The following is a 120,238-nucleotide window of genomic DNA, read 5'->3' as shown; positions in this document are numbered from 1 at the left end:
TGCACATCTGAAAATGTCTTCATCTAAGAGCAGAACTACGTGTGAGCCAAAACACAGGGCTTCCGCTGAAAACAGGTAGCTCAGGGTTGAATTCTCCTTATAACACTGCGCCAGATTATTCATGTCTTTTCCCCACCCCTTTCTTGATCTCATTGGCTGCCACTGGGAGGGGTGAGGTTGACATGGATAAATCCGGCTCAGTGTTACACGGACTGGAGGGACAGTTCTATGCAGGGCTTCTGTTTTCTGTAGCAGCCCCTAGTCAAGTGTTGCATGAAAAACATCACTCTGTGTAACACACAATTGGCTAGACATGAGCAGATTTCTTCCCCTGTTCTGTGTCGATAATTGTTCCCTGGATCCATTGTGCCTTACATTCCATTCCTCCTGGATTCTGGTTTAATTAGAATTTCTAAAATTAATTCCAGAACTTGAGCATGTTGGCATGGCTCTCAGTTCATCTGCCTCTCTTTTCCTTGTCATCATTTTTCCTGCCATTTTTCTCATTTTGTCCCTGAACATTTTTATTGCTAAAACCCTGCAAAAAGCTATCTGGACATGATCATAATACGATTACGTCAAGATCCTTTCTATGCTGTGGTTCCTGTTGCTTGCGTACAAGGCATTGGTACCACGCTATCAGAAAGAATCTTAGGACATATGCACCATCATGTAAAGACTGCTGTTTGGCCGTGTTTTAGCAATGCGCACACGCACATCAGTAATGTAGGGTGGACAAAAAAGACCTGAAGGACACAAAACCTTGGGCAAAACACCCACAGTGCTCTGTGCAAAACTGGAATATAAAAAAAACAACAGTGGTGAATTCCTGATGTATTGGTTTCAGTTCTGACACAAGACCAAGTAACTGAGGGACAAAATATACATTACACCTGACGTGTCAGGTAACGGGTGTGCGGCTGGGCTCACAAGCAGATGTACATCGGGGGACTCACGTTAAGCAGAGCCCTTCATTCGGCTCTCTGCGGGGCACCGCTAGGGGAGAGGAGGAGGTTAAAGTTTCTCTCCCACGCCACTTCCTCCAGCGGACATGGCAACAGCGTGGTGAGGATTTTGCCCCTTTTCTCTGGCTCGATGCATTCTTCCTAGGATGAAAAGCCCCCCTCCCCATTTCCACTGGCAAAAGCAGGGTGGGAGGGAAACCAGACTCTCCTTCTTCCCTCTCACAGCACTGAGCAAACGAGCTCTGTTTAGGGTGAGCTCCCCAATGTCCGTCTGACCACGAGTCTCGTTGCACATCCGTGACCTGACACTTGCCAGGTGTATTGTGTATCTTGGTCTGAGAATTCCACATTTAGGGTAGAAATATTAAGATTATGACAATTTTTGGAAGGCTCAGCAGCCTTTCCTTGCCTATTCTCCAAGTGCCATAAATAAATCCAAATAACTGGAGATCTTCATTTGAGCGCATTGAGCGGCAGGAGTATCCAGGAGGTATCAAAAGTATTTATACTGTTGTGACAATACAACCAGGGACCTGCGAGCATCACGGGGGAGGATTCCCTCCGCCCCAGCCGGCCCAACCCCAGCTTCGCCATCTCAAGGACAGCAGCAGCAGCTCCCCGCATCCGGCCTGATCACAGTTTCACCGCAGCCCAACCAACTTCAGCTTAGCTGTAGCAGCAGCTCCCTCTTCACCCTGCCTGATCTTAGCTGTACCGCCTCCACAGCCCAGCCACAGTGTGGAGGAGTTAGGAGCTTTATCTCTGCTTGCACAGACACATGAAGCTGCCTTATACTGAATCCGACCCTTGGTCCATCAAAGTCAGTATTGTCTACTCAGACTGGCAGCGGCTCTCCAGGGTCTCAGGCAGAGGTCTTTCATATCACCTACCTGCCTAGTACTTTTAACTGGAGATGCTGGGGATTGAACCTGTGACTTCCTGCATGCCAAGCAGATGCTCTGCCACTGAGCCATGGCCCCTCCCAATGCTGTTGTATTTGGGGGGATTTAGACTCACACCCCTGCTGCCATTTCCCCCCCAGTTTTCAGCTTTTTCTGTGAATCTGGGGGGGGGGGTCCCCCAAGTTTCATGAAAAATGTGCCTTCTGTCAGTGTGGTACCAATCTGCAGATTTAAGTTTCCACTGATGGGGCCACACTTTATTAGAATGCTATTAGAATATTGAATCGATTGTTTCCAGTGATATCTAGCAAGGAATTGGATTCCTTGTAGGCAGAAGGAACCTTTCCCTGACAAAAGATGAAGGCTGTCTTGCAACAGGGCTCTGCTGTTTCTGCCAGAGCAAAGTGCCTCAGTTCATGGAATGGATCCATTATGTTGCGTGGGCTCCTCCCTGTTATTCCCTTGCTTTGATACTGCAGCAGCAAAGCTTTTGCCTTAAGTGCTATCCTTTTTTCCTTAAGTGCATTGTGGAAAGTAAAGTGCTGTATTCTTCTTGCAGATCTAAATAAGGTGGTATCACAGATTTCTTTGTATAGTTCCAATCAATTCATAATTACTATATGTTTAAACTGCAGGCCTGCCAAATAGGAAAACTCATAATCAAGGAAGACTAACAATTACTTCCTTGTCAGGTTGACCTTGGCTGTGAAATTGTGTACTCACACGGAAGAAATCTGTGCGTATACGATCCTGTTTTATATTCCAGAAGGTGGTAATGGGCTTTCACTGTCGTCTTGTCCAGCAAGCTGAACCCCCTTTCTGGAGGGGGTAGCATTGAGTACATGTGGATGGCAACCTGTGGGGTCACCACTGAAGAAGAAATAGCAGTTACCCACCCAGAGCATAAGGATAAAACCATCTGGGATTGAGCATGGGATGCTGTTACATGATTGTGTTGAATGGATTCAGGGTTGAACTAATACTGCTTCCATATTGCATTGCTATTAACCAGGGCCAACAACCCAAATAAATAAACCCAGATGCCAAAACCTTTCTTATGGGGCACAGCCATTGGGCAGTTCTTCTGTACAAGTCCCTCAGAAACGTACAAGAACTTTATGGTGCCCCATAGGTATGATCTTTCTCTCCCCCACTGTTACCTGTAATATCACTGAAGTCTGCAGCCTTGTGGTTGGGTTACCTCAGCTTTTTGATTTGAAGGATTAGAAACCCTAACTAAATAGTTCCATAAATGCATCTGAAGAATACTTTGAAAAGTTCCTTGAGCTATTCTGTTTACTCATATGAATGGTCCATGGCCCTGTTGAAGCTGAAGTCCATGGACCAACAGTATCCATGTAAACATGAAATGGAGACCCATGGACTTATGTTTGTAAATGTATTTTGAGAAATTCATAAGTTCAGACGAGCTTATTGGCGAGATGTAATGCCCCAGGCTCAGCCGAGACACAAGGGCGACACAACAAAATTATTGCAGAAGAACAAAAATGCCCTTTTTGTCCAGATCAAATACACTCCCTAGCCCACGTTGTTTTAGCACGTCCACAAAATAATATTGCACGAAATAAAGATATCACTCCCTGGATAAAACAGCTAAAAGACACTTTCTGAGAAGCGGACACTGCGTTATCTGCTGTCAAATAGATGGGTCAATTGCGTGAGAGATGTGGCAACTTTTCTACTTATAATGTCAAGGAAAAATTAATTTGATTTCCCCTTTTTAAAGTGTGAAGTGGTTGATGGATAGCCAGTGGCTGTTAAATCTAGGGAAAGGAAATGTATTTTGAAATTTGGATAATCACAGATGTTGCCATCGCTGAGACCTATGGGCTTCTGGTTCACATAGAAATTTTCTTCGGCTAGGAGAAACCAAATTACCGGACACAATGCCGACCACTCCTGTTGTAAACTTTGTACTGTCAAAACGAAAGGCACTGACTTGAATAATTAACTGGAGTGCTCAGGCGGGAGCTTTTAAAATGTATTTCTTCTCTTTAGTAGAGTGAAGCGGTTTCTTGTCTTAGTAAAATGAGTTGGATCAAAAAGTGCCATTCTGCTCTCAGAGACATCTCTTTGTTAACTGAAGGAGTCCTTCTATTAACAGAATGGAAGATCTGATTGTGATCCGAAAGGCAATTTTTGGATCCAACTCATTGAGTTTCGCTGGCAGCGTTATTGTGTTTGGATTTTGTAATAGAGATGTCACGATATGAAAAAAACACAAATGGATAAAGTCTTCATTAATTGTGTCTATTCTAAAATTGTAAAATTGCCTAATCTGCTTCTCTGTTTCTCTATATTATGAATGCTGACGACTTTGTCAGTGAGCAATAAAAGTTTACTTTGAATGGACGAGAAAAACATGCTGTATACATGATTTTTGACAGGCAGGAAGGCCTGTGCTCACGCGTACATAAACCTCTTGTTTTATGATCTCTAGATCCGACTCTTCTCCTTAGTGATTTCTATTTTGAGTGTGAGCCAGCTAAGAGTTTCCCCCACCCCCTAAAACATAGCGTGGAAAGTTGACTTAGCCGGGTCACAGCAAATGTTGCACCACTGTTGAGGTGGAAGCGCTGAACCACAGGAAATGCTCCGGGGCACAGACGTGTGAGTGTGTGTGTGTGTGTTTTGTTTTGTTTTTAATATCTTTTATTTGTCCATCCCAAGAGATAACCTTCCATTGTTTTTCGCTTACACGCAAACACAATCACCCTATTTCTGCCTCTGTTCTCACACCACTCAACTTACCCATTCGCATCAGTAAATTGGATTCTGATACTGAATAATGTTGCCTCCTCCTTTGTGTGTACCTATTCCTACCAATTGTGTCACGGCAGTTTTTTAAAATTTCAGAGTAGATGGAATGTGCATAAACATCCTATACCACCTCAATAGCTAAGCCATCCATACAGTTCATTTCAGTATTCGAAGAGGAAGCTCTTACCAGTAATAGCTAGAGAGGTTCAAAAAGTGTTAAGTTTTCTGTACCAAGTTTCTGGATCCTTTTCCTCCACAAATTGGAAAAACAACAGTATTTATGTTGTTTGCAAATCTGCTTGTTATATGATGCTTTGTTTTGGTATTTACAGCAATGGCAAGTACTCAAATACTTTATCCAAAGCTAGTGTTTTTGATGCTATGAAAGCAAGGGGAGGCAGTCTGAGAGTCGTCATTCCGCGGTAGCTGCAGGAAGATTTCTTGTGAAAACCAACTTTATACACGCTGTTTCTTCTGTTGGCAGTAAAATGCCCGGAGGCCATCTCAAAAACCTGACTTGGTTGTGCTGCACAAATACTGGCAATATTAAATGTGTTACCTTTATTGTATTTAAAGTATCCAAGCTCAACTTAAATTTTTAAAAATATTTTCTCATCTTTTTTTGTCTTGATCATCTGCTGGGCCTTGATGGAAAGCACTGAAGCTCTGACAGGTCAATCCTATGAACACTTTCCTGGGAGTAAGCACCATTGAATAGACCTGAATAGAGCTCTGAGTAGATCTGCTTAGAATTACTCTCTCTAGTGCTTTACCTGGCTCTAGTGCCAGGTCCCTCTTTGCAACCAGTGGGAGGTTTTTGGGGTGGAGCCTGAGGAGGGTGGGGTTTGGGGAGGGACTTCAATGCCATAGAGTCCAGTTGCCCAAGCAGCCATTTTCTCCAGGTGAACTGATCTCTTATTGGCTGGAGATCAGTTGTAATAGCAGGAGATCTCCAGCTAATACCTGGTGGTTGGCAATATCATATGCCTGTTATACAATATCATACAATATCATATGCCTGTTAATGGCATAGACTTAAACCTGATCTTTGCCATTCTAGCTTAGGCCCAAACTAGAGGAGAAGTTAGTCCACTTATCTGGTAGGGGAAACAATGAGGGGGGAAAGGCAGAGGTCCTTCCTCCCCATGCCACGGTTCTAATCCAAATTGGGTCGGGTTACCAACCTCCAGGTGGCTCCTGAAGATCTCCTGCTATTATAATTGGTCTCCAGACGACCAAGATCAATTCCCCTGGTGAAAATGGCTAAGGGTGAACTCTACAGCATTATACCCTGCTGAGGTCCTTCCCCAAACCCCACCCTCCCCTCGCTCACCTCCAAAACCTCCAGGTACTTCCCAATCCAGATCTAGCAACCCTAGAATTGGTCACTGTGACCCTAGGGAAAAGAAGTTCTTCCCGGTTGCCGTCTGGCTGTGGGGAAGGTTAGTTGTGTCCTTAGAACTCCAGCATGATTCATGGACTAACATCTAATTCCGGCCTGGGTCATCTTGCAGTCACGGTTGATACGGCACTGGCCTCTTGTGATGTGATCATATGAAAAATACTGGCTTCTAGTTGCACAGGTTTTTAAAAGCATAACAATTTGGCATTCTTCCTGCTGCCGCCTCCACTTCTTCCCCCACTTTGAGTGATGCATTTTGGATGCATTTCCCGTATAAGCTAAGAACAGATTGCTTAGAAACCAGAACCAAATTTGGCTTCCGCTGCACTCCTAAGACTTCAGGGCCAACCACAGCAGTAATTATGGATGCCAGCCTCCAGGTGGGACCAGGGGATCCCCGGAATTACAGCTTACCTCCAGACTACAGAGGTCAGTTCCCCTGGAGAAAATGAATGTTTTGAAGGGTGGACTCTGTGGCATTGTACCCCACTAAGATCCCTGTCCTCCCCAAATCGCCAGGAATTTCCCTTCCTGGACCTGGCAACCCTACACACAACTACACATGAGTCAGATCTGTTCTTGACTCTGCAATTGCAGTTAGCCGTGGAAATCTACTATTCTCACACACCTGTAAAAAGGTAAAGGTCCCCTGTTCAAGCACCGGGTCATTCCTGACCCATGGGGTGACATCACATCCCGATGTTTTCTAGGCAGACTTTGTTTACGGGGTGGTTTTCCAGTGCCTTCCCCAGTCTATCCCCCAAAGCAGCCATTTTCTCCACAGGAACTGATCTTGGTCATCTGGAGATCAATTGTAATAGTGGGAGATCTCCAGGTGCTGCCTGGAGGTCGGTAACCCTACTGTGTCCTAGGATCCTACAGCGATAGGTAGCTGGTGTGTCGTGGTTAGAGTGTTGGACTAGGTTCTGGGAGACCTGGGTTCCAATTCTGCCACAAAGTTTTCTTGGGTGACCTTGAGCCGGTCATACTCTCTCAGCCTAACTCACCTCGCAGGGGGTTTGTGAGGATTAAATGGTGGCGACTGTCACAAATTACAAAGATGAAAGATGGATTAAAAAGAGCAATAGATAGGGTTGCCTCAGTCATGGAGACTGCAGTATGTTTTCCAGTCTGTCAGTGGATAGTCTGAAAAGAGCTTCATTTGTTTTTTATTTAAACATCCCGAATCCTGTTTTTGTCTAAATCAGAGCAGGACATAAATTGTTTAAAGGAATAAAAACAAACACAGGAACTAATAATCAGAGAGACAAACTTTACAGTGCATTTATTATTCTCTCTTGCTAATGAGTGTTTCAGGTTCCCCAATATTTGTTTTAACCCAGTTGTCTCAGGCATATTTCTGCCTGAAAAAAGAAAACCGGCGAAGCCTATGAGATTTGATACTTATGTACAAATTTACCCACTGGGTCAAATCGGCTAGAAATGCAGCTTGACATAAAAAGGCCTTGACACCTTGGGTTTCCTTTTCATTTCACACATTGTGTCTTCCTTGGCTAGAATGTACATCCCCCTCAAATAAATGTGTATATAACTTGCTCTACCGTGCAATCCTAAGCAGAGTTATGGCCTTCTGAGTCAGCTAAAGCGAATAGGCTTAGAAGGGTGTAACGCTGCTTAGGATGTCGCTGTGAAGGGTGCATGTGTTTCAAATTAGTCATGACATTTAAATGATTTTAGGGTTGGTGACAGGCCTGGAGGAAAGATTTCTGGCCTTTTTAATAGTGGTTTAATGTGTGGAAAATAGGCCCTTGATGCTTTTCAAGGCGTGGAGTTAACATCCCCTGGTAAAGAACATCCCATCTTTATTAATGGGACATTTTTCTCCAGGCCAGTTGGCAACCGTAAATGTCCCCTTTGCTTTATACTTAGCGAATCTTCCTTGGAAACCATGGATAACTTTTAGATGAGGCTAATGGATATTGAAGTATTTGTTCGTATTTGTATATTGTGGTACTATATACTTTTAATACACTTTAACAAACATGATGTAAAAAAAGAAAGAAATGGGCAAGGCTAACCTTCTGTCGGCCGGCAGAATTGATCCAATTAGATGCGTCATCTGACCTCATCATTCTTTGTCAGGTTGGGATTTATTCTTATCTGTGGATTAAGTATCAACAGACCTAGCGGTATCGCAGTTTCCCCTTGGTGTCTTTCCAGCGTCCATCGGATTTGACCCAAAGGATTACCCACTGTGGAATATAGGGTCAGTGAATTTCCATATAAATTGGATTTTTATATCCCTGCTGGGGCCTCCTGGTTGTCAGCTCTGGTGATTTATAAGATTCCATGTAACACAATTGCTCTCGAAGAACTGGACAGAGTTCACCAAACAACCTCAAATTGTAATTATTTTGGATCACCCCAGGCGTGGAGGGATTCGGAGTGAAAGGCTGGGGAGCGTTCGATTTTTCACTGACACCAACTTGTCTTTTTTTGCAAGGGGAGAGGCGATAAGGGCCTGGGGCCCTGGCTTCATATACCAGGGAGGAAGAGGGGAAGATTATACTTCTATAATTCTCTGACTGCCTCTTGTCCCGTCTTCTACATCAAGGATATGTTCTTGTATTACTTCTTGAGAACTACTATTTAAAATAGTTTATCCCTTGTAAATAACATCCCATCTTTATTAATGGGACATTTTTCTCCAGGCCAGTTGGCAACTGTAAATGGCCCCTTTGCTTTAGACTTAGCGAATCTTCCTTGGAAACCATGGATAACTTTTAACTGGAATTTCCATCTTGGCATGGAATATATACGCTGGTTATTGCTCATGTGGGTTCATTAAGAGTCATGTCCACATTTCCAACAGATTTCTCCTAAAGGGATTTGGTTCTCTTGTTTGGTTTTTTTTGGGGTGTGGGGGGGTATTTCAAAAATAAATAGGCCTTTGCTATCCGCAACATGATACTATTTGGATATGAGCGGAAGAAAGTTATCGCTTTTCTCATGGGTGACAAACTTGCTTCTCAGCTGAATCCTTTGTTTCATAATGGAGATGTGGGGGAATTTCTTATTTGTTTGAAAAAAAATATACACGAACGTTTAAGGCAGGGGTGTCAAACAAAAGGCCCGCAGACCGGATCCGGCCCCTTGAGAGCTCTTAGCAGGACCACAAGGCAGCCAAGGCAGCCACACACACACCCCAACTCTCGATCTGGGCTGGCGAGGCATGGCCCGACCCGGCCCAACCAAGTGACACTTATGTCATATCCGGCCCTCATAACAAATGAGTTCGACATCCCTGTTTTAAGGCATACCATAGTATGCCATCTAATAGTATTCAAACCAGGCTGTCAGCACGGGTACACAATGAAGAGTTAGGACCTCCTAGGGATGCCAGGTCCCCCTGGCCAACAGTGGGAGATGGGGTGGGGGTAGTGTTGCCAGATCCAGGTTGGGAAACTTCTGGAGATTTAGGGATGGAGCCCGGGGAGGACAGGGACCTCAGAGGGGTACAATGCCATAGAGCCCCACCCTCCAAGACATCCATTTTCTCCAGGGGAACTGATCTCTGTAGTCTGGAGATGAGATGGAAGTCGAGGGGATCCCCAGGTCCCACCTGGAGGCTGGCATCCCTAGGACCTGCTCACCACATGTAATCAGAAAAACATGTATCTTGTGTAGCATGGAGGATCAATCAATCACATTTTTATTTAGCTCTTCTCCCACAGAGCTCAGTGGAAGGTTCTCGCCTTCTTCCATTTGATCAGTCCAACAAGCCTGTGAATTACGTGAGGCATCGTTTATTCACTGTGTTTATACCCTGCCTTTCTCCCCAATGGGGAGTTCAAGCTGCTTACATCATGTCCCTCTCCTCCATTTTATCCTCACAACAATCCTGTGAGGTAGGTTAGGCTGTGTGACTGGCCCAGGGAAACCCAGCAAGCTTCCATGGCAGGGCAGGGATTTGAACGTGGGGCTCCCAGATCCTAGGCCAAGAGTTTAACCCCTGCACCAATCTGGATAAGATTTTTTCCCCTTGCTCTGCCTCCTTGTGGAATCTGTTTATCCCTGGGCACAGTAGCTAACTCTTCAAGTTAAAAACATGTACATGGGCTTCGATCCTAAGGTAGGGTTGCCAACCTCCAGGTGCTGGAAAAGATCCAAACAGCACTACAAAGTAATATCAACACAAGATAAATTTATAAAGGTGCAGGTAAGTGCAAGGAGTGAACATATGTACAGAAATTAAGGGAAACACAATCAGGATTTTTTTGCAATTAGCATAAATAGTCCAGCAAGATATGCAAAATGACAAAAGAAATTGTCCAATGGATCACATAAAAACAATATAGCTGTCCATGAAAGACTTTCCTGTACTTCTCGGTAGCTGGACACAAAATGTCAAGAATGAGGACCACAGCGAGGAGGTGCCAGAAGAGGTGCCCGGACGTGTCGTCTAGATCATGCACACGTTTCGCACATGGCTTCATCAGCTACACATATCTGCATAACATGATCAAAAAAATATACTATGCTAATACAAAGATATCATGTCAATAAATAATTGTTTAAAAATATTAAGAGTTGAACCTTTATTTCACATTATATCAAAAATATTAATATTAAGAAACTATGCAACAACCATCATAAATATATATTAAAAAGCTTACCAGAAAAGTTTATAACAATCATATCAATTTCAAAGAGGGACCGAGAGGATTTCTGTATAGGTCTCCAAAGCATATAATGAAACTGACAAGATGCGAGTTCAAATAGAAAGCAATGCAAGGAAATGAACAGCAGCTGGTGGAGCAGTGAAGAAAAATGCTTAAAGGAGAAAACTCCTTATAAAAAACAAGAGTAATCCAATTCATTATTTAAACCATTGGGGGACAAAGATCCCATGAGAAATATAAGTTTAGTTTCCATTTGATGTAGTATTTTTTGTATATTTTGGGAATCATAGGGACGACCTTGATACTGCCACAAGACGCAGAAAGACATGTCATTATCTCTGTGTCCTTTATCAATAAAGTGCGGAGTGAGCGGAGCCTCAAGATTTCCAGAGCGGATCCTGGACCGATGCTCTGAAATTCTTGTCCTAATAGGTCTAATTGTGCTGCCAATATAGGAAAATCCACATTTACATAAGATATAATAAACGACCTGTTTGGAAGAACAGTTAAAGAACTGTCTCAAAGTAAACCTGAAACCAGTAACCGGGGAGATAACCTCTTTGAGGGCTCCCAGATCCTAGGCCAAGAGTTTAACCCCTGCACCAATCTGGATAAGATTTTTTCCCCTTGCTCTGCCTCCTTGTGGAATCTGTTTATCCCTGGGCACAGTAGCTAACTCTTCAAGTTAAAAACATGTACATGGGCTTCGATCCTAAGGTAGGGTTGCCAACCTCCAGGTGCTAGCTGGAGATCTCCTGCCATTACAAGTGATCTCCAGCCGATAAGAGATCAGTTCACCTGGAGAAAATGGCCGCTTTGGCAATTGGACTTGATGGCATTGAAACCCCTCCTGAAACCCCGCCCTCCTGAGGCTCTGCCTCAAAAACCACCTGCCCGTGGCGAAGAGGGACCTGGCAACCCTAGTTGTAATAGTGAGAGATCTCCAGCCACCCCCTGGAGGTTGGCAACCCTAACCATACTGGCTCCAGGGTAGGCTTAACAGGTCTCCAGCTCTACACCTCCAGGGCCCTACTGCAGCTCTATGGAGCAGCAACAGCAAAATGGAGTGAGGAGAGAATCAGTGTTGTAAAATCCTAGAGCCTCACCCCAACACAGTGATGTTATTTCCAGGTTTGCACTGGAAGTGATATCATGGCAGTTGGGGCAATTGTTGTCCCTGCCCCCTCAGAATCTCCCAATGGTTGCCAGTGTGGGGCTGGCAACCCGAAACTGGGTGGGGAGGCAAGGGCAGAGCTTAGCGTTTGGAACAATCTGGGGAAGGAGACCCCCTCTCCAACACTAGCCATCTAGTTGACTACAATGTCATTCTTTTAATGCTTCAGAAAAGAAGAAGAGTTAGTTTTTATTTGCCGACTTTCTCTACCACTTTAGGGAGAATCAAACCGGCTTACGATTCCCTTCCTCACCCCACAACAGACACCCTGTGAGGTAGTTGGGGCTGAGAGAGCTCTAAGAGAACCGTGACTAGCCCAAGGTCACCCCACTGGCTTCATGTGTAGGAGTGGCGACACAAATCCAGTTCACCAGATTAGCCTCCTCAGCTCATGTGGAGGAGTGGGGAATCGAACCCGGCTCTCCAGATTAGAGTCCACCGCTCCAAACCACCGCTCTTAACCACTACACCACGCTGGCTCTTGTGAGTCCATTCTTTTTTTCTGGCAACTGGCCCAAAAGAAACGGAAGAAGCCAGGCAAAATTTTGATAGGATGCCAATCCTGTTGTAATGCAAGGAATACGGACATTTTACTAGGCAAGAAGGACATTAATCTGTTGCCTCCTTTTGATGTACAACATGCGCACACAGTCTTTCCGCTAAACCCACTTGCCAGGAAACGAATGTACATTTCCTAGATTTTATGCTTCAGTTACACTGTACATGGTGACGGTCTCTTCCTGCCATGGGCTCTGTGCCGCAGCTGCTCCCCTTCCCTCCCCCTTCACAGGCCTTTCCAGATGTTCCCTCCTGTTCTTCATGAATCCTATAGCTATGGATTTTCCTACAGTCAGGAGGATTTAAGGCTTAGCCCTTCCTTCTGATCATACAACCAACAGAAAACCAAACTGGGCCACAAGCCAAACCTCTCCATTTATTAGAGTTGCCAACCTCCAGGTACTTCCCTAAGGAAATAATCTCAGTACACAGCCACCAATCGTTTCAACATATGCAACTTTACTTAAATACTATTCCAATATGCACGTTTATTAGAGTTGCCAACCTCCAGGTACTAGCTTAATGAAGATTTTGTGATCATTTATACATGTACCTGATGGACTTTTAAAAATACTTTTCTATATACTAAGAAGATTCTACTATTTATAGACTGTACTATTCATAGACTGCATCAAACACGTTTTGTATATTTTGTATATATCGTTTATTGTCACTTGTTGTAGTCCATTGTACTTGTTGAAATGTTTTGAAACACAATATACACATTTTGTATTATTGTACTGATTTCTTCCCGTGCCAGTTTCCAAACCTCCAGGTACTAGCTGGAGATCTCCTGCTATTACAACTGATCTCCAGCCGACAGAGATCAGTTCACCTGGAGAAAATGGCTGCTTTGGCCATTGGACTCTATGGCATTGAAGTCCCTCCCCTCCCCAAACCACATCTTCCTCAGGCTCTGCCCCAAAAACCTCCCGCTTGGCAATCTCCTGGTATTACAACTGATCTCCTGGTATTACAACTGATCAGTTCACCTGGAGAAAATGGTCGCTTTAACTATTGGACTCTGTGGCATTGAAGAAAGAACTGCGACTAGCCCAAGGTCACCCAGCTGGCTTCATGTGGAGGACAGAGTCCACCGCTCTTAACCACTACACCACGCTGGCTCTCCAGTGTGTAAGAGAGTAAGGGCAGCTTCTGTTAATGTATGGCTGTTAGTTTCCTTCAGTAGAGTGGGATAAACAGAAACAGGAGTAATTACTTTGGGATTCGTTAACCTGCTTAAAAGCAGAAGGTAATTTAATGGAAATAACCTTGGGGAGTAGAATCAGATGAAATTACACCACACAGAGGGGGAATAAGAATGCCTCTGATTTCCTCATTTCCTCTTTCAGTGGTAGATGAGAACAAAGAAGATTCGGCACCCTTCAAAATGATAGCTAATATTTTGGCAGTAAACCTTATCTTAGATGAGTTAATCATTATGGGTCCATTACTGAACGAGAGAGAGAGCATGGGGGTGATCAATGTCACTCTGGTGGCTAATTGAAAGAATCTGAAAGATGGCTCGAGGGGAGTGGGAGGTGGTCCTGGATCCCAAGAGAGTCTGGGAGCAGCTGCCGGTCACACATTAGTTGCTTGGCGATGAATGTGTGGTTGCACGATCCCGCGCGTCCACGGCATCCTCTGATCTAAGGGAGCAGATTTCAGCTAGCGCTCATGTGGAACGAAGTGCTTTTCCAAAGAAGGACCATGTCTTTGAGGAGCCCCTCCTGTGCCTCCGCAGCAGAACGTGCCTCCCGTCCCCCAGGTCTTGCTTGGAAAACTGGAAGGCCCTCAGTTTCCGAGGAGTCTCTCCAGGGTGACTTTCTCCATCTTGGGGAGGGGCTGTGGCTCAGTGGTAGAGCATCTGCTTGGCATGCAGAAGGTCCCAGGTTCAATGCCCGGTATCTCCAGTGACGTGACAATATCATTTCACAAATCCTGCCCCCCAAATGTTCCTGCTGGTTGCCAGTGCTTGGCCAGCAACCCTACCTGGATTTGGGAAGCGTGACAAGTGCTGCTGTACCGGCATCATTGGCATAATTCCAGCGATGATGGACAATTTGGGCATTTTTCTGGGGAGAATATTAACCCTTCCACAGAACCCTAAAGAAGCAGGTCCTGGGGCAAGGAGATTCTTAATCCCACCCCCCTATTTATTTGACTGCAGACCTTTCATCACTCTTCACTTCTATGGAGGAGAGGGAAAGGCGGAAGCACTCTTGAGGGAGGAACATAAGGACATAAGAACATAAAAAAGCCATGCTGGATCAGACCAAGGCCCATCAAGTCCAGCAGTCTGTTCACACAGTGGCCAGCCAGTTGCCTCTAGGAAACCCACAAACAAGACGACTGCAGCAGCATTGTCCTGCCTGTGTTCGACAACACTGAATATAATAGGCATGCTCCTATGATCCTGGAGAGAAAATTCACGCATTATGACTAGCATCCATTTTGACTAGTAGCCATGAATAGCCCTCTCCTCCATGAACACGTCCATTCCCCTCTTCAAGCCTTCCAAGTTGGCAGCCATCACCACATCCTGGGGCAGGGAGTTCCACAATTTAACTATGTGTTGTGTGAAGAAATACGTCCTTTTATCTGTTTTGAATCTCTCACCCTCCAGCTTCAGCAGATGACCCAGTGTTCTAGTATTATGAGAGAGGGAGAAAAGCTTCTCCTTGTCCACTCTCCCCATACCATGCATAATTTTATAGACCTCTATCATGTCTCCCCTTAACCGCCTTCTTTCCAAGCTAAACAGTCCTAAGGAAATTTATTTCCTTCATTTATACCCGTCTTTCTCCCCGATGGGGACCCAAAGTGGCTTACGTTGTTCTTTCCTCTATTTTATCTTCACAACAACCCTATGAGGTAGGTTAGGCCGAGAGTGTGTGACTGGCCCAAGGTCACCCTGCAAGCTTCCATGGCAGAGCGGGGATTTGAACATGGGCTTCCAGAGCCTAGTCCGACACTTTAACCACTGCACCATGCTGAAATGGACAGACCTCCTACATAAGAATGGTCTGGGGAGGAGAGGAACAACATTAAGTTTTGCCCAGGGCAAAATGGCTTGGAGGCTGAATGCTCTTCCACATGAAGCAATTCCTTGCATGTAGAAAATTACCATGTCATGCTAGCTTATCCCCTTGCCACTGATTTTTATGCCTGCGTGTTCTCCAGTATTCCTTAGCTTTCTGCGCCCAACCAATCTTGAATCTGTGCCAAGAAAAGCTGCGTTCTGCACAGTCTATATAAATTATACAAGTTGAGCCCACTTGCATTTCCTTTTATGGTGCATAATTTATTTTCACATTTTAAAAAGCACATTGCATAATTTATACTTGGATCACAAGTCACGAGGAATGCACGTGGGCCAGGCCAAGCACTGAAGCCTGACCTCTAGCCAGGTGAAACCTTTCTCTACCTCCCTCCAGTTTCAGAGAGTTTGGAAGGCATTGCCCACCGCACTAGGGATGTGCACAGAAATTTAATTTGGGTTTATATTGGGCTTTATGGGAGGGGGTTGACAATTGAGAGCCAGAGTGGTATAGTGGTTAAGAGTGGTGGTTTGGAGCAGTGGACTCTAATCTGGTGAACCGGGTTGGTTTCCCCACTCCTACACATGAACACATGAAGCTGCCTTATACTGAATCAGACCCTTGGTCCATCAAAGTCAGTATCATGTACTCAGACCGAAAGCGGCTTTCCAGGGTCTCAGGCAGAAGTCTTTCACATCACCTACTTGCCTAAGTCCCTTTAACTGGAGATGCCAGGGATTGAACCTGGGACCTTCTGCATGCCAAGCAGATGCTCTACCACTGAGCCACAGCCCCTTCTACACACGAAGACGGTAGTCCTTTCCCTTACAAGAGTTGGCCTGAGACGGCTGCTATCACGATTCCTAGAATACTGTGATCAAAATAGATTAACAGTGAATTTTGAAAAAAACTAAAATCGTGGCCTTTGCTAAATCATGGACCCCTCTTAAATGGAGGATAAGAGGAAATGAGATAGAGCAGGTAAAATGGTTTAAATACCTTGGTATTCACTTTCACTATAGAGCCAGTTGGGTGACACACAGGAAACTAGCAATAACTACGGTTACGAATAGCATTTCGGCAATCACCTGGTTTTACTATACTAAGGGCCATCAATATGTCCCTGCAGCTCTCAAAGTTTTTAATGCTAAGGCAACTTCTCAGCTCTTATATGGAGCTCCAATCTGGATCCAAGCTCTAAATCAGGTTGTAGAAAAAATACAATACAAATTCCTAAGGAAAATTCTAGGATTACCATCCTGTGTCCCCTATGCATCGCTCTGTCTAGAAACAAACCAAATGCGTTTGGAAACCAGAGCCTGGCTCATGACAACCAAATTCTGGTTACACTGGCATTTCAAACCAGAGTTCAACAGCTTTGCCCAACATATGCTATCAGAATTTGAATGTGCTAGTTGGACAAATTATATCGACAGCAAAATTAGATCAGTTGGAATCCCCTTGGACTCTTTCTCTGCCTCACAGAAAAATCAGCTTTTGAGCTGATTAAGAACAGGCTTTTGGATATAGATCTGCAGGAGCTTAGAGGAGCGGCCTGCAGTAGATGCTCCCCTATACACTGGAAGCCCGGGACATACAATCAGTCCTTAGCATACTATCTCTCATGCTTAACTGATCCCCAACAGAGAAGGGCTTACATGCTCGCTAGATTTAATGCCCTTCCTTCCGCCTTGCTCTATGGAAGATTCAATAAGGTCTCATATACGGATAGGGCCTGTCCTTGCGGGGAGGGCAAAATAGAATCAGTTTCCCATGTCCTCCTTAACTGCTCATTTTATTCTAGGGGCCGTTCTCAATTTATTGACCCGTTATTTGTGGACGGGGATGGTTACCCGCCAAAATTAAGGTGTCTTTCCTCATGACCACCCAGGACCCCATAAAAATTGAATTGGTGGCAAGATTCTTACAGTTCGCGATTCAAGAACGTGAGTGCTTGTGCACCAAATAATGCTGGCCTAGTACTGTTAAATTGTCTAATGCACCTTAATTGATTTTACTGTAAAAACTATAGAGTTTCTTGTACTGTACAGATTTTATGTATTTGCTTTTATACACTTTATCTTATGCCAATAAAGGCTAAAAAAAAAAACACGAAGACGGCTGGGTGACCTTGGGCTCGTCTCAGTTCTCTTAGAGCTCTCTCAGTCCCACCTACCTTTGTTGTGGCGAGGGGAAGGGAAGGTGATTGTAAGCCGGTTTGATTCTCCCTTAAATCGTAGAGAAAGTCAGCGTATAAAAACCAACTCTTCTTCATTGATTTGAATTCATTTCTCACTCCAGCTCTACTCTCCCCCCCCTGCATCCAATTGCAAAGGAATCATAGCCCTCGCCTAAGAGACCACCCACTACTGCCAAGCACAGCCAGACAGAAGAAAACCTTCCCATTTTACCCCACCCCTTGTCGAATGGGCACAAAAACAGGAAGAGGCACGAAGTCTTTTCCTGTGCTGCTGTGGAACTGCAACATGCGAACAGCTGGTTACCATTGTATTTCTGTCTTCTCGGTTGACCTTCCTGCCCCGCCTCGGCCCTTCATGGCTGAACGCCTCTCCCATTGGCTGCATAAGTATGACCCAAAGTGAACATCGGTTGGGTTTGGTGACAGGAAAGGTCACAGTCTTGCAGTCTTCAAAAATGCTTCTTTGAGGGAAAAAAAACGTGTGCCTTTTTGACACCCTTGAAGATGGGTGATGCACTTTTTGGCCGGTTCTTTTCGCTCATAATCAAAGCTTGAGAGACGTTTTTTCAGAGTTCAAACGATTCCCTCCCCCCTTTTCCTGCTAGGTAGGAACACGGCCATCTGCTGTGGGGAAGATAAAAAGCTTAGCTGGAGAAACGTGTTCCCCATTTGATTGTTGCCATGGATGATTTCGAATACACGGAGGGCCTTTCTTTGATTTGAGGATTGTCTCAAGGCTTCCAAGGCAAGGAAATAATGTTGTTTTGCACAAACACTCCAACTGGACTGGCGTCCCGAAATCAATGCAATCGAACTACTCAAATAAGGTTGCTCCTTAAGCACGTCATTATGTCTGGAGACGGATCATGGTAGCCCCCCCCCCCCAGCCCTTTTCAAAATCAGCCATTTTGATTTAGGTACACCTGCCTCATTTACCAAGGGAGTGTCCTATGTGGAATTCTTTCGGTACCCAGGTTCACTATTTGGGGTGACTAAAGCAATCCACGCATTTTCCAGGTTCAGCACATTCATTCTGAAACCCAGATTTTTGGAGGGTTCATGTGTCCCAAAGCTGGAAAATCCATGTGTTGAGCTATTCACGCACAGTAACAGGTGCGCATTTCAAGAGTACAGCTTGCATGATGCTCTCCTGGTATGTGATTAATTGGGCAGTTGGGGAGGAAGAAGAAGAAGAAGAGTTGCGTTTTATATGCTGACTTTTTCTACCTTTATAGGAGAATCAAACTGGCTTACAATCTCCTTTCCTTCCTCTCCGCACAACAGAAACCTTGTGAGGTAGGTGGGGCTGAGAGAGCTCTGAGAGAGCTGTGACTAGCCCAAGGTCATCCAGCTGGCTTCATGTGTAAGAGTGGGGAAACCAATCCGGTTCTCCAGATTAGAGTCCATCGCTCTTAACCACTACACCATCCTGGCTCTCAGGGGACAGGGACGGCTGCAGGAAAGAAGTGTGAGGGTTTGTCTACACAAAACATTCGTAATACAGTTTGTAACAATTTTGAGCATTCAAAAAGAGCATTCGTTGCTCGCTGGACCCACACTTTCCTGTTGGGAATCTCTGCACCAATAGTCTCCAAGCTCAAATCAAATCCCCGCCCCTTGAATGCTGCTTTGTAATTGGCTTACTTATAGTGCTTACTGTGAGAGAAAATCCCCCCCAAACTCAATTGCCACATAAAAAAGCATTTTAAGAACAAAAAAACCCCGGAGCAATCTGAAAGGGGGGGAAATCTAAACCTCAGTTTTAAAAAGCCTTTCTTGTGCTCAGAAAGAGCTCCCAGGAAGCAGGAAGTATTTGAATCCCTGCCTCTGGACATGCTGCTTTGTAATTGGCTGTGAGCAAAACCAAGCTTGCTTGTCCCACACTTTGCTTTCTGCATGGGGATTTCACCCAGGCTGTGCTCAGGGGAGAGGGAAGAGTCGGGTTAACAAAGTAATGGGAAGACCCGGACATTGTGAGGGCTGGCAGCGAGGTCATCTCTAATGGATGGAAAACTCATGCATAACTTCAAGGAACAACCGAGACAGACCGGGGCAAAAGTGAGTGAAAGTACCCATGCATAAACGACCAAAGTGGTTTAAAACGAAACTGCCACCGAAGCAAGCATGAGAGCTTAAGACAAATGTTGGGAATTCCTTGGAGATGGCTCGAGAGAAAGAAACTCTTGGGAAGATCAGGATGCATGTGGGTGCTTGATTCTCACCTTTCTTGATCTTGTCTAAATGTAGAAATATGGCACAATCCAAGCAAAATTAACCACCTTCCCTATGGCAAAGGACCTACCCTCCTTTCATAACCCTGGAACTTTGGGTTGACCAATACAGTTGTCCAGCAATTGGTTTCGAAGAGGCAAAAAGAAGTTCCGGTTCACACCACGCCCAATGGACTTATTGGTTTCACTGCTACCAGATGTAGTAATGGCCACTAACAGATGGACTTTTGAAAGTGGTTAGACAAATCCCATGGAAGAGAGGCCTACCATTAGCTGTGATAGCTAGATGGAACCTCCAGGTTCAGGGGCTGTATACCCCTGTGTACCAGAAAGAAGAAAGGTACTTGAAAGTACAGAGAGAGGACAGCGTGCCCTATCATGATTTGGTACATGTGGCTGCAATGTCTGAAAGGGGCTGAGAAAAGATGAGCAATTCAGAGACAATTCAGATGACCTCAAGCTGGGCTCCCTTTTCAATTTGTCAGTAGTTTTTGTCTGCCTGTAATGAAAAGCACTCTTTCGGTGTGGTCCGGCTCTGTGAATCAACCACTTCAAAACCTTGTTTGAATCACCTGGATTATTTTACTAAACTAGGTCTCCCGTTGGGTATGAGTCACCTCAGTTCTCCGTGCATGGCGCACTACAATCAAGAGGATGTAGTGGGTGTTAAACATATGAGGGGGGGGGTAACAGGCAGCCTGGGTATTGCTTAACGCACAGCACTCTCTGCTTGAGGATTGAGAGGGGGTTGTGCTGTCATCTTTGGGTCTGATCCAGCTCTATGATCTTTCATATTCAAATCGCCTGAATCTTGGCCAGTAGATTAATTCAGAAAATCCCTTTCAAATGCAAAAGGTTGCTCTCTATGGCACAAGTTCAGTAAGGGGAGAGAATCTGAAATGCAGAATCTTTATTAACGGTATTACACAAAAGGGAAAACTAGAATCTTATGATGTTCTGATCCTGGGATACAGAGAAGGCCATTTTTAAAAAGATAGGACACTTTGTACTGCACTTCTACAAAAAGAAAGCCATTTGGCAGATGGTAAGAAGCAGCAAAAAGTGGAGGCACGTTATTCATGCTTATGCTTGCACTACACAGAGGCAAAGTGAATGTTTTAAATAAAGAACAATAGGTATTATTTGAGGCTTTCCTAGCTGGTCACCAGAATTACATGCGTGGTTGCCGCTGGCAATCTGATGACTACATCTGTGGGCTCTTACTAATGAGCATCTTTTCTCCAATGATGCTCCCCTCCGCCCCAGCTGAGTTTTGAAAATGCCATTACAGCATCCAGTTCTTTTCAGCACCCTGGATAGCTCAAAGCCAGGTGACATTTTCCAGTTTTAGGCAAATTTGCAAAGCAGATTCCGCTCCAGTATTGCTCAAATGGCGGAGCATTCGATAGAGTGCTTCTCTCTACGAATGTGGATAAACATTTTGTATGGCCTGCGGATCCGTGCTGAAACCTGCACTGATATTCAGCAGTGATGGATGTGAAACAGCACGTGGCTTGGCTCAGATCTAATTAATGTCCCCTCCTGGGTTAAACTGATGTGAACCTCTGTCGCTGTCCATTTTCCCCATCAGACCCCCCCCCAATTTCTCTATTAGAGGCTTAATTGTGTACCCCATGCCAAAAGAGAACACTTTGGGGATCCATTAGCGAACAGCTGGTCTCTGGCACCTTCTGAATGCAGCTCTGCCTTGGATCCCTCAGTGGCTATAAAGCAGAAAGAAAATGTAGTAAAATCAAGTAACGAGAACTAAGTATCTATTATTTAAAAACTGGTGAAAAGGTTTTTTTTTTTAAAGTCTGGCCTTAATTCAAAGCAGTATTCTTGACGATATTGTAAGGCTCTGAAATTCAGATTGTGTTACTGTCACAGGGAATAGCATGCTCAATGATATATTCACACTTTGATCATATAGATGGCAGACTGGATTGCAGAGTCAGTGTGCTGTTTGTTGGGATAGCTATTCTGTTGGTTATGTATAAATTGTCCCATTAATTAATACCCTAATTAACAGCCCAGTCGAAGACACAAGTAATTATAAGAATACAGAACACTTGAAACATCAGGTGGAATTCATATGGCATTTTGAGTGTACAGGGACACATCATATACATTATCTCAGTAATTCTGCAATGTCAGGTAGGTTGGTATTGTGTCTCTCTCATTGCTCATGGGGTATAGAGAGAAGGCCAAACTACACGTTACATTTGAGACATGTTCAGCACGGGGGTTTGCACCCATGCTGCAGCTGCAACAGGGGCCTGATTCGGCTTGGTGGTATGGCATTGGGGGAGGAGGAACTCCTGCCTTCTTCCTTGAGCCCTTTTATGGAGCCAGAGCAGCCCGGGGGGCATTATTTGCCTCTGCACTGATTGCTTGCATGTGCAGACTCCTGGCAGGGCAAATAACACCACCCTGTAGCCTCTGGGCTGTTTCACCTCTGGAAAAATGGTGTTTGAGGGGAGACAGGAGCCTATTTCCCTCTCCTGCCATGGTCCTGATACAAATAGGACCCCTGTGGCGCTGCTGTTGCCACTGGAGACTTGCCGCTGCAATATGGCTGCTAGTTCCCCAATGGGAACTCCTGTAACGTGTAATGTGTAGTTTGTCCCAGATAAAGGGCTGGGATTGGGATCTGCTTAACACACACAGGAAATGAGATTGGAATAGACTGGCCCACTTTGGACAACTGGTGGTGAATCCCAGCTTTGAATGTTCCCTTTTGTCAGTCTTTAAGATGCTGCTGGACTCTTGCTCCTTTCTACTACGACAAGGTTTGTGTGACTTTTCACTTCCTCTCCTTTGCATAATGCCAACATGTTACCTTGACCTAAGGTGGGCGATTTTGAGTTGTGATTTTGTAAGCATGCTGACCTGATTAAAATGAAAGGTTGCCAGCCGAAAGCAGATTAACTTGGCCCGGCTGTCTGAGGATGATGCGCCACGCATGCTGTGCTCTGTCTGTGTATGTGCACACACAATTAACATCTATTCATAAGCATAGCTCAGTGAACAGGCTCACGCTTACAAATACCAGCTCGTAAGGCATATATTACACCCTCTGTGTAAAAATTAAGTGCCACACGGTCCAATTATTCATATTAGTGACTGTATCAGCTACACTTTCAACATTTCACATATCGAGCTTTGAATTCCTCCCAAGACCAAGCTCCAATATGAAGAAATTCATCTTGGGATCAATAGTGAATTGATCATAGAGTCCTTTTTTTGTTGGTTTGCTTGTTTCCTGTCTCACTGAGTCAAAAGAAGATGGAAGAAGAAAAAGAGTTGGTTTTTACATGCCGACTCTCTCTACCACTTAAGGCAGAATCAAACCGGCTTATTATCACCTTCCCTTCCCCTCCCCACAACAAACACCCTGTGAAGTAGGTGGGTCTGAGAGAGCTCTAAGAGAGCTGTGACTAGCCCAAGATCACCTAGCTGGCTTCGTGTGTAGGAGTGGGGAAACAAATCCAGTTCACCAGATTAGCCTCCGCTGCTCATGTGGAGGAGTGGGGAATCAAACCCGGCTCTCCAGATCAGAGTTCACCGCCCCAAACCACCGCTCTTAACCACTACACCACACTGGCTCTATGGGGGCATGGGTAGGACCCCCATAGCTATCAAACCCTTGGCTTCTGATTCTGGAAGAATCAGGGCACTTCCCAAGCACATTTAATGATCAACAGGCCTAACTACATGATACACTTCTCCTCCGGAGTCTCACCAAAATGTGGCCAGGGAGTGTGGAATTTGATTTCCAGTTATGTGGAAGTCCAATTTTTATCAGAGCCATGCTGGTGACTGATGAGAGGGGTGGAAACCAGGAGCATGACATCACACTGACGGTTAGCTATCACTTCTGGCATACATCTGGAAGCAATTCACTGCATTGGTGTAACTCTAGGATCCCCCTCCCCCAACTCTATGGTTTTACCATAGAGCTTGTGGGAGATCAGAGCAACACACCAACATATCAACCTGGAAGTGACATCATGCTGTTGGTATGACAACTCGCCTCCCCATTTCCCCCCCTGATGTCCTGCCAAGTGGCAGTGGGGACAGCAGGCAGGTGGCGGACTGGAAAGCCCAGAGAGGGGCTTCAGGCATCCCCTCCCGCGCCATTTTCCTGACTTGAAATGGCACCCAAGAGCTGCTATTTGCCCCCATGAGGAAACTTAACGTGAACTGATGGCTACACGTCTGGTGCCTGGAGGCAGGGGCGTACCCAGGAAAAGCGTAGGCCCTCAAGGGCTAGGAATAAAAAAATTGCAGAGTGCTTTAATGGCAGTAGCAACTCAGTGCTACTTTAAATCAAGGGCAGTCTAATTAGGAATGGGTTTTTTTGGTTTTGTTTAAGCGGATGTTCGGATCTGGATTTTCCTCTCCTGCTATTTTTATTCCTTTTGCCACTCCGTTGATTCCATTCAGGCAAAGGGTGATTTAGCTCAGTGTGAAGTCAAAGAAGCCCAGCATCTAATTAGACCCGTCTATAAAGGAGAGTTCGTTAGGCCTTTGCATGGTCTGACTTCTGTAATTATGTACAGCCAGAGACACGGAACGGTGTTCGCAAGGCAAGAGAAAGGGAGAATAACGAGATTATTTTCTCCGTTTCTGCCCACCCCCATGAACACTCCCTGCTTTGCGCTTCTAAAGTATGAAAATGTAACACGACCCATTTTCTACCTGAATTTATGCCGGAGGCTCTGAAGATTTTTTTTAACAAACTGAGTCAAAGGGCCATGCAATGCAGGAAACACGAAGTGAGACGTAATTAACAAAAAATTAAAATCTAATCCAGTAAAAGCGCAGAGGCCGTTCACATCATGTCCCTAGTTTTTCTGAGCTAGCTAACTTCTGTAATGACTGAAGAATCCTAGGTTCACGTGCGAAAGGCCTAACTTAGAGATGCCAACCTCCAGGCAGGTCTCCTGGAATTACAGTTGATCGCCAGACGACAGAGATCAGTCCCCGTGAAGAAAATGGTAGCTTTGGAAGGATAACTGTATGACAGGGGTCTCTAAACCTTTTGAGCCGGTGGGCACCTCTGGAATTATCACACAGTATAGTGGGTGCTGTCACAAAATGGCGGCCACAAAGTGGCCGCAACAGATTACCTTCAGTCACACAGTGAGGATCCTTGTGCTGCCACAGCTGCTGCCAAAGCAATGTTTTAAAAATCTGCACAGCCAACTAAATCTCCAATGGCCAATTGAAAGCCTTGCTGGGCAAAAGCCCCACCTGGCCCTGCACACTTTCTAAAAACACTTGATGGGTACCAGGAAAGGTGCTGGTTGGCACCTTGGCACCCATGGGAACCATGTCAGTGACCTCTGCTGTATGTTCCCACATCCCCGCTAAGCACCCTCCTCAGGTTTTGCCCCCAATCTTCAGGAATTTCCCAACTCAGAGTTGGCAACCCTAGCCTAACTGCATGTTATAACGTTTGTGGATCTGCCCAGGTCTTGCCAAGTAGAAATTTGATGGAAGTTTCATGTTGATTCTCAAATTCTTGGGTTTGCGGGGATCTGAACTGCATCAGGATCATGGTATGGCACCCATGCTTTCTTAGCCTTTGTAGGCCTTGAGACATTTTCATTTTGAACGGTGACAGACTTATTCAGATTGATGTTTGCCTGCATTCTTGACAGCAGGTGTCTGCAGAGTGCTTGTAGTGGACTCCACCTGCATATCAGCAATTAAAGTGAATATAGCAAAGGCATAATAAATCTCCAGAAGGGTAGCCACGCTAGTCTTCTGAAGCAAAAAGAAACAGGGGTCATGTGGCCCCCCAAAGAACCACATTTAATTCTAGCAAACGAAGCATATGACAATATGATTTCCTACCCAACCATGTTCTAATGATATATATGCAAGCTGTGTTCATTTGTGCCATACAGCTTGGTAATATCTGTTTTAGAACAAAAATTACATTAATTTCCTAGATCACAATGGGTAGCCATGTTAGTCTGTCTGCAGCAGCAGAAAAGAGCAAGAGGACAGCAGAACCTTAAAGACTAACAAAATTTCTGGCAGGGTATTTATTTTTCTAATTCCTTTTCCAAATTAGATAAGAATGTGGGGGTCTTTTAACTCTTTATTTTGTTTATTTTATAACAACAAAATAAAAATGCAACAACAGTAGATTAAACATCGTACAGTGGATATATGTTTCCATACTTGGTTCCAATATATGTTCCAATATTACACATCAGTATTTTACAGACATCGTACCACTTAGCAGAACTTAATAGATGCAAATCACATGATAGTTTTGTGGGCAGCGTTTACTAAGTGATGCCCCCTTTCCCACATATTCTAGAAAAGGCAGTCATCTATTTAAAAAGTTTGTAGAGTAAGATACATTATTTACTACTTTGAGTTGTGAAGATATCTTATCTAAAATTAAAAGGTTCCACACCTTCTCATACCACTGCCCAACAGAAGGCATTTTGTACGAGGCAATCAGATTTTTCGTAACCTGCTCATGCTTGTTAGCAGCACAGCGAGTCACATGAAGCCCTGTTCAAGTCTGAATGTTTGGACCTTAGCCATTTGTTTCTTCTGAAGTCACATTTATCACGGGATGCTTCCAAACAGGAATATCGATTGTGGTATGTGACATTAAGAGCGGGGCTCCATCACGTGCCTGTGCTTATCATTCTTAATTTTCTGCTAGACTGTCGGATTATGATAACTAATGGTCACATTAAAATGCAGTTTTCATACAAAGAAAGGCCAAATCGCTGATGCAGATTGGCTTGGAATGGAAATTAAGTTCTCATGCAACATAAGGGCACTTGGAAGGAGGGGTATTCTGACCATGGGGAAAACAGCCGAGCAATCCCTGTTTATCATGTGGACGGTTGTAATCCTGTTAGGAGTTTCCATGCCTCATCAGATGCTGGCTTGGACCAGGATGCTGGTGGTGGTGGTGGGTCCACACAGCTAGTTCTCCATGGGGCTATCATACTGCCCTTGTACAAACCTATGGTGAGACCACACTTGGAATACTGTGTACAGTTCTGGTCACCACACCTAAAAAAGGATATTACAGAGCTTGAGAAGGAGCAAAAAAGAACAACCAAAATGATCAGGGGACTAGAGCAACTGCCCTAGGAGGAGCAGTTAAAAAGCTTAGGGCTGTTTCGCTTGGAAAGAAGGCGGTTAAGTGGAGACATGATAGAGGTCTATAAAATTATGCATGGTATGGACAGAGTGGACAGGGAGACGCTTTTCTCCCTCTCTCATAATACCAGAATGCGGGGTAATCTGCTGAAGCTGGAGGGTGAGAGATTCAAAACTGATAAAAGGGAGTATTTCTTCACACAACACATAGTTAAATTGTGGAACTGCCTGCCCCAGGATGTGGTGATGGCTGCCAACTTGGAAGGCTTTAAGAGGGAAGTGGACATGTTCATGGAGGATAGGGTTATCCATGGCTATTAGTCAAAATGAATACTAGTCATGATGCATACCCATTCTCTCTAGTATCAGAGGAGCATGCCAAATATATTAGGTGCTGTGGAACACAGGCAGGATGGTGCTGCTGCAGTCGTCTTGCTTGTGGGCTTCCTAGAGGCACCTGGTTGGCCACTGTGTGAACAGACGGCTGGACTTGATGGGACTTGGTTTGATCCAGCATGGCCTTTCTTATGTTCTTATATCCTGCTGAGGTGAGGCATTAACTGTGACAGCAGCCACAGAGTGAGTTCCCCTGCCTTTCCTTGCCCCACGCTCTTTGGGTGTCAGTTCCCCCATACCACCAGAGGGGTTTGGGGGGCTTTTTAAAAAAATGGCAATTGGTGTATTGCTATAGCGCAAGACTTCTGGTAGAAAGAGTTTTGTTTTTTTTAAGGCCCCCAAACCCCTCTGGTGGTGCATGGGTGAGTGAATGAGTGAAAAAGCTGGCCAGATCCAACCCACAAGTAGAATGTGTGTGTGTGTGCTTCCAGATATGGTTGTCACCAACCAGCCGTTCTCCCCTTCTTTACATGAAGCTGCCTTCTACTGAATCAGACCCTTGGTCCATCAAGGTCAGTATTGTCTACTCAGACTGGCAGCAGCTCTCCAGGGTCTCAGGCAGGGGTCTTTCACATACATGGACCTTTTTCCATCGGAGATGCTAGGGAATGAACCCAGGACCTTCTGCAGATGCTCTATCGCTGAGCCATGGCCCCTTTCCACACTGTAGCCCCATTTTTTCCTAGGCACTAATTTCTTGTGGGTTTTGGTTTTGCCTGGAATGGCAAGGCAAGTTCTGGAGTGTGCAGAGTGCAGACAGTCTTTATCCTCTTGCTCACCCATGTTCTCAGGATGGTGTGTTGGAAAGCACAGACTCTGACCTGCTTGCTGTGGAAGCAGCTTTAAGTGGGTGTTATTAAATCATTGCACGACCATTTCTATCTCTGCCATGCCCTGTGCCATGACGCAATAGTGCTAATCAGCTCAAGCCAACTTTTGTTTTTAAATGGAGGAATATTTCTGCCATTGTCAGTATTTCTGAGCCTGGTTTTGGCTGGGAGGGCGGGCTAGAAATTTAATTAATTAAAAATACATAGAAGGGGGAGCAGATTCATCATGATCAGAACAGAACCGAATCGTTGAGTTTGGAGAACCTGGATGGGGAAAACGTGCATCTAGAGAGCGGCAAATGCTAAGTAAAACCTCCCATGCATAAATGGGCAGTTTCATGAGGCTATTTATGCACGGGAGGTTTCGCCTTGGATGTGCCGCTCTCTAGATGAACATTTCCCCCATCTGAATGCTCAAACCTCTGCATGGGGGCTTGTTTTCGAGTTCTGAGAATTCAGATGGGGAAAATGTGCATCTACAGAGCAGCAAATCCAAGGCAAAACCTCCCATGCATAAATGACCGCAGCCTCAGCCACTCTGCCTCTGGGTATTGCAATCTTCGGCAGAGTTGGCCCCTGACCTGGACCTAGGGTTGCCAGGTCCCTCTTCACCAGCGGTGAGAGGTTTTTGGGGTGGAGTCTGAGGTCCAAAATGGCTCTGCAAGAAAAGTGGAAAAGGCCTACACCAGGGTTCCTCAACATAGCACCTGTGGGCACTAGGATTGCCAGCTCTGGGTTGGGAAATACCTGGAGATATTTGGGGCGGGGCCTGAGGAGGGCGGGATTTGGGGAGGTACTTCAATGCCATAGACACCAATTGCCAAAGCGGCCATTTTCTCCAGGTAGTGTTGGCAGGCCGCTCTTCGCCACCAGCGGGAGGGTTTTGGGGCAGAGCCTGAGGAGGACAGGGTTTGGAGAGGGGAGGGACTTCAATGCCATAGAGTCCAATGGCCAAAGCTGCCCTTTTCTCCAAGTGAACTGATTTCTGTCGGCTGGAGATCAGTTGTAATATCGGGAGGTGAACTCCCTGCCCCAGGATGTGGTGATGGCTACCAACTTGAAAGGCTTTAAGAGGGGAGTGGACATGTTCATGGAGGAGAGGGCTATCCATGGCTACTAGCCAAAATGGATGCTAGTCATGATGCATGCCTATTCTCTCCAGTACCAGAGGAGCATGCCTATGATATTAGGTGCTGTGGAACACAGACAGGATGCTGCTGCAGTCGTCTTGTTTGTGGGCTTCCCAGAGGCACCTCGTTGGCCACCGTGTGAACAGACTGCTGGGCTTGATGGAACTTGGTCTGATCCAGCATGGCTTTTCTTATGTTCTTAATGTTCAGCTCTAGGGAGAACTGCTGCATCAGTTCCACTGGGGTGAAGTGCTCACTTCCAGTTGCACTACCTCTGTGGGGAGTGGCCATGTTCATGGAGGAGAGGGCTATCCATGGCTACTAGTCAAAATGGATACTAGTCACGATGCATACCTATTCTCTTCAGGATCAGAGGAGCAGGCCTATTATTTTGGGTGCTGTGGAACATGGGCAGGATGGTGCTGCTGCAGTTGTCTTGTTTGTGGGGCACCTGGTTGGCCATTGTGTGAACAGACTCCAGGACTTGATGGGCCTTAGCCTGATCCAGTAGGGCCTTTCTTAAGTTCTGATGTTATGTTGTTATGAGATCTCCAGCTAGTACCTGGAGGTTCAATAAAATGTGTACTGATATGAGGTATGCAATCCTAAAGGAAATAATACTCAGTACACAGCCACTGAAAATTACAAATATATTCACTGTTGTAATGACAACACAAACATCAATGGGTATACAAGTGACCAACTTTTCACATTCAATTAACCTGTCTTTGGTTATAAATTCAATTCACGGTGATCCTGGAATCAAAAAACACTGTTGGTAATATTGGTTCTTGTGGGTTATCTGGGCTGTGTAACCGTGGTCTTGGTATTTTCTTTCCTGACGTTTCGCCAGCAGCTGTGGCCGGCATCTTCGGAGGAGTAACACTGAAGGACAGTGTCTCTCAGTGTCAAGTGTGTAGGAAGAGAAATAGATAGTCAGAAAGGGGTTGGGTTTGAGCTGAATCATTGTCCTGCAAAAAGTATCCAAGGTAATGTGCTAACCATTGTCCTGTAAGTATCAAGATAATGTGCTAATGAGGGTGTGGTATGTTAATGTGGAACCATTGTATCCTGAAGTGATCTGTTAATGTGTGAAATCCAAAGCTAATCTGCATGGCTATTGGGGGCTGTAGTCTTTGTTAGTCTGGAGGTTTTCAGGACAGGAAGCCAAGCCTTATTCATTCTCAAACTCTCTTCTTTTCTGTTAAAGTTGTGCTGAGGTTTATGAATTTCAACGGCTTCTCTGTGCAATCTGACAAAACAGCTGCTAGAACTGCCCAGTCTGGTCAGCGTCTTGGAATAAGACCCTGCGTCCTGTTTGGCTCAGCCCATGTCCAGCCACTGCCGATTGCTCAGGTTGGCCATACCTGTTGGGAATAAAGCGGAGCGTTCCGGAGAGATGGTCCGGATGGGTTTCCGAGCAAAATGAGTCCTTATTCCAAGACACTGAAAGACTGGACAATTCTACCAACTATTTTGTCAGATTGCACAGAGAAGCCATAAACCTCAGCACAACTTTAACAGAGAAGAAGAGAGTTTAAGAATGAATAAGGCTTGGCTTCCTGTCCTGAAAACCTCCAGACTAACAAAGACTATAGTCCACAATAGCCATGGAGATTAGCTTTGGACTTCACACATTAACAGATCACTTCAGGATACAATGGTTCCATATTAACATACCACACTGTCATTAGCACATTATCTGGATACTTACAGGACAATGACTAGCACATTACTTTTGCAGGACAATGACTCAGCTCAAGCCCAACCCCTTTCTGACTATATCTTCCTACACCCTTGACACTGAGAGACCCTGTCCTTCAGCGTGAGTCCTCTGAAGCTGCCTGCCACAGTTGCTGGCGAAAAGTCAGGAAAGAAAATACCAAGACCACGGTCACACAGCCCGGATAACCTGCAAGAACCAAAAAATGAGTCCTGTTTGCCGATCCTTCCGTGGCAAGGCACGAGCCCGCGCCCAGGTCCCCTCCCTGCCTGCTCGGCGCCGAAGGAGGCGGAGAAGGAGGCGGAGGGTAGCGGCTGGCTGGCCGGCCCACCCTGCGGGGCGGGCGCGGGGGCGGGTCCCTCCCGCCTGCCGGCCTCCCTTTGTGCTCCGCTGCCGGGGAGCCTCCGCCTCGCCCCCGCCGGGAGCGCACGGGCCAGCCAGCCAGCCTTTGGCCACGGCCTGACCCCCTCCCCTCCCCTCCCCTCCGGGGGGTCCCGGGCAGCGCCTCGCCTCCCTGCCGGGGCGCGCGTGTCGGGCGGCGGCTCCCAGCCCGGCTTCTCCCCGCTCTCCGCGGCCGGACCCGTCTCCCCCGCCAGGCGCCTGCCCAGAGGAGGGGCACTCGAGCGGCTCCATGGCCCCTTTCCAGCAGGGGGCGTGCTGGCTCCTCGTCCTGCTCCTGGAGGTAAACGGGTGGGTGGGTAGGTGGGTGGGGGGATCCAACCCCTCTGCGCCTTTAGTACATCGGTTAGAACGTCTCGCGAATCCAGCCCCAAGCTGGCGGCGCTGCCTTTTGGAGCGCAGGGCGACCCCAGCTGGGTCTGCTCGGAAGGAGGGGAAGGGGCTGGGGCTCAGTTGGTAGAGCGTCCACTTGGCATGCAGAAGGTCCCAGGTTCGACCCCTAGCATCCCTTTGGGGAGGGGCTGTGGCTCGGTGGTGGAGCGTCCGCTTGGCATGCAGAAGGTCCCAGGTTCAACCCCTAGCATCCCTTTGGGGAGGGGCTGTAGCTTGGTGTTGGAGCGTCCGCTTGGCATGCAGAAGGTCCCAGGTTCAACCCCTAGCATCCCTTTGGGGAGGGGCTGTGGCTCGGTGGTGGAGCGTCCCCTTGGCATGCAGAAGGTCCCAGGTTCAACCCCTAGCATCCCTTTGGGGAGGGGCTGTAGCTTGGTGTTGGAGCGTCCGCTTGGCATGCAGAAGGTCCCAGGTTCAACCCCTAGCATCCCTTTGGGGAGGGGCTGTGGCTCGGTGGTGGAGCGTCCCCTTGGCATGCAGAAGGTCCCAGGTTCAACCCCTAGCATCCCTTTGGGGAGGGGCTGTAGCTCGGTGGTGGAGCAGCGTCCGCTTGGCATGCAGAAGGCCCCAGGTTCGACCCCTAGCATCCCTTTGGGGAGGGGCTGTAGCTCGGTGGTGGAGCAGCGTCCGCTTGGCATGCAGAAGGTCTCAGGTTCAACCCCTAGCATCCCTTTGGGGAGGGGCTGTAGCTCGATGGTGGAACAGCGTCCGCTTGGCATGCAGAAGGTCTCAGGTTCAACCCCTAGCATCCCTTTGGGGAGGGGCTGTAGCTCGGTGGTGGAGCGTCCGCTTGGCATGCAGAAGGTCCCAGGTTCAATCCCCGCATCTCCAGTTAAAGGGACTAGGCAGGTAGGTGATGTGAAAGACCCCGGCCTGAGACCCTTGAGAGCCGCTGCCGGTCTGAGTAGACAATGCTGACTTTGATGGACCAGGGGTCTGATTCAGTAGAAGGCAGCTTCATGTTATTGTCGAAGGCTTTCACGGTCAGAGTTCATTGGTTCTTGTAGGTTATCCGGGCTGTGTGACCGTGGTCTTGGTATTTTCTTTCCTGACGTTTCGCCAGCAGCTGTGGCAGGCATCTTCAGAGGAGTAACACTGAAGGACAGTCTTTCAGTGTTACTCCTCTGAAGATGCCTGCCACAGCTGCTGGCAAAATGTCAGGAAAGAAAATACCAAGACCACGGTCACACAGCCCGGATAACCTACAAGAACCAAAGCAGCTTCATGTGTTCAAGTAAGTCTTACTCCCAGGGTAGTGTTCATACTATTGTAGCCTGCCAGATCTCTCTTTTTTTTTTGTGGGGGGGAGGGATTTCCAGACAATAAGAAGAGAGAAAGCTGTGTCTGGCCTTGAAGTGTAAGGGGAGGGAGGTAACAGATTGAACATTTCAGATTCTTGTGCCTGACATGCTGGCTTTCTGCATGGAGGGAATTTTAGTTGTGATATTAGTTATAAGATTTCGAGAGTCCAGCCACAAACTGTTGGCAGGCCTTGTGGAGTGCAGTTCAACCCTAGCTGTGTTTGCTTGAAAGTAAGTCTTACGCCGAGGGAAGTGTGCATATTATTGCAGCCTGCCAGATCTTTTTTGGAGGGGATTTCAAGACAGTAAGGTGTGGAGCTTACTAAAGAGAGAAAGCTATGTCTGGCCTTAAAGTGCAAGGGGAAGGATGTAACAGATTGAACGCTCCACATTCTTGTGCCTAGAAACTAGACTGCTGAGGTGAAGCCTTTTAGCCTGACATGCTGGCTTTCTGCATGCAGGGAATTTCCTTTTTAAACACCATGCAGGGCTCTGCTGTTTGGCCCTGGCTGATATTGCAAAGAGTTCTGTGTACCTTTCCTCAGATTTAAAAGGAAAGCAACCTGTGGTACTAGGAGGTAGAAATCTTCAGTATTGGGGTCTGTTTTTCTTTTGGGGCCCTTTTTGCTCTCGGAATACTACCCCACTCCCCAATATCTTTTCCTCCTAGAGAGGAAGGTGAAGGTGGAGTTTAGGCTTGATGGGCAAAGGTTGAATGGTTACTGTCTGGGCACCATTCAAGATTCCAGCCTCAGCATGTACTTTTCATTTTTTTTAAAGGTATGTATGACTGTATGTAATGTATAGTTGGATCCTGAGAACAAGGCCTAAGTGCTTAATGGACCTTGGAGTGCTGACTGTCTCAACGTTTTGTTCTGCTCAGCTCCCAAGAGATCAGATTGGTGGCTGAGCTCTCCGGCTCTGGAGACACTAAGTGGATTCTTGCTCGTATCTACAGCAAAGTAGTTTTGCATTTTCTTTGGTATTGCTTTGCTGGTATTGCTCTCTTTCCCCTCTTCCTCTTGTCTCCTGGGGCCAGTGGGGATTTTTATTTGCAGAGAAAGAAAGAGCAGCGAATGCTCTTTGTGGGTTGCAGAGGAATAGAAAGAGATCTTCCCCGGGTGCTCAGAAATCTAGAGAGAAACCCCACGGGGCAGCATTTGTATGAAATAATTTCTGTAATGCTTTTCCTTTAAATTGCATTCTGAGTCTCTCGCCTCCACTGTAATCTTGTAAAGTAGGGTAGGGATGATGGTTAAATAGAGAGATCTTAGATCTTTCTGCCTGCCCTGCAGCTAGGCCCAGATAGATGAGGGTAGGCTGTGGTTATTCAGGTGGCAAAAAATGCACTCCTCACATGCTCAGAAACCCTCTTGTTCTTTCCAGAGCTAAGATTCAATGTTGGAAGCAGGATCCTAGACTAAGATGCTGTTCCTTTAGTTCTTTATAGTTTCTTTATAGTTCACTTCTATCACTGGGATAGGAGATGAATTACAAATTTAGAAACCAGTATAGTACAACAGTACAGGGCATGCTGTATACAGTAAGAACAGGGGGTGCAGAGTACCAGAGGTCTAAAAAATAATTGTAGGAACATTAAAAAAAATACCAAAAGGTGTATATAATTCAAAAAGAGCAGAATGTAATGGAAAATAGATAAGCTATTATTGTGATTATAAAAATACAAGATTGTATCATAATATGTCCACAATTCAAAAATGGCAACAATATGGAGCACTTATAAAAAAATTTGCAAGCCAAATGCTGCGATTAACAATTTTAGTACAAATATCATATACAACTTCAATATGACAATTCTATAAAAAAAAATTACAAGCTGAAGAAAGGCACAAAACAAAAGACAGGATGCCGGCTAAATCCCTGTTTTGATATATGAATCTTCATCAGTCATGAACAACCTTACACTGGTTAATTTGAAAGCAGGAAAATCAAAAGCAAATTCATAGTATGCTGTGCGGTATAACTTCAAAAGTCAAACTTTATGGATCCTACCCAAAGGTCGATCCGTGTGAGTGCTGAATATGCATGAATGAGAATGGTTTACAAAACTGGTTTACAAAAATGCCAAAACTGGTTTACAAAAATAAGAAAACAAATGCAATAAAAACCAAAGAACAATGCAATAAAACCACATCCCTGTTCCCTTTGACAAAATGCCTTCCTGAACAATTCTGCTTGGCACATTTCTGCAGAACAATAGCCCTCCTGACCTCCTTAGTTACTTGGGGGACTAAGTTTGGCTGAAAGGAAGATCTAAAAATATCCCCGGTTTATGAGGCAGGCTAGGTCTACTGATGCTAGGAAAAGTGGAAGGCAGTAGGGAAGAGGAAGACCCAACACGAGATGGACTGACTGAATCAAGGAAGCCACGGCCCTCTGTTTGCAAGCCAAAGCAAGGCTGTTAAGGACAGGACGTTTTTGAGGCCAATGATTCATAGGGTCGCCATAAGTCAGAAGCGATTTGATGGTGCATAACACACACTACTCATTTTGGCTTGAAGTTGATGGATAGTATGTAATGCACAAATGCATATATTAGATCACTGTTTCATTAGTGTGTTCTTTGTTTTTAGTGTGCAGATGAAATAAACATCCCAATTAGGCAAGACAAAACCATACATTTTAATTGGACATTCAAAATAGGGTCGAGGATTGAAGACATGAGTCCGCCTTATACTGAGTCAGATCCTTGGTCCATCAAAGTCAGTATTGTTTACAGCTGCTCTCCAGGGTCTCAGGTTGAGACTCAGGTTGAGACAGATCACATCACCTCCTGCTTGACCCTTTTAACTGGGGATGCTGGGGATTGAAACTGGTACCTTCTGCAAGCAAAGCAGAGAATCTCCCACCGAGCCATGGCTCCTCCCCCATCCCCGCTTTAGTCCTCCAGTTTTGATCTATCTGGGAAACAGAAGTTAATTGGCATACAAGAGCTGCCTTGCTAAAAGGTTATTTTAGTTACAGCCCAATCGCTGCATATAAGATGCCACTAAACCTTTTGAGCTTGGGGAGGGGCAGTGTTTCTGGATAGATGTCTGGGTTGTACTCCGAAAGCCCCAGGTCCAGCCCCTGATATCCAAAGTATGCAGGGCTGGGAAAGATTCCCTAACGTCTGAGGGCCTGGAGAGCAGCTGTCAATCAAAGTAATACAGTCCTGGGCTAGGTAGACCAGTGTGATTTGGTGTATGGTAGCTTTGTGTGATGAACAGAGTGTTCCTTCCCTTAGACCCCCATCATAGGAAGAGTCTAGGACTGTGGATGGAGACTGTCAGGTGGGTCAAACAGCCCCATCCTCTGGCTCATAAGCCCCTGTTGAGCCACCATTTCTTGAAGAGGAAGAAGAAGAGTTGGTTTTTATACCCTGCTTTTCTCTACCTTTTAAGGAGTCTCAAACCAGCTTACAATCACCTTCCCTTCCCCTCCCTACAACAGACACGTTGTGAGGTAGGTGGGGCTGAGAGAGCTCAAAGAGAACTGTGACTAGCTCAAGGTCATCCAGCATGCTTCGTGTGGAGGAGTGAGGAAACAAACCCAGTTTTCCCGGAGTCCACAGCTCCTTACCACTACACCATGGTGGCTTTTTGGAAGAACCTGCTACTGCGCATGTGTAGAACACGTGCACACCTGTAATTTCACCCATTACAGAGCAACAACGGGACCTCCTCTCCTGGTATGCCTCCCTGAGAGCTTTATGCTTGATGAACAACAACTTACTGGGGGTCCCCTGCTTGCGGAGCGTGCCACTGTCCTCAACGAGGGCCAGGGCTTTTTCGGCCCTGGCCCCAGCCTGGAGGAACAGTCTCCCAAGCAGGAGTGCTGTTTGCCAGCTTTTAGTAAGCAACCCCCCCCCGCCAAAGCACCCCCCATTCCCTGCTGATGGGAGGAGTGGTGGGAGAAAATGAAAGGTAGGGAGGACACCCTTGCCATTGCTAAAAGCTGGAAGGGGTGTCACCAACACTCTAGGATTTTGCTGCATGGTTTCATAGAGATTGGCGAAATCCTAGTGCATTGGTGACATCATTTCCAAGTTTTAGCCAGAAGTGACGTCAATGACCAACAATGTCCCTTTGCCAAACTCTCCCAGGGGTTCCAGGCATGCCTCTGGATCCTTACTGCTGTCCAAGGATGTGTGTAGGGAACATGGGTGTTCCACCTCCTGCCTCTCTTTGTATACATGCTGGGAGGAGGCAGCAGGATGGGGGCGCTGGGTCACTCAGCAGTGCAGAGGCTTCTTTCATAGCTCTGACCCTTGCCCGCGTCTCTCACTGTGGTGTACTTCGTGTTGCTTGCCTTGTATTTCCTGTTCTCAGCTCTCTAGGGCTGCTGCCTTCTGCCCTGGCCTCAACATCAGTGAGGTCGTAACGCTCTTTCTGTCACATGACAGATGATGTGTGACCATAACGTCACAAGACTTCCACTTGCTTGCAGCTCAATGGATCTCATGTTGCCAGCTGAGAAGTTAAGGTAGGGTTGCCAGAACTCCAGCTTGGGAATTCCTGGAGATTTGGGGGTGGAGGGGGGAATTTGGAGAGGGGTTTCCCCTAGAATCTATGGTATGCCATAGAGTTTGCCCTCTGAAGCTGCCATTTTCTCTAGGGGAACTGATTGTCATAGTCTGGAGATAGTTGCAATTCCAGGAGCACTCCAGGTCCCAGCTGGAGGTTGGCAGCCCTAGGTTAAAGGAGTCTGGACAAGCTGAAGATCGTTTCTCTAGAGCAGTGGTTCCCAACCTTTTTTTGACCAGGGACCACTAGGACTTTTTTGTTCGGTGCAGGGACCCCAAGGTTCAAAATAAAAATTCAGGGAATTTGAAAATAAACTTTAATCATAACTGTTAGTTAAACATTAAGCTTAGAATTATATTTGAATATATACATATATATTATAATAGAGAACTTTTAATTGAAAATATTAATTTATTATGGGTTTATAACTTTGTTTCGCGGACCTTAATTTAGTTCTTACAGACTCCTGGGGGTCCATGGACCCCGGTTGGGAACCAATGCTCTAGAGTGTGACAGAAAGTGGGTTGAATATTGGGAACTGGATTTTATTAGCGTCTTGGAGGAGTATGTCTGTAGTCAAGGCAGTAGGTGTTCTCTGCTAAAACCATGGCAGTCTATTCGTAGACTGTTCTGACTTCTGGCAGAAGAAGTTCTTTTGTTTCATTGTTTGGGTTGTTTTTCTGAGCAAGAGAGAAATGGGTGGGGAGCTGTCTCTGTTTGCCTTAAATCTTCTGAGTCATGGCTCTTGAGCTGCCAGAGACCTTTGGGTATTCGTGGTGTATCAATTAAAAACAGGGTATTAATGCTGAGTCACTCCAGCAATGAGCCATTGGGGGGGGAACTCCTTTGGTTGCAATTAGGCCTGTTGCCAGCCAGGGGAAAGGGCACTAAAACAAATAAGCCGAATAGACACTTGTTTCCACCCATGCAGCTTCTCAGATCAGCAATACTGCCATCCCCGAGAGTTTAGAAAAGAACAAAATTCACCTTTTGAAGTGCCATAAATAGACGGGGAGCCCATCATCCTGAATTGCTCACCGAGCTGGAAAACGATCGATATTTGTAACGCTAATGTCAAAAATGCACTGCGAGTGCTCCAAAGTAGTAGTCATGTAGCTGATGTAATGCTGAGAAGCTCAGAGCCCCAGGAACGCTAATGGGGGCAGATGAATAAACTGGTGGAGAGGGGCCAAGGAAGGCAGAGCGAGGAGGAGAAGGTCTTCCTGGTTCCGGGGAACTGGCTCAAGGGACAGCTGCTGTGGCCCTTTTTAGGCGGGGACCGGTGGCTCCGGGGAAGAGTCTGATGCTAGCAGAGGGACTGGTTCTGTGCTCCATTGCTCCAGCTTAGTTAAATGGTGGAAATCCCTGCCCCAGGATGTGGTGATGGCTGGCAACTTGGAAGGCTTTAACAGGGGAGTGGACATGTTCATGAAGGAGAGGGCTATCCATGGCTACTAGTCAAAATGGATGCTAGTCATGATGCATGCCTATTCTCTCCAGTACCAGAGGAGCATGCCTATTATATTAGGTGCTGTGGAACACCGACAGGTTGCTGCTGCAGTCATCTTGTTTGTGGGCTTCCCAGAGGCACCTCGTTGGCCACCGTGTGAACAGACTGCTGGACTTGATGGAACTTGGTCTGATCCAGCATGACTTTTCTTATGTTCTTAATGTTCAGCTCTGGGGAGAACTGCTGCTTCAGTTCCACTGGGGTGAAGTGCTCACCTCCAGTTGCGCTAGCTCTGTGGGGCTGGGTCAACAGAGATCTGCTGCTGCCCCTCTTCTCTGACGAGGCCATGTTTGAGCATGCTGCCTCCATTGGCCCTGTTACGGTTTGTCTTGGGCTTGGGGAATGAACTCAGCAATCCTCCCCTGAACCCAAGGCTCTCAGTCCTGCGGCGATGGCGCTGAAGGTGAAAAAGAAGAGAGTTTTTATATGCCAACTTTATCTACCTTTTAACATTTATACCATTAGCGGGAACAGCAGAGACAGAGAGAGGAGGAGGAGGGGAGGCAAGCCAGATGGAAAACCGTCACTGTCCTCAACCATGCGAAAAATAAGATGTGGAATTTCCTCCCCCAACCTGTTGCACCAGAAATATCTTCAAGAAGCACAAATGGAGTGGTATTCCTGTGTGTGCATATGTTGTTTCTGTGCTTTGTGTAGACTCAAATGGGATTTTGTGTTGGGAGTTAAATCTGATTGCTCTTGCCATCCAGGCTGCTTCTTATCTTGCTCGCCTGCTTATCTACAAATGCATTATTTACACACAGGTAAACCAGGCGAAAGGAACCCGTGACACAGAGTGGTAAGCTGCAGTACTGCAGTCCAAGCTCTGCCCACGACCTGAGTTCGATCCCAACAGAAGTTGGTTTAAGGTAGCTGGCTGAAGGTGGACTCAGCCTTCCATGGCCGGTAAAATGAGTACCCAGCTTGCTGGGGGTAAAGGGAAGATGACTGGGGAAGGCACTAGCAAAGCACCCCGTAAAACAAAGTCTGCCTAGAAAACATCGGGATGTGACGTCACCCCATGGGTCAGGAATGACCCGGTGCTTACACAGGGGACCTTTACCTTTTTAAACTAGACGAAAAGGTGTCTGGGTTGATTTTGACAGTTGGCAGAGTTTTTCTTGCATTTTCTCTGCGTTCCTGCAGCTTTGTGGAAATCTCTTCATGCAGTTATGAGAGAGGTAGCTGCGGTAGTAAATTCTGAGTTGTGTGGCAGAACCTCAAACTGAAACGCAATAATCTCCACGGGAGTTGTTCGTTCCTTCTCATCATCTTTCCCCCTCTGAATTCTAATTTGCAATGTTGTGTGCTGGGACACGAAAAAGATGGATAGCAGGAAAGAGAAGGTGTGGTTACTGTAATATATATGTTGCTGCGAGGTAACAATTCCACAAATGACTGTCTAATATATATTTGTCCCGCCCTTTCTCCAGACAGCTTTGGGTGGCTGTGACAGATATCATTGGCCGGGGTGGGGGGGTGGGGGAGAGAATCTGAACAGCCAAACTAGGGGTTGTGCTCGCCTGGCAAATCAGTATCAAACCACAGTTTGCTGGTTCAGATGTAATAGGAAACTGTGGTCGGCCTCTAAGCAGGACAGGTGGGTGTGAGTGCATGAGGATCGCTTGGGGCTTATTTTATGCAGCATCAAGCCGCATTTTAGCATTATGTTGGAACTGTGCCATTGTCTTGGGGCAGAGGGCAGGAAGGCTGATCTTTCTGTGGGACATTCCCTGAGGTTCGATCATGTTTCTGTCCAACGCTTTTCGCCCAAGTGCATTGCCTGCCCCTTCAGCTGTTCGTCTCGTTGCCAGTGGCAAGCAAGGATAGCCTCCTAGCGATCAAGCTGGGAATCGTTTGTAAATGTGAAGAGAGGTGAATAAAGACAATATATTTATACATTTAAAAATATCTTCCCCTTGTTCTTTAACTCTGAAACTAGTCTTTGTATCTTGTGAACCACCAAGCTTTACAGAGCCAGCTAGGCATCTCGTGGGTCTCACGAAATCTCTGTTTGCCCATCCAAAATTGGGGAGGGGTTGATTTGCCCAACACCTGACCGGCTTAAATATATGGCTGGTGGTCTTTTTGGGTCGGTGGGCCTGATATAAAGCTATGGGTAACTGACATTGGTGGTGTTCATATCTATCTAATAGCTAGTGTGGTGTAGTGGTTAAAAGTGGTGGACTCTAATCTGGAGAACTGGGTTTGATTCCCCTCTACTCCACATGAGCGGTGGATGTTAATCTGTTGAACCGGGTTGGTTTCCCCACTCCTACTCATGAGGCCAGCTGGGTGACCTTGGGCTAGTCACAGTTCTCTCTGAACTCTCTCAGCCCTACCCACCTCACAAGGTGTCTGTTATGGGGAGAGGAGGGGAAGGTGATTGTAAGCTGGTTTGATTCTCCTTAAAAGGGAGAGAAAGTTGGCACATAAAAAACTCCTCTTCCTCCTCCTCCTCCTCCTCCTCCTCCTCATTCTTCTTCTGTTATTATGAGGGCACCGGACATCCCTGTTAGAAGTTTTATAGCTCTGTAATATCTTCCACGCAGAAATCTTAATGCACTCTTGAAATGCTCATTAGGCCTGATCACATGGAAAATCACACACGACTCGCCTTAAACTGGGTTAGTCAGGCACAGAGGGGAGGATTATAAATAAATTATTTCGGAGTATTTTTCAAAGTAAAAAAAAAAACAGCCAATAGAATATGGCTGTGCTCAGCTGAGTTTGTGATGCAGGAAAGCACTTCAGAAAAACCAGGGAGGAATCAGATTTGGGCCACCATGTCTAGCTTTTTCAAAACGTCCTTGTCCTTGGGCCAATGTTCCTGTCTTTATTCAATTGCTTGAATGTATAATGAAATTAGACCTTAGCGCCATCGTGCTGGGTTGGTGTTGGCGATTGCTATGCTCGAGTGCTTGCCAATGTCCAGTATGGTTTAAAGCAGGGGTGTCAGACATAAGGCCCGCGGGCTGGATACGGCCCCCTGAGAACTCTTATCTGGCCTGCGAGCCAGCCGAGGCACACCCCCCCCACTCTCAATCTGGGCTGGCAAGACATGGCCCAGCCCGAGTGAGTGACATTTATGTCATATCCTGCTCTCATAACAATTGAGTTTGACACCCCTGGTTTAAAGGTTATGACTTTTAAAGCCTTTCACTGCATGGCACCCATATATTTGAAGGACCATCTCCTTCTATGCGTCCTTGTGTGCCAACTATGGGCATCAGGCGTCTGTTGGCTATCCCATCACATAGGGTGGCTTGTCTGACATTGACCAGAACCAAGGCCTTTTCCATGGTGGCTCCAGCTCTGTGGATTGGGCTCCCTGAAGAGTTTGGTTTTTTTTTTTTTTTGCCTCCTTGGAGATCTTCAGAGGGGCTGTGAGGCTTCATAAACCCTGGCAGTGTGCATTGGCAGGCATCTTTTAAGAAAAGGGGGAGATTGGGGTGTTTATTATTTTATTTTTGGCCTTTAACTATTATTGTAAACTGCATGAAGAGGAAAGGCAGGCTATAAATGTTTAACTAAAAGAAAGAGTTCCGCAGGGCCTGCAAGACGGAGCTAATCCATCAGTCTGTTGAGGACAGCCGCAGGTTGTCATCTATCGCTGGCCTCCTTACCCCCTCTCCCCATTTTATTATATAGAACTACTCTGAATCTTCCAGCGACTGGTTTGCTGATGATATGCCATCGTTGGGGAGGGACTGTGGGTCAGTGGTAGAGCATCTGCTTGGCATGTAGAAGGTCCCAGGTTCAATCCCCGGCATCCTTGTGTCTCCGTGGTGGAGCATCTCCTTGGCATTCAGAAGGTTCCAGGTTGAATCCCTGGCATCTCCAGTTGACAGGATCAGGTAATAGATAATGTGTAAGACCTCTACCTGAGAGAGTGGCTGCCAGTCAGAGTAGTCAATACTGACCTTGCTGGACCAAGTGTTCGATCCAGTATAAGGCAGCTTCATGTGATTCGTGCCCCCCTGTCTGGTTTTAGAAAATGCCACTGGCTTTCCTTATGTGGTCCTTGACTGCAGGGACTCCCTCCGAAACAAAGTGATTTTCACCTCCCCTGATGTAGTTTGCTCTCCGACTCTGTGATCATCCATTTCTAGTCAGAGCTGACAGAATATCTGCTGAAGCTGGAGGGTGAGAGATTCAAAACAGATAAAAGGATGTATTTCTTCAAACAACGCATAGTTAAATAGTGGAACTCCCTGCCCCGGGATGTGGTGATGGCTGACAACTTGGAAGGCTTTAAGAAGGGAGTGGACATGTTCATGGAGGAGAGGAGTATTCATGGCTACTAATAAAAATGGATACTAGTCATGATGCATACCTATTCTCTCTAGTATCAGAGGAGCATGCCTATTATATTAGGTGCTGAGGAACACTGGCAGGATGGTGCTGCTGCAGTCGTCTTGTTTGGGGGCTTCCTAGAGGCACCTGGTTGGCCACTGTGTGAACAGACTGCTGAACTTGATGGACCTTGGTCTGATCCAGCATGGCCTTTCTTATTTTCTTATGTTCTTAATATCAGCCATGGAAATGGAAGAGCATGCGCTGAATGTACACAGCAGGGTTTCCCCACTGCTTTACATACTTCTTTGACAGTTATCTTCTGCTCTGATTTGCAAGTAAATGTTCTCTGTGGTAGGTGGGGTAGTACATTCCTCCTCCTTTGCCAAGGAGCTCACACTAAAGACTGCCAGCTTCCACTTCAGGGAAAATATCTTCCCAGTTTGGAGCGTCCTACCTGAATTGCTACTCGGGGTGGAGAAAGTAATCATTTTTTGGATTTCAGGGGTGTGGCTGTTGTTGCTGAGAATCTGATGCTGCCTGTATACTTCTTTCTGTACCCCAGAATATCTTCTCAGCATGTATGTAAATTTGCGGGTAAGCAGCTTATTAAAGAGGGCATCATAAATATTCAGCGTTTGCTTTCTCCTGAAGGAGCCAGAGCCCATATGGCCACCCTGGACTTCTACCTTTACATTTTAATATTGCTGGGTGTTCATTTTTCTCTGGCATTTTAGTTACATGACTGTTCAGGGGCTGGTTTTAAGTATATTGTTACTTCCTACACCTTCAGGGTTATAAGGCAAGAAAAATACATATAACAATGTTTTTTTTAATAGGATGCATTTTGTTATATTGTGTGCCTTGTTGAATTTCACAGCAGATGTGAAGATTATATCTAGCTAAACAAGTACTATGGTGGAATTCAAGAGCATTTCTAAGGGTGATACAGTATTGTAATGTTGATGGACTGTTTTCATATTGAATATGCAGATATTCAACTGGCTAGGATGGTCTCTAGCTATTTCTTATTATGCCAGTTTAGAGCTTATTGCTAACAATTGCAGAAAATAAAGTCAAGTAACCAATGAACACATGAAGCTGCCTTATACGGAATCCCCCTCAAAGTCAGTATTGTGTAGTCAGACCGGCAGTGGCTCTCCATGGTCTCAGGCTGAGGTCTTTCACATCACCTGCTTTCCTAGTCCCTTTAACTGGAGATGCTGGGGATTGAACCTGGGACCTTCTGCATGCCAAGCAGATGCTCTACCACTGAGCTACTGACTGAATTAACGAGATGATTGACTTTTGGGATTTCATCTGTCTATCTAATATTAAAATACATTTAGAAACTGTCACACCGACAGTGGGGGCACATGGATAAGGATCTTCAGTGACAATCTAAGTGACCAGATACGTCTACAGGGATGAAAACAATCCTTGACATGCTGTAGCCCCATACATTTAGGGTGTAAAAAACTGTAAGCAGGATTTGGGATGGGGCCTGGAAACGAATGGGAAACCAGTGTAGTTGAGATTAGAGTAACATGCTCCAGCCAGCAGTCTATCTGCCACATTCTGGATCATCTGCAGCTTCGTAACACTCTTCAAAGGCAGCTCTGGGTAGGACATGTTACAGTAGTCTGCTCTGTAAGTCACCAAAGCATGAGTAATTGTGAACAGATCCTCTAGACCCAAGGAAGGTTGTATCTGGCAAACCAACTAGGGGTAAATAAAGGTGTTCCTTCCCAAAGAAGAAGAACAAGAAGAAGAGGAGTAGGAGTTGTTTTTTTTACCCTGATTTTCTCTACTGAAAGAATCAAACAGACTTACAATCTACTTCCCTTCCCCTCCCTACAACAGACACCTTGTGAGGTAGGTAAGGCTGAGAGAGTTCAGAGAGAGCTGTGACTAGCCCAAGGTCACTCAGCTGGCTTCATGTGTAGGAGTGGGGAAACCAACCCCGTTCACCAGATTAGAATCCTCCGCTCCTAACCACTATACCATGCTGGCTGTTACTTGGCCATCAATCCTCCTTAAGATCAGTCATGATCTGATTAAAAGTACCTTTAGCTTGTCTGGATTAAACTTGACTTGTCTGTCCCCAAACATTGGTTCAGAACTCCACTTTCTTTCCAAGATTCAATAACAATCACAGGTACCACTGGGTGACATTAGAACACTGGTGACAAGGAGTCCAAAATCTCTGGATAGCCTCCCCCCCCCCGTTAATTTGTGTAGATGTTTTGGCAAAATAAGGGACAAGATATGGCATATTACAATCAAAAGGCTAGAGGGTGGAGAAATAGTTGCCCGTGATCATCTTCTGAGAACTGTTTTTTGGGAACAAACGGATCTACAGCTAAATCAAACACAGCCAAATGATCAGAAGGACCTCTGAGTCAGTGGTGTTAGATACTGTTGAGAGACCCAGGAGAACCAACAGAGATCTGCCCTCCCTGTCCTCCAAGCAATAGTAATCTATCAGGATGAACACCGTTTCAGTTTACAAAATCGAGGCAGAAACTGATGTAAGTGTTCAGGATCTAAGTGTGTGTGTGTGTGTGTGTGTTAAGTGCCATCAAGTTGCTTCCGACTCATGGCGACCCTATGAATCAATGTCCTCCAAAACGTGCTATCTTCAGTAGCCTTGCTCAGGTCTTGCAAATTGAGTGGTTTCCTTTATAGTCAATTCATCTCTTGTTGAGTCTTTCTCTTTTCCTGCTGCCTTCAGCTTTTCCAAGCATGACTATCTTTTCCAGTGACTCACGTCTTCTCATGATGTGACCAAAGTACGACAGCCTCAGTTTAGTCATTTTGGCTTCAAGGGTCAGTTCCGGTTTGATTTGATCCATAACTCACTTATTTGTTTTTTTGGCAGTCCACGGTATCTGCAACAGTCTCCTCCAACCCCACATTTCAAAGGAATCTACTTTCTTCCTATCAGCTTTCACACCCATGCATAGTAATAGGGAATATGATGGTATGAATTAACTTAATCTTGATGGCCATTGACATATCCTTACACTTAAAAATCTTTTCTAGCTCCTCCATGGCTGCCCTTCCCCGTCTCAGTCTCCTTCTGATTTCTAAATACCACCCAGCAATATCTGGAGCTGACCAGTTACCACACACCAAAAACACTGCATAGAAATGGACTTCTGGTAGGAGTTACCAAGTTTAGATGGATCAAGGTTTCTTTGACTATGGTCTCACTAGAGCCTTCACTAGCAGGCCAGGAATGCTACCTTTATAAGGGAGGCATTTATAACCTCTTGTAACCAAGTGTCCTGTCCCTTCCCCTGGCAGCTTTAACAAGCCAAGATGGGCAAGAAACAAGCAGAAAGTGATCACTTCTTCAAGGATCCTGTCCTCACCTTCAGTTTGGGCAACCTGAAAAATAGCCAATAAACGAAGACAAGCAGAGTACCATCCCTACCTGGAAATAGCATGATGTCCAACTTGGAATGAGTGTGGGCAATTTTGTCTGCAAAATGCACAGCTGATTCACTACATTGCTACCAAAGGTTCCTATTACCTCTGCTTTGGGCCAAGCTGTGATAAGCCACACCACCCTTTGGGAAAGCTCCATTGGGGTGGTTTTGAGTGGCCATAATGGTGGTGGCAGCGAAGCAGGTTTTCCTTGGCCATGTTTGGGCAGATGCCTCAATGTGTGTGTGTGTGAAGTGTCCTCAAGTGACAGCTGACTTATGGTAACCCCGTAGGGTTTTTAAGGCAAGAGAGGTTTGGAGGTGGTTTGCCATACCTGCCTCCGATCGGGCTGAGAGAGTTCTGAGAGAACTGTGACTGGCCCAAGGTCACCCAGCAGGCTTCCTGTGGAGGAGTGGGGAATTGAACCCAGTTCTCCAGGTTAGAGTCCGTCGCTCTTAACCACTACACCACGCTGGCTCCCAGATGCCTCAATACAGTTTGCAAAATCCAGAGGGCTTAAAATGTGTATTCAGAGGACAGGAGGAATTAGTGTCAACAGCAATCCTTCTCTGGTTGTATTTAATGTTGCATAAGTAGTTTTTTTTTTTTTGCACAGTGGAGATTACGTAAAGTATGTTATGTAACAAAGTGCTTCTATAAATCTGTTCCCTGGCAGATATTTGGAATCGTTTTGGAAGGTGAGACTGTGTCCTTGATATCGGTGTGTCTTTAACCCTTTGCATGCATGACGATTGGGAAGTTGAATTAATGGCCAGTATAAAATGTGTTCAGTTGAGGCAGATTTTGCTTTGTGGAAGTGCCAGCCATTCCGGTAAGAAGTGAACATGCTTGCATCTGCAAGAGTCTGTTCAGTCCGGTGAAAAATGGTTTAGTCCTTTAGGCGCCGTATGTTTTCTTAACCCACAGAGTTCCAAAACTCGCTAGTCAGTTGGTTACTATGGAGCCTGTTGCAGATATAACATCCCCCCCCCCAACACACACACAAGAGCCAAACCATCTGTACGCTTCTAATGCTGTCATGTTTTAGCTGGAATCTGGACCTGGTTGTAGTTCATCTGTATTTTTTTATCATCCAATTCAGATCCCAGCTTCAAAAAGCAATTCAGTAGCTGCTTTACATATTTTTCTTGTGAAACTGTTTTTGATTGCCATTCCACACTAAAAAATGAATATAGTGGTAACTATTTAACTTGATTTGATTTTATTGAGGCAAATATGTTGATTTGATTTATTGATTCAATCAAATAAATTGATTTATTGATTCGATCAAATACGTTGATTCGATTTATTGATTCGATCAAATACGTTGATTCGATCAAATAAATTGATTCAATTTATTGAGGCAACTAACATATGGTTATTTATGGTAATTTTATTACAACCAGAACTGACAGATTCCATTGGTACCCTCCCTCGTCCACTTTTTATTTGAGCTCTCTTTCCTTCCTTTTGATTTTCCCTCTTCTCTACCCCACTCTTGGGCACACTCCAAAGCAGCGTTTCTCAACCTTTTTACCCTTTGCGGAACCCTTGAAATAATAATCACGTCTCAGGGAACTCCTACATATGATTTACATACGATTAGCCTATTCATCACTATTTCTCGGGGAACCCTGGTTGAGAAATGCTGCTCCAAAGGATAGCTGAACATTGCCTTAGCTTCTGGCAAAAGTAAGTAATCAGACCATACCTAATATTAAACAGGCATGGGCACGTTTCCCCCCTCTGTAAGAATATAGCACAGCATGGCTTGTGGTCATTCCGACCCCTGCAAGGATAACTGTAATGTTTCCTACTGCCTTTTTGCGGGGTTTCCCCCCCCCCCCCTGTGGCTGCTCCATGTTACAGAATAGCCTTCTAGAGTAAATTTAGAAGATCTTCATCTCTCATGCTGTTTTGGAAAGCTTGTAAAACAGAATCGAGACTTTGGCTCTTCGAGAAGGTTGCTGTGTGAATGCCTTGAATTTTAAAGTCTTTTTTCTCCTTCCTGATGGTGGTTTTAATGTTGTAGTTTTTAGAGGTATGACTTTTGTACTGTTTTTGTTGCTGTTCCCCACCTGGGAGTGCCGTTATCTGGGAGACGGGTGGGTTTACAAATATTTTTTCCTTTAAAATAAATGCATGCCAAAACGGCAGAACGTAGGGTGAAACAAAAGTCTGCAGCTCCAAGCAAAGTATTGCCTGTGTCATGAACCAGAACACATTACTTTCTGGCTGGATACGTACGTTCTTATCTTGTTCTGCAGCTGAGGGCATACATTGGAGTCTTGCCCAGAACGTCTTGTGTTCCAGCTCAAAGTCATTCTGCTATAAACGAAAGCCCCCTGCGTATAGCATTCCTGATTTATGAGACCCAGCTAAAAGCTATGGTGGCCAACATAGTGGATACTCACTCACACACACAAAAAAACATCAGTTAATATTTCTAGGTCTAACATGCCTTGCCTCCATACACTAAAAACTTACATGACAGTTGAGTCACACCATGTTGTGTCCTGAAGGTTCGACAGAGAGCACCCCTTTCCCTCCAAATCCAGCTATCAACACATCCAAATCTAGGTTTGTTTGGGTTTTTTAAAATCTGCCTTCAGAAAAGCCTTTTTGCATTGGTTTGTCGGTTATGGAAACCTCTGCTTATCTTCCTGACAGCCACCGAATGTGTCAGAAGATTCTATGGATTGGTCTTGTGTTCACAGGCCAAATTAGTAAAGTATGAAGTGGAGACACAATGTACAACATGAGGAATTCATTACAGTGTGGACTCTTCTTATGAAACCTCAGTCCAAAATCCTAATCTGTAATACATTCTGTTTCAGGGACATGATTTTATTTACGTCCGCTGAAGCTCCTTAGGGGTAAGATACATGGTTATATAGATCAATCGGAGTGAATGAAGCAGCATTGTGCTGGGGGTGGGGAATAGTTTTTGTAAATGCACACACTGGTCTGTTGAATCAGACCGTGGCCCATCAGGTCCAGCATCCTGTTCTCACACAGTGGCCAGCCAGTTCCTCTGGAGGTCCAAGAAGATGATTTGGGTTTTATATGCCGACTTTCTCTACCATAAGAATCAAACTGGCTTATAGTCATTTTCCCTTTCCCTCCCCTCAACAGTCACCCTGTGAGGTAAGTGGGACTGAGAGAGCTGTGACTAGCCCAAGGTCACCCAGCTGGCTTCATGTGGAGGAGCGGGGAAACAAATCCAGTTCACCTCTGCCGCTCATGTGTAGGAGTGGGGAATCAAACCCCGTTCTCCAGATCAGACTCCACCACTCCAGACCACTGCTCTTAACCACTACACCACGCTGGCTCAACAGGGCAGAGAGGCTGAGGCCTTCCCCTAATGTTGACTTCTGGCACTGGTATTCAGAGGTTTACTGCTTCCAAACATGGAGGTTCCGTTTATTCGCCAGGGCTAGTAGCCAGTGATAGGCTGATCCTCCATGAGTCTGTCTAATTCCCCCTTTAAAACAGTCTGTGCTTGTGGCCATCACTACATCCTCTGGCAGTAAATTCCACATTTTTATCACTCTCTGTGTAAAGAAATATTTCCTTTTGTCTGTCCTGAATCTACTGCCTATCAGCCTCCTTAGATGCCCTTGAGTGCTAGTATTTTGGGAAAGGGAGAAAAAAGTTCGATTCCCCACTCCTCCACATGAGCAGCAGATGCTAATCTGGTGAACCAGGTTGGTTTCCCCACTCCTACACATGAAGCCAGCTGGGTGACCTTGGGCTAGTCACAGTTCTCAAGAGTTCACTCAGCCTCATCTACCTCACCGGGTGTGTGTTGTGGGGAGGGGAAGGGAAGTTGCTTGTAAGCCGGTTTGATTCTGCCTTAAGTGGTAGAGAAAGTCGGCATATTAAAACCAACTTCTTCTTCTTCTACTAAAGGTGCTCCAACCCCTTAATTGCCCTCTTTTGCATTTTTTCCAGCTGTGAAATATCTTTTTTTGAGATATAGCAACCAGAACTGTACACCGTAAGCCAAATGATACCAGAGCTCTATACGGGGGCATTACAATAGTAGTCATTTTGTGTGCAACTGAACTCCCATTTAGACACAACACTGCCCCTGTCTCCTAACTAGGGTGACACTGCTTGAACCAAGAGAGAACCTTAGAACCATGGGTATAATGTTGTGGGCTCCCACATTTTCATTTCCTCTCTCCCCTCTTGCTCACCCATCCAGTTTCCTCTTTCATTTTAGGAGCTAACCATACGTCATTATATCGACATTGGTCAACACATGAAGCTGCCTTCTACCGAATCAGACCCTTGGTCCATCAAAGCCAGTATTGCCTACTCAGGCCAGGGTCTCAGGCTGAGGTCTTTCGCGTCACCTACTTGCCTAGTCCCTTTAACGAGATGCTGGGGATTGAACCTGGGACCTTCTGCATGCCAAGCAGATGCTCTACCACTGAACAATGGCCCCTTCCTTTCACTTAGCATGGCTAGCACAATCAGCTGTTTGCCAACCTAGTCCTCTTCTCCAGAAATGAAAGGGGGGGAGTGATTTCACAGGAAAAAGGGATGGGCACTAGCCACAGGGCGTTTCTGATCACCTGTGCATGTTGCTAGTGATGCATCTGTGTGCAGGCTTTCTTCGAGAAAGTAATGTTTATTGAAACGGGATCTCTTAAGATGAATGTTGTGTTTCATCGCTTTGCTGCTGAATCCTTGTAACCTCAGTACATAGTAATTAGAGTGATGGTTGTAATTACGTTGTCAAGCATGCAATTACTCGTTTAGCAGCAGGAGTGAAACTGATGCAATAGAGCCTGAAGGAGTTGTATAATGTGAGCTAGGCACAGATTCTCTTTTGAGAAACATCCAAGACCGCAAAGGTCATTCTGCTTTGACTATTGGGGAGCCTGCTCTTGAGATCAGGGTCAGTTTGTATTAGAGGTGTAAAATGCCTGAATTTTATGAAGCCACGAGTAAAAAAAAATCCCTCCTTTTTGGGGGGAAATAATTTTGGGGGAAATTAACTAGGATATGGTAGACCCAAGTTCGAATTCCCATTCTGTTGTGGAAGCGTGCTTGGTTGACCGTCTGCTAGTAATGCACTCTCAGCCAAACCTATGTCACAGGGTTGTTGTGAGAATAAATTGGAGGGAAGGAGAACCATTTAAGCTACTTTGGGTATAAATGAAGTAAATAAATAAACAAAAACACTCAATATTTGAGAGAGGTGAGAAGGCACTATATTTTATATAGGTATAGTGTGTGTGTGTGTATAGGTACAGTGTGTGTATGTATGTGTGTATGTATATGTATATATATGTATGTGTGTGTGTGTATATATGTGTGTGTGTGTATATATATAGAGAGAGAGAGGGGGGGGAGAGGGAGGTTGGGGAGGAGCTGTGGCTCAGTGGTACAGCCTCTGCTTGGCATTCAGAAGGTCCTAGGTTCAATCCCTGGCATCTCCAGTTAAAAGGACTAGGCAAGTAGGTGATGTGAAAGACCTCTGCCTGAGACCCTGGAGAGCCGCTGCCGATCTGAGTAGACAATACTGACCTTGATGGTCTGATTCAGTATAAGGCAGCTTCATGTGTTCATGTGTTATACTGCCTTAGCACATGTATCTTAATTTTTGCCAAGAGGCAGGAAAAAGTGAAAGTAGAAGGTAGAAAATAAATCGTGCAGTAAACAAAAGTATTATTGGGATAGAAATGGTTTCATGCAGTCACATGACGACCTGCTTATTTGAATATCAAAACAGACTTTCTAATAGTGAAAACTCTGAATTCTCGGTTCAGGTATATCAGGCTCATTTGGTGGATATTCTACAGAACATAAGAAGAGCCCTGTTGGATCAGACCAGTGGTCCGTCTGGTCCAGCATCCTGTCTCACACAGTGGCCAACCAGTTGCCTTAGAGGGCCAGCAAGCAAAGCGTAGAGACCAAATCCCACCCCCGATGTTGCCTGCTAGTAGTAGTTGTGGTGAAATGCCTTCCATTCAGAAGTTCAGCACCAAAGTTTACAACCTGGATTTAATTGGTGCATTTGCACTCTATGCAGGCACAGGGGTTATATGGTGCTCCTTGCTGGTTAGCAGGAGGAAAATTCAGAAACAAGTTGGTATGAATCACCTCCCTGGTGTCCGGCCATGCAGTGGCATGGAAATGTAGGTTGTATTTCAGAATATGCCCAATATAATCTAGCCATCATACACTATATACAAATAAAGAGGTGAATTTGGGCATCTTCTGAGTGTACCAGGGGAATATAAACAACATTCCTTGGGAATCTTGGTTGGCCAATGACTTTTCTTAACCTGCCCATCCGATGTCCTTCTCCCACTACTTTTGTCTATTTATTTTACTTACTTACTTGATTTCTTCATTTATATCCTGCCTTTCTTCCCAATGCAGGCCTAAAGCAGCTTTACAGCATTCTCCTCTCCTCCATTGTATCCTCACAACAACCCTGTGAGGTAGGCTAGACTGAGAGTGTGTGACTGGCCCAAGGTCACCCAACGAGCATCCATGACAGAGCGGGGATTTGAACCTGGCTTTCCCAGATCCTAGTATGACATTATCACTGCACCACACTGATTATTTGTTTTTCTGTAGAAGTTGAGCTGGAGGAGAACTTCGGTTGGCTTTTACTTTTCACTTATTTATGCTTATGGTATCTTTGTAATTTAATTTAAGTTCAGTAAATATTGGTAGAAAATAAATTGTGTTGTTACTTAAAACACACACACACCCCTAAAATAATCAAGCTGTCTTTGTGTTCTTGTATGCCAGCCCAAGGAAATTTTGCATCTGTTTATCTCTGTGCTGCCTTTCCACCCAATCCAGAGTCCCCGAAGCAGTGAACATTAAAATATTAAAAAGCATTTAAAATTCAAACATTACATATAAAATATTTAAAACAAATAAAACATGACATAAAACACATCCAAGCTTAAATGCATAAAACACAGGCAAGGCTGTTCCTGCCAAAGTAGCATTTCAGAATGATATAATTGCGTATGGCAATGTCCTTTTGCAATTATGAACTTTTTCATTTCTTGAAAAATAATAACAACAATAATTTGGCATGTTCGATATTGCAGGTTGCCTCGAAACCACGGTGGCAGAAAATTCTGTCCCGAAGAGGGTAAAAAGAAATGAAAATAGATTCCCTAAACGATTCCTAGTAAAGCACAGCTGGAAAATACCGTTAATTTGCCCTTGGTGTTCCTTGAAACGTTATTTATGTTTTGCCTTTTTAATTTAAACGAAGCAGGTCTCTGGTATGAAGTCTCCGCTGGTAATGGTTACATTCCCGCCGATAAACATCTCTGAACGCATGCCCTTTGAAAGCCAGATTGTGATTAAAGCAGATCTCTGAGCAAGAGGTTATTAATATGAAAGCTAAGCGGCCTCTGTTGCCGAGAGACCCGTCTCTTCTGGGAATTCATAATTACAGTCGGTCTGAAGTATTTGCAAGCATTTAAGGCGGAGGGACCGCAAGCAAGTGTGGTTTAGTGGATAGTGAGATGGATCAGAGAATCATAGAGTTGGAAGGGACCACCAGGGCCATCAAGTCCAACCCCCTGCACAATGGACTTCGAAACCTTTCCTATTCTTACAGATCACCAGACTAACCCAGGGTAAATCTTGCTGTCGCTTGGAGGGGGGGGGCGGAAACCTTGCGACAGCCAACGTGGCCTTGTGTTCAATACCCGCCAGGAGCACTCTCAGTTTCTCTCCAGTAGGTATATTTGCCATCACTTGAAGAAGCGGCAAAATCCATCATTTTCTTATATTTGAGTGAAATGCGTTCCAAAAGACAATGTTCTGAGACACGGTAGTATAACTTCGACTTGCCTATCAGAGCAACGCTTTCTCAGCTGTATCTCATAGTGATGTCTGCCCTCTCTCGAGCAAGGTACGCCCACTGATGTTCCCCATGTAGCTGTTTCAACGGGGTCTCTGGTTAAGCAGGGATACCTAACCTTTTTGAGCCTGTGAGCAGCTTTGGCATTCTGACGCAGGGTGGTGGGTGCAACCACAAAATGGCTGCCGCAGGAGGCAGAGCCGACCACAAAATGGTTGTCGCAGGAGGTAGAACCAACCACAAAATGGCTGCTTCAGGAGGCAGAGCCAACCACAAAATGGCTGCCGCAGGAGGCAGAGCCAACCACAAAATGGCTGCCGCAGGAGGCAGAGCCAACCACAAAATGGCTGCCGCAGGAGGCACAGCCAACCACAAAATGGTTGTCGCAGGAGGTAGAACCAACCACAAAATGGCTGCTTCAGGAGGCGGAGCCTACCACAAAATGGCTGCCGCAGTAGGCAGAGCCAACCAGAAATGGCTGCCGCAGGAGGTAGGACCAACCACAAAATGGCTGCTTCAGGAGGCAGAGCCTACCACAAAATGGCTGCCTCAGGAGGCAGAGCCAACCACAAAATGGTTGTCGCAGGAGGTAGAACCAACAACAAAATGGCTGCCGCAGGAGGCGGAGCCAGCCACAAAATGGCTGCCGCAGGAGGCAGAGCCAGCCACAAAATGGCTGCCGCAGGAGGCAGAGCCAACCACAAAATGGCTGCCGCAGGAGGCAGAGCCTACCAGAAATGGCTGCCGCAGGTGGTAGGACCAACCACAAAATGGCTGCTTCAGGAGGCAGAGCCTACGACAAAATGGCTGCTTCAGGAGGCAGAGCCAACCACAAAATGGCTGCTTCAGGAGGCAGAGCCAACCACAAAATGGCTGCTTCAGGAGGCAGAGCCAACCACAAAATGGCTGCTTCAGGAGGCAGAGCCAACCACAAAATGGCTGCTTCAGGAGGCGGAGCCAACCACAAAATGGCTGCCGCAGGAGGCAGAGCCAACCACAAAATGGCTGTCGCAGGAGGTAGAACCAACCACAAAATCGCTGCCACAGGAGGCAAAGCCAACCACAAAATGGCTGCCGCAGGAGGCAAAGCCAACCACAAAATGGCTGCCGCAGGAGGCAAAGCCAACCACAAAATGGCTGTCGCAGGAGGTAGAACCAACCACAAAATGGCTGCTTCAGGAGGCAGAGCCAACCACAAAATGGCTGTCGCAGGAGGCAAAGCCAACCACAAAATGGCTGCCACAGGAGGTAGAACCAACCACAAAATGGCTGCTTCAGGAGGCAGAGCCAACCACAAAATGGCTGCCGCAGGAGGTAGAACCAACCACAAAATGGCTGCTTCAGGAGACAGAGCCAACCACAAAATGGCTGCTGCAGGAGGCAGAGCCAACCACAAAATGGCTGCTGCAGGAGGCAGAGCCAACCACAAAATGGCTGTCGCAGGAGGTAGAACCAACCACAAAATGGCTGCCGCAGGAAGCAAAGCCAACCACAAAATGGCTGCCGCAGGAGGCAGAGCCAACCACAAAATGGCTGCCGCAGGAGGTAGAACCAACCACAATTGGCTGCTTCAGGAGACAGAGCCAACCACAAAATGGCTGTCGCAGGAGGCAAAGCCAACCACAAAACGGCTGCCACAAAAGGCTGAGCCAACCACAAAATGGCTGCCACAGGAGGTAGAACCAACCACAAAATGGCTGCTTCAGGAGACAGAGCCAACCACAAAATGGCTGTCGCAGGAGGCAAAGCCAACCACAAAATGGCTGCCACAAAAGGCTGAGCCAACCACAAAATGGCTGCCACAGGAGGTAGAACCAACCACAAAATGGCTGCTTCAGGAGACAGAGCCAACCACAAAATGGCTGCTGCAGGAGGCAGAGCCAACCACAAAATGGCTGCTGCAGGAGGCAGAGCCAACCACAAAATGGCTGTCGCAGGAGGTAGAACCAACCACAAAATGGCTGCCGCAGGAAGCAAAGCCAACCACAAAATGGCTGCCGCAGGAGGCAAAGCCAACCACAAAATGGCTGCCGCAGGAGGTAAAGCCAACCACAAAATGGCTGCTTCAGGAGGCAGAGCCAACCACAAAATGGCTGTCGCAGGAGGCAAAGCCAACCACAAAATGGCTGCCACAAAAGGCTGAGCCAACCACAAAATGGCTGCCACAGGAGGCAGAGCCATCCACACAATATCAGGGAGTGGGGTTATGCATAACCGTAATAGTAACTGTTCAACATTTCAGGCAGACGTTCTGCTTAACAGGGTGCCTTTTAAAATTGACATATTGTTTAAAAATATTTTCTGTTCTACACACTGCTTACCTTCAGCCAGGCAGTGAAGACCCTTGTTCTGTGGTGTCAGCTGCTGCCAGATCTGCATCGCCAGTCTGAATCCCTGCTGAGCAGGAGCCCCACCTGGCATGCCCACTTTCTAAAAGTACCCGGAGGGCGCCAAGAAAGGTGTTGGTGGGCTCCATGGCACCCACAGGGACCATGTTGGGGACCTCTGGGTTGGAGATTTTCTCCTCCTGGTTTTCTGTCGCATCCCTGGAAGAAACCGCCCACAATCTCTATTTTTGGTCTCTAGAGCCTTAAGCAGCTTTTAACCGGAGATGCTGGGAATTGAACCAGAGACCTGCTGCATGCAGAACAGAAGCCCTGCTACCGAGCTGCAGCTCCTCCCCTGAACAGATGATGTGGAGTTAAAAGCAGTGACTTTGGCCTCCCCTGTCTTCCTCCAAAAAATTTTTCCCAGCTATAATTCTGACCAAATTGTAAATCTTTAGCTCTTCACACTCTTCCCCCCCCCTTCTTAGACTGAGGTCTTGAGCAATAAAACCATAAAACTTAAATACGACCCATGTCTGAAAACACCTCCCTTCGACTCTTCTCTGCAGCCTCCAAAAAATGAGCTACAAAATAAGTTCACTGAGGGTCAGAGTCCTCCAAGAGGAACTGAACCTTTTGCTCCAAAGTTGCTTGAGAAAATGCGGATAATTTGTTAAAACATGGTATAATCCATTCTAGCCTAAGTTGGTACATGTAAGGACAATGCAAAAGGATACGTACTAAGAAGTCCACTGACTGAAAAGGGCAGGGACACAGCTGGTCTGAAAAAGGGATTCTTAGCATACGACCCAGCAAAACCATTGATAAAGGGCAATTAAATCTTGAATGCATAAAGATTCTACATAACTTTGGAAAAACCAGAGAATCCAGATAGGAAAGAGGATTACCCTTAGATAACAGGCCCAGGGCATGTCCTCCGAGCATCAAAATGAGAGTAACTCTTATCTCTAGCATAGATCAATTTGGCCACTTGTTTTTTACATTGATCTACAGAAGAAGAGTAAAGGTCTTCCACCTTCAAATTTGCAATTGATAGCTTATGTTCAAAATGCTGGAGCCAGGGAGCCTTATAAGAGTCCTTGAGGGTTAAGCTTACCAAGCTCTTAACACTCAACATCAGTTAAAATATTTTTCCTGATGAGAAGTACTCTTGTTCTGTTATCTGTCCTAATAGTGAGCTAAAAAAATGTTAAAAAAACGTTTCTCTCAGAGTAGATATGTTCCGTGCCAGAAATATTCATCTCTGAAAATAGAATAGCTGTAAAAACGGTGTTTGTTTCATGAGCTCTCATTAAAGACTATTCCTGAGGTTTTATTTGATTGCTGCTGTACTTGCTAATAAGTCTGTGGGTATGATTTAATCAACTTGCACATTGCCTTCGGAAATTTAAAGGCAAACAACATAGCATGGTTTCAGTAAGCATTTGGCTGCTTAGAACGTTCTCTGCAGTCTTCCGGCATATCTCATCTTACAAACTGGATTAATCAATAGTTTAAGTAGGTAATAGAGCAAACGGCAACTGTTGCTATGGTGGTCTTTTATCTAAGGTCTTTTATGCCTGGAAATTTTACCTTTGGTTCGACACTGTCTAGACCCACACTTTTCTGACCTGAATTCCCAAAATCTTATGCATGATAATTGTTTGCCCCGGAGAAAGTCCTGGAGAAGTTTTTGTACTGCAGAATCACCAGCAAATATCTGGAACGTCTTGAGTCCTTGCCCCTTGAAAACGCTGCTTTGTAATTGGCTGTAATGTTTATTGTTAGAAAAACGTCACCACCACCCCCCAGCTCCCAGTGAGTGGAAACTCTGAAATGCCTCCACAAAATGGGGAGAAAAAGAGCACTGTAGCCCGGTGCTCAGCTGCCCATCCAGTGCGATTTCCTGGAAGTAAGCCCCATTGAATAACAATGCCTGCAAACACTCACTGATGAAGCTGAGTAGAGAAGACACTATGGGGAAGGGGGGAATCAGGTGGCTACGTTGGTTCCTGAGTATGCAAACACTCACTTCTTTCCCACCCCCGTCCTCCTGGCCCTGTGGCTCCCGTGTGTTGCACTGGCTGGAGGAGGAGGAGGGGAAAACCCGGAATGCCTTATGCACAGAAATGGCTACAATTTGAACTGAGTTGATCTCGGAGCAGACTTTAAATCCATGGCAAAACGGCATTGGGAAAACCCGAGGAAAGTGTGGGGTGAGAGCGAAGTGAACTCTGAGGGATGAAAAAAGTCATGCATAACTCCAAGGAAGAGCCGAGTCAGTCCGGGGGCGAATGTGAGTCAATGTACCCATATATAAATGACCAAAGACAACCTTTGGATGAAGAGCCAAGTGTAGCTACTTTGTTCTTTCAAAACATAAGGGCTGCCACGCCAGGTCAGATCAATAGTCCATCTGGCCTGGCATTATTTTGTGGAGAGTTACCAGCAGATGTCCTTGGAGGACCTGCAAGCAGGGCACAGGGGGCAAGTGTTGATGCCCTCCACAGCCTGTGAACATGGAGACTTGGTTTAGTTGTTGTACTCAGAGGCCATTGACGGATCTGCCCTCCCAGGGTTTGTCCAGTCCTCTCTGAAAGCCAACTACCGTGATTTTCACAGCAGCAAAGGGGGGCTTGTGCTTGCATAAAACTGAAGTTTTGAAATAAACATTTCAGCAAACAAACAGGGGCAAACCCTCCTGGGACCCAGAAATATTTTGTCTTTGTTCTCAAAAGGAATGAATGAGAAGCCGTGTAACATTGGGGGTGGTGTAGAATTCTAGGGGTTTGAGCACCAAACGATAGTATTTATAGGCAAGTGCACTCGATTTTCTCTTCTGAAGCAAAGGAGAGGGAGAATCACCATGACAGGAAAAAGCTTCTTGAAGCCCTTGATATGAAGCTGCCTTCATTCTTAAAGAAAATCAAAGAAATCTACCCTTGGCCTGTTCCTCTTAACCTTTGTGACACCACAGCTAGCCAGGGTCTTATGGCTTTTTAGCTGATGTTCACAGTTTCGCCACTCTTCTGCAGAAGGTCAGGAAGTAAGAAGAGAGAGAGAAAAGTTGGTTTTTTATATGCTGACTTTCTTTACCACTTAAGGGAGACTCAAACCGGCTTACAATCACCTTCCCTTCCCCTCCCTACAATAGACACCCTGTGAGGTAGGTGGGGCTGAGAGAGAGTGACTTGCCCAAGGTCACCCAGCTGGCTTCATGTGTAGGAGCGGGGAAACAGGTCCAGTTCTCCAGGTTAGCCTCCGCCACTCATGTGGAGGAGTGGGGAATCAAACCTAGCTCACCAGATCAGAGTCCACTGCTCCAAACCACCGCTCTAAACCACTACACCACGCTGGCTTTCAATAAGAGGGAAACACTGAAAGATGTATAAATGTAAGGCACTTTCTGCCCTTTATTTTTTAGTTTAGCATGGTATAAAAGCTAACCTACTCAAGGGCTTAGCTGAAATACAGTCTGGCCACGTTTATTCTTGTGGAGACTAAAAGAAGAAAACACGCCGTCAAGATACAGCTGGTTTAGGGTGACCCCGTAGAGCATTCAAGGCAAGAGATGTTCAAAGGTGGTTTGCCATTGCCTGCTTCTGTGTGGGCCGAGAGAGTCCTGAGAGAACTGTGACTGGCCCGAGGTCACTCAGCCGGCTTTATGTTGAGGAGGGAATCAAACCCGGTTTTCCAGATTGGAGTCCGCCGCTTTTAACCACTACATCACGCTATTCTTCATTGCTATTCAGGTTACCAAAAAGATTTATAGCCTACTCTCTAGTCCCATGGCCCAGAGTGGTAAGCTACTGCAGTCAAAAGCTCTGCTCACTACCTGAGTTCGATCCTGATGGGAGTCAGGTTCAGGTAGCCGGCTCAAGATTGACTCAGCCTTCCAAAGTCGGTAAAATGGGTACCCAGCTTGCTGGGGGTAAAGTGTAGACGACTGGGGAAGGCAATGGCAAACCACCCCATAAACATAGTCTGCCTAGTAAACATCACGATGTGACATCACCCCATGGGTCAGGAATGACCCAGTGCTTGCACAGGGGACGACCTTTACCTTTTTTTATCCTAGTCATGGAACATAAACCAAGGCTCACCAATAGCTTGATTTCCCTTCCAGGTTATAATTATTGATGGTTTCGGGTTTCTGCTTTGCTTCCACAGAGTTGCGAACTTTTGATTTGAGAACTGTGACTGGCCCAAGGTCACCCAGCAGGCTTCATGTGGAGGAGTAGGAAATCCAGCCCAGTGTGGTGTAGTGGTTAAGAGCAGTGGTTTGGAGCGGTGGAGTCTGATCTGGAGAACCGGGTTTGATTCCCCACTCCTCCACATGAGCGCCAGAGGCTAATCTGGTAAATTGGGTTGGTTTCCCCACTCCTACACATGAACCCAGCTAGGTGACCTTGGGCTAGTCACACTCTCTCAGCCACACCTACCTCTCAGGATGTCTGTTGTAGGAAGGGGAAGGGAAGGTGATTGTAAACAAGTTTGATTCTTAAGTGTTAGAGAAAGTCGGCATATAAAAACCAACTCTTCTTCTTCTTACATGTTATTGTTTTATAGATGTACTGGTTGCTGCTATAGTTAAGGGTGCCTGGTTTTAAAGCTGTTTATAGCTGTAGTTATGATTGTATATCTTTTGGATTGTTTTAAATTGTTTTAATAAGTTTGTTAGCCGTTCTGAGCATGGCTTGGCCAGGAGAGGGCAGCCTATAAATCCAACAAATCAGCCTAAGGAGAGTTTTTGAGTCACTGGAAGCCCCTCTGTGGCTCGGCAAATTTCCAGTATGTCTGGCCAAGTGCAACCTTTGTCTCCCCCTCCCTTTCACTTTCAAAGGTAGATGTTGACAGGTGCTGTTGGCACTTGGGTCAAAAAGATTGCCTGCGCTTGTCCTTACATTTTAAAAATACACAGTATTTGCAAAATGCCTGTGGATGCTCTACATGCCTCATCTCAGTTGTCCTTAAGCAGCCTTTCAAGGTGAGAATGGTTATCCCCCATATTACACATGGAAGCGGAGAGAAGAGAGGTTTGCCAAAGACCATCTAGTACAAGGGTGTCAAACTCAATTGTTACGAGGGCCAGATATGACATAAACGTCACTTGGTCGGGCCAATATTGAGAGTGTGTAGTGGGGTGGCTGGCTTGTTGGCCGGATAACAGCTCTCAAGGGTCCGGATCTGGCCCCCGGGCCTTATGTTTGACGCCCTTGATCTAGTATGTGTGCAATTGTATATGGTTGAGCTGAGGTTTGGAGCATGCTGGCTCACAGGACACACTTCTAGGCTGCAATCCTACACACGCTTTATTGGGGAAGTCAGCCCCATTTTTTGAAGTAAATATGATTAGGACTGAGCTGCTAGTCACCTTAACCAACTCTCCCAAAATGTTACCCCCCCCCAAAAAAAAAGATTGTGGGTGTTTTGCATGGACATGTGGTGATAACTGCAGAAAGGCTTGGGTAGCACACCCCAACGGCAAGATCCCACCAGAAGCCTCCCGCTCTTAAGGCGACTTTGGAAACAACCAACCATTTGAGGCTTCCAAAGTTTCTTCGTGGCTTGGTGTTGCTGTCCAAGGTCCTGAATTTGTGCTTTGCCATCACCTTTTCAGCGTCTCGGAGTTGAACCAGAAGAAATCAGCGTAACTGGTTGGGAACTGGATATTGACAGGAGCTCCTTACTGCTCCTAGCTGGGGCAATATTAGATATGTGTGAAGGCAGTGCTCTTACACAGCGTGCCACCATATTTTATGACAAATAACAGTGGCAGTGCGACGATCCCTTGAAAGCATTGTATCCACTTTAAAGCTAACTGTGGGCTGTGTTTGGCTGCGATAGGCATGTTTGGCTTAAACTAAAGCAGCTGCCAGGGAAAAAAAAAAGCAAACAGTTTCTCTCTATGCTTCCCTTCATTTTTTGAACATCTGCTTATTAGCTTGAGGATTACCTGTTCAGAAGGCAATAATTTACCTGCTTACTATAGTAAATATGAATACATTTTCTTTCTGGAAGAGTGAAGGGAGGCATTATGCATAATTGCAGTTGTATTGCTCTGGGACAGAAGTGCATTCAGATAATCTTCCATATAATAGGAGAGATGATTCATGCTTTTAGAAGGAAATTGCATTTTGGAGCTGTTAATGCTCCGTTTATGGAATAGGTTAATGGGCCCAAGTACGACGTAATATACTCTAATGGGATCCTGTCCACTGTTAACCCCCATGGATTCCTAATAAAACAGGATAAATAATGTTAGCGTTTGAAGAACTAGGGAGATTAAGACAGACTAACTGGGTGTATTAGCACTACATTCTCACCCACAATACAGAAATATGTTGCATGTAGGCAAATGGTTACTATACCGAGTGACTCTTGAGACAGGGAGAAGAAATAGAAGAGTCAGTTTTCATATGCCGACTTTCTCTACCACTTAAGGAAGAATCAAACCCTTTCTTACATGCCCAGGGTAATGCCAATCACCTCTTTGGGGTCAAGAAGGAATTTTCTTCCAGGCCAGGTTGGCCAGGGATCCTGGAGGTTTTTTGCCATCTTCTGGGCATGGAGCAGGGGTCACTATGTGTGTGTGTGTGGGTGTAATTGTGAATTTCATGCTTTGTGCAGAGGATTGGACTAGATGACCCTGGAGGTTCCTTTCAACCTTCTGATTCTAGTACAAGACAGTGCTTTATATTTAGATGCATATCCTTGGATGAAAAGGAGTTATTGCCCCTTCTTCCTCCGTTTCCTCAAAAGCAAGTATGGAACAAGATGAGTAAACTCTGGTTGAAGTGGAAGTCTTCTTTAAAAAAAAAAAGATCTTGCTGTGTGTAGAGATGTGAAGTCCTGAAAAGAAAATGGAAGAGTTTAGAGAAATTTTGAGTTTTATGGACCACTGAAAAACTCTTCTGAAATATTTCCCCCCTTTTTGGAATGAGTGACATATGCTGAAATAGCATGGGATGTTGCAGTGATGAGGCGTCATATAAATAACTGAAGAAATACCAAGGCTTCCTAAGTAGCTTCCAGTCATAGTTTATTTTATTGTTTAGTGGCTGTATTTATGATGATGTTTGATGGTCTGTTTTATGGTTTTGAGGTTCATACTCCAGTTCATCTCCTAACGTGGCTTATGCCATCACATGCCAGCAATGCCCTCCCACCCTCTACAGTGGACAAACAGGCCAGTCCCTGTGACAAAGATTGAATGGACATAAGTCTGACATCAGAAACCACAACATTCAGAAACCAGTGGGGGAACATTTTAACCTTCCAGGACACTCAGTTGCTGATTTAAGCAGTTCTCTTACAAAGGGATTTCAAAGGGAGATTAGAAAGAGAGACTGCTGAATTACAACTAATAATGAAGCTCAAGACTATGCATTCTTCTGGACTGAATAGAGATCTGGGATTCCTGTCTCATTACCAATGCTGATTTCTCCACGCCTACTACCCCTCTGCATATCACACCTAATCCAATCACACCTCCTAATGCCATTTACTTGCTTTTGGCATTTACATTGCAATTGTGTGTCTAATTCACCCTTCTCTACTTAAGGATAGACGGACTCACATTCTAGCTGTATCTGAAGAAGTGAGCTGTGGCTCATGAAAGCTCATACCCTGCCAATAATCTTGTTAGTCTTTAAGGTGCTACTGGACTCTTGCTCTTTTCTATTACCTTTACCACTTGTTAGCTGCATTATATATCAGGGAAAATGCTGGGTACAAACATTTCAAATTTGTCAAAGAATTATATAATGGTATCCTGCAGTTCTTTCTTGGCTTTCCTTTACATTTGGTTGCCCTCTCCTCATCACTTACGAACGACAGAACTTTTTCCCTTTGAATGTTATTTATTTATTAGATTTATACCTTGCCCTCCCGGTCACTGCTGGGCTGAAGGTGGCTTTCAGCACAATAAATACAGTATGCAGTATATTTAACATCAACATTAAAATATCCAACGGAGAACTTTAAAACTACAAAACCCAATTTAAAACACAGACAGCACCCCAACTCAATCGCTGGCTCCTATAAATAAAAGTCCTTGGGAAGGAGGTTGGCCTAAGATGGAAAGCAAGAAGGCCAATAATCTCTGAGAGGCCCAAAGGCCCAAGGACAGAAAAAGGCAATGGGGATGGAGAAGGAAGGAACGGTGGAGTCTAATATGGAGAACCGGGTTTGATTCCCCACTTCCCCACATGAGTGGCAGACTCTAATCTGGTGAACTGGATTTGTTTCCCCACTCCTACGCATGAAGCCAGCTGGGTGACCTTGGGCCAGTCACAGTTCTCTTAGAGCTCTCTCAGCCCCACCTACCTTACAGGGGAGGGGAAGGGAAGGCGATTGTAAGCTGGTTTGAGTCTCCCTTAAGTAGCAGAGAAAGTCAGCATATAAAAACTAACTCTTCTTCTTAAAAGGGGAAAAGGGTAGGAAGGATAAGGAAAGGGAAAAAAGGGAAAGGAGGGGAAAGGGTTGGTAAAGAAGATGATTTCATATGATTGTGTATTGCATGTAACCTGTGGATTTTTCTTTGCATCTTGCGCAGTACAATGTTTTTCCCCTTTTCTTTTCAGTATACAGAGGCCAAAAAGCAGTGCTGGTACTTCGAAGGAGTGTATCCTATATACTATTTGTAAGTGATCTTTTCTCATTATGGGTTTACGTCTATGTGCCTGTTGTGCAACTGATTCAGGTTCTTAACCACTCTGCTAACATTTGGTCAGTAATTAACTGCTGAAATGGGTGACCTTTTTTTTAATGAAATGGTTGACCTTTTTTTTTTATGGAGCCCTACGGGGAACCTAGAGGAAGTCAGAGCAAGGAGCCGAAAATTTCCTAGGAACGATTTCCAAATCAGAATTCCTCCCCCTAAACCCACCAAGTTCTGCTCCAAATAACAACTGAATATAGTTTGGCTCTTAAGATTTTTAAAGCTAGTGTGTGACAAACATCCAGCTGTTCCCTTTGAGATTCAGCGTGGTGTAGCAGTTAAGAGCAGTGAACTCTAATCTGGAGAACTGGGTTTGAATTCCCACTCCTCCACATGAATGGTGGACTCTACTCTGGTGAACCAAGTTTGTTTCCCCACTCTTCCACATGAAGCCTGCTGTGTGACCTTGGGCCAGTCACAGTTCTTTCACAACTCTCTCAGCCCCATCTACCTCACAAGGTTGTTGTGGGGAGGGGAAGGGAAAGTGATTGTAAGCTGGTTTGAGTAACCTTAAAGGTAGAAAAAATTGGGGTATAAAAACCAACTTTTCTTCTTCTTTCCTGTGGCACCCAGTCTCCAACGGGCTTCTTTCTGGTACAGAATCCGACTCAAGGGAATCATAATGCTAAATATTTATGGACATGAATTTGCTCATTCTTTCATTTGTCAATCTTCTATAGGTGCTTGGGCCTGTTGGTGCTTGGTGTAGTGGTGATGGGACCTTTTGCGTGCTAAGCAGATGGTCTTCCACGATGTCATGGCCTGTCCCCTATGTAGGGACCAGCCAGTGTTGTGTAGTGGTTAAGAGCGGTGGACTCTAATCTGGAGAACTGGGTTGGTTTCTTCACTCCTCCACAGGAAGTCAGCTGGGTGACCTTGGGCTAGTCACAGCTCTCTCCGAACTCTCTCAGCCTCATCTACCTCACAAGGGGTCTGTTGTGAGGAGAGAAAGGGAAGGAGATTGTAAACCAGTTTGATTCTCCTTTAAAAGTAGAGAAAATTGGCATACAAAAAATCAACTCTTCTTCTTTCTTCAACCCTGACCTCAGTCAACTACCAGCTCTTCTGCTTCATAAGAACCCATTGCTTCACCAACACAAAGAAACATCTTCATCACAAACACTGCACCCCCATCCATTGGCCTCATGAGAGGGTTGGCTGTATATAGTACACATGAAGCAGCCTTATTCTGAGTCAGACCTTTGGCCTATCAAGGGCAATGCTATCTACTCTGACCGGCAGAAGCTCTCCACGGTCTCTGGATCTTTTGTATGCCCGAGTATCTTTTCTTTTCTTTTTTTGCTGGGGATGAACCTGGAACCTCCTGCTGTTCTGCCAAATCCTAGCAGATTGTAAGATCCAGAGGCAATAGCACACTGGTGAGGTTTTAAGCAAGTCAGGCTTTTTATTTTAACAGACTAATTTACTACCATATATCAAGTACACTCTTCAGCATTAACAAGCACATCATAAGCAACACAACATACGTTCTAGCCCCCAGCATTAGGCAACAAAATATACTTACAAACCCTCCCTTCTTCTTGTAACCAGATTCCTTCTGGAATGGCGAGGGAGGGGTCCCAGAGCCACAGCCCATCTCTGTCTCTCCCTCCACTCCTCTTTCCTAACCTTTTAATCTCTGTTCCCAATCCAGTTACTAACCACAAATCAGTTACACCTGGGGTGCTTCCAGCCCTTGCTGGTAGCCTGCAGCCTTATGCTTAAAGGAACATTACCTTGTTGCCTTGGTTGTGTGGAGGAGTGAGGCATGGGGAGGGGCCGTGGCTCAGTGGTAGAGCATCTGCTTGGCATGCAGAAGGTCCCAGGTTCAATCCCCAGCATCTCCAGTTAAAAGGACTAGGCAAGTAGGTGATGTGAAAGACCCCTGCCTGAGACCCTGGAGAGCCGCTGCCGGTCTGAGTTAGACAATACTGGCTTTGATGGATCAAGGGTCTGATTCGGTGTAAGGCAGCTTCATGTGTTTGTTTATGTGTTCATCCTCCTCGAGATGACCTGTTCTTCCGCGATTTCCCCTACGCCTGCACACAAAGCAGATGCTCTTACCAGCAAGCCAGAGCCCTTCCACAAGTAAAAGCACCAGTTCCCAGATCACTTCTCTCCTAGTTCCAGGTAACTGTCATTTGTGGAAAGATTCACAGGCTATTGGCCTGGAACAGATGGCTGCATTTGAGTAAGATATTCCTTGCATCAAAACCTAGTTCTGTTCCATCAGGGTGTTTTGTCGTTTCTACTTCGCGGCAGGGAGGGCGTCATGACGCCGTTCGTCGGCCTTCGCTTGTTATGCGTTCTGTGCCGTCACAGCAGGAGTCCCGTTGCTGTGTCTACCTACTCACGTTTGTAGAAAGACAACATCTTCCCCTTGAACATATGGCTTTATGCTCTCAGTGGCAGAAGAGCGTCTGGAAAGAGAACGGCTCCGCCATTTACAGCGCAGGTTAAATACGGCGAAGATAAGCCCTTCAAATGTGTAGCGGGACCAAACAAAACAGGCCCCTGACAAAGTGATCCATCATAGGTGGAGATGCCCCTTAATAGTATCTTTTGCTAGGCAACCAATCTGGCTTCTTCATTAGGTGGCTCAAGATTGATTACTCCTGAGCAAAACATGTATATATTCCAAGACATCATTGATATGAATTGGACTTTGGTTGTGCTCACACCTCCTGAAACGGAGACCACTGATTCATTGTGTTGCTTCTGCTCTTTATGGGTGTCCCTGTAGATGATGGCAAATGAGGGAGGGACTCTGCAGTCCCTTCCCACCCCCCTCCACTGTGGAAGCATAGTGGGCATTGATGGGAGGCCAGTCTAGTCAGAATAATCAGTTTCCTGCCCAATGGTCCAGTGGGGTTCATTATTTTATGGGGCTGACAGACATAATTTACAGTCTCCTCCTTGGCCTTAATACATTTTCATTCTTCACAACGGCCCGTCGCAAAAGGATTATAAACAACAGTGAGCTGTGCTGGCGGAGGCTGTAACTGACCCTCAAGACATGCAACTTCGGCGGCTCACGCATATCCCTTGCTAACTTTCTCTCTCGTGGTCCTTTCCCTGTTCTCTTCTCCATTGCTCCTTGGGACAGGGACTTGTCCGTTTGGCTGTCAAACTCATGTAAGTTGATGGCACTGTATATATTGTTGGACACGCCCTCTCCATAGCCCCTCCATGTTATCATCACACTAAGCTTGTAGGCTGAGAGCGACTGGCCCAAATTCACCCATTACGCTTTGGGGCTAAGCTGAGATTTGAAACCAGGGCTCCCTAGTGTAAGTACAGCACTTATAAGAGGAGGAGGAGGAGGAGAATTGGTTTTTATATCCTGCTTTTCTCTATCTTTAAGGAGTCTCAAACCGGCTTACAATCACCTTCTCTTCCTCTCTCCGCAACAGACACCTTGAGAGGTAGGTGGGGCTGAGAGATCTAGGAGAGAACTGTGACTAGCTCAAAGTCACCCAGCAGGCTTCATGTGAAGGAAACCCGGTTCTCCAGATTAGAGTCCACCACTCTTAACCGCTATACCACACTGTCTATGCTGGATCCGATCCATGATCCATCTAGTCCAGCTTCCTGTTTCCAGCAGTGGCCAACAAGATGCCCCAGGGAAGTCTGCAAGTGGGGCCCACAGACAGAAGGCCTCAACTGCTGGCTGCTCCCCAGCATCTGACTATTGGAGGCAGGAACCTGGAAATCTCATTCAACAATCTATCCTCCAGACATTTGTCCAGCCCCTTTTTTATTCTATCTAACCACATCTTGTGGCAGTGAGTTCCACAGGTCAGCTCCCTGTTGTGTGAAATAGTTTTTGCTTCTGTCGATCTTGAATCTTTTGCCAGTCCTAGGGTGACCTTGAGTTCTAATATTATGGGAGAAGGAGAAAAGTTACTCTCACCATTTTCTTTACACTGCATAATTTTGTAGACATCTGTCCTTGTCAACCCACAGTTTCCTCTCCCCCAACTAGAACTCCCTCAGTGGTTTAATCTTGTCTCATACAGAAGGTGTTCCAACCTCGATATCATTTTTGTTGCCCTTTTCTGCACCTTTCCCATCTTTCCAATTGCCTTTTGAGGTGCAGAACCATAACTGTAACCACTGTACCACATTGACACACTGGACAAACTTTGTGTGACAATTTCACCTGGGCTGATCTCAGGGGAGATCGAAGAATCCGGTTTTAACAGGAATAGGAAGACCCGGGATTTGCGAGGGCTGGCCACAAGGTCATCTCTAATGGACGGAAAACTCATGCATAATTCCAAGGAGGAACCGATGGAGTCTGGGGGTGAATGGGAGTCCAAGTACCCATGCATAAAGGATCTATGAGACCTGATCTTCTTCTTCTTCTGTTTGAACATCGAGCCTGTAAATGTCGGTTGAATAAGTTGTTATCATAAAGGTCATTTTCTGGGTTTTGTGTTTCTGCTTTGTCTAACCAATGACATGTTGAGATCTGATGTTCTCCGGCTCATTAAACACACTGCAGGCCTGGTCTTGTTGAAAGCTGTCATATTATTATTGCAAAGGGAAATGAGGTGTTCTTCTGAAAGCAGAGGGATGGAGAACACACATCTCAAACCCTTTCAACCCTGACGCAGCTGTTCTTTGGTCCAAGCCAGGTTTAGTTGAAGTCTGGAAAAATCTATATCCCTAATGGCTTTGGATTAGAAGTTGGAGCGAGTGATTGAGCAATACTTGCACTTTGCTTAATGCTGCTCCATGGTCATAGTTGAGGCTGGCTTTCCCCTCCCTCTTTTGCACTATATTGCATCCACCCTTCCTCTAAGAAAATGGTCTCTAAATGTTCCAGAGCTGGAACAATCTTTAACCCCCAGGCAGCAACATCACCACATTACAAGCATGAGCAAGAAGTAACAGGATAACAGAGGCGCATGAGAGTCACATGGCAGGAAGAGGAGGATCCCTTCATGTGCTAAAAGGAGAGCCTCTCCACCATTGAGTGCCTCATTGTCCTTTGCATGTGGAGACAAGAGATGGGGCACCCTTGCATGTCTATGCATGCAAACTATCAGCAGGTGTTTTCAGCCACAAAATGTAGTGGTAATGCAGAATTGTCTACAAAGACCAGACCAACTATGAAGAGCACTTCCTGTTCAGTGGGAGAATTTTTATTTTCTTTTTTTAAATTTCCTCATAACTCAGTAGAAAACTAAGTCTAGTATGCTGGCCTGTGAGCAAAGGAGTTGCATAATTTTTGCATTCTTAGTCATGGCTTTGGAGCATTTAGGTTATCCTGACTTATGCCTTCTCTGCCTTTGAGTTTTGCAATGTAGTGTCTCTGGGGGAAAAAAGCATATCTCGCTATCATCCTTGTACTGTTTTATCTAAAGTTGTCCAACGTCTGTGGTCAGGAGACAAATGTGTTTGAGATATTTGTGGGCTGGTTTACATGCCAGCGATTAGATTGCTGCCCTCATTTGATTGAGGGAACCCCATTCTACCTGAGGGAGTGACAGATATCAGTCTTCAAGCAGCGGCTGAACGAACACTTGTCAGGGATACGAACATATGAAAAGCCATGCTGGATCAGACCAGGGCCCATCAAGTCCAGCGGTCTGTTCACACAGTGGCCAACTGGATGCCCCTAGGAAGCCCACAAACAAGACGACTTTAGCAGCACCCTGCCTGGATTCCACCGCACCTAGGCCTGCTCCTCTGATACTGGAGAGAATGCTCTAGGCGGATCCTGCAGCATGGTGTAGTTGTTAAGAGTGATGGTTTGGAGCGGTGGACTCTAATCTGGAGAACCGGGTTTGATTCCCCACTCCTCCACATGAGCGGCGGAGGCTAATCTGGTAAACTGGATTTGTTTCCCCACTCCTACAAATGAAGCCAGCTGGGTGACCTTGGGCAAGTCACTCTCTCTCAGCCTCACCTACCTCACAGGGTGTCTGTTGTGGGGAGGGGAAGGGAAGGTAATTGTAAGCTGGTTTGATTCTGCCTTAAGTGGTAGAGAAAGTCGGCATATAAAAACCAACTCTTCGTCGTCTTCTTCTGCATTGAGCAGGGGGTTGGACTAGATGGCCTGTATGGCCCCTTCCAACTCTATGATTCTAGAGCAGACCCATATATAAAGATATGAGTCCGCCATATATTGGGCCCTGAATCACTCAGAAGCTCATCATGTTTTGTTATACTTACATGAATCATCCATCTGCAATGGCTTATTCACGCAAGTGAATCATTGGTCAGTGTTGGAGCACCCAACCGTTGCGTTCCTCAATTTTTCTCTCGCCTGTGGTGGAAGTTAGAGAAATTTTATCTCAGCGTGCAGTGCCAGGCACAGGGCGTGTCGCTTATTGTCTCCGAGTTCGTCCCTGGGGAAAAGCCCCTGACTACGAACGTAGTAAGAACCAGTGGAATCAAAGGCTGAGGACATCTCGGAGCTAGCGTCTGTGACGGGGAGGGCATTAAACATGCCGGCTTCTTTAGAGGCCCAAATTAGCACCGTTTGCCATCTCGAGGGAGGGCCCCATCTGTGCCTTATGCAGCCATAGCAACGCAGCCCAGCGCTCACCTCCAGATGTAGAATCTCACCCGTGACATTCTTCAAAGTGGCTCTTCTGGCATCGCAGTTGCTGGATCTTCGTGTCTGTTCTTCAGCTAATGTGTTGACAGATTTGAAACGACCGGCTTTGACAGAACTGCAGCCCGCTGAGGTTTTGTTTGCTGCTAATGCGTGTCTGCCGGGCAGCCTCTTGCTTCGCAATTCCCAAATGTTCTCTGTTTTTTTTTTTTTAATTTGCATGCAGATGCCGCTCCTACGAAGACTGCTGCGGTTCAAGGTGTTGCGTAAGGACTCTTTCTATTCAGCGACTATGGTACTTTTGGTAAGTTAGCGTTCCGCTTTTCTAAAGAGTTGCGCCCATTTCACTGTTACTGCTATGTGATGAACTTATATCACTTTTATACCAGGTTAACTGATGTAGATTCACCCGTTCACCCAACCCAGGAACCCTGAGAATTGTAGTTTGGTACAGGCAGGTGGATTCTCTGTTAGAAATTTCTGGCCCCTTTCTCAGAATTCTCAGGTTTCTTGTGGGAAGGAGCATGTCCGTTCCGATGTAACCTGTAGTGGAAAGGCACCTGTGTATTCTCAGATGTGTCTGTTTCGAACATGGCCTTCCATGTTTAGGTGCTCTTGAGCACTGCTAACTGCATGATATACTTACCACGTCCCTGACTGGTGATATGATGTCTGGCATGAGTACTTGCCTTGACTACGTATCATTGCAAATGTTAATCTGCATTGTAAGGTATAAAGGATTTTTCTTTAAAACCTTTCAACTGCAATATGTTTCTGGGAGCTCAAGTATTTTTGTGTTCCATAAAGTCCTTCAGTGTTACTCCTCTGAAGATGCCTGCCACAGCTGCTGGCGAAACGTCAGGAAAGAAAATACCAAGACCACGGTTACACAGCCTGGATAACCTACAAGAACCAATGAACTCTGACCGTGAAAGCCTTCGACAATAACTAGATAATTCTTCCAGATGGTTCTTCCAGTTGGTTTGCAGTCAGCACTCGATGGTGGACCATACCGAAAACCTGGTTCCCTGGGAGTATAATCCAAGTATTTTAATTACCACAGGTCAAAAAGATCATGTCAAGGCATCACAGAATTGTTGAGGTGAATTCCTGATGTGGCCAGTCAGCACACCAATGCTTGTAACTCTGATAAACGAACAAATGTATCATGTGAAAACAGAAATCTGTCTGTATTGTCAAGACTAGACCTGAGAATTAGCAGCAGGGATTGAGCGGCAAGGAACATAACAGCAGAGCAAATATTCTCCGTTGTTATTTGAAACATTGGGTAGGATGCAAACATTCAGTTTTTAGTATACCTGTTGGAGTGTTTAATTCAGCATTTGCATAGCAGGGGACAGAGTATAAGTCTAAATGATTGGATGCATTCAGACCTCACATCAGATTCTAATTAAGTTGACATGGCTTGTTGTCTTGCTACCATATGAGCCTTCTTTCCCTCCCCTGTCACGCAGACTATGATTTAAACACTCCTGATTTGAAACAAGCTGTAGTTCCCTGCGGGTGACTTGGAGTCTGTTTACTCCCCACAAACTGGGATTATAAATCATGGTGTAGGGATAGACAAATTGCAGTTCTTCGAAATATTCACAAAGCATGGGAAACCAGAATGGTCTTGCTCTAAGGAGGAGGAGGGCATCTTGAAGCTTGGGAGATTCCCACTGGCTGTCCAGGGAGGCAGGACTAATCTTATCACTTCCTGCCTCCCTGGCGGGAATCTCCTGAGCTCAGTTTACTTCCTGCCTCGCATAGGGAGAGCAGCTGAGAAGTAGCTCTCTGCAGCAGCTACCCCGTCTTTCTTCCAAACATTTTCTCTGTCTTAGCAAACTTCCTCCTTTCATTACTGTTAGAAAGAGAGGCCTCAGTTTCCTCGATCTCCCGCACGCGCCTATTTTCTATCGCGCCGTCTTCTCTTTCTCCTTTCTTTGTCCGCTCATGGCAGAGTTAGTGGATCGGGAGGAGTCCAACGGAGACGGCTTTTAACTGAGGAGGACGCCGACCCAGGGCTGCTGTCCTCTCTGCCATTTGGAGACAATGAAGTCTCCAAAAGCTGCAGCCGCAGGGAGAGAGGGCGAACGAGACGCTGGCGCCAAAACGAAAGAGACAAACTGGGCCGCTGAAAAAAGGCACAAAAAGGGCCTTGGCGGATAAAACGGCCCCAATGGCTACCAGTTCAGCCCTGAGCAGCCACAATGGTAGTCCCAGTCCTCCAGAGGATATTTCCCCGAGCCAGCAAACAAAGATGGACCAGACTCCGAGGTATAACGTACTACACTGCATCAGACAGGCGATCCGTCTCTCTGTCCAAATTCTTCCCATGGTTTAAACAGTTTAAAAGGGATCATGTTAGAGCTACATACCTCGTCAGTTTCCCCTTCCACAATCTGAGAATAGCTTTTACCTCCCTCTGGTTTCAAACTATGCCAGTGGCTTTGTTAGCTGGACGCTGCTCCCAGCGCCATGGACCGCTCGCCTGCGTATTTGTGGAGCTGCAGTTCCAGAGGACCCTACTACATTATATTCTGTTCCGTCCTCTTTATACAAAGCCCAGATCTAAATTTCTCGCAGCGTTTCTAAAGGGCAGATTCAGAGAAGCTGCTCTTTCTCCTCTCAGACACTGATCCAGTTGTCTCATATAGAGTGTCACTCTTTCCCTTTGCAGCCAAGACTATCTGGGCTAAAAGTGTTTTTAATCAGGGTGTTTAATGCGTTTAATTACTAGCTTCTTTTGGGGGGGGGGTCAGACTGTTTTAATGTTGTTGTTTATGACTACTTGTTATTTTAGATTTCTGAAATTACCCCCCCCCCAACCAGTACTTAAGTTTGAAATCTTTTTAAAGTCAATGCAATCTGTTTCTGTGTACAATAGGATATGCATTGTTTTGATCTATATTTAGCCAGCGTAGAAACAGCTATTGATTGTCCCTGGCTATCTCAGTTTGTGCAGAGAACAACCATTTCTCAGGTTAAACCCTGGAGGTTGCTGCAACAGTAGATAAGAATGAGGGATTTTGCCCTTTTGGGACAGCCATGACTTTAAATTATAACGTTATGTTTGAGAAGGGACCTTAGCCTTACGAACAAGTTTTTGGAAGTTATTAGTCCACAGGCCCATCTGCTCACACATAACCCCTGTTAATAATTTATTGGTCATCGAAAGCCTTAAAAAAATAGAGCCAGGTGTCGAGTTTTTAATTTTCCTGCCTTGTTGCTTGGAGACGGTGCTTACTTGCCTCAGGCAGTCCTTTGGGGGAGCTATTCACAGGCCTGGAATGGAAAGATGTAGCACAATTTAAAAAGCGAGGCAAACAATAGCGGCATGGTGTACACAGAAGATAGTTTTATTTATTTACTTTATAGCCAGCCTGTCTTGCTGAGACACCAGCCAGGCGGAGCACGCAATATAAAATAATGTAATCGGACACCGTAGGACACCCAGCGAACAATGCTATAAGACTCGAATTATGGTAGCAAGAAAAAGAATGCAAAAAGAAAAAGGTATCAGACACGAGGTACATGATTAACGATGCAGAAAATGGAATTGCAAAAGTAGAAGACCACACTGTAAGAGCAGGATAAAACATACAATAAACACTAGGATGATTGCATTTCTGTTACTTTTATAAAGAGGTATCTTCTTAAATCATTCCTATCTGGTGGTGGAAAGTGCCGTCAAGTCGCAGCCAATTTATGTTGACCCATAATTTATGGAGAGCCAGCACGGTATAGAGGTTAAGAGCTGTGATTTGGAGCGGTGGAGTCTGATCTGGAGAACCGGGTTTGATTCCCCACTCCTCCACCTGAGCGGCGGAGGCTAATCTGGTGAACTGGATTTGTTTCCCCAGTCCTACACACGAAGCCAGCTGGGTGACCTTGGCTAGCCACACTTTCTGAGCCCCACCTACCTCACAGGGTGTCTGTTGTGGGGAGGAAAAGGGAAGGTGATTGTAAGCCAGTTTGATTCTTCCTTAAGTGGTAGAGAAAGTCAGCATATAAAAACCAGCTCTTCTTCTTCTTCTTTGAGTAGCAACTCTTTACTTCCTTGGTGGTCTCCCATCTAAGTACTGACCAGGGCCAACCTTGCTTAGCTTCCAAGATCTGACGAGATTGGACTAGCCTGGGCCATTCATTTATACTACAGCCCTAATCTTTTTTATAAGAATGTCCTGAACATTTCTGTTTCGCACTTTCTGCAGAACGGTAGAAGTGTGGGAGCCTTCCTGGCCTCCTCAGACAGGCCATTCCACAAAATGGGGGGGGGGCAACAGAGAATGTGCGTGTACACGCAGCAGCTGATCTTACCCATTTGCAGGGTGTCACCTTCAGAGGGCTTTGCTCAGATGGGTGAAGCCGTCACTGCAGCGCATATCAGCAGAGGCAGTTCTTCGGGTGTGTAGGTTCAAGGCCATCAAGGCTTTGTATGGGGTAACCACTGCCTTGAACTGAACCTGGTACTACTAGTAAAAATGGATGCTAGTCATGATCCATACCTATTCTCTGAACCTGGTAACTGATATGAAGCCAATGGAGTGGACATGTTCATGGAGGAGAGGGGTATTCATGGCTATTAATAAAAATGGATGCTAGTCATGATGCATACCTATTCTCTCCAGGATCAGAGGAGCATGCCTATTATATTACATGCTGTGGAACACAGGCAGGACAATGCTGCAGTCGTCTTGTTCATGGGCTTCCTAGAGGCACCTGGTTGGCCACTGTGTAAACAGACTGCTGGACTTGATGGACCTTGGTCTGACCCAGCATGGCCTTTCTTATGTTCTTATGTCACTGCAGTGCATAGCAGGCTTTGTACGGGATAACCACTACCTTGAACTGAACCTGGTAACTGATAGGTAGCCAATGGAGTGTCTGCAGAATGGGTGTAATAGTAATAGTGGCCAAGTTGCGTCATTCCGCAGCTCAGTTATACCTCTGTTTATAGGAAACCTGATATGTATGTCTTCTGACAGAGGTTAACCTCCTTAACAGAAAACATCACAGAAGGCCCTTAGAAACTGAAACACATGGACCTTTAGATCAGGGGTGTGAGGAACCGTGCCCTCGGACCCCGCCTCTTAGACCCGCGGCCTGGCCGGCTTGACTTGGGGAGGCTTCCTTCGGCCTCAGAATGGGCTTCTTGAGAGGATATCCTTCCCTCCTCTTCATCCCACGGTCAGTCTCTGTTCCTCTGAGCCACCAGCTCTATGGCAGACCTGCACCGCTTCCTCCCTGGCCTTCCACCCCCTCCCAGTCATATAGCCAGCCAGGCTCCCAGGGGTTCCGCCCCTTTCCCATCGGCCCCCTCCGACTGACAGGGGCTCCACCAATCAGCCCCTGGCAGCCCCGTCCACTCGCCCTCCCCCTCAGGAGGGCTGCAGCCCCGACCCAGCTGATCGGCGGCCCGTGCTCCGCCGCTCCCGCTCGCCCCTCCGGCTCTCCCCCACCTGGCTCCTCCTCCGCCGGTGGATTCCGCCCCATTGCCTGGGCCGCCGGAGGCGCCGCCCCGCAATCCCGGCCACCGCCAGGCGGCGCAGCCGCGTCACCCTGCCCCAGCCCTCCCGGCCAGGCCTTCAGGTCTCCCGTGGCTTCCGCCGCAAGACAGTTGGCCCCGCCCCTTCTCTCCGGGCCGGCTTCGCCTCCTCCTGCCCGGTAAGCACGCCGCTGGGCAGTCCCGCGACCCGGGCTAGCCTGGGTGTGGGACAAGGGGTGTCCAACATAAGGCTCGCAGGCTGGATTCAGCCCCTTGAGAGCTCTTATCCGGCCTGTGAGCCAGCCGAGGCAGCCACCCCCACCAAACACACTTTCAATTTGGGCTGGCGAGGCATGGCCCAGCCCGACCAGGTGACGTTTATGTCATATCCGGCCCTCGTAACAACTGAATTTGAGACCCCTGCTTTAAATCTTTGTACTTTGACTGAGCATTTGAAGTACTTAATTATTCTTCTTTGCACTGGAATCCCTAGTTTACTATCGAGTAAAGCTTCCTGGTGCTAGACATTTGTGTAACCACGGACTAAACGGTCTTGTTCTCCCCTCTTCCCTTTGCTCAGGTTCCTTCTGATGATGGGAGTCCTCTTTTGCTGCGGGGCAGGCTTCTTTATCCGAAGGCGGATGTATCCTCCACCGCTGGTTGACGAAACGATGTACAATGTCTCGTACACCCGACCACCTAGCAGCAGCGCTGCAGGTCAGACATTACGTTTGTCCTATCAAATGCATCCATCCTTGACTGCTAATTTAAGGGTAATGGTCTAACCGTACCTTGGTTGCAAATCAACAAATATAATCTCCTCTTCTCACTGGGGCAGGCCTTTTTTCAGGAGGCACATGCAGCTCTAAAGGTAAATGGATGCCTCCTTCTCACCCCAGCTCAGTGACTGTGCATTCTGGTCTTTAAAAAGGGGATTTAAAGGTAGGGAAGGAGCCCCGTGGCGCAGAGTGGTAAACTGCAGTATTGCACTCCAAAACTCTGCTCACGACCTGAGTTCGATCTTGACAGAAGTTGGTTTTAGGTAGCCGGCTCAAGGTTGACTCAGCCTTCCATCCTTCCGAGGTTGGTAAAATGAGTACCCAGCTTGCTGGGGGTGAAGGGAAGATGACTGGGGAAGGCACTGGCAAACCACCCCGTAAACAAAGTCTGCCTAGTAAACGTCGGGATGTGAGCCAAGAATGACCCGGTGCTTGCACAGGGGACCTTTACCTTTTACCTTTTTAAAAGTAGGGATCCACATCATGTCTGCCATTGGGGACTCAAAAACCAGAAAGTTAGGCCTAGGGAGTCCTGTGTTTATAGCAACTAAACAAGAAATCAAACTACTATGGTGTAGTGGTTAAAATGTTGGAAGTCCTGGATTTAAATCAGCCATAAAAACTTGGGCCCTCTTTCAGCCTAATCAACCTCCCAGGATTGTCATGAGGACTTGAGTAGATCCCTGTGTGAGAGCCAGCATGGTGTAGTGGTTAAGAGCGGTGGACTCTAATCTGGAGAACTGGGTTTGATTCCACACACTTCCATATGGGTGGCGGACTCTAATCTGGTGAACCAGGTTGGTTTCCCCCCTCCTCCACATGAAGCCTGCTGGGTGACCTTGGGCTAGTCACAGTTCTCTCCGAACTCTCTCATCCCTACCTACCTCACAAGGTGTCTGTTGTGGGGAGAGGAAGGGAAGGTGCTTTAAGTCTCCTTAAAGGCAGAGAAAATCGGGGTATAAAAACCAACCCTTCTCCTCTTCTTCTATGCTGCCCTCAGTTTCTTGGAGGAAGGGTGGGATGATAATGTAGATATAAATGGGATTGCCTCTCATAGTATGTCGCCCCCCCACCTCCGAGAGCTTTACACTCGATGAATAATAATCTACTGGTGGTTCCCAGCCTGAGGAGTGTGTGGCTGTCCTTGACAAGGGCCAGGGCTTTTTCGGCCCTGGCCTGGTGGAACAGTCTCCCTAGTGACATCAGGGTCCTGTGGGACCTAAAAGATTTCCGCAGGACCTGTAAAACGGAACTGTTTCGCCATGTTTACAACTGAGGGCAGCCGCAAGTTTTTCCAATACCATCGTTTGCTGGCCTCCCCATTCTTCCCTCCCCAATATGGCTTTTGGGGGGGGGTTCACTAGCTGGCCTGGATCTCAGTGGCTACCATGTGTGAGTAATTAATGCCATCTTGTTTATATTGCTTTTATGATATTGCATGGAAACTGATTTGAAAGTATGTCCTACCTTATATTTTGTGATTAGAATGTCGTGACCCACCCCGAGCCCAGCTTGCCGGGAATGAGGGCGGGCTATAAATGTGAAGAAACGAATAGATAAATAAAATAAACATAAAAATAGACAGTGATCGGCAGATAAAGATGTCATGGTAAGGCAGCAACTTCATTCGGTCCGAAATCCTGAGGCAAATAGAGAAACAGGAACTGAATCCTGAGTTCAGCCTAGAAATTTCAACAGCGGGAGACTGTAAGCCAAGAAGCGGAGTGCTGCATAGCTCCTTTCCTTCTAATCAGTCATGCCAGAGTGACGTGGTAGGAGTGAGCTTAGATCTTTGCTTGGGAAGGGCTTCCTCTGTTCTTTTAGAGCTAGGACGCCGTTCACAGGTCAATTTGGCACTTCTGAGCCCCAACATTGAGACCTGGCAAGAGTTTTGCTGCCGAGGAAGTGAGAAACTGGGGTCTGTGCGTGCGTACACGTATTTTTTTTTTAATCATCCGGGCAGCTAAGAATTCAGTAGAGCTGTGGTCCAAATGATCACTTAACACCACACTATATTTATTATTCTTTCCCGCCCACTCTTCCCCTGTGCCTGCTGTTTCCTGTGACAGGAAAAGTGAAAGAGAACAAAAAGTTCTGGGGTGTTTGGAAGTAATGATTATGGCAAATACATATTATTAAGTAGCTCGCCTGAATGCAAACTTCCTAATTGCCGGACGAATTGGACATGTGCACAAAAGAGTCCAAATTGCTGGAATTGGGGCTGGGGGTCGAACAGTAGTCCCATATGCCTTGCATGAAGGAGGGCCCATACTGAAACTCTGCCATCTCCCATTGAAGGATCTTAGATAGGGGAGGGGCCGTGGCTCAGTGGTAGAGCATCTGCTTGGCATGCAGAAGGTCCCAGGTTCAATCCCCGGCATCTCCGGGACTAGGCAAGTAGGTGATGTGAAAGACCTCTGATGTTCAAACCACTACTTTGGCAGTCAAGCTTTCCTGTTTTTAAAATATAACACCACAGACAAATGCCAGGTTTCCTCTTTCTCTCCATCTCTGACAGGGATGCCCTACTATGCTGAGCCAGAAGGAGCGGTGATGAACCCCATGGCCATGGCCTACCACGTCCAACCGAAGTCTCCGCAAGTGAACCCCATTTACCCGCCTCCCCCGTCGTACTGCAACACTCCACCCCCGCCATACGAGCAGGCCGTGAAATCGTCCACATAACCACTCTGTTGCAGCAGAAGCTGACTACGTCAGAAAAGGGCAGGGTTGGGAGCCGAGGAAGATGCCCGCGTGCTCCGGCCTCCTTTGCCCTCCTCTTGCTTGGCATCCTTTGGACTGCAGCTGCTGCCTGGCAGCCAAGAGCAATTCTCTTCTGACGCCTTCAGAGCCGAGCCTTTTAAAATGCTTCCCCCCACCTTCTCAGAAACCTATATTTAAATACCTTTTATGCTTTCCTTTTTAATTTATTCTCTTTGTGGATCCCGAGGTGTCTTTTAAGACGTTATCGTGGCTCGGTATGGTAGTAAGCACAAAACGACGTCAAAGCCAAAATTTAGTATCTGAAATCGATGGAGAGGGAGCGGGCGTGGGACCGACAGCTCGAACCAGTTCAGACCAGTAAGGCGACAAACTGCATTGGCTGCCGAATTCGTAAGAAGAGATTGGATGAACCCAACCCAGAGTAACTCTGGGGGAAATGGCAGGTGACCGGGGGTTCCACGTTTCGCTTGCACAAACCTTGAGAGGAACAAAGCTACGCCTTATCCGCTCCAGCCCACGTTTATTTTTTCTGCCAACCATTTCTTTTTTTGGGGGGGTCATGGTTGCCAAGAATAAATATGTATAAAAGGAACTGTGGACGATGTGGATGTCATAGCAAGCTGTCGATGTGCGTGGAAAAGGAAGACCTTCCAGACCAACAGTGACGTGGCCCCACAGAGCAGAGAAACCTTAATCACCCAGGGAAAAAAAAGTTCTTTCCTAAAGTGAATATTGAATAAATTAAAATACAGTAAGATGTGGATTGTGCTGTTGTTGTGGAGCCCTTTTGCTCATGACTTTGGCGTATGGTTAAGATTTTTTCCCCATGTACACTTAAAATATAAAATTGAGACAGTAACCAGACATATGTATCCCAGAGGGCTATAGCTTCCAGTGGAGTGTATACTGGGTGCGTGTTTCTGGGGTTGTCATGCTATAATGTGTAAAACCTTTCCTGTTAGGTTTGAGTGTTTGTGTATCTCTTCTCCATGATCCTTTCAGGCTTCAGTCTCCTATCGCTTTCAAAATCCTATCCGGGTGATTTCCACCCATTTTTGTAATTTCTTCAAAGGAAAGTCCTTCATAGTGACCACTGCGATTTATTGAGAAGTGACTGAAAACCCTCCAGATTGGGACAAATCTCAGGCGGGGGTGGGGGTAAATTCTGAGGAAATGACGACTTGTGGAGAACATCGGGCACAAGTCCCCTTATGGTCACTTTGCCCCTCAAAACTGGGTATGAGAAGAGTGCCCGCCGTTACGGCTTGGGTGAGATATCCCAGATTTGTCTTCCTTTATTACGGCCTTCCATCTTCGGCATGATGAAGGTGTACTGGCTTGTGTTTCTGGACGTTTCCAGGTTGCTGGACGAGACAGTGCCGGGATATGAGCTGGACATCTTTATGTCAGCTGCTGAATTGGGAGACCAGCTTCTCTCATTCTTTCTCTTCCCACTCTGACATTGTGTCCATTCATGTCTCTTGCCTGTTGGTACTTCTAGGACAGCAGGTATGCCCTATGACAGGTGAAAGAAGGGAGTAGGAGAAGACAAAAAAAATGGAAGAAAGAAGCAGGGAGAGAAGCTGCTGCTGGCCTTGTCTCCCCTTTCAGTTCTGGACCGAAGGATAAAGAGGACTCCCTGTTTTGTGATTTGCGAAATGGAGCATTCGACAGCGCCTCTTCCCCAGGATATGAGATCTTATTGCTATTATTGAGTGTGCTGCAAGTGCTTTTGCGAAGCAGGCTTTGATCTGAACACATACGAAATGCGGAATGAACATACGTTAATTCCAGTTTTGCTCAAAACCCAAGCATAATATTATCTCCTAAACGTTAAGGCAGGGCAGGCAACCCAAGCGATTGGGCTACACCGTTTTTAGCTCAGGATCATCAGCCGTTGGCTGGCTGTGGGAGATGGTAGCAACTGTACTTCCACAGACGTTTGTTTTCATCATCTCCTCTAAATATTGCACTGGAGAAAATCACCCATTTTGCAAACGGGGGCCATGGGGGGAAGCCCGCTAAGGTGGGGGGGGAGGTGCTGGTAAGAATGCCATGCTCACCTTTTTGACTAGCAACATCCCGGTCAGCTGCAAAACAGAAGGAAAGAGCCCTGACTTGGAACCCACATCTCTCAGACTGGAGCAGCCCTGTAACCATATGCTCAACTAGGCACACAGCTGCCAGGCGCAACCTGTAAGGTGTTAAACAGTTACCCAGCAAGCATGGCATTGAAACCAGCCACATAAATACCTGGGTAGGGAGAACTGTAGAGAAAGGCATTGCAGAGTGCAAAGGGCACAGGTCTGCCCTTCCTAAGGACCCCAGTTTGAATTCCACATAGGGTTGCCAGCTCCGGGTTGGGAACTACCTGGAGATTTTGGAGGTGGAGCCTGAGGAGGGTGGGGTTTGGAGAGGGGAGGGGCTTCAATGCCATAGAGTCCAATGGCCAAAGTGGCCGTTTTCTCCCGAGGAACTGATTTCTATCGACTGGAGATCAGTTGTAATAGCAGATCTCCAGCCACCACCTGGAGGTTGGCAGCCCTAATCTTACATGGGGCTAGTTGTAGGATAGCTATGGAAGGAAGCCCAGGCCCAGTGGACGGTTTGACCCATCAAACAATCGCTTGATATGGGCTGCGAATGCCGATCAACTGTCTCACAAGCCAGTCATTTTGGTTGGCAGTCCCCCATCCGCTGTCCCTCTGCTGTATTTGGGAGGGGGAGGTGTTCATTACCACCTCCTGCTCCTATTCATCTCAGCCTTCCTTGTGCTTCTTCCCTTCCCACCCCAGTGTAGGGCTTGGTTCAGGGGTTCCCAACATTTTTTGAGCCTGCTTAGTTTCTAAACCCACTTGGTGGGCTCCAGGAAAGGGACTGGTGTGCGCCATGGCCCCCTGGCTTAGTATCCTCAGCCGTTCAGAGGACGAGGCTTAGGTTTGTGCTGTCCATCATGTACCGGTGTTGCCAGTGCTGTGATATTCATAGCTCAGATGCAAAAGACGTACTGCCATCCATCCTTCTTTAATTTTGTGAATGCTTGTAGTAATTGGTGAAGCTGATTCCTTGTCATGATAATATTCCGACTGGACATCTGAGTTGACATCCAGTTTGTACATCCTTGATGTATCTCTTGGACTGAGATTCTGGATCTATGACTGTTGCGGTGGAGCTGATGTTTTTAGCTTTTGTAATCCTTGTATACTAGATTGGCCATTAACTATGTAACTGAAGAGCACAGTTTCAATCTTCCAATCATTGTAATTAAATTTTGCAAGTGTTTTAGAAACTTTTTTGATAGCATCTGTTAATTTTACCTGGAGTCGCTCGAGGCGAGCTTTAGATCTCGTGGCTTTGTGGCCAAACTATTTGTATTGGCTGGCAAGCCCAGAATAGGAAATGCACCTTTGCTAAGGAGGAGTGCCCCTTCAAGGCAAGTATGCTGATAGAACTTTGCAGAATGGCTGTCAAGCAGAGTCTGGCTGCAGCCAGGACCTGCTACAACCTCCGTCTCTTTTTTGTCACGTCTAAATTATAACTTCCATCATATATTATCATAGACCTATAGGACTAGAGGGGAGCATATGTCATCCTATTTAACCATACCCTCAGGCAATAGCCCACCTTCATATTTGATCATCCCCCACCACAAAGATTAGCTCCTCTAATCCACAATTCAATTCTAGATGGAGAAGGGATTTTTGTTAATCATGCAAGCAGAAGGAAGAAGAGTTGGTTTTTATATGCCGACTTTCTCTACCACTTAAGGCAGAGTCAAACCAGCTTACAATCACCTTCCCTTTGCCTCCCCACCACAGACACCTTGCGGGGTAGGTGGGGTTGAAAGAGCTCTTAATAGAACTGTGATTAGCCCAAAGTAACTCAGCTGGCTTCATGTGTAGGAGCAGGGAAACAAATCCAGTTCGCCAGATTAGCCTCCGCCACTCATGTGAAGGAGTGGGGAATTGAACCCAGTTCTCCAGATCAGAGTCCACCACTCCAAACCACCGCTCTTAACCACTACACCACACTTTTAGGGCTTGTAATGAAACAGGGATTGTAGGGTGGATTGTACGGTTTGCAGGGCTTTGTTGTGAAATGGAGACGGCTCTAGCTAGCTTTTTTGTGCCAGCTGACCCAACTCCCTTCCCTACTACAACACCTGTCCTGCATGGCTGTTCTACATGCAGGTCCCATGGTTCCCAGCATAGCCTTGTTGGGTGGTCAAAGAGGACCTTCATGTTTCACCAGCAGAAAAAGATCTTTGGATGCAACCTAATTGCTGGAACTGCTGTAGGAAAGGACAGAGAGCAGATCCCTGGCTGCAGATCCACTCGAACAAACCAGCAGAGTCCATTTATGACGTTTTACAAACTAAAATACGGTATTTTTTTTAATGAATCCAGAATGTCCTTAAGACACTGGTATTGGCCCATGAGCCACTTCAATCACTGCAGGTGCCCTTTCTACATCTCCCATCAGATGCTAATGGGTACAATCCTATGTGGGGGGTTATGCCAGGCAAAGCCAATTTTGGGGTGGGGTGGGGTGCGTAGTCTGAGGTAACTTTGCTTAGGCTTGCGCTGTAATTTTTCTGCTAGTGACAGAATCATTCTCGTCATCTTTAAATATTTAGTGGCCTCGAATGTATGAAGACTTCGACATATGTACAGTGCTGGATGGTACCGTCAAAATCTATTTGGGACTAAAGCTGGTGAAACCTACAGCAGCGACGGTGCTTTCTGCCCCTGACGGGTCTCTTAACAAGTCAGCCCGTCCTTCTCCTTGGGGTTTTCTCGGGGTGAGGGGGGTCTCTCCCTAGCTATATGCGTCATCTATTGTTCAGCCAATGTTCCCATCTGGATTACCAGTGGAGGGTTTTAAATGGTTCGGATCGAATGTGTGAAATGTCACCAAGCGGCTGTTCCAGGCAGGAAGTTTGATTTTTTTCTTTATTGCTGCCTCTGGTTCACTGATAACTGTTCAGCTAACTTAAATTGTATAATCGGATCAGGGCCTTGCTTAGAAGTTGGTTTTTCAAGATGTGCTTTGGAAGGATAATTTAAGGGAAACAATTAACTGGGGAGGCTCCGGTTGTCATCTGCTCGAAAATGCTGCATTCCTGGATTCAGTGAAAAGCTTATGCATGCCGTTTCCAACCGTCAGAGGATGCCTTGCATTCCCCCGTGTTTTGCCCGCATTTTGAGGGACCTGTTTTATCTCGAATTTGAAAACGTGGGCAAAACGCGGGAAAACACGGGGGGAGAGCGAGGCGACCTCTGACGGTGAGAAACGGCATGCATAATAAACCCAAAGACCTGAAGTCGTCACAGGGATGACCGCGAGGGAAACAGCCATGCATAAAAGGCCAATAAGGCAGAAATCCTACTGAAAACAGGAGCTTAGTGCTAGCATATCTGTCTTAAGTTCTTGACCTGCAGAGCTCAGGAAATGCAACTGGTAAATCTCAAAAACAAGGTTGGATAAGCTTTTTACTGGAAGAAAATAAGTATGGTGGAGATTGTGAACGTATGATAGAAGGCATATCAACATGAGCTAGTACTGGAAAGTTCAAAGTGAAACAAAATAGTCCAAATTCTGCATGGAGCCGGTCAATGGGTATATCAGTCCCAACAAAACAATAATATAGAGAATAAACATTAATGTTGATAGAAGAGATGGAGAACTGGATGTCTGCCGTATTGAAGAATGACTTCATCAGTCTACGTATCTTGCTGAAACAAAATATAAATCAACATGCCAAATAATATTGCAATCTGAAAATATAAGAATGAATAACGATAAATACAACATAGGGATCTTACCAATGAAGAGATGTATGCATAAACAACCTTCCTCACATAGGACCAGCCAGTAGTGGCCGCTTTGGAAAAGTACCCAAGGATAGAGACAGGTGTGTGGAAACATATACTCTAAAGGAACCATCAATTAGCCCCTGGTTGAGAGCTAGTGTGAGATCCTTAAAGGGACAGACACCAGATCATAAATCACCATGACAATGGGGAATTGAAGCCTCTATTAGGGCTGAAGAAGTCACGTAGGTGAAAAAGGAACGTGCAGTGTTGAAGAGATAACACAGTAGCGAGTACATTAGAAAGAAGTGGTTTGAAGCAGCCTGTATGCCAGCTACTGGGAAAGTCAGCAGAAAGCCCGTCAGGAATGGAAACTCTTACTTTTAGGTTTGAGTTGAAGAAGAAAGGTTGGTTTTTATATGCCGACTTTCTCTACCACTTAAGGAAGACTCAAACTGGCTTACAGTCACCTTCCCTTCCCCTCCCCACAACAGACACCTTGTGAGGTAGGTGAGGCTGCCCACCATGCTGCCCTTCTGCAAAAAGTATAAAATGGGCTTGGTGGCAGAAACTTTTGAGATTCTGCTTTGCTGTCTCCAGCGATCATCTAATAAAGAATTCAACAGCTTTGGGAATTTTTGTGTCTTTGACAACACCAGCCAGTAATATAGAATGGGGGCAATGAAACGGACAAATTGCTCGTTTGGGGGCATCCTTGAGAAGATCCCAAAATGGAGATACAGCCATTCGCTTTCGTTAAACAGGGCCAGGTAAGAAATAATTGTTCAGAACACATTCACATTTAGATAAACATATTTATTTTTTTGGAAAAGAACTTGCAACAGCAAAACATTGTGACAACTGAATCCTCCCCCCCACCCCAGCCGCTGACGCTTCCCACCAAAGGCTCTCGAAGACTGTGGGAGAGACTATTTCATTTCCTGCTAGGCTAAAAATGGTGCAATAGGCGTCACAAAAATTCCACACAATTGGAGACAATGATCTTTAATGTCACACTGTGGAAGCGGTGCTCATTCCTCAACTAACAATAACTGGAAGCGGTTGGGTTTATTTTAAGCCAACGCTCTTTCCATAAAGGGTAAACCTACGATGCAAAAATTAATTTTTATTTTATTTTGCTTAGCTTCACTCAGAAGACGTGGAACTGGAACACACAAAAGAGTAACACTTGACTTGCTGGGACCCGTTGACATGAGGAATGCACTTGCACTGTGCAGCTCCTGAATACGCAGATCTCCGAGGAAATGTTGCTGTTCCAGATGCTGAAAAGCCAAAATGGGATCCCCCTGAATCAACCGGGTTCATGAACCAGGTCCTTCATCCTCATTGGAGAAGCTCTGAAAACAGGGGTCAACTATTCCCCTCAATCCCTTCCTCTCACCAGCTAGGCCGAGGGCCCCAACATATTTCTGCCTACTTCCATCTGCAAGCTCTGTACTGCACTGGAGGAAGTGTGTGTGTGTGTGTGTGTGTGTAGGGGGAGGGATCTGCTCTCCCAAAGGGGTGGTTATGTGGTCTCCGTAAACTGCAAAACAGAGGGCTGTGGGCTATTTCAGCCATTGTTTCTTTCTCCTTTACTGCATTAACTGGTTATCTTTTATTCAGAGACAGCACTTAACACGTCCACATGTGAAAAGTGGCTCCTTTCAAAAACAGGGCTTGAAAACTGTACTCAGACATTGAGAAAAGTCAAAACCCACTTCAGCTGAAATGTGCTCAAGACACAAAATCCTGCCTTTTTTGAGTGAGGTCAGTTTAGGGCCTCTACCTTTCCCCCCACTTCATGGGTCTTTGAAAGGTCTTCCCACCTTCAAAAGTTCCCAGTGGGGAAAAAAAGGAACTTGAACTGTGATTCAGCCAAAAACTCAAGGACATTTAAGTACCCTTGATTCTTTAAGATCCATTTCAGCACATGCTTAACTTTCTCACTCAAAATCAACAGGATGCTAAAAGTGCTTAACTTTAACTGGATCGGACCCCTGATGTCTTCATAATGACAAAACAATTTTGCACTAGACAATTTTGCACTCGACATTCTCAGCCCATAGAAGAAATCAACCAAACCAAGAATCAGGATTCGGTTTGCTACTCTTGTTCACTGTGGCAGATGAAGAGAACGTTCTTGTGTTTTGGGCTGTAGAAAGAGAGGAGCTGTTGCCATTACAGCCATGCACAGGCTGGGTTTACAATCACAACGGGGGGGAAAAACTTCACGCTTACGGACAACACCAAGCATGCGAACACTCAAAAGACCCAAAGAGACAACAGTGAGAACTAAAAGAGAAGGCTCCCGACAAACTGAAGATAGCTCTGTCATGGCTTACAGCATCTCACAAATGAAACACCAGCAGCATGGGATCCTCTTCATGCGGCAATGACAAATGTGGCCGTTAGGAGCACAGGTGAGATTTTCGCTCGTCTGGGCGAGAAAGAGTTTTTCGCTCGTATCTTTGCTCAGTCGGTTCGGTAATCCTTGAGGCACTCGACAGTTGCTTGCCACTCTTGGCATCTTCCCAAGCGTATGTTTAGCTGTTGTGCTCCTCATTGTTCCCTTTCTTTTGAGGGCCGAGTTCAAATGCTGGGAAGCGGGACTTCTCGGGGGTTAATATGTCAGAGAGGAAGTGGACGGCTCCAGCCATACCTGAAACCGATGGAGCAAAGTCAGGTTTGGCCCTCGCAAAAGCAGAAACAATCTTGGAATCTGGACCCTTGCCCATGAACTTACCGAAATTTAAAGAAACCCTGGAATGACTCGGTATATTAAAGGGGAAACCTGCTAGTCATACAGAAGCATTATTTAATCACATTTGAATCCTCCCCTTCTGCTCAATAACTTTGCAAGACAGTCTAGTGTCAAGGGCAATGAGTGGGCACACTTAAAGGATGCATTCTCTGGCACAGGGCCCCTAAGGGTCAGTGGCTCAAGTTGGAAACTGGACTTTGTCCAGTAGCAAGCAGAAAATACTGCTTGGCCAATCTGGAGGCTTCGTATTGCTTGCCCAACAACACCCCCACCCCTGATTTCATCTGAATACTGCAATTTTCTGACTAGAATTTGGGGTTAGCTCCTCAAGAAGTCCTTCTGAATCAAATCTTATGGCCCATAGGTTGGGTGGTACCGAGAGTTGGAGGTTTTGGTTTAAGCTCAGGGTCTCTGATAGTTAGGACAATATATAAACATCTGCCACTTGGCAATCTTCATAGCTGAAATGCTTGCCCAATTCACATATTAAGACCTGCCCGGTTACCTTTCCTGACGGTCCCCTCTTTTCGAGAAGCTAGATTACAGTCAGTGAGGGGGATGGACATTTTTGGTAGAATTACCAGAAGAAACCCAGCTACTCCCAACCTTGTGGGCAACTAGAAAACCTGTAAAACCTGGCTTTTAACTTTGGCCTTTGTGTACCTCCGAGGAGCTGATGGGACTGCTTATGGAGTTAAAACAGAGGGAAATTTAAGTACCAGTGATATTTATAAAAAAATCATCACCACTTTTTCATTGAAATATTGTTGCACTCGTTTTTTTTACCCATTTAAACCATTTCTGAGCCACCTTTCCACCCAAATAGGGTCCCCATGGCCGACCCTATCTGTGAGCAATTCTGAGCTTTGGAATTGCAAGATATAAGTATTTCAGAATAAATAAAAGGAACTGGAAATTGACTACCCCAATCCAATTCACACCACCCCTCGTGGCGAGGCATTATATCATCTTCAAGTGAGAGAACGGACTTTAATTGCTAAAGAAGAGAACTGAATCCTCTTTTGCATGTTTAAAATACCTTCAGCTTCTGTATGTAGATGCAATGCAATTGACTTTTTAAAAAAGCGAAAATGACACTAATTTAACTAAGTATTGAAATGGGTTGTGGTTTTTCTTGATTGCCAACGGGGGAGCAGGCCCCAGGGCAGAGCAGAATACGTCACTAGCCTTCCACCCCCCCCCCCACTCCCATTCCATCACTGTGCTACACGAAGAACGTCTCTGTGAAGGAACAAATCAGGTTTTGCGGCGGACCAAACGTACCCTAAGTATTGGCATTGCTGTGGATGCTCTGAAATAATTCTGCATTTCCAGATATTAACAACAGAGGGCAACCGAGTTTCATTTTCTGGAAACAGCCAGCTCAACAGACGTTAAGACTGGGCCGCCAGTCAAACCAAGAGACTTGACTGCAACTTTTACTGAGGCGGCATTAGTGTCAGCAGGAGACAGCGGAGACATTTGCTGGATCGTGGCCACAGTAAAATGAACATTTAAGCTCACTTATCTCACATCAGTGGGTTTATTTTTTAAGTTTAAATGATGGTATTTCAATAAGTAGGGGGGACCCCATAAACTGACTTCTATCGTCCGACTCCCTGGACACCACTGTATTTCAATCACACTGGATGCATTCCCACAGGGGCCTCTTTCGGTGGGGAGCAGAACACGATGTTCATCTCAAAGAGATGGAGAAAGCAGAAACTGCTCCCTACTATAGCTTCCTTTTTTTGTTTTGTCCTTGGGCCTGTAGGTCTCTTCTTGGTGGTTATTGGCCTTTCTGTCATCTTTAAGCCAACCTCCCTGTTGAGGACAACTATCTACAGGAGCTAGGGATGGAGCTGAGGCGCCATCTGAGTTTTTAGAATAGGTTTATAGTTTTAAAGTTCTTATTTATATATCTTAATGTTGATACACATTGTATATTGTATTTATTGCACTGGAAGCTGCCCTGAGCCTGGCTGTTCTAGGGAGAGCAGGGTTTAAATCTAATTAATTAATTATCTGGGACGTATGCCCATTGAACTCCAACTGGGTTTCTTCCCAAGAAAACAGATGTAAGACTGGGCTGCCAGTCAAACCAATAGACTTGACTGCAACTTTTATTGAGGCGGCATTAGTGTCAGCAAGAGACAGCTGTGACATTTGCTGGATCATGGCCACAGTAAAAGGAACATTGAAGCTCACTTATCTCACTTCTCAAGATCAATGCACTGGAGGAATCTGGCCTCTCACACTAGGATTAGGTCTCCGATTCCTGTCAGCTAAACCTTATAGCTGGGTCACACCATTGACATGTTTACTGGCCGTCTTTCCACTAAACAATGTTAAAAGTGTAAACACTTTCTCCCCCCTCCACCATCAACATGACATATAATATTATTTGAACCACAACTCGACTACAGCACCCCAATAATACCGCATAAGAGCAATAAACACAGACAACTGTGTCATTAAATCCAAATTAAAGACGTTCTGGCATGAGAACGTTTTTAATGCAGTCCAGAAGGCCTAGATGTATGGAGCTACTTCTAGCTCTAGGGGAGAAGGCATTCCACAACCTAGGGTTGGCGGATGAAAAAGCTTCGATTAAAGTCAGTTCCCATAGGAGACCACCATGCATGGATCCCAGAACCTTGGACAGGTTGAGAGCCAGCATGGTGTAGTGGTTAAGAGCAGTGGACTCTAATCTGGAGAACCAGGTTTGATTCCCCACTCCTACACATGAAGCCTGCTGGGCGACATTTGGCCAGTCACAGTTCTCTCAGAACTCACTCAGCCTCACCTACCCCACAAAGTGTCTGTTGTTTTTGGGAGGGGGGGAAGGGAAGACGACTGTAAGCTGGTTTGATTCTCCTTAAAAGTTAGAGAAAGTTGGCATACAAAAACCATCTCTTCTTCTTTGTGATATGGGTGAACAGGCGGTAACAGTTTGTAAAAGCAGAACAGGGCCTTACATTGAGCCGGTTCTAGAAGGTGGCTATCTGAGCAGGTAGAGGGTAATGGGAGCACATATTGAAATTTTCAGCAGAAAAGGTCTGCTAGGAGGTAACTACTCAGTGGCTACTAGCCATGATCTCTAAAGTGAGCTTCTGCATCCAAAGACAACAAACCTCTGAATACCAGTGCTTGGAGGCAGCATCAGGGGAAGGCATCTAGACCTTGTTTATTTGACTCTCCTATGCAACTGGTTGGCCACTGTGTGAATCAGGAAGCTGGACAAGATGGGCCCATGGTGTGATCCCACAGGGCTCTTCTTATGTTCTCAAATATCACCAGGTGGCATGAAATAGTTGCTGGACTGGAACAAAGGGGAAACGATCTTAGTAGGATTTCAGCCTAATCAATCCCTCATGATTGTTGTGAGAAAAAACAGCATGAAGAACAGGAAGAGTTGGTTTTTATATGCTGACTTTCTCTACTACTTATGGAAGAATCAAACCAACTTACATTCACCTTCCCCTCCCCACAACAGATACCCTGTGAGGTAGGTGAGGCTGAGAGAGTGTGACTAGCCCAAGGTCACCCAGCTGGCTTCATGTGTGGGAGTGGGGAAACAAATCCAGTTCACCGGATTAGCCTCTGCAGCTCATGTGGAGGAGTGGGGAATTGAACCCAGTTCTCCAGATGAGTCCACTGCTCCAAACCACCGCTCTTAACCAATACACCACACTGGCTCTCATGATACCACTACACCATGGTACCACTCCACCATGAATGGCATCCTGAGCTTCTTAGAGTGGGGTAAAGAAGCAAGTCAACAACCTAACCAACCAATGAGGACTAGGCCCTTGATAAAGAGCCAGGAAAACAAAAGTTAGAAGATATATAATCTCAGTGATGGACAGGCATTTCAACTCTATGTTCAGTCAAGAGTACTCTACTGGCATGAGTCGGAGTCTGCAGTCAGATTTTCTGTTAACAGAAGCCTGATTCAAAATGAAATTCCCCTGCAGCCCATCTAAGCCCTACAGCTCTGCAGCATAGAGGCCAAAAATAAAAATCTGCCTTGCCTTCAAATAGTGAGTAGGGTCGGTCCGGAATCCGGCATCCGTGTGCCCCGTACTCTAGACACCACTCTGCGAACTGGGGAGAAAAGCAGCAAAACAAACAGAAGAAGATAATGAATACCCTAATGAGCAAAATAAATAAGCATGTACACCTTTCAGATCCACAACGTGATGCAGAACTAAACAGAAGCACAAATCGCAGTCATTTGTCTGGATTATGGTGGTTAGTTTCAGCCCTAATACAGACTGTGATTAGGTTTCAGGAAATGGGAAGGGCAAATTAACCAAAAATCTGTTCTACGCTGATTAAAGTTTGCATACCAATGCTGAACTCATGTGCCTCCCTCTTGAAATGGAGGCGCTGTTTCTTTTTATATTTGCACCCTGCTCTTCAGTCAAAACTAGCTCTCAAAGTACAAAAAAGCCATACACGGTCTGGGACCCTCGTGCCTTCGGGACTGCCTTTTCTGGCATACCCCCAAAGAACATTACGTTATATGGATAACAACCTACTGGTAGTCCCTGGCCCTAGGAGTAGGGTTGCCAACCACCAGGTACTAGCTGGAGATCTCCTGCTAATTCAACTGATCTCCAGCCGATAGAGATCAGTTCACCTGGAGAAAATGGCCGCTTTGGCCATTGGACTCTAGGGCATTGAAGTCCCTCCCCTCCCCAAACCCAGCCCTCCTCAGTCCCCGCCCCAAAAATCTCCCATCGGTGAGGAAGAGGGACCTGGCAACCCTACCTAGGATTGTGCTGTCCTCGACGAGAGCTAGGGCCTTTTTGGCTCTGGCCCTGGCCTGGTGGAACCCCCTCCCTAGTAACATCAGTGCCCTTAACAATATACAACGAAACCGGGAGGGGGGGAGGCCAGCATTGACGAAAAACCATAGCTGCCCTCAACTTTAGGCCTGGCGGAATAACTCCGTTTTACACGCCCTGCAGAATCCTTTAAGATCTTGCAAGGCCCTGGTCTCATTGGAAAGGGACTACCCATGCCCATTAGATACATGATTTTTCAAAGTACATCACAGAACTGCTCGAAGTCTCTCTCAGCTCAACAGAGGGACTGTGGCTAAGTGGTAGAGCATCTGCTTTGCCTGCAGCAGGTCCCAAGTTTAGTCCCCAGCATCTCCAGTTAAAGGGACTAGGCAATGGGGTGATGTGAAAGACCTCTGCCCGAGACCCCGGACAGCCGCTGCCAATCTGAGTAAATACTAACTTTGATGGACCAAGGTCTGATTCAGTATAAGGCAGTTTCATGTATTCATGTGTTCATAACGTTATCTTGGTATTTAAAGCAGCCATGATGGTATCTTGATACTTAAAGCAGCATCTTTAAAAATACGGACTGTTTTGGCATAAAGCCATCTGTTTTATTCTTTGTGTAATAATTTAACCAGCTATCAAGAGCTTTAAAAAAACAATAATTAAATAATAATCACTGTGTTAGGTAATTAATTCATTTTGGGTTTACACCATCTGAGGAGGACAGAAAATTCCTCTTCTTCCTTTTCTGTATTTATTGGGACGGAAAATATCTGCATTCGGTAATAAACCCCAAGGAGAAGAGGACACAGCATGCATTTTTTAAAAGAAATACCTTGCAAGCTCGATAGAGGTACTTTTTATCCTGGGTGAGGCGATAGAGGGATAAGAAGGAGTAGCCGTTTCCCGCCGTCCCATGGCAGAGTCCGTATCCTTTCCGCAGCAACCCTCGCTGCCAAATGAGATCGCTGCATTCCATGGCATCTTTCAAATACTTGTCCTCTTTGAAAACCTGGGGCATTAAGAACCAGACGTACCCGTTTAGCCCCCAGTTTCCTAACGAGAACAGCAATCCCTCATGCTGTGATTTAATACGGAAAATTTGGGTGATAGAAGCTGTCTCCCCCATGCATCACCCATGGGGGACGCGCATCTCTTTCTGCACTGCAACACTCATCTGAGCTCCTCTGAACTGCCCAGATGTATCTTCTCATGCACAAAGCAGATGCTCATCCCCTTCCAGGGCTGCAGTCATCAAAGGTGAAGGTAGCCCCCTGTGCAAGCACCAGGTCATTACTGACCCATGGGGTGACATCACATTTCGACGTTTACTAGAATCATAGAGTTGGAAGGGACCACCAGGGTCATCAAGTCCAACCACTTGCACAATGCAGGAAATTCACAACTACCCCCCCACACACCCCCAGTGACCCCTACTCCATGCCCAGAAGATGACCAAGATCTACTCCCTCTCATCATCTGCTTAAGGTCACAGAATCAGCATTGCTGACAGATGGCCATCTAACCTCTTCTTAAAACCTCCAGGGAAGGAGAGCTTACCACCTCCCGAGGAAGTCTCCTTTCTTTTCCGCCAGCAGAAAAGCTGCGTGGATCCAGCCCTTCTCGCTTGGCTCAGTTCCTGCTGCCGAGCAGCTTTTAGGCAAAAAGTGAAAGTACCTTATAGGCTCGCATGAGCATGTGGATGACTCCTGGGGCCCCGTGACACCAGTGCACCAGCCTGTCCGTCTCGTTGCTTAAGGATGACGGGTAGTTCCCCGACCGGAATTTTTTGTGGCGCACGTAGTCGATGCTCGGCTTCACCAGCTCCATCAGAGTCTCCTGATCCACGTAGGAAGCCGGCTAGAAACAAAGACAGCCCCTGGCATCAGTTGCTTACGGAAGACAAAACAGTGAGGCCTACATGTTACGATGAGCACGGGCACACTGCCAAAACTGAAGCAGAGATCACACCGGGCCCCTCGCTTGATCTCCAGAAGGGCCCCTGCACGTCACCAGGAAGTGTTGCCAGAGGAGGTGCGACGCCTTGATCTCTTTTTATATCTCTGGTGTGGCACGCAGGGAGGTGATTTGTGCATCTCCCCAGCCAAAGAGATGCCTGGATGTCCCCACCCACCCAGAAATGGAACATCTCCCAATTACAAAGTGCACCGTATATAATTATTGATACGGTCTGTTTGACCAGCCAAAGGTTAATACATAAAATTATCTGACTTAATAAAACTGCAACACTAGTGTAAATTACAAAATTAGATAAAAGACTAATGATATTAAAATGTAAGATATTAAAACAAATCACAAGATTTATCTTAATATCCTAATATTTCTAAAAGTATAGCCCGGTTTAGTAATTTTTTCCATTCTATTTTTGCGGGTTTTAATTGCGATGGCACAAAAATTGGCAGTTGGGAGCGAAAAGTGTGGAGTTTCACCCATCAGGAGCCTCTTAGTCAGGAATTCTACTGGCTTGTCAGGGAATTCACTGATCAGGGGAGCAATGAATTTAATACGGGCCTCATGATAGAATGAACAGCTGAACAATACATGTTCGGTGGTTTCGATAACTCCTGATCTGCAAGGGCATAGCCTTTCTGATCTTGGAATCTTCTTATATTTTCCTTCTAGGACAACCGAAGGCAGTGTGTGACATCTGGCTAGAGTGTAGGCCTTTCTATAGTTGATAAATTCCAAATGGGAGAAATATGCTGCAGGGGTAACTAGGTATCTAGATTTTTCTGGAGCCAAGAAGAAGGGTGATTTTCCCAGGTCTGCCTGACGTTCGGTGTCTTCAACCCTTTGCTTCAAAAAGCTTGCTGCTTGTTCTAAACCCATGGCGACAAAGTGCACCAGGGGGTGTTCTGCATGAAATCCCAGAAAAAGGGCAGGCGAGGAAAGCAGCTGTAAGTACTTCCTTGTAACCAGCTGGGTGAGATTCTGGGCGCACCCAGGGATTAGCATCAAAGCCAAACATTTTTCTTTAAATTCAGCACCAAGGTCATCTAAATTCTGTGCCAAGAAGAATGGGATTCAATTATGCACATCTGATAGTGTTCACTTTGCTTTTTGGGAAAATGGTGCTGACAGATATGCTCAAAAATGGAATATCTGTGAAGCGCAAAAAAGCAAAATGCAATAAAACGAGGTATCACTATAAGGAGACAAGCAGTTTTGGGCATATGTGGAGGACGTTTCCCTTATTGCTCAGAAATGACAACCTGAATCCACACTTGGGAGAAGGATTTCTGTCACAGGTAGGTGAGAACAAGGGCCTCCAATGACAAAGAACGTTACCTGCATTAACATGTAATAGATCCCCGCCACACCGTGCGCTGCACCAACGTACTGCTTCTTGTGCCACTGGTACAACAATGGGCAGCGTTCAGCCTTCCGTTCCTCCAGGGAAAGTTTTTTACCTGATGCAATGATGGAATCCACTACCTAAAGCAACAGAGATAACGGAAGACAGCAATCAATGCCAGAGAACATCTCGTATCTGACAGGCACATTCCGGGGCCATGTCATTTAGGTCCCTAGACGATACACAGTTCTCGCAACAAACATCTCAAGAGATTCACAATGACAGATGAGCCACAAACAGTATTTTTCAAATGCAAGTATCACATCTTACAGGACCAGCTGGTAATGTTCCCATGGCAACTGCCTTTTCAAAGAGCACTCCAAAAGTCTGTCCGGCCAAACCTATTTTTATACAATATACATGTAGTCGATACTCGTTTCTTGCAAGGGGTCAAGTTTTTCTCCATTTAGCATGATTGTTACTTGCATATTGTTTTTTGTAAACAGCAATACTCTGTTGAAGGGGAAAAAAGAGATTCTCCACCCCACAGGGCTGTACAGGGTGTGATTTTACAAATGTGTCGTGAACCTAGTGGACAGTGCCTATGACATCACTTGGGCTAAACAGCACTGTCCCTGATCCGACTAACAGTCATATCTTCTTAATTATTTTGACTCCTTCTTTGGAGGCAGAATACACTTTCTAGATACAACTGAGACACAACACTACTAATGAGACCCTTTTGGAGAACAAGTCTCATTCTCCAGCAACCCACAAATGCAGCAATTCTGGATTCTACCCTACCGAGTTCTCTGAAGGCTGGGCTGTGCCTCCCCTCTGATATGGAAGGGCGATCTCTAGGCCACCTTCCTTATTTATCTCGACACCCAGAAACAGGAACACGGCACACCCCCCCCCCCAGCACAGCAATCCCAACAATGGCCCTTCTATCATGCTGAGACAGGATTTCCTGGTACAGGTACTAGATCGGTGCTAGCATGAGAGAATAGAGATGCCTTTAAAAAAGAATTATCGTCCAGGGATTATGGAGAACAGCATGGGAGAACAGAAAACTGTTCATCAGGACCTGAGTTCCAAATATATGGAAGTGGTTAAGAGCGGCGGACTATAATCTGGAGAACCAGGTTTGATTCCCCTCTCCTCCACGAGTGGCAGACTCTAATCTGGTGAAGCTGGGTTGGTTTCCCCACTCCTACACATGAAGCCAGCTGGGTGACCCTGGGCCAGTCACAGTTCTCTCCGAACTCTCTCAGCCCCACCTACTTCACAAGGTGTCTGTTGTGGGGAGAGGAAAAGAAGGTGATTGTAAGGCAGTTTGAGACTCATTAAAGGTAGAGAAAATCGGGGTATAAAAACCAATTCTTCTTCTTAAGAGTAAGATGTGGGATCCACAACATATTTCCAGTGCTCTTTCCTCATAAGGAAACTGACTTCCTGGAATGTCCTACCATCTGGAGGAGCATGAAAAATCATGGACGACAAATCACGGCTTCTCTTACCTCTTGGATAACTGATTGGGGCACAGTGTCGGGGCCGATTTCAGTATTCAAATAAAGCAAGGCATACAAGTAACCGGCTTTTCCGTAAAGCAGCTCATCCGGAAGGTCAGAATCCGTGCTGAGGACTATTCTCTGGAGTTGCAAGAGCCTGGAACAAAAACACAATTGGGAAAAATCATACGAGGTCCTTAACCTTGTGTGGGGGTAATAGCCAACCCAGGCTTGTAAACAGCCGCTCTCCTGGTCGCCATGGGTGAATATAAACCACCTCCAGGTGATCAGGCAGGAAAACTTTATTTAGCTAGAAGAAACCAAGCTTCCGTTCTGCTGAACCACAAATGGACAGATGAGCTATTAAAGGTTGTGCGGGCAAGTAAATTCACGTGCAAGACTAATTCAATCCAAAGTTATTTTAGACTTTAAAAAACATTACCCGATATTGGTTGGTACACCTAAGAAAATTAATCTAGATCAGTTTTTTTTCACATTCTGCTCTCCAAAAAGCAAGTTTTCTTTACCATAATTGGAAAAGGACACCAAGGAAGTCACATTCCCACCCCCTCCAGAAGAAGCAGTAGAGAGTCTGCAGAACTAGCTTAGTTCCAAACAGAAAAAAACTGCTTGGATCCTGCTGAAAATCTCCACTAATGGAAATCTTTCTGTCATGCCTTCTCTGCTTCCCCTTCCTGCTGTACCCCAAACACCCCTTAAATGCTGCTCATGGGGGGGGGCAGGGGACTCCCAGGAACATCATGATGGGGGAGGTCAGAGGTCGGCAGTGGGAGGACAGAAATTGCCTCTCCCCCACAATCACTGAGATTTCTCACCAGATCCAACACCATCTTCTACAAAATGTGAGACATCTGATCAGCTTCCAGCCTGTTATCCCATAAGCTGCTCTTGGACTTATTTAGCCATGCAAAATGGCGGCTCGCCTAACGTTCACAGTACCAGCTCTCACCTCCACCATTACTATCAGTGATGAAGTGTAGAGAAATCGAGGAGTGGACTTGAATGTGTGAACCACGGTTACCATTACTTAAGAATAGTCCAGCCCAAACAGATGTGGCCCTAGGGCGCTACCTATTAAAAGACAGTAATGCGCACACAACATTGATGGTAGCGAGATTCTTGGAAACCTCTGTAGGAGGGCTGCGCCAAGCTCTTCCACAAAGCTAAACGCTATCAATCTGATTATATAGCAATTTAAGACTTAGAGGTTTTAACCAGTTAATTGATATCCTATCGTTCAAAGATTGTATTTTAATCACTGAATATATAGCATTTTAAAACTCAGAGGTTTTAACTAGGTTATCGATATCTTATCATCAAAAGATTGCATTTTAATCATTGAATATAGTATTTAAAAGATCTATGCCAATAAAGGTTTGATTTGATTTGTGTGAACCACATGTGAACTTCACCTGCGGAATTAACTACCTGATAATATTTCAACTTGTAGAGAAATTTCAGGAAAACAAAAAAGTTGTATAATTGACTTAAAGAAACACAATGTATGTACATTCACAAACTATGCTGAACATTGAAAATGTTAAACTATGACCATCAACAGTATTCTTGAACATTGTATGCTAGTAAAAATTTGATTTATATTAGAAACCCATATACCGTATAAAATTATTGCTGTACACATACATTATAGGTACTACTTTATATTTTATACCTTCAGTGTACTTGGTACCTATACTCCCCATTATTTATACTCGGACTTATTCAGCCATGCAAAATGGTGTCTCGCCTTACATTCACGGTACCAGCTCTCACCTCCACCATTACTATCAGTAATCAAGTGTAGAGAAATCGAGGAAGAAGAAGAGTTGGTTTTATATGCCGACTTTCTCTACCACTTAAGGAAGAATCAAACCGGCTTACAATCACCTTCCCTTCCCCACAACAGACACCCTGTGAGGTAGGTGGGGCTAAGAGAGCTCTAAGAGAACGGTGACTAGCCCAAGGTCACCCAGCTGGCTTCATGTGTAGGAGTGGGGAAACAAATCCAATTCACCAGATTAGCCTCCGCAGCTCATGTGGAGGAACAGGGAATCAAACCCGGTTCACCAGATCAGAGTCCAGCGCTCCAAACCACCGCTCTTAACCACTACGCCATGCTGGCTCCCAGAAGTGGACGTGAGTGCATGAAACAATCCACAGAGGGTTGGCTCCTCCCCTCCATGCCATGGTATCTGTTTGCCATATTGCAAGCTGCTCAAAATCTTTATTTCAGTATCCAATTCCAACAGAAGACGGTGGGGGGAGAGAGATTTGGAAAGAGAGGAATGAACTATCCAACTGTACTTCCAGAGCTTTCCCTTTCCCCAACTGCTTTCTGGCTGGCGGCCACTTACTTTGGAAGTCAGCCTGATTGATTTCAGTGGAGTTTATTTCCAATTAAGCCCGCTCAGGATCCCAAGCTTAATCTTATTTTATTCTTCCCTCCTACTCCCCGAAACAGTCTGGCTGCATCTGAATCTGAAAAGTAGCTCTCCAGTTTTATTCTGTCCACGCAGAGACAGCATCTCCGGCTAAGAGCCACGGCAGAGATTAATCTGGCAGGGGTCGTGGATTAGGGGGAGATTGATGCAGCTGCTAAATATAAACCGTGCTGGAAGCCAAACAAAACCCTCGAGAGCTAATCTGCCACATCGGGCATGACAAGGAATGTCAACAGAATGACTACAGCATGACAGGCATCCTGCAAACACTTTGGCATTTATAACTCCCTGAAAAATACTGGGACAGGCTCCAAAAAAATGGAAGATGAACATATCCCAAAGATCTCTGGACTTAGTAGCATAAATATTAATATACACTAAGAACATAAATTGGGTCTCTCATACCTCAGGAGGAACCTACATCTTCTTTGGTATCTTATGCATCTGTGATCGCCTGGAAGTTTCTTCTACTTACCCCAGGTAACTACGTGAATGATTGCATACAAGGGTGATGTAGCAGCTCACTGAGCTTTGATGTTTTTTTGGGGGGATGTTTGCTCCCTTCAAATCAATTTTATCATAATCTAAGGCAACCCCAGCACCGTTTCACTGATGGGCCTGGGAGAAGTGTAAGCACTGCCGGTGTATTCACTTTCCCCCCTTTTGGTTACATTTGGTGGTTCATTCCATTTATTTCCCAGTTTAAGGGAGGGCCAAGTTTAAGAAGAGATGCCCTAGAATAAACAGCTACCTATTAATGTGTAGCACAAAACTATTTTCCACCTGAAATGCAGTGGGTGCAATTTTTGCCCGTTCCTACCTCCCGTAGCAGACTTCCACCCCCACCTTCCACTATTCCTGTGGGTCCCCCATCCCCGAGAAGCTGGTTTTTGGACTGCATCAGGAGGAACATGGTGAGGAAGTCATACTCCATGGGCTGGAATCCTTCTGTCCCCAACTTTTTTAGGCAGGATCCAAGCTTATGGTTGCACTTGCCTACAAAGACCCCCAACTCGCCCTTCCCATAGCAGTTGAGGGCTGCAGTCAAAATGTTTTGTGTGGCTGCAGTGAGGAAGGGTAAAACCAAAAAAACACAACCACCACCAACTGGGGGAAATCGACTCTGAGTCACCTCAACAACAGTGAGTTTCTTTTGTATGATGGGACAGCTTTCTCCAGATTTTGTAACTGCCCGAAATAGCAGCAATTAACTAATAAAGTCTCCATAGTGACAAAGAGGGCCAGAGGCTTACAGAAACAGCAAACCTAACCAGCAACTGAAAAGCCAATGACCCCTGTCTTCCCCATATAACTACCATCTGTTGCTAGAGGAGGAGAAAATTGACATACTGTTGGCATAAAGATGAGGTATTAGCACAATGGAGTGTTAGTCCACCATCTCTGATGGCTCACATTTCTTCATCTTCTATCTCAATAAGCTTCATAGGCTACATCTACGTTCCTGTAGGTTAACTTCTACTCTCCTTCACCCCATCTCTTCACTAACCCTCCTTCATGTCCTCTCTTTGGAAAACACGCTACACAAAGCAGTCTCCACTGAAAATAATACTGCGTTCGTGGCAATGTGCGTCTTTAGTTTGGTAAATAAGCCGTTGATCCTTCAAACGTATGTGCTATCACTTGGAGTAGCAGTCATCAAGTTCTGTGGGTCATCTCTGTTCTTCCCCTGGCCTGTCAGGCCTTTGCCTTTTAGCTAGAGCAAAGGGGAGAGAGCCAGTGTGGTATAGCGGTTAAGAGTGGGGAACTCTAATCTGGAGAACCGGGTTTGATTCCCCACTCCTCCACATGAGTGGCGGACGTTAATCTGGTAAACTGGATTTGTTTCCCAACTCCTACACATGAAGCCAGCAGGGTGACCTTGGGCTAGTCACAGCTCTCTTAGAGCTCCGTCAGCTCTCTTAGAGCTCCCCATCTACCTCACAGGGTATCTGTTGTGGGGAGGGGAAGGGGAGGTGATTGTAAGACGGTTTGATTCTTCCTTAAGTGGTAGAGAAAGTCGGCATATAAAAACAAATTCTTCTTCTTCACCCCGCCACTTTAAAGGGTTTTCTTCCCTTTCCAGGCCAAGCTGCTCTGCAGTGTTACAATGTGGTTCAGCAGGGGAAGTGAAAGTGATTGGTAGTGAGGAGGGTGTTTGGGGCCCCAGGCTGGACGATCAGCTCAATTTGTGCTATGCACAGATGCTACGAAGGGAAAGGAAGAGGAGAGGGGGTGAGGCACTGGCAATGAGTGGCCCAGGAACGGTTGTATCTGGATGCCTTCCCCACCCCTTTCCACAATGGTTGCTGCCGCCGCCATGGTAGCATCATGTTTGCATGCCCCGCGCCCATCCAGAAGCAGCCCTGCAATTTACCTCAGGCAAGCATCCCAAATGGTTTGGACTTTCTATATAAACATGGGAAGAGCAGCCATGGAGGAGCTAGAAAAGATTCTGAAGTGTAAGGATGTGTCACTGGCCACCAAGAACAAGTTAATTCATGCCATCGTGTTCCCTATTACTATGTATGGCTGTGAAAGCTGGACATTGAAGAAAGCTGATAGGAAGAAAGTAGATTCTTTTGAAATGTGGCGTTGGAGGAGAGTGTTACGGATACCATGGGCTGGCAAACAACAACAACAAATGAGTGGGTTATAGATCAAGCCCGAACTGACCCTAGAAGCTAAAATGACTAAACTGAGGCTATCGTATTTTGGTCACGCCATGAGATGACAAGAGTCACTGGAAAAGACAGTAATGCTAGGAAAAGTTGAGGCCAGCAGGAAAAGAGTAAGACCCAACAAGAGATGGATGAACTCAATAAAGGAAGCCACAGCCCTCAATTTGCAAGATCTGAACAAGGCTGTCAAAGATAGGACATTTTGGAGGACTTTGATTCAGAGGGTCGCCATGAGTCGGAAGCGACTTGACTGCACTTAACACACACACACACACACACACACACATATAAACATGCTGTCAGACTAGACACTCACTTTGTCACACACTCCTTGGATTCACTCTCTATGTTGAGCTTGTGGTACACCACTGCTCCCACCGCCAAGGGTCCAGCGTCACCACAGAGGAAAGTGACCCTTCTACCGTTCAGATTGCGTAGGGTCCTCTTCACGTAATCCAAGGATCGCTGGAGATTAGTTTGCTCACCCGTCACACGATACAGCTGAAGGTACAGGAGAGCAATCCCTGAAATAACCACACACAAGAGAAATTAAGCACCTCATTTATGTTTTGCATCTCCATCTTTGTATCAAAGGAAGACGATAACAAATCATAAAAGTAATAAGCTAAACAAATCTTTGATCAGGTTTGGCCTGAAAGTTGGATCTGGAATTTCAGTTTTTATCCTATGTTTTTCCTCATTTTCAACTCTTAAAAAGAAATCCCCGATAAATACATAATAAGCATGCTTCAGTGATCCACTTTGGCATAACCTGCTTATGGTTGTAGGCTGGATCAACCTAACCCAGAGGATGCTGGCAACTTTTTAAAAAAATCCTCGCTCAAGGAGGCGAAAAACACAATATTAACTCAATCACAAACATATGGCACAATCCTAAATTGATTTACTCAGAAGAAAGTCCCACTCATTTTTAGTAAGTTGGCAAAGGAAAGAGGGCTGGTCTCTCAGCTACACATGCCAAAGAGGAAATCCAGAGACCCATAACAGTACAACCTTGGAGAGGGGTAAGGAACAAAAGTGACAAAATAATATGTCCAGAAATAAAATTAATACTAGTAGATATATTATGCGTCTGGGCCCAGGTGTGAGAAGCGCATGAAAATGGCAAGATTGTCCAACTAAATACAGAAATGAAGATATAGTCCAAGGACTGGTTTATCGGTTGAGGTCCAACACTTGTAAATCACTATTTTTGATGTTTTTTATTATGATAAAAAGTAGTCCTTTCGTTTACTAACAAATAGCTCCTTTGACCAGAGGTCCTGAGCCAAAAATACTGTACGGACAGATACAAATCACATCAAAACATTTACAAAACAAAAAATAAAAATAATTGTCAATAACAAAGTACCGTTAAAAAATACGAGACCCCAAATTGTCATATTAACGCAGGGGTCCTCAAACTACGGCCCGAGGGCCGGATCCGGCCCCCGGAGGGCTTTTGTCCGGCCCGGGGACCGAAAAAGCCAGTCCCCCCTTGCCCCCCTCCCCAGAGCGTTTCTGGGCTTCCTGGCCGCATGTGCCCAGCCGGAAGCCTCCCTCCCGCCCCAGTTGCCCCTTCCCTGCTCCCTCTCCAGCCCAAAACCCCCTTTCCTGGTGGGAGGAAGAGGGCGAAGGGGGCGACTGGGCGGCGTGAGGCGGCAAGACGCCTTGTGCGCCGCCCAGTCGCCCTCTTCCTCCCACCCTCGCTGGCCCAAAACCCCCTTTCCTGGGCACATGAGGCATCTTGCTGCCTCGCGCGTGCCCAGTCGCCCCCTCCCCGCTCTCCCTCCCAGCCTCCCGTGGCCCTGGCGTTCCTGTTTTGGCCGCAGTCGAGCAGCGTTCTCACGGCTCGGGGCTCTCTCTCCTCCCGGGGGTATCCTTGTGGCCTGGAGGTAATTGTAGGGGCCCCTTGGGGGGGTGGGCATATCTCCAGGGAGAAGAAGAAAAAGACTTGTGGCCATTCATGCACAGGAGGTTTTGCCTTGGATTTGCCGCTCTCCAGATGCACATTTCCCCCATCCGAATTCTCAGAACTCAAAAGCAAGCTCCCCCCACCCCCGGGCAGAGTTTGGAGAATTCGGATGGGGAAAATGTTCATCTGGAGAGCAGCAAATCCAAGGCAAAACCTCCAGTGCATAAATGGCCTTGGTTTTTACATGCCGACTTTCTGTACCACTAAAGGGAGACTCAAATTGCCTTACAATCCCCTTCCCATACTTTCCCACAACAGACGCCCTGTGAGGCAGGTGGGGCTGAGAGAGCTCTAACAGAACTGTAACTTGCCCAAGGTCAGCCAGCTGGCTTCGCGTGCAGAGGTGGGGAAACCAACCAGGTTCACCAGATTAGCCTCCGCTTCTCACGTGGAGGAGTGGGGAATCAAACCCAGTTCTCCAGATCAGAGTCCCCGCTCCAAAACACCACTCTAAACCACTACAGGGGGAAGGTCCGGGCTTGCGAGGAGGATGCTTTTCCGGAGAGCCCCTCGGCTGCCACCTCCTCCCCCGCACACGTGGGGAATTTGTTCATATTTTTTTCAAACTATAGTCCGGCCCCCAACAGTGTTTGAGGGACAGTGAACCGGCCCCCTGTTTAAAAAGTTTGAGGACCCCTGTATTAACGCATTGCGGAAGAGTGTCTCAGATATCACGGCAGACAAAAATTGGGCCACAGCTCATGACACTGCAGGGCTAAGATAGGCCAACAGAAAAGATACTGCCAGAAGGTATTTATTCAAAATAGGAGATCGGAAGTTCTTGTAGCAAAGACCACTGATTGCAAGGTAACAAAACACAATCAATGGTCTCAATCGTGCCAGAGGCACGAAGACAGAGACGGTCAGCTTAGCTGTGGGCTGCACATTCAGTCTGCAGAGCACAGAGTAGTGAGAATGGGTTCACCAACTCTGCCTTGGAAAATTCTGGGGCGGTGCCTGGAAAGAACGGAGTTTGGGGAAGAGAGGGAGCTCACTAGGGGCACGATGCCATAGAATTCACACTCCTCCCAGGGAACTGATCTCTGTAGTCTCTAGACATCAGTTGTACTTCCAAGAGAACTCCAAATCCCACCCGAAGGTTCGCAACCCTAAGCAAGATGGAACTGAACACAGCTTTTATATATTTTAGAAAGACACTTGAGTCTAGATAACCTTGTATGGTGCTTGACGTTTGAAGGTACTTAGCCCTGTATGTGAGCCCTACCAGCTGGGACAGCAAACCATCCATCCATCCATCCATCCATCCCTTTACTGGTACAGCTCCTAGCCAATAGGCTGTGAGCTAACCACAGTGAACTGCTGGGAAGAATTTTAAAAATTATTTTATTTTATATAATTTATTTAATTGTATATATGTTCTTTAAATTATCCCTGTGTCTCTTAAATTCAAATAAATCCAAAATAAACTTGACTACTGGAACCGTGATAGCTGGATCACAACCACCAAGCAGAAATCATAGCTTATTTGCAACAGGCATGTCTATATCAGGAATTAATGGATTGATGAGCTGTGCTCTTAAATGCTAATATTGTCTACAATAAAAGAAGACATGCTCCATGGTTTTGATAGAACCAGTTCCACACCCACATAGACGCTTGGAGTAGGGCTTTTTAGAATAGCGCCCACTCAAAACGGCTGTGGGTAATAGATTGAATCTTGCTCAAAAGAAGGCTCTTTTGTAAACTGGGAAGGTTAAGAAATCAGCATACGGACAACGAGAACCTGAAGATGTAAACCCATATCTATAAGCTATCTACAGAAGCTGATTTTGTAAATCTATAAACACAGAAAACTGAACTGATCAAAGCTTTGTGAGCTGCTCACTTTTGGAAAAAAAACAATTATGGGCTCAAATAACTGCCCTCCTTTAATTCTCTATGTAATGAGTTAGTCAATGCAAAAATAATTATGTTTTATCAAACATTTCATCAAATAATTATGTTTCATCAAATGGAGGCAAGGTGCTCTAGTAACATTTTTACTCATGTACTATACCCAAAATGAACACAAAAAATGAGGAGTATCTCTTGCCAGGAGATTAATGCCCTAATGTAAGAAAACTAACCAGACGCCTAAGGCTTCTTAAGTGTATTTCTGTACCTGAATCAGGCCTGCCCAGAATCATTTAGAACACTACGTTGACAGTGACAGTGGAACAGGAAGTTAAGGTATTTACAAGAGACAGAGAGGTAGAGTGGTTAGCGGATCAGACCAGGTTCAAATCACCACAGTTGCTGTGGAGGCTTGCTGGGAGACCACGGGCCGGTCATTCCCCCTGAGCCAAACTCACAAGGTTGCTGTTGTGAGGATAAAATCTAGGAAGGGATAATGATGTTATAAACCACTCTGGGTTCCCAATGGGGAGGGAAATGGGGGGCTATACGTTATCTAAATAAATAAATAAATATAGCTTTTCATCCCACATGGTTTCAAAACGATATCTTCTCGGTGTGTGCCTTCAGCCAAGCCTAATCTACCTTACAGGGTTGTTTATTTGAATGTATTATTTTTATTTGCAAAAGGCACGCCCTGCTTTTCTGCTCTCATCAGGGCTCTCAAGGCAGTTAATGGATTAAAAACATACGTCATAAAAACCACATCTTAAAAACCATTACAGCCAAACGAAAAAAACTCAATATTAAAACCAAGTTAAAACACAGTAAAATACACATACATACACATAAAAAGAACAATTAAGACACAGGGCAGGAAGGAGGAATCATTGAGGAAAATGCCAGACAAAGCACAAAAGCCGTCACCCGCTGGCAGCAAATAGCAACAGAAGGGGGCCAGAGAGAGTTTCAGAGTTTTGGTGCCACAACCAAGAAGGCCCTCTGCCGGGCTGCCGCCCGCCTAACCTCAGAATCCTGTTGTGATCAACTTAAGTACAGCACACTGTACTTAAGTTGTAATGGATCAACTTAAGTACAGCACACTGAGGTTCTTGTAATAAGGGCAGAATGGCAATATGTTCGGTAAATAATCTTGTCTATTTCCCCCCTTTTATACTTAACCCAGATGCAAATCAAAGGAATCTTTTCCACTCTGAACATTAATGTACAAAGCCCGAGCCACATTCCCTGGGACTAACATTTCTCATCCATCTGTCTTCTTGTTCCAAGCAAAAGGATAATTTCCTGATCACGCTAGAGGGGGTTAGTGGCGGATTCCATCAATCACAGCAGCAGAACTCTATCTAAAGGAATGCCAGGGGAGACAAGGCAATTAATTTTTTTAAAAAAATATCGAACCCAGAAAGTAACTTCCATCTTTAGAAGCAAGCCCTCTGCAAATGGCAGAATTTTGTCATCGCTCCACCTACAGCACCATCTGCTTCCAACGCTCCAAAGCCTTCCAAAGGGACTTCAGGAAGGAACAACAGGAAAAACACGGGTCGCTCGTTTTTAAAATGAAATAATCCAAGCACAAGCCAAGCCGCTCTCAGCTTTAACTCTTCTTTGGAGCAAAGCCAGAGGGCAACTCGGGAGCTGCATAACCCCACCATCCACTCTAAAACGGGGCAATTCACACACCAAACATGGATCACGTAACACATTTGGATTACGCTATGCGACAAGCACAGAGTTGGAATGAACAAGGTTTCCATGAAAGAATACTCTGGGCTGTTGCAAAGGTGGTCTAAAAAACAACACAAATTAGAATTCTGCACACAGGCAATCTAGAAAAACAAAATTCTGCAACCAGTATGAACTATGCCCATTTGCTGTATTTAGCTTTTTTTTTTTTTTTTTTTTTTACTAAACTGCAATTTAACGATCCTGATTTATTTATCTTGGCTGTTCTTGCCATGCAGAGAAGCAAGGGGTTAAAAAAGGTACTGACTCCCTATCTTTCACCATAGGAAATCTATTTCAGCCACTGCTTAAATTTAGAGATTATACCAGTTATTGTTCGCACGTACACACACATAAAGACTAGAACCTTTTTTGTTTTAAGGCTTTAAGCCAGTTCTTTGAGGTAACAGGTTGGATGCAGCAAAAAAATCTCCAGACAGAACGAGGGGTGAGATTTCTGTAGGATTCAAGCCATTTTACTATTTGCCGTTTTCCCTCTATCTTACAGTTTCATTACTTCTCGGATAAGGTTTTGTTATCCTTGACCTCTTTTTTTCTTATTAACTCCTATCTTAGTTGACGACCTTTTCCAGTTCTCTTCTAAAGCAGCAATCTGTATACTTGATTCTGTTCCACCTTCTAATTCAGAGCTCTACTGCACTTCCCCTGCCCCGCTCCAGTTCTTAACCTTTCTCATGAGGTCTGCTATTTTCTCCCACCCTAAGCAAACCTCCTATTGACCTTCTTTCTTTCTCTATTGTGCTCACTCCATTTTCATTTCCAAAATCCATCAACATCCTGCTGTTTCTCAATGCCTCAACTTTCTTTCTGCTAACTCACTGCTGGGTCCATCTTAATCAAGTTTTTCTCCTGTTCATTCCTCTGAATCTGGTTTTACTTCTGGTTTTGACAATCTCCTGTTTTTTTATGTCACAGTCAATTTTCTGTTCCTTGCTCTTCTCTTCAGCTTTTGATACTGTTGACCATTCTAGCACTGGAGGGATATGTGGTTTCCTGGTTTTACTCCAATCTTTCTGAAAGTTACTTTTCTATTAACTCCTTTCCTTCTTCCTACCAGAGGTCCTTAAGGGTCTGTTCTAGGTCTTCTTCTCTCCACCTCCTTCCTGTTGATCTTATTCTTCACACTGTTAAAACAGCTCTACATTTCTACTCCTATCTTTCTCTTCCCTTTCCAATATTTATGTTTGCCTCAGTGATATTTCTGGCTGGATGCCTTCCCTCTATCTGAGCCATTGGCTGGTCCTCCTTCTGCATCTACAACTTCTTCCTTTCTTCTTACTTTAAGCAACACCCCAATTCTTCCTTCTTCTAAAGTACCTGATATTTTATTCCTTTCTCTCCTTTCCTTCAACTCACTGCAAAACTTGCCCTTTCTAACTTTTAAATATTGCTAAAATCTGTTATTTCCTATCTGTATTTCCCCAAGGATACCAGCTTATTTTCTACCCTTTCCTGGCCTTCCATAATTCTCCTCCTGTGGATTGTTCTCTTGCCAAGCATCATCTGCTTTGCCTCCATCCTGAACCTGCTTATTTGGTCTTCTCCAGCTCTCATATTTCTCCTTTGTTAAAGGTCCCTTTCTGGTTTCCATCCCCATATTTGATCCTATTTAAGTTTCCCCTTTTTCTTTTCAACTACCTTCCCATTTTAAACCCTCTCTTATCCACATTCTCTTCTTTCTCCTTTCTCCTCTCTTCACTACTGATCCTTTCCCTCTTAACTAAGTCCTGGGTTGCTTTTTTCTATTTCATATCTCCATCTTTCCTGCTCCTTTTTTCTGGCACTTAACATAACAGCACCTCTTTATTTTTACAAGAGTTTCAACAACTCTAAAAATCAATGTATCTAATTCGCAACATGGCCCCATCAGTGAATACTTAAATCTGGAGATTGGGGTAATGAATATACCACACAATATACCATCTTTCTACAAACTTGAGAAAAGGCCCAGGTTCGCAGAAAAATATTTTTAAAAATAAACTGGAGTCATAAAATTCTCCAATATAATGGAAGCAGAACTATTTTAAATTAGGAAAACAGTATTAGACTCTCAAAAGCACCCCTTTACAAATTGGCCTTACCCAACTTCTTAAACCTATGGAGGAGAGGCTCCTAACAGTGCCATCGTAAGATAAGTTACAACGTGGTGTAGTGGTTAAGAGTGACGGACTCTAATATGGAGAAATAGGTTCGATTCCCCACCCCTCCACATGCAGCCTGCTGGGTGACCTTGGGCAAGTCACAGTTCTCTGTGAACTCTCTCAGCCCCACCTACATCGCAAGGTGCCTGTTGTGTGTGTGGGAGGGAGGGAAGGCGATTGTAACCTGCTTTGAGACTCCTTACAGGTAGAGAAAAACCAACTCTTCTTCTTCTATGCCCATTCACTTCAGTGGACTTAAAAGATAATAACTCTCTTTAGGGTAGTTTTAGACGTATCTGGTGGCGAAGGAAGCACTGACCCCCGAAAATCTTGTTGGTCTCTAGGGGTGGGGCCATGGCTCAGTGGTAGGGCATCTGCTTGGCGTGCAGAAGGTCCCAGGCTCAATCTCCAGCATCTCCAGTTAAAGGGACCAGGCAAGTAGGTGATTTAAAAGACCTGAGACCCTGGAGAGCCACTGCCGGTCTGAGTAGACAATACTGACTTCGATGGACCAAGGGTCTGATTCAGTATAAGGCCGCTTCATGAGTTCACGTGTCACACACCATTCTGGAACTCTATGGTTTGGGGTAAGACACACAACACTGCTTTCCAACCAGCTGCTTTCCAACCAGGAGGTGACTGGAAGTGAGTCTCAGCAGGTGGAACAACCTTCCCTTGTTAGACTGGTTTCCTCTAATAAACGGGATTTATCCAAGCAGGTCATGAGATATTTTTTTGTTTCTGCTTGAGAAAAGCTGGCCGCAGAGTTGCTCAGGGGATGAAGCAAGAACTCTCCTCTCCGCCTAATTAGAGGAAAGGAAGTGGGTGGAGTTCAGCCACCATTATACGTGTCCCCACTGTCTACTTCTTACGACAAACTGGGGTCAGCGGAGGCATCCCGTCCCTGCGATTCTTTTCTGCTCTCAACACAGAACACTTCGAGCGCAGCTTCATGGAAGAACAATATCAAAAAAGAACACATGAAAAGGGAAACTAACAAGCCCGAGCCTTGAAAAACCTAGGAATGCAAGCTTCCTCCCTTTGTCGGTAATATCCAAGAGGATTTTAAAATCCAACCTCGGCTGTAACTCTGATAGTTTCCCAGCAACCGAGGCACCTTACCTGTCCAGCCGGTGTAGGTGGAGCAGTCATGGGGGTCTGCCGTCTTCAGCCCTTCTTCCATTTGCTGCAACAAATCCTGCATTTTCGCAGTGACCTTTTTTTCAAAGTAAAAGCCGATCTGTTGACATAAAAATAGAAATTGTATCTGGCGCACACATTTTAAAAAAGCAAATTGGGGAGGAGAGGGGGACAAAGCAAGCCTGATATTTAGTTGATAATTTTCTACACTAAAGACAGACTTCCTGTCCTTTTACAGTCTATGGCAGGGGTGTCAAACTCAATTGTTACAAGGGCAGGATGTGACATAAAAGTCACTTGGTCCGGCCAGGCCCAGCAGCCATGGGAAGGGTTGGCTGCCTCGGCTGGCTGGATAAGAGCTCTCAAGGGGCCGGATCCGGGCCCCGGGTGTTAAGTTTGACATCCCTGATCTGTGGGGCAGAGAAAGCGTCAGCAAGGGGTGTGTGTCTCTTTTTAGGACCCTTCATAAGTCCTATTAGCTGTCTTCTCTCTCTACAATTCAGAATCCCATAGGATTCATTCAGCAATATAGCTGGTTAGCCAGTCAGAAAGAAAACAGATTTCTCAAAAGTGTCTTAAAGACAAAGGAATTGCCACAGTATTTTTTCCAAATTCTGAATCCTGTGGATTTTTGTCATGTTTATTTCCCCCATGTGCAGCCCCCCCTCCCACCCCGACTGGGCAAAATAATGACCCTTGTGAATCTATTTCAGCTCAGGAAAACAGCACCGGGCAGGAGGGAGCCAGAAGCCCCTCACCACACACACTGTGGCCCGAAAACGAACTGGGCCCCTACAAAGCTTCTAAGCAAAGTTGCCACTGGGAACCTACCCTGTGAGGTAGGTTAGGCTGAGTGTGACTGGACCAAGCTCACCCAACAAGTTTCCATGGCAGAGCCAGATTTTTAGCTGCATCCCCCAGAGCCAATCTGACACTTTAACCACTACACTTTAACCACTCCAGGAAATTGTGTGCCTATTTCATGTGTGATCTACCCAAAGATGACGAGAAGTATCTCTATGTATGTAAGTGCTGTTGGGTCGCAACCACCTTGAACCCAGCGAGAGGCTTTCAAGGCAAGGGAGAAGCAGAAGGGGTTTGCCTTTACCTTCCTCTGCAGTCATCTTCGATAGGTTCCCATCTACGTATGGACCCTGCTTAGCTTCTGAGATCTGACGAGATCCAGCTATACCAGGCTGCCTTCCCTCCTCTATGGGTATCTCGACTGCAACCAAAAGGTCTGAGCGATTCCCAACTGGCCAGACATCTCTCAATCATACGTCCGATTTAACTATCCTTGCCAACAGGTGATCGTTCCCATGAAGAATCATCAAACTCCAAATGATACCCAGGTAATCGGCCAGACTAAAATAAAACCTTTATGACATGGATCATGCAGTGCAATCCATGAACATGTCAGGGTGCATATAAACATCTCCATTAGTTCTTCAGTGTTAATGGCTCAAGCCTGCCAAGTCAGTTCCATTCCCAGGTGCCCCCCAACCCCCGAATTGAAACAAACAAGCAAACCATCAAAGTCTGAGGGCGGCTCTTCAGGCTGCCCTGCATTCATCCGTCATTACATTGCTACTAAATTTAACTGCTGTCAAAACATTATGATTCTGCATCAATGCACCAGCGATGCGATTCAGTCAAGGTAATGACTGGAAGTGAAGAGCTATGCACACAGACTTAAGATCATCTCAACATTAAATGATGTCTATAAATTAAAAGATGGGCACCTCCCCACCCCCAAGCTGATACCCATACCAGGCTTCCCAATGTTTGCTCGCCAGGGAACAGGGCCCCTAGCCTCTGGCAAGCCTTTGTCCTGGAGAAGATGATCATGCCGTGTTTTACAAGGAATTCACGGCTGGTCTCTTTTGTGCCGTGCTGAACTCAGGAGCAAAACGTTCAGGAGGAACCTGGTATCTCACCCTCCCCTCGACTGAGTCTACTGAAATGGTCCAGGAACTCAGGATGCCTCAATTTCTCTCTCTTCCCCAAGTCCTTGGCATGCTCCTGAGGCCTTGAGAGAAAAGGGAAGGCCAGCCACTGTCTCTTAGCCTGATAGCCCAGGGGCTATAGCTCAGTGGCAGAGCATCTGCTTGACATGCAGAAGGTCCCAGGTTCAGTCCCAGCATCTCCAGTTAAAGGGACTAGGCAAGCAGATGATGTGAAAGACCTCAGCCTGGGACCCTGGAGAGCTGCTGCCAATCTGAGTAGACAATACTGACTTTGATGGACCAAGGGTCTGATTCACTAGAAGGCAGCTTCATGAGTTCATGTTTATCTACCAGGACCTGATTTTTACTCACCGCAGGTGACCTGGCAATTTAAAAGCCTGTTCCACCCTATGCCTCGGGTGCACCATTAATTCCTCTGTGGGTACTCACCAATTGTGTAGCTGGGCTTAGTAGCCAACTGCTATTATCTACTAGTCAGCTGTCAAATCCCCTTTTAACAGAGCCGGGCAGCAGACAGAAACAACAGGAGTATCTTGCGTTGCTTCTGCCTATTCCAAGATTATCCAGGACACAAAAGAACACTCTCTTCCCTTCAGCACACACCAGACAAAAGTTAGTCCCTCTGTCTCAACCTAACCTACCTCACAAGATTGTTGTCAGGATAAAATGGGACAGGAGAGAATTAAATACACACACACCCTGAGCTCTTTGGATGTGGCAGGAATAAATGCAGCATGCGGTGCACACCTAAGCCAATTGGTTATGGCAGAAGAATAATCATAGACACATAGTGTTGGAAGGGGCCTCCAGGATCATCTAGTCCAACCCCCTGAACAATGCAAGAAATTCACAACTACCTCCCCCCCACACCCCCAGTGCTCTAACACCTAGATATCAGGTGGAATTGCTTCCACAAAGGGGGCAAATGTCAACACAGCCTCAGTTCCTATGCAGCCAACAAAGAAAACCCTGATCGTAATACATCGTAATAATATGTATGTAATACATACATGATTTCTATGAACCAGATGGAAATGCAATTTGCTCCAGTGAACTTCTGTTGCAGCAAAATGAAACAGGCTAAAACAAAATGAAACAGGCTAAACCCCTCTGGCACTACTGTACGGATGAGCGCTGCCCCCCAACTCATAAGAGGCCACGGGAACAGGCTAGCGGCCTTCTTGGCTTCCGTGGCACAGGAGAAGGCTGGGGGAACAGAGGAAAGGAACAGACTGGTCCCCAGGACTAGCAAGCCGCGTGTCATGAATTTTATGCAAATCTCCTTTGGAAAGTTGAAGACTCCAAGCAAAAAGAAAAAAAGTGAACATTGGCTTGAGATTTTGATCTTCAAATTGGGGCTACACATTGAAGCTGTCCTTTGGGCAAAGGTTTTAGTGCCAACTAAGACTGGTGGAAGGCTGAGTCAACCTTGAGCTGGCTACCTAAAAGAGACTTCTGTCGGAACTGAACTCAGGTTGTGAGCAGAGCTTGGACTACCCAGCTTGCCAGGGGTAAAGGGAAAATGACTGGGGAAGGCAATGGCAAACCACCCATAAACACAGTCTGCCTAGGAAATGTCGGGATGTGACGTCACCCCATGGGTCAATAATGGCCCGATGCTTAGCATTGCTTCTACGAGATTCAACAAAATAAGGTGCCAATGGTATTAACATCTGTAACTGGGAGATCCGTGCATGAAGAAAGTTACATGAGAACCTTTATCTCTGACAAGCTCTTTCTACATGGAAGGGTTTTGTTTTTATGCGGAGGAACATTTCATCATGTGAGCCCCACTTACAGTTAGAAAGGACACCCCCCACAATGAAAACTAGGCCCCAGTAGCCAGGCAATCTGGTGCTTCAGAAAGGCCCATTAATTTTGAGAGCCAGTGTGGTATAGTGGTTGAGAGTGATGGGCTAGGATCTGAGAGACCTGCATTCGAATCCCCACTCTGCCACAGAAGCTTGCTGGGTGACCTTGGGCCTAGGGTTGCCAGCTCCGGGCTGGGAAATACCTGGAGATTTTTGGGGTGGAGCCTGAAGAGGGCGGAGTTTGGAGAGGGACTTCAATGTCATAGAGTCCAATTGCCAAAGCGGCCATTTTCTCCAGGTGAACCGATCTCTCTCGGCTGGAGATCAGTTGTAATAGCAGGAGGTCTCTAGCTACTATCTGGAGGTTGGCCACCCTACTTGGGCGTCATACTCTCTCAGCCTAACCTACCTCAAAGGGTCGTTGTAAGGATAAAATGGAGAGGGGAATAATGTGAGCTGCCTTGGGGAGAAAGGCAGGGTATAAATGAATAATATATATATAAGCTTATATTACATTTTATGCAGAAGCATGTCTTCACGATAGGGACTAATTCCAGCTTCGGCCCTGTTAGACTCATGTGTCAGAATTAAACAAGAGTCCACTGAGCACCCTTAAAGACTAATGCTCTATTCCAGCGTAAACTTCCGGAACTCAGTGGAATGCCTTTGAGGGCGCTTCCCGAACCCCTGTTTAATCCTGCACCGCAAGCATGAGCCTCCAAAAGTCTTGTTCATTGCTCCGGCCAGCGTTTGCACCCTTTCCACGCTCTCGAAGCGCGTGCGCAAAACGCCTGAGAGGCGAAGGAGATCAAAAGGGAGAAATGCAAACAGAAAACGGGGGAGGAGTGATAGAAAAAACGTACCCGGAAGGGACAGGTTCAGAATTCATTAATACTGTCAATTGCCCAATCAAACGTTAACACATCAAACTGTGTAAACTTAATAGTGCTGTACAACAGTATTGTGTGTGTGTGTGTGTGAAGTGCCGTCAAGTCACAGCTGACTTATGGCGACCCCTTTTTTTGGGTTTTCATGGCAAGAGACGAACAGAGGTGGTTTGCCAGTGCCTTCCTCTGCACAGCAACCCTGGTCTTCCTTGGTGGTCTCCCATCCAAATACTAACCAGGGCCAACCCTGCTTAGCTTGCTACATCTGTAGCCTAGGCCATCCAGGTCAGGGCCAACATCATGCATAACCATCATTAACTCTATCTTTTAGCCATTCTGGTTAAAAGCTGAGATGTAAGGTGAAATGATAATCTAGTCTGCCATGCTAATTCTTGCCTCTGTGTGCGTGAGAGACAGCAGCCGTCACATTGCAGCCAACTTATGGCAAACCCATATAGTTTTCAAGGCAAGAGACTAACAGAGGTGGTTCGCCATTGCCTGCCTCTGCATAGCAACCCTGGAGTTCCTTGGTGGTCTCCCATCCAAATACTAACCTGGGCCGACCCTGCTTCGCTGCTGAGATCTGACGAGATCAGGCTAGCCTGGGCCATCCCAACAGTATTACACATTGGTTCTTGTAGGTTATCTGGGCTGTGTAACCGTGGTCTTGGAATTTTATTTCCTGACGTTTCGCCAGCAACTGTGGCAGGCATCTTACTACTCTGAAGATGCCTGCCACAGTTGCTGGCGAAACGTCAGGAAAGAAAATTCCAAGACCACGGTTACACAGCCTGGATAACCTACAAGAACCAATGAACTCTGACCGTGAAAGACTTCGACAGTATTACCCATTGCTTATATAAATGAAAATATAAAGATCTATAAAAACAACAGTTTTATCACCATAAAATGTATAAAAGTGGAGAGCCTTCTAACGCAGGGGACAGATTAGAAACCGACCTCGCCCTTTTACTGGGAGGGAGGGAGGTGGGGGGGGCAAATGATCCGAGTTTGCAACCGCAGGGGGGGGGGGCTGGAGCGGGGCGGGGCGGGCCGCGAACGTTCGAAAAGCCTCCCGCCCATCAAAGCGCCGCCGCGGTCCGGGCCAGCGTTCTAGAACGCCGAGGGCCCCAGCGTTCCGGGCCGTCGGGGCCCGCCCAGCCCCACTCACCTTCCCGTCGCCCCCGAAGGGCAGGGGCTCGCCCCCCTGGGGCGTGGACGGGCTGCCCCGCTCGCCCTCCGAGCCGCTGGGGGAAGCGTCGGCGGCCCCGGCCGCAGGCCCGGCCCCGTGGCCTGGGTAGTCCGGGTAGGGGTTGTGGAAGGCCCGCTCCTCCATCTCCGCCTCGCCCCCCAGCTGCAGCTTCAGCCTTTTGGACAGGCCCTCGCCCATCTCCGCCGACGCCCCCTGCCCGCCCACCGCGGCACGGCAAGCCGCCCGGGACACGCTTCGTGGTGTGAACCGCAACGCGAAGCAGGAGGCGCTGCGGATATTGGGGGGGGGGGTGAGGTTGCTGCTGCCGGTCCGAGAGAGGTGGGGGGGGGGGCTTCAGCCGGTGTCGGGGCGGCCCCCGCCGTGGAAAAGCGACGCCTCCCGGCTCATCGCCCGCGCTGGCTGCTCACGAGCCCGCAATCTCTAGGAGCATCGCTGTCGGCACATCTGGGAAGCATCTGGGAAGCATCGATATGGGGGTGGGGGTCTTTCGCCGCTCCTCCCCCCTCCGTCCGAGGCAGGCCCCCGGTCGACGTTCCTTGCGGCCGCTTGCCCCTCCCCGGGGGTGCCACCTCCCCGGGAGCGCCACGCCCTGCAAAGGATGGGGCACTTTCCCGGGGATCAGGCTGGAGGGGGGGGGCTGCAACCTCCCCCCCCCCCCCGCGGATCAACCCTCAAACGCCGACCCGGTCAGATCCAGCCGG

General features: G+C 46.1%; 2 protein-coding genes across 2 annotated transcripts; one reads left to right on the top strand and one right to left on the bottom strand.

The window, feature by feature from the left end:
* The first annotated feature begins 31,753 nt into the window (after nucleotides 1-31,753).
* Nucleotides 31,754-81,416, top strand: VOPP1 (VOPP1 WW domain binding protein). The gene is made up of 5 exons (XM_056857040.1): nucleotides 31,754-31,804; nucleotides 65,744-65,802; nucleotides 72,675-72,752; nucleotides 78,520-78,656; nucleotides 81,237-81,416. The coding sequence occupies exons 1-5, from the start codon at nucleotides 31,754-31,756 to the stop codon at nucleotides 81,401-81,403; spliced, it is 492 nt and encodes a 163-aa protein (XP_056713018.1). The 3' UTR covers nucleotides 81,404-81,416.
* An 8,383-nt stretch (nucleotides 81,417-89,799) lies between these two features.
* On the bottom strand, nucleotides 89,800-119,714 carry LANCL2 (LanC like glutathione S-transferase 2). The gene is made up of 10 exons (XM_056857039.1): nucleotides 119,496-119,714; nucleotides 115,430-115,552; nucleotides 113,642-113,759; nucleotides 105,102-105,309; nucleotides 99,655-99,802; nucleotides 98,128-98,274; nucleotides 96,496-96,678; nucleotides 95,654-95,830; nucleotides 94,054-94,126; nucleotides 89,800-89,917 (listed from the first exon to the last, which is right to left on the bottom strand). Exons 1-10 carry the CDS (start codon nucleotides 119,712-119,714, stop codon nucleotides 89,802-89,804), a joined length of 1,512 nt encoding a protein of 503 aa, XP_056713017.1. The 3' UTR covers nucleotides 89,800-89,801.
* Between the last annotated feature and the right edge of the window lie 524 nt (nucleotides 119,715-120,238).

This window comes from Euleptes europaea, chromosome 11 (assembly GCF_029931775.1).
Source record: "Euleptes europaea isolate rEulEur1 chromosome 11, rEulEur1.hap1, whole genome shotgun sequence".
Classification (NCBI taxonomy): Eukaryota; Metazoa; Chordata; class Lepidosauria; order Squamata; family Sphaerodactylidae; genus Euleptes; species Euleptes europaea.
This window is presented reverse-complemented; position numbering and strand designations above follow the sequence as displayed.

Coding starts and splice junctions, on each gene's coding strand:
- LANCL2 (XM_056857039.1), bottom strand. CDS start 119,714: ATGGGCGAGGGCCTGTCCAAAAGGCTGAAGCTGCAGCTGGGGGGCGAG. Junction 105,310..113,641: donor CACCTACACCGGCTGGACAG/GTAAGGTGCCTC, acceptor TGGTTATTTCAG/GGATTGCTCTCCTGTACCTT. Junction 96,679..98,127: donor TCTATTACATGTTAATGCAG/GTAACGTTCTTT, acceptor CTTTGTTTCTAG/CCGGCTTCCTACGTGGATCA.
- VOPP1 (XM_056857040.1), top strand. CDS start 31,754: ATGGCCCCTTTCCAGCAGGGGGCGTGCTGGCTCCTCGTCCTGCTCCTG. Junction 65,803..72,674: donor GTGTATCCTATATACTATTT/GTAAGTGATCTT, acceptor ATTTGCATGCAG/ATGCCGCTCCTACGAAGACT. Junction 72,753..78,519: donor CAGCGACTATGGTACTTTTG/GTAAGTTAGCGT, acceptor CCCTTTGCTCAG/GTTCCTTCTGATGATGGGAG.